Here is a 140,601-nt window from a genome sequence, read left to right as displayed (position 1 = left end):
AGTGGAGATAAGCAACCCTGGCTGCTACTCCACAGGTAGGATAGCACTGAGTGGGAGCAGAGCTAAGTGCTCTTCCATGAGCTCAGGAGAAGGATGGCTGCAGTGGCAGAAGAGTATCTGAGCAGTTCTGCAGTTGCTGACAGCTTCAGAAGTTGAGCAATGATGATCTGGACAGGATATATGCAATTGGCATCTCCTGGGGATAGAAGGTCCTGTATGCAATAGAAAAAAATGCAGGTAGGCATTTAAATACAGATTATTTCCTAGTTTGTGGCCTCTCATAGCAGCATTCAGAAGATCACTTCTGGTGGTCGCTAGGATGAATCTTTCTGTGATGCAAAACAAGCTGACTGATAGTTCTTCTGAGCACCTCTGCTGCAGTTTCCAGAAAAAGCTGGTGGCCCCTGGAGGGGAAGTAGATCCAAGTTTTGTTGGAAGGTGCTATGCTGTTTAGCTGTGCAGTGAATGGGGCCATCCATACATAGCATCACAGCCAGAGAGGGGAGAGGTCTGGCCATGTGCCAAAAGTGTCCTTTAAAGCCTGTAATACAAGGTGTGTGGCAGTCTGGAGAGCAGCACGGTTTCCCATGCTGCTGCAGTACCATATAGACTTTCACCATTTCCTGATATGAATATCTTGATGTTGCACTCGGTAGATGCAGCAAGACCTGTAAAGAGCTCTTACAACTTGTGGAAAGTCCTGGCAAGTGGGTGCATTCATCATACCTGGAGAGGGGATTGTGTCCTTGCTGGTTCTCTGCCCTGCTTGCCCGTTGACAGGTTGTGTTTGTTCACAGTGTGTCTGGAGCCGGATATTCAGAGCTTGGCTGTAAACACAGTGTTACAGTCCCATCACATCAATGACATGGAAGAAGGTTCCAGCGTGAGTATCAGTTTTGATGTGATCCAGCAGGTGTCTCTAGAATACTATGATGTGTAGGCTCCTAAGACAGGCATCTTGACACAAGAGGCAGTTGAAGCGTGGGTATGATTCCTCTGCAGCCCTTAGTTCTGCTAATGACTGCTCTGCAGCCTTCTGTACTGAGTCCATTTGCTGAAGCATGGTTGGATGTGAGAAGTGAACTGCTCTCTTGCTAACATCGCCTGCTCCTCATTGCCTCCCATGGAGAAGGTTATTAGCTAGGGAAGATGCCAACATTGTGTGTGACTGCAGTCTCTTGCCTCCAGCATCCACTCAAAGGAGATCTTTCACTCTCTGACTATTTCCTTCTGCCGCTGCTGGGAATTCCTGCTCTGGATGGATCCAGCAAATTACGAAGGTATCAAGGGAAGAGTGCGTTCTAGCGTCCACTCTGGGGAGGTAAGAGATGGGAAGTGCTCAGTCCTGCAGAGACAGGGGTGCAGTGGGTTGAGTTGAGCAGGGAGCTATTGGTTTGGATATAGGGAACTGCTACGACATCACCAACCGAAAGCCTGGGCATGGCTTGTGCTCCATTCCAGCAGGACTCTAGCAAGAGTCAAGTATTGGATGAGGACAGTGAGGAAGAGGAGGACAAGGAAGAAGAGGAGGAGGATGGAGAAGCAAATGTGGAGGACTTGCTAGAGAATAGTTGGAACATCGTGCAGTTTCTCCGCCAGGCTGCCTCCTGTCAGAACTGCTTCCTCAGGATTGTGTTGGGTGAGTGCAGTCTGCTGCTCGCCTGGTCCTACTTTGAATGTTACCTCTGGTGATTAGAGCTATCCGCACCCTACTGCTGCCCAAGCCATATCCACAGCATTCCCCACAGCTTCTTGAAGCTCTCTGTGCTACTGAGAAGGTTCTGATGGTGATCCAAAGAACCCCTTACAGTCAAAGATTGCACTGTGCTGGATGTGATACAGAAGGAACCACCTCCATGTCTGTAAATATCATTGTTTGGGTGGTTTCAGCGCCAGTGTGAACTCTCTCAGAGAGGGGAAGAAGGTCACTAGTTCCTGATTAGTCATTGGTGCCCCAGGAGAGTCGACAAGCACAGTCGCGCTTGTGCCACTCTCCCATCGTGGACTGCATCTGGAGCTTTTCTTACGTGTCTCTGCAGCCTACATTGTGGCTGTGTACCACAGCATGAAGGAGGAGCGAGGAGCTGCAGCACAATGCCCCTGGGAGCGCTCCCATCAAGAGGAGGGCCACGAGCCAGGTGTCCCAGGAGGCATTGGGAGAGACGGGAGCCATGCCTGGTGAGTACGGTTAGCCACAGTTAGCCATGGGAGAGCTGTGTGCAGCACTGCTGGGCCAGTCCTGCAGCAGGAAGAGAGCTGCCCACCTTGCTGTCCCCATATGCTTCCATATGGCTCAAGAGCTCTCTCTGCTCCTCCTCTCCAGGCATGATCACTTTCTCACAGGATTATGTGACCAACGAGCTCACGCAGAGCTTCTTCACCATCACTCAGAAGATCCAGAAGAAGATGGCTGGTTCCCATAATGCCACTGAGCCCTCAGACATGTTCTCAGTGCTACCTGGCTCCTACTTGCCACTCAACAACCCAGCTCTAGAGTTCATCAAATACGTCTACAAGGTTAGTGGGGTGGGCTGTGCTTTCTTTTTTTTTTTTCTTTTTTTTTTTCTTCTTTTTTTTTTTTTTAAGAATCTGTTGCAATTCTACAATCAGTTTGTTTTGCCCAGCTAGCACTCGCATCAGAGTGAGTCCCCGTGAGGACCGTCTTCTCTGCTGGTGGCCTTACCTAACACTGTCTCCTGTAGGTGTTGTCCCTGGATGCCAGTATAACTAACCAAGTAAACAAACTGCGCCGGGACCTGCTGCGCCTCATTGAGGTGGGTGAGTTCTCAGAAGAAGCCCAGTTTCGGGACCCTTGCTGCTCCTACATGCTCCCTGAAGTCATCTGCAGGAAGTGCAATTTTTGCAGGGACTTGGACCTGTGCAAGGACCCTGCCCTCTTGCAGGTACAGCCTTCCTTTCCCAGGAAATCCCCTTTGCCCTGGCTGCATGCATGAAGTCCCTCTTGGGGACACCAGAGGCCCTAGCATGGTTGTGCTCTCGGCCTGTCATTCACTCACATGTTGTCTGTCTTTCTCTCTCTCTCAGTCCTTTTGCTTTGAAGGTCTGCTTGGTTCCATGACAGCGATAAACCTCCCTTCAAGGTTATTTTCTGCTCATCCCCTTTCCTAGCTGCCTGTGACAGTTTGAGGTGTGCTGGTGCTTTGGCTGATGCTTTATCCCCTCCCGAAATTGGTTATGGCTTCCTGGCACTCGGGGCTCTCTGAATGCTCTTGTTAGGCTGCGAGGGCTGAGGCTGCACCGTGCTTTCTCTTGGGAAGAGTCACACTTGTGTTCATCTCCCTTCTCTCTGCCCCTCAGATGGGTCAGTGCTGCCCAGTTGGGTATGCTCCAACTGCCAGGCCCAGTATGACTCGGATTCCATTGAAATGGCACTGGTGGAAGCGCTGCAGAAGAAGCTAATGGCCTACCTGCTGCAGGACTTGATGAGTGCTGGGCGGCCGTGCTGCGGGAGCCTGCCCTTGATGTGGCAGGCTGCAGCAGGAGGGCTGAAGCTGCTCTCTGCTCCTTGAAACCGAGCAGCCCAACCTTACTTCTCTGACTGATGTGATGCAGTGGAGATATGATGAGGAGAGTTTGGCTCGAGCGCTCTCCACTTCTTCTCAGCACATAGCTGCAGCCTTTTGCTGGCTGGCTGAGGCTTGACCCATTGACCTGATGTCAGTGGTGTCTCCCCAGAGAGCCCTGTCAAAGGACTGAGCTGCTCAGCCTTGTCTGCTATCCCAGCTAAAACTCCTTTGCCTCTAGGTGTGCAAGAAGTGTCATGGTGTGAAGGAGACACCTATGCCTGTGTACTGCAGTTGTGCTGGAGATTTTGCCCTCACCATTTCTTCCCAGGTATGTGTGCATCCTGCCACCAGATGCAGCCTCCTGCCAGCAGCTCCTCTGTAACAGCCAGTGAAAAACCCAGTGATAACTTGTCCCTTTCAGCCCATCTGGCACAAGTTCATCTCTCTGTGCTTTCTGGCTGTTTATTCGTTGCTTTGTGCTCAACCCAGGCAGTCCTGCCTGACCAGCTTGCAGAACTTCTCCTGGCCTGGTCTTCTCCCCCCTGTCCCCTCCAGCTTCCATCTTCCCTGGCTCATGCATGAGGTGTGCTGGGCAGCCCTCCCTCACTGGTATCTTCCCCCTCAGATCTTCATGGAGCACATCAACATCTTCCAGAGCATTGCTTGGCACTAGAGCGTGGCCTATCTGCTGGAAACTATTGAGTGGCTGCTCCGTACAAACCACCAGCTCCAGCAGTGATGTGATGAACTTGTCCTGCTGTCTTTTTTTGTTGCTGTGTCAGCTCTGGGTACTTGCTCTCACCTCTGCTGAAGAGCATTTGTGCTCTGTGATAGATCTCGGAGAAGCCACATATCCATCTTGCACTGTGTGGGGGCGCTAAGCGGTGTTGGGGCAGTCCTGGTCACAGCCTGGTGCTGTGCTGGGGGAATTAAGAAGGTGCCTAGGGCTGGAACTGCTCTCTATGGGGGAGGGGGGACTGCATTTGCCAGAGCCCTGCAGAAGCCCAGTTTGGGATGGGAGTTTGTGTTGTAGGCAGCACCCTGTGTGCATGAATCTCTGTGGTTTTAATGTGGAGTTTTAGACAATTAAATGTGTCACAGACAATGCATCTGGTTCTTTGGGTAGAGGAGCACGTGCTATGGCCCACAGCAGGGAGCTGTAGGCACCCTGGAAACGAGCATTCTCTGAGCCATGGGGCAGGATTCCTAGAGGGAGGAGAAAGCCAGACTCTTCTTGTTGGGCTGGAAGGGGAGCAAGGGAGCTGTCCCACTTGGGTGCTAAAGCTTCAAGTTGACAGCAGTGAGTCATAGGTTGGGGGCCTGCTCACTGAAATCCCAGCACAGGTGTGATGAAACCCAGGAGGCCAGTGCTTAGCTGAAGCCTGGCCTCCTGGTCCTTTCCATCTACTCCTGCTTGCAGAAGCCTGAAAAAGCATGAGGGGAGCCAAGATTACTAGATTCCAGTTAATTTTCTGGGCATTTTGAAACACTGTGTGTTCAGCTACTTCTGACACTTCCTTTTATATATGTGTGTGTGTGTGTGTGTGTATATATATATGTATATATACACATACATATAAATTTTTATTCAATGCCCTCCACACATACCTGTATTGAAAATATTTTTCTGAGCTTTGTTTTTTCACTTCTATAGTATACCTGTTTCTATTAGCATTGGGTTATGGGGCAAGTGGTCCTGTCCTTCGCTATGCCCTCCCTCCATCTAGTACTGCTGAAAGGGGGGTTGAGGGGGCTGTACCTATGTGTTTGTTTTCTTGATATTAAAGTTGGAGGAAATGAGCTGGCCTGGACGGGCAGAGAAACCTGGCCCTAATGCAATCACTGCGTTGTGCAATTGAGTTAAGGTTTGGTCCAGCGGAGCCTCCAGTGGCTTCATCCTGCGCCAGGCAGCTCCTCTCAGCCCTGCATCATTGCTCCTGCTCTCCTCAGGGCAATGAGCTGCTGGAGGTGGGGGCAGGCACTTGCCTTCATCCTGCTGCTCTACAGTGAGAGGCTGGCTCCTTCCCCCAAGCCCTTCCCATAGATTTGCCTGCTCAGAGTTGCTCTTTGGTCCTAGAGAAGCCAGGTCCTCTTCTTGGAATGAGGACAAGGTAGACTCTTCTTGCAATGGTATTACCTTGTTCCTGTGAGCAATTGCACCCCAAGTCAAAGGGGGAAGATGCTCCCCAGCCCAGAAGGGGAGCAAGAGGAGGTTTTGGTGCACCAGAAGTCCCCTGCCTGTCCCCCTGGCATGTCCTCCATCTGCATCCCCACCCTCCAGCCTGTGGGAGAGCCTTCAAGACATGGCTTGGGGTCTTCCCTTGCCCGGTGTGACAAGACCCCTTTCCCCCAAACTTCTGCCTGGGCTGAGCTATGCTGGGGGAGGATGTGCTGAGCTGAGCTGCTGTAACCTGAGAGCCAGAAAATAATCAGGTTATGCCTGGGTGAGTTACTGCCAGGTACCTGCTGTGAATTGCTTTTGGGCATAGGCTCAGAGAGCTGCAGCCTCAGGGCAGGGTTGGTGTTGGCAGAGGTCCATGCACCAGGCTGGCAAGGGTTGGGGGGGACTTGTCCTCCTCCCCTACTGCTGCAGTGCAGGGCAAGCAGGTGCTTGTGCTCATGTTCCCTACCACCCGGGCTCCGGGGCAAGAGCATCCGTGCCCTGGCACTGCAGCAGGGTGCAGCTTTTAGGGTGGAGGGTAGAACGATGCACATGTCCATCTCTCACCCCGCTAGCCATGACGCTGCACTGTCACCCTCCCCCTCCCCCCAGCACATGCTGCAGCAATCAGGCCCCAGGCAGCAAGGCTGGGTGGTTGCAGTTTATTGGGTACTGGCTGCTTGGCTAGTGCAGGACTTGCTCTAGTCCTCAGTACGGCTCCAGGGCCACCACCACTGCTGCAGCTCCATCTGTGGCAGCTTTGCAGGGGCACAGGGGATGAGCAGGGCAGGCCTACTCGAGATGTGCCCACCCCTGCCCCCAGGGCCCTGGGTGCCCGCAGCCAGGAGCTGCTCCAGGATGGGGCTGCCAGCGCTCCAAGCCAGCCAGAAAATGGTAATGCCCATTCCCGGTGTGCTGAAGCAGAGCCAGTAGTCAGGCACTGCCTTCTGCTCCAGAGCAAAAGCTCCTGAAAGCCCCCACAGGAGCCAGCCAGGGCACCACGGGTCTGCCCTGCCACTGGGGCTTTTCTTGACCCCCAGCCTCTCACAGCAGCTGGCAGCCATGGGGCAGGACCTGCCTGGAGCTGCTTGAAGCATGGCTGAGGGAAGGGAGGGGGCCGTGGCTCTTGGTGGCCAGCAGCAGCAGCCGGCAAGGTGCCCGGTGCATCCTGGCCAGGCACAGGGATCATCGCGTGGGAAAAGCAGGTAGCTCAGAGTCGAGCAGGGCCCGGACGGAGGAAGTGTTATTGCTGCCTGGCACAGTGGCTCCTTCCAGCTGTGGTTGTACGTGGTGGGGGAGGGACAAGCGGTCGGTCCCTGCGGGACAGACTCTCTGGAGGCTGGAGAGCCCTGAGGTGCTGTATGTCGTGGAGCAGCCTCTGAGGCACCTTCAGCCTGCCGCGGGGGTGAGAGATGGCTGGAGGGGCCAGATGCCCTGGCAGCCCCAGCCACATGCTGCTGCCCAGCCTGCAGCCGTGCCCAGGCACCCTGCCCTGCCTTGCTGGCAGCGTGGCCACTGCTCTGTCCCAGAGGACCAAACCTCCATCCAGGGCCAGGATCTAGGGTGGTGCCTGCTCAAATTTCCTGCTGCTGTACACCTGGTCCTTGTTCATGCAGCTCAGCAGGATCCAGTCCCAGAGGAAGGAGCCCTGGAAGGTGAGAGAGGGAGGTCAGTGCTGGGAGTGCGCAGCTGGGCCGAGCCCCCGGCACCAATACTCACCATTCCCAGCGAGGTCAGAGCCATGGCCAGGTTGATGACAGTGGGGATCAGGCTAAACTTCCCTGCCTGGCAGAAAGGATGGGATCAGTAATCGCTGCCCAGCCCAGGTTGCCTCCTGCCTGGGCCTGCATTCACTCTGGGTTGGGCACAAGGAATGAGACTGAGCAGAGACCTCCCTCTGCCCAAGCCACAGTGTGGACAACCTACCCAAGCAGCAGCACACACTTTGAGGTCTTGCATTTCCTTCCAGCACACTTTGCACACTTTGCCAAAGGTTCTAATTTGAGGCACCTGGGATTCCCCCATTCCTCTGCAAGGCTGAGCAGAAGAGGCCTGGCTGTGTTCATCCCAGCTCTGAGGCAGCAGTGGAGAAGAGCTGCTTTTCCAGGACGGTCCTAGCACCACGGCAGCATATTATGCACATATGCACCCCAGTAGCACATGGACCATGCAAAATCCTACCTGGCCCTGCACGATGACATCAATATGGATCCCACAGGCCTTGATCAACACTCGTGTGTGGGTCCCGTTCCATTTGTAATACTTCGCAGACCTCCTGGGGAGACAGGTAGAAGGGCCCAGTGATGGGGACCAGCCACAGCAGGACCAGGGAGGGCAGGAGGAGGATGCAGGACTGCAAGTGCCACTGCCTGGGACAGTGGTCTTGGGATCGGGGCGGTGGAAGGAGTAGTGGGGGTTGTAGTCGGTTTCAGGCAGGCCCAGGTTACAGTTCCAGCTGATGACCACCCCACCCTGCAGCAGAAACCAGCAGGCCTAGCACAGCACCAGCACACCATGGACACAGTGACCCCAGGGCACAGCACTACTGTGCACACAGCTTGGCCATGGGCATGATAAGCCAGCAAGCAAGCAGGGCATTTCCCCCCACTCAGGCATTAGCACAGCTGTCATCCTCATCACCAGCTGGGAAAGGCCGGGAATGCCACCATACTGGGGCACACGGCCCTGCCAGGGAAGCCAGCAGCACTGCTTGCAAGGCTGCTTACCCAGCGGAGCTCTGCCCCAGCAGTGGGCTTTCCAGCTGAGTTGGGAGCATGGCTGGGCATCAGGGAACATTCCGAGATGTAGAGTGGGGGGCCTCTAGGGTCTGGAGGGTTCTGGGGCTGAGCAGGGGATGCAGAACCTGGAGGGAGGATGGAACAGTGCTGAGTTCCTTCCCTGGATGGGAATTATCTACTCCCAAGAGGGCAGCAGAGGCAGCAGGGCTGGATGGGGCTGGAGACCAAATGCTGGGTGCACTGCCCTCCCCTGGCAATGTCATGGTATTTGCCAAGGTGTGTGGATGAGTCCCCACCACTGGGCGAGCAAACCTGCCAGTCCTGGCAGTGATACAGGCACACCTGCAATCTATGCTTTGCTGCCAGCTGGCCTCCTGCTCTCCAGCCTCTGCACAGGGGCCTTGTAAGAGAGACCCTGGGCCTGGGAGCCTTGCAGGACTCTGCATGCGCAAGGTGGGCAGAAAGGACTGCTCAGGGGCTGCAGTGGATGTGCTGTGCTCCGAGCTGTTGAGGCTGGCTAAGCTGCCACTGCCCTCAGCCCATCCCAGCTAGCCCCTGCAGCATACTGGCAGGGCAGCAGGGCCAGGGACCTGCCTCCAGCTGCCTCTGAGTCTCAACAGTGTCAGTGTGTGAGTGATGATCCCGTGGAGCCAAGCACTAGAGCAGGTGCTGAAGGAACGCCCTGTGCCCAGCCAGCAAGACCTTGGGCCCTCTGGGAGGACCATCCTCCCAGGACATGACACCTTCTCTGCCAGCTCCCTTAAGTTCTCTCCCGCCTGCTCCATGAAGATGGGGCAGCAAAGGGCAGAGGTGGTGTTGAAGGTGCAGCTTTTCAAGTAACTGCTCTCAGCAGCTTGAATGTTGCCCCTGGGGAGACAAAGCCAGAGCCATGGCATAGAGCAGCACACCAATACTCCTCAATTTTCTTCCTAATATCGTGAAGCACCCAAACGAAACATTAAACCCCAGCTCTGCTCATTGGTATCCATGCCATCACTGACGGTCCCAGCTGATGAACGGTGAAGGGATTTCCTAGGAGAACTACATACCAGACGTGGATGTATGCAGGCACTCAGAAATGCACATGACTGACTAGGGGATGGCCTGCACAGCAGGAGGGTGGAGAGCAGGAAGAGGAGGAACCCTGGGGTAGTTACCTGGCGAGATGCTGGCATTATCAAAGGGATTCTTGTTCCCAAAGACTTTAACCGCTCCCTTTGCAAGGCCACATGCCCCATATCTACCCACCAGTGTGAGCATTCCTCCTCCTTCTTGCTCAATAATTACCATCCTCATCATCACCACCTTCCTCAGTGGAGGCAGGGGCAAGCAAGAGTGAAGGATAGATGGATGGAGTAAGGGTTGGGAACTCCGTATCACAGAGACAGCAGCTGAGCACCAAAAAAACATCCTGTCCCAGCAGGTTGAGGGAGGTGATTACTGCCCTCTCCTCAGCACTGGTGAGGCCACAGCTGGAGTGCTGTGTGTGGGTGTGGTCTCACCAGTACAAGAAAGACATGGACCTACTGGAGCAAGTCCAGCAATAATGATGAAGGAACTAGAAGCATCTCTCATGTAAGGAGAGGCTGAGAGAAATGGGACTGTTAAGTCTGGAGAAGAGAAGGCTCAGGGGCATCTTATCAATGTGTACAAATACCTGATGGGTAAGAGTAAAGAAGATGGAGCCAGGCTCTTCTCAGTGGTGCCCCGTGATCATATGAGAGGCAATGGGCATAAACTGAAATACAGTAATTGTGTCTGAACTTAAGAACAAACATTTTTTTTACAGTGAGGGTGATCAAACACTGCACCAGGTTGCCCAGAGAGGTTAGAGAGTCTCTATCCTCGGAGATACCAAAAACCCGAGTTGGCTTGGCCTAGAGCAACCTGTTGTAGGTGACCCCGCTTTAAGCAGCTGTTGAACTAGGCAATCTCCAGAGGTGCTTCCAACCTCCGTCATTCTGGGAGCAACTTAGGAACAGGGATCCCCTGTGAAAAGCCGGCATCTCCTCCAGCTGCCAAATGGCACTGCTCCTGCACAGCTCCACTCCTGCCTCTCCATCCTTCAGGCTTGTCCACGTATTTCAACCACATCTCCCTGCTGTCAGTGAACACTCATTCCTCTGGTACCTAATTGTTACGGGAAATGGCTGTGCTATCCACCATTGCACTTTCAGGAAGGCATCTGGCTGCACTCCACACACACACTCAGACAACACACATGCAAGTGCAGGGCCAGGGTGGCCCCCTTCTCCCCACTATGCCAAAGACCTGACTACAAAGCACTGCTGCTGCAGCAAGGCTGTCCTGGTCCCAGCAGCAGGGCCTGACCTGCACTCAGCTGCTTAGCATCACCTATATTGCTCTCCACTTTGTTCTATACCCTGTACACACATGGCAGCCTGGGTACCCACTGGTCTACTTGCTCCATCCCTAGGCCCCACATTGATCTCTTCCACATGGACATCCTTGGAGAAGCCGAAGCAGGGGAAGTGGATGTTCCTCTTGATAAGGATGGGGAACTGTGGTGCCATCTTCGCCAGGGACTCACTGTGGAGAGACCTAAGTACTATGGCTTCGGGAGCAAAATGGTCCCTGTTGGCATGGCCTGTGCAAGGCCATCCCTGTGCCATGGCACCGCCTCCCTAGGCCATGGCCTGTTGCTGAAGGGGCCAAACCTCTCAAGAGCACCCTCAGAGGTGTCCCGCCCAGAGCATCCCCTGGTGTCCAACGGGACCTCGAAGATGGGCCAGCCTTTTGGTGCCTGTTCCATCCTAGCAGAGGACTCTCCTCCCCAGTGCCACGACCCATCTTTGGGGCCCATACCCGACACTCGCTTCCTCTGCTGGACACCAAGCCAGCATTTCAGAGCTCTTCTCGGTGCCGCCAGCATTGGGCACGCAGCGCCCTGTCTTCTGCCCTGTGAGGACAAACACACAACGCTGAACTTCCTGGCAAATGGGATCCTGCCCAGTGTGCAGTGCTGCACAGATCACTTGTCCCTGCACATGCCCAGCTCTCTGTGGCCCAACATGTCCATGTCGCCAGGGGTGCAGTCATGGTCGCAGCTGCATACAGCACTGCAAACTGTTAGCCCCTGCAGGGTCATGGGAGACATGGTGAGAACAGGACATGCACCTGGTAGTCCTACGCTGTGGCTGCAGAGGGGACGGGGCACCCCATGTGCTTCCCCATCTCTGCATAGGTGCCAGCCCTTGCAAGCTGCCTGGGGTAAGCAGCCGTTAAGCGTGCCTGCGGTGGCCCTACTCTAGCATGGCTTTCCTTGGTGTGTCCTCCGGAGTAGACAGTCAACCCTCTTCTCCATTTCCTGGCATGGGAACTGAGCCAGGGGCAGCTGTGCTCACTAGGATTCCCCACGTCTCTGCATCCGCCAGCAAGCTCCGCTCAGTCTCCACACATCTCCCCTCCCGTGATCCCTCACTCAGCAGCCCGCAAACAGTGCCCAAGCCAAGGCAGGCAGGGGGATCCCTGCCACAAACTGGTAGCAGCAGGGGAGAGCTACAGGCACCAACATCACGTGAATGTCAGAGCCTCCCCTGACCTGATCTGAGAGTGCCCTCTCCCGCCCTGAACATCCAAAACCACAGAGGCCTGACGCTGCTTGTCAAGGCAGGCAGAGCATGGCGCACCTGCCTGGCTAAGACCACAGGGCCCTGCCCGGTGCTACGTGCCAAGCTCCCCAAGCTCCGCTGAGCCTGCCGCACAGCACTGCAAAGGTGACCTAACATGCAGTCCCAATGTGTCTGGGACGCAGCTATGGTGGCCTCATCGGGAGCCAAGGACAGTGCTGGGCCTGGAGGAGGGAACACGGGAGTCCCCATGCAGGCAGCGGGGACCACCACACACGACAGCTTCCTTTGCTGGGTCCATCTGGATGAAGGAGCAGTTGGGAAGCCCTTGCAGAAAGTCTGCTGCTCATCTACTGCTCCAAGAGGCCACCCAAAGCAAGCAAGACAAGAGAAGAGAAGGGAGAAAGGCGGGTCAGAGCCTCACCTCGGCTGTGTGGGTTGGGGGGGTGTAGAGCGGAGGCGGGGGTGGTGGTGGTTGTGGGCTATGTACACTGCAACATCGCACACCTTGCTTGGTGACTGTGTCACGCCCTTGACTTTGGTGAGGACAGAGCTCTGCGGGCTTGTCTCCCATTCCTGGTAGCCCTTCTGAAGGATGACAGGAAAAGGCGCTATCAGTGATCTCCTCGCCTCTGGGACCCAGAGTGCTGCATCCGTACTACGGGATACGTGGTGGGAACGGTCTGTGTTGCAACTTTTGTATCCATACTACATGATACTTGGTGGGAACGGTCCCTGCTGTAACTTTTGGGTGTCTAGAACACTACCGCTGTGTTAAACAGAATACGAATAAGTAACTGGAAATCTGTGAGAAAGAGCAGCGGTTGGTTACATAGATTTGGTGGCTTCCAGCCACAGAATAACCGTGAGAAACAGTCAACAAGAAGGTCTGAAGTTGAAGAGTAATGAAATAGCGAACCCCAAAGTCAATGTGGCCCCCAAAATAAATCTGCACATGCGCGCAGTGTCATAGCCCAGTTATGCAACCGGGGCGGAGTTGGGCTAAACTCCCTGCGGTGCAGAGCAACCCTGCAAGCCCCACAACAGACCCTGCAGGCAGCAGGGTACCTGCGCTTCCTGACAGCACAGCTGCACGACAAAGCTCTCAGGCCACAGCCACAACTCGCACGACACACACAGCAGAGCCAGCAGAGGTTACAAGCATTGCACTTTTATTACATGCAGAGAGAGCTGACAAGCGGCAGCTGCTTCCTGATGCAGCATCAAGCCCGGAGCCTTTGCAAACGCACATTGTTTTGCACAAGGCAGAACAGCCCAAGCATATGGAATGCATGGAAGTGCCTGAGCTTGCCCCAGGGCAGAGAGCGAGAGAGCTGCAGGGCACAGCTGGTGTCTTGGTGCTGCAAGAGCAGGCAATCAGTGGCCTGAAAGGGCTCCGAGGAGCCCTGGGAGTGGGCCGTGCTCAGTGCTGCAGAGGAAGGCGAAAAACCCCCAGGCACTGCTGCCAATCTGTGCTGGGGGAAAATTCCTTCCTGACCCCAAAGCTGGCGATCGGCTGTTCCCTGCGCATGTGAGCAAGGCCTGCCTCCCGGCCAGCCCTGGGACGCTTCTCACGCCCACCGGGGCACACCAGCGCTGCCCAGCTCCTTTCCTCTCTCTCTCAAACTGAAGCCACTTTAGGGGCTCCAGAGCATGGCAAAATTTAAGGAAAAAAAAGAGAGAGAGAGAGAGAAAAAAAGAAGGAAAAAGATGGAAAGTAAAAAGCAAAAACCAGACCTGATAGAGCCTGGGGGGGGGGGACTCTTTCCTGGGCACTGCAGGAGACCAGCTGGCCGGGTGCTCCAGAGTGTTGCCTGAGACCTATGACACTGATGATGAGCACTTGGGGCATCTTCGCGTCGCATGGCCTGCATTTCCTGGGTGCTGCATGTGGCGCCAAAGCAGATAGGCATGGGGATCTTTGGAAGGGTCTCTGGCTCTGAGAATGGATGCCCTTGCTCTTTGCGGGCCATCGAGTTAACTTTCTCCACTGATCTCCAGCTGAAAAGGCCTGGAGCCTTTGCGGAGCTTGAGGTGCGTGTGAGGGGTCTTCTCCCACTCCCAAGGGCTTGCTCCGGTCTCTGAAAGACCAAAGTTACATCCGGCTTTGAATCCGAGCCTGCTCGGAGCACAGATTGGATCGGAGGACCTCCAGCGAGCTCTTCCAACAGAAAACCTTCCACGATCGGATGGTGCACAAGGGCTGAATCAGCTGTGAGCTTCAGCGCGCTGCCTGCCCGTGAGCAAATGCCTGGGCACAGTGTGCGCTCCCAGAAGAATGGCTGCTGACAGTGGTGGCAGGGGTCACTTCCATTTCCCACAGGAGGCATGCACAGGCCAGCTGTGCCCAGCAGCGCCACACGAGTACAGCAATAAAAGCAGAAAGCCTGCTTGCCTTGGCCCCTTTGCGTCAGCTCAGCTGAGGCAGCTTAGAAGAGACCTGGAGCTGGCAGATGCTGACCTCCCTCTGCTCTCCTGAGGGTGAAAACACTGTGAAAACCTTGCTGTCACTTGGTATTGCTCTGTGCGTCTTTGGAGGAGTGCCAGGCGGAAGAGGAAGAGGATCCACAGTCTTTCTGAGGCTGAGGCAAGCCAAAGAGCCAGTCTTAGAGCCGGTGCTGGAAGGGGTCAAGGGCTGCAGGAGGAAGGGGTTGGTCGTGCCTATTTGTGTTGGGGAAGAGGCAGCCGGCACAGGAGGCAGCGTTAGGCAGTGTTAGGGAGTGAAGCAGCAGACACAGGCACTTTCCAAGCCTGCGAGGCACGGGGCACGGCCACGGCAGGGAGTGCTCTGAGCACCAAAGCAGGGCAGAGAAGGTGCAAAGCAAGAGCTGGCAGTGAGGTCAGAGGAAGGCCACAAAGAGGTCTCCATACCAAAGGGAGGAGCAGCTGCTGAGCACGTCCATCGTTTGGCGGCCTGAGGTGCAGGCAGCCGTGCCCCCGCACGTCCTGCAACAACGTCGCGCTGGGTGGCCGTCGAGAGCCCTGCTGCCCTCGTGGCGGTGGGTGCGCCTGCGCCCAAGGACAGCCTGCAGAGAGCCTCGGCCCTGGGCGGCAGCCAGTTGCGAGCCGGCTGCGGAGCCTGGCAGAGCGGCAGGGGCGCGGGCGCCTTCTAGCCCTGCTCGTGCCGCGAGCACTGTGACTGCGCTGCCGGGTCACAGTGCTGCGACATGGGGGCCCCGGGGCCGCGCTGCAGCCTCCCTGCCAGCCGTCTGCCGGCCCGGCGTCGGCGTGGCACAAGGCCCCGGGGCTGCCAGCCCTGCTGCAGCTCCTGTGCCCAGCACCCCAGGGCAGCTGCGCCTCCTGCTGCGGGGCCGTGTGCGGGCCATGGCCCAGGACGCCTGCGGGCCCCTTGCTCTGTGTTAATGTGCCCCACGCTGCCCCAGGCTTGTCCCAGGTCACTGCAGAAAGGGCAAGAGTCCGCTCCCATGCTGCCATTGGGAAGTGGCATCAAGGGCCATGGCACCGCCTCCCTAGGCCATGGCCTGTTGCTGAAGGGGCCAAACCTCTCAAGAGCACCCTCAGTGGTGTCCCGCCCAGAGCATCCCCTGGTGTCCAACGGGACCTCGAAGATGGGCCAGCCTTTTGGTGCCTGTTCCATCCTAGCAGAGGACTCTCCTCCCCAGTGCCACGACCCATCTTTGGGGCCCGTAGCCTGTTGGAGGCGGGCTTGTGGAATCATAAGACGACCCAATATGAGCTAGCAATATGATCCGTTTATTTCAGCAACTTAGCCTGCTTATATACTGTCATAGCTGTCCGCGTGCTCAAGCACCCTGCTGGCTGTATCTAATTAGCTTACTACTATAGTTCACGCGCCGCAAAGCCCTCTGCTATTGGCTGTCCACATATTCGCTGTCCCGTCTCGCTAATCTCTTCATCCTGTTTTTACATAGCATTCATACTTACTCCCTCATTACTTGTCCTTCAAGGTGTCTCCAAGGTTACTCCACATAACAAGTCAGGGTTGCACATTTGCATGTTCTGATGTCCATGCTCGTCCAGCCAATTCTCTAGAATTCCCTTGTTTTTCTTTTGAGCAACCCAAACTTGTTTAAGAGGCCTGGAGAACATCCGCTTAACACAACTAAAAGCAATACAGAGGAATACACCCAGTAAGCACAGCACAACTGCTATCCGCAATAGTTCTTGGATCAAACCTAACAGCCATCGAGGCAAAGGGCCAAACAAACCCTGCAGCCATCCGTCCAAAAGTCTATGCTCTTGTATTTTCTTCGTATGTACTTGTACTTGTAGCCACCGAATCTTCTTGCGGATAGATTCACTGTGATCTGACAGGTTCAAGCAACACATTCCCTCAAAGTCCTCACATCCATGTCTTTGTGCCAATAATGAAAAATCAATTGCTGCACGATTCTGTAATATTGCATGGCGTAAGCTTTGCTGATCTTCCAACAGTTGTTGGAGTACATCTGTAGTAACATTTGCCTGTTTCTCTGCCCAGCAAGCGAGCTTACCAATTTGGTTTAAAGCTAAAGCAGCAGCGCCTCCTGGCACAAATAAGGATAGGAAAACCCGCTCTGTTGGTGACGTTAGAGTCAAATTATCGTTACAGTCTGGTGAATCCCCGGTTACACTTCGTTTCTTGCGTGTCGTGTGCGTAACATTTTTCCACCACCGCGTGTCTGGAGCTAACAAGGTTAGCTGACCCAGGTAGCATGGCCCACCCATGATGTTTGCAGGAACGCCTTGCCAAGCGCGATTCCCACAGATTAAGAACGTGTCTGGTGGCAAAGCCTTGGCCGTCCCATTGTTCCAAAGAGGAACGGGGTGTTTGAATTCAGCGCCGTAGGCACCTAGGCCCAGGGGGCTGCCAGTATCGTTAGTACCACAGAAGTCATCCGCATTGTGGTAATCATACCCTCTATCTGAGGGAGTGACATTTGTCCAACCAGTCCAATTTGAAGGTCAATATTGCACGAGACCCTGCGTGCCGGGGCCTCCAAAAAATATGCATGTCTGTGTCCAATTTAGCGACGTGTTACCAATGCGCATGGCACCCAAAAGGTCAAGCTCTTGAGGGTCCCATGGCAATGTCACGTTCAACCCTTTTATCAATTGTGCTGCACAATGGCTGACGTTAGGGGATTGACTACAATTGTGAATGCTAAATGTCCCAAAATACTCGATCCTAAAAGTGGGAACTCCTACCAGACACGTTCTAAAGGGGTCTGTAGCAGACGCCATGGAAAGGCAAAAGGCAGACTGTCAGGTACGATTAGCCCAAGTAACCCATAGATTCTGTCTCACATCAATGCTTGTTAGTGCCTCAACACGCAGCGTCTGGGCCTCCAAGCAGATGAGCCAGAGTATCAACGAATTGACCCAGCCCATCTTGGTTGGAGATGTCCACTTGATTTCCTTCAGTGGTGGATGCCTTAGTCCATTTGCTGGGCACCCAGAGTGGACCTGAGGGGGTAGAAACACACGCGTAACCTCTTCCAACATACACAACCTCTGCAGGTCCTTCCCAAACTCCAGTTCATGGATTTCGATACAACACCTTGGGCACCCGTGGTGTCACCGCTTGTTGTACATGTTGATTGTGAACCACCACAGGAGGGACCTCAGAATCCCCAAAAACGCACAAGTGATTCAACACAAACAAGGTCTTATCCAACCTCTCTTTAGCATCTGTTATGTCAGAATACTTTTGCAGATAGGTTTTCAAGGTTCTATTAGCCCGTTCAATGATGGCTTGGCCTGTTGGTGAATTTGGTAGCCCTGTCGTATGCCTAATTCCCCAGTGCATCATAAATTGACGCATGCTATTACTAGTGTAGGCAGGGCCATTATCAGTCTTTATATGTTGTGGAACCCCCATGGTCGCCATGCACTGTGTCAGGTGTTTACGGACATGTAAGGTTTTTTCTCCGGGCTGTGCTGTGGCCCAAATGAATCTTGAGAACGTGTCTACTGTAACATGCACATATTTTAACCTCCCAAAGCTAACAATATGGGTAATATCCATTTGCCAAAGCTCCAGTGCTTTCAAACCTCTCGGATTGACTCCTACCCCTAACCCCGGTCCATGATGGCTACATTGTGGGCAGGTACGCACAATGCCTTGTGCCTCCGTAATCGTGAGAGAGAATTGCCTACTAAGGCCTTTGGCATTCTGATGAGACTGATTGTGTGAGGCCCGCGCCGCCTCAAACTGATTTAGGGGTTGAGCAGCCACGCTAACCAATCGATCTGCCAGGTGATTACCTAACTCTAATCCTTCCTTCGTCTGATGACTCCGTACATGAATATTACAATATGGTTGCGATCTTTGCCGTAAGGCTTGTTGCAACTGCATAAATAGGGCAAGCAACCTAGTGTTATGTACCTGCTTGAGCACAGCATCTTCAATCTGCTGAACAACACCAGCTACGTACAATGAATCCGTAACCACATTCAGTGGTACATGCATCCAGTGAGTCACTGTCCAACAAACTGCTGCTAACTCCAATGTCTGCAAACTGTCTCCCGCCACTGCCGGGAGGACCTGATGCTGCCAACGCCCCTTGTCCTGCCACACAACGGCAGCTTTTTTGCTAGCTTTTCCTGCATCTGTGAAGGCAGTAACGGCATTTTGAAGCGGCCGCTCCAAATAGAGCAGCTTGCCCGCCCATGTTTGTGACTGCAAAAATCCGCTGTCCTTCCCATTAGGCACATGGGTAGACAGTAATCCTGGCCAGCCTAGGAGTGACAGTTGCAGCGCCGTGGAGTGGCACAGCGCCCATTCCAAATCTGCTTGTGCCATTGGTATGTGAATTGCATCGGGCTCCTGGCCAGTGATGGCCACCAGCCTATCCCATCCTTTTCTAATCACTTCCCCTACTTGCTCCAGGCGCGTAACAATACTACGCTTTGGTTGGAGAGGGAGAAATATCCATTCCAAAACCGCTATCACATCTCCCCTTTTTTCTTTTGCCACTGCATGATGACTGCACACACTGAGGTCGCAGATAACAATACAACAAGCCTATACGGCTCATCTTCAAACCAACGAGATGCCCATCGTGATGTAACTAAATCCGTTAAGCGCTGTAAACAAGCCTGTTGTGCCGTAGACAAACGGACAGGAGTAGCTGGATCCAAACCCTTTAATAGGGGGCGAAGAGGCTCCAGCTCCTCGTTTCGAACGCCTGCTATGGCCCTGACCCATTGTAAATCTCCCATAAGTTTCTGTGCATCCCGTAGGGTGTGGACGGCGGTCATCAATGTAACCTTTTGTGGTCTGACCATAGTGTCACTGATGTGCCATCCCAAATATTTCCATGGGCTGGTAACCTGTATCTTTTCTGGAGCAACCTGTAATCCTCTGGCCAGTAACGTATCATGCAAATATTTGCTTTGATCGTGTGAAAAGGGAGCAGCCTGGGCTACTAAAATGTCATCCACATAATGATAAATGATTGCTTGCGGCCATGCTTGACGGATGGGCTGCAAGGCGGCCGCTACGAATAACTGACACATGGTGGGGCTGATACGCATCCCTTGAGGGAGCACGACCCATTCAAATCTCTGACTCGGGGCGGCCTTATTGAGCGCTGGAAGCGAAAAGGCAAATCGAGGTGTATCATCCGGGTGAAGTGGAATTGTGAAAAAAAAATCCTTAAGGTCTACAATCAGAATGTGCCATTCACGTGGAATCATCGTAGGTGTTGGCAGCCCTGGCTGCAGCGCCCCCATTGGTAACATTTGCTCGTTTACCTTTCTTAGGTCATGTAACAAGCACCACTTCCCTGATTTTTTCGGAATAACAAATATCGGTGTGTTCCAAGGACTTGTTGAAGGTTGAATATGCCCGACGCGTAACTGTTCAGCAACTAATTCATGGCCCGTTGCAACCGTTCCTGTGTCAGCGGCCACTACTCCACCCACACTGGTTCATTAGTGAGCCAAGTGAGCTTCAGGGGTGTCGACAGCTTCACAGCGGCCGCTGAGAAAAAAACGAGTCAGGGGTTGCTAAAACAACTCCCCATTGTGTGAGGCACTCCCGTCCCACCAACCCATTGACCCCTTCAGGTAGTGGCAGGATAGTAAGGAGTACCCAGGCCCTGCGTTGCTCAAGGACTAGCTCCGCAGGCTGCAAAGTCACCATGGCTTGAGCTGATCCCCCCACACCTGCAATTGCATCCGGAGACGGATGAACCGGCCAGAGTCTGGGCCAAACCGTGGCCGACATGATCATAACATCAGCTCCTGTGTACAACAGCAGGCGAAAGTGCCGTTGCTCACCGGCATAATTCACCTGCACCGAGACCATCGGTCTACGGTTCATATTAAGAGTTAGACAAGCCAGCGGGTTGGTGCTTCCAAACCCAGCATTCCCCCGCTGGGGCAACTCTCAAAGTTGAGCAGGATTGGTCAATTCTGCTAATAACTGTGGAAATGGGACTATCTGGGCAATTTTACTTCCCTTTGGTATAAAAATGGGAGGAGTTAGAGTATATGCTACTATCCAAACTTGACCCGTATAATCAGCATCAAGAACCCCAGGGCATACAATGATGCCCTTCAAACCTGCTGAGGAGCGGCCTAACAAAAGGCCCCCCACTCGATCAGGCGGTTGGTGCCACCCTGTTGGAATTTTCTGTGGCATGGTATCAATCAGAGTGATTTCTACTGCTGTTGCCAGGTCGCACCCCAAGCTCCCGGCAGTGGCTGGAGTCCCCCAACCACCGGAGCCGGAGGAGGGGTTATTGTTGTCTGCGCGCGACCCCCCTTCGCGCTCCGCAAGCCGTTTCCCGGCCGCCGACATGCAGCAGAGGCGTGAGTGTCGCTTTGACAGTTCTCACACCACACTTGTGCCTCCCTGCACTGTTTCCGGGTGTGGCCCGGTTTCCCACAGCGGAAGCAAGCCCCAAAGCTACGAGGCCTCTGCTGCTGGGTCGGGCCCTGTAAGGCGGCGGCAAGCGCCCGTGTCTGCTGGGCCACTGCTCCCGCAAGCGATTTGCTTTGCTGTTTAACAGCAGCGGCGACCGCCTCAGACACAGACGCAGCTTGCTGCTGGAGGCCAGAATTAGCTACTCTCTCCAGCATCTCAGAGAGCGTGGCACTCCTAGGCAAGGGGCTTAGCAACATTTTCGTTTTCGTATTCGCATTCTCAAACGCAAAAGCACGCAACAGCTGATCCTTGACCCCCTCTCCGATCTCGTGAGGTGCCTCAATAGACGCCACGAGCTTATTGACAAAGGAGTCAAAGGGCTCCTGGACTCCTTGACGCAATGTAGCCCAACTAGGTGGCCTCTTTTCCATCGGCACCCTCCACAGCGCGTTTTCAGCTGCTTCGGCAGAGGCGTTGTGGAAATCCGCCGGAAACTGCAGTTGTTGAGCAGCGGCAGCGTAAATTCCTTTGCCCATCAGCATGTCCAAGGTGACATCTCGCAGGGGATCAGTTTGTGGCCTCGGCGTGTTGACCACCTTGCGACAGCCCTCCTCCCAATATCGTTCCCACAGGAGAAACTGCGCCGGGGTCAACACCAGTTTTGCCACCGAAACACAGTCATCCGGTGTCATGACATTTGATGCAAACAAATACGTAATCATTTGTCATGACGTCTCTCCATGTAATCCATAGGTAGCAACTGTATTGAGAATTTGTTGCATCAACTTCCACTCGAAAGGGTGGTACCTAGCAGTGGCCTGACCACCTGCATTCGTAATAGTCACAGGGAAGGCGGAGGGAGGACAGGCAGCGGCGGCCTGCCACTCACCCTCCAAAAGGGCATCGCGGATCACCCCGACCACCGATGTTGTGTATTCAAGGGCTTTAATTGCACTCCGCCAGAGGAGATAACAAGCACATCATCCACTTCTCCGGCTTGCAAATTGCTCATGCGCCGAGTAACTTCCTCCAACAGATGGTCTGAAGGTCGAGGCCCCGAGAGGCGCGACCGCGGCAGAGGAGGAGGATCAAAGAAGCGGTCCTTCTGCTCAGTTTCCGCATGCGCACTCCGTGACCCAGCTGTTTCCCCTTCATTATCACTATTCTCGTTCTCTGGCAGAGGTGGTGCAGAGGGACGGCAACAGGGGCCCCCTTGGCCTTCGTCCAAACGGGAAGTCCACCCTTCCTGCTCTGCCTGTCTCTGAGCCGACTTTGTCCTAATCTCCACTGCGCTCACAGCCACAGGAACCTCCATTCCTCCTGCGGAGGACGGACTCGCAAAAAGCCGTGAGGGAGTAACTGCGGAGGAGGTTTCCGAGGGGCGATCCCCCAGCATTGCCGATGCGGCACATGCGACCCTTTCTTTCTGCCTGATATTTCTGCAGGGCATTAATCGCTTCCCACCAGGTTGCACCCAATTCCTTCGCAATTTTGCTACCATCCAGAGTCTTGTCCCATAGGGTGCTGCCAACCTCCCGCCATTCGTCAACACTAAATACCAAGGTGGGGTCGCTTAAATGTCCATGCTCCCTAGTCCACTGACAGAGGGCAAGTAACTTCTTAGTAGAGACAGGAGCCTCTCGCTTAGCGAGGAATTCCGTCAATAATTGTATCGCCGCTTCTCGTTCCATCTCTATGGCAAGGATCAGCGGTCTTACGGACACTCGGAGGGCAGCTGCACGGACTCCTCTTTAGTGCGCACACGGCCTTTCGTCCAGCTCTCCTGGAAAGCAGGTTCACGTATGTCTTCGGGGACCCTGTTCGGGCGCCACTTGTTGGAGGCGGGCTTGTGGAATCATAAGACGACCCAATATGAGCTAGCAATATGATCCGTTATTTCAGCAACTGCTTATATACTGTCATAGCTGTCCGCGCGCTCAAGCACCCTGCTGGCTGTATCTAATTAGCTTACTACTATAGTTCACGTGCCGCAAAGCCCTCTGCTATTGGCTGTCCACATATTCGCTGTTCCGTCTCGCTAATCTCTTCATCCTGATTTTACATAGCATTCATACTTACTTCCTCATTACTTGTCCTTCAAGGTGTCTCCAAGGTTACTCCACATAACAAGGCAGGGTTGCACATTTGCATGGTTTGATGTCCATGCTCGTCCAGCAAATTCTCTACAGTACCTGAAACTCACTTCTTCTGCTGCACACCAAGCCAGCATTTCACAGCTCTTCTCGGTGCCGCCAGCATTGGGCACGCAGCGCCCTGTCTTCTGCCCTGTGAGGACAAACACACAACGCTGAACTTCCTGGTAAATGGGGTCCTGCCCAGTGTGCAGTGCTGCACAGATCACTTGTCCCTGCACATGCCCAGCTCTCTGTGGCCCAACATGTCCATGTCGCCAGGGGTGCAGTCATGGTCGCAGCTGCATACAGCACTGCAAACTGTTAGCCCCTGCAGGGTCATGGGGGACATGCTGAGAACAGGACATGCACCTGGTAGTCCTACGCTGTGGCTGCAGAGGGGACGGGGCACCCCATGTGCTTCCCCATCTCTGCATAGGTGCCAGCCCTTGCAAGCTGCCTGGGGTAAGCAGCCGTTAAGCGTGCCTGCGGTGGCCCTACTCTAGCATGGCTTTCCTTGGTGTGTCCTCCGGAGTAGACAGTCAACCCTCTTCTCCATTTCCTGGCATGGGAACTGAGCCAGGGGCAGCTGTGCTCACTAGGATTCCCCACGTCTCTGCATCCGCCAGCAAGCTCCGCTCAGTCTCCACACATCTCCCCTCCCGTGATCCCTCACTCAGCAGCCCGCAAACAGTGCCCAAGCCAAGGCAGGCAGGGGGATCCCTGCCACAAACTGGTAGCAGCAGAGGAGAGCTACAGGCACCAACATCACGTCCACGTGCAGCTCCGCACTGACTGTCCTGGGGTCTCTGCTGGCAGCTCCACACATCTCTGTAACCCGCCATCCTCTCCATTCCTCTTCCCAAGGCCCACCTCACCTCAGGGCAGGGCTCTATCGTCTGGGCAGGGCTGACCTCCACCCACGCAAGGATGCGGAAGCTGCTCCCGCCCTACGAATCAACCAGCAGAGATGATGCTATTTGTAGGAAGGCAGAGCTATGCTTTGACACAGGGACACGCAAGCGTACGCACATGGAGATGAGACCACATGCATTCTCATGGAGAGTCACGTGCAGCTGTGCACACATGCATTTGCACATGCACGCACACAGGGGGCGCACACACACACACACACACACATACACACACGCACTGGGACAGTGCACACAGGTTCACACCTGTGCTCGTACCACCACGTACACATGCCTATTCACACAGGGACATGCAAGCCATGACTTTGCACTGCTGTGGAAAGCACCCCCTGGCAGCACTTTGCTGAACCTGGAGCTGGTTCTGCAGGCAGCACACAGGGCAGAGCTGCTGTCCCACGTACCCAACAGGCTTGAGCCAACCTTTGCTCTTTGGAAACGACCAAATCCTGTCGAGAATGGCAGTGGCAGGGAAAAACTCCAGCGCTGAGTCCTCACACCAGGGTCACCACTATCCCCAAATCACCTGCCTCCTGAAAGCTCCAATCTGCTTCAGTGCAACAGCAAGAAGCATTCTGCCTTCAAAGTCATTTCTCCACGGGTTCTTGCTGCTTTTAATCACAGACTGCTGAAAGCCTGAGGTGGGCAGGAGGTTTGCAGGCCTCTAGTCCACCCCTCTGCTCTAGGCAGGGCTAACTCCACGTAAAGCAGGCTGCTCAGGACCTTGTCCAGCTATGTTTTGAACCTCTCCAAGGACACAGGGCTCCCGCCTCTCTGCTGCCTCTCCCAGGGCTGCACCACTCTCAGGCACAAGAATAGTTTCCTTTCTACCAGTCCTAATTGCCCCAGGGGCACCTCAGGCCAGCTGCCTCTCGTGCCTTCACTGAGCACCTCTAAGAAGAGTCTGCCTCCATATTCTCCTCCGGGTGCTGGATCACTGTCTTAGATCCCCCTTCATTATCCTTTCCCGAGACAGAACAAAAGCAGCTCCTTCAGCCTTTCCTCCTAGGTTGTGTTCTCCAGCCCTGACCATCTTCACGGGCTCTGCTGCACTTGCTCCAGCTTACTGGCAGCTCTCATGGTCCCTGCACAGGGCACTGCATTCCAGATGTGGCCTCACTGTTGCCACCTAGGGGGGATTCATTTGGCTCAACATCTCTGTGAGAAGACTTCTGGGGATAGTGGAAGGCTCCGAGACTCTCTGTGCGAGAGAGGCCATCAAGCAGGTCTGACACACTGGCCAGGTGATGCTGGGTGGTGGCTGCAAGCCATGTCCACACTGGCAATGCTCGAGGCCAGCCCAAGCTCTTCCACAGACCAGCTTGGTAATTTCAAAAGCACTTGGCCAAAACCACTGCAAACTCATCCTCTCTCTCATGGCACCCCTTGAAAAAGCTAAGATCCTGCCCCAGTGCACCAGGCCATCTCCACTCTGGCCACGCAACAGGCCTGGGGCAGCTGCCACATCTGAAAGTGCCCCACCAAAGTCATGCGGTTGCCTCGAAAGACGAAAAGCTGAGAGAGTGCCTCTCCTCCGCCACGGAGCCCAGCATCAAAGGCACGTTCTTCTTCCCGCTTCTCACTTGCAGAGTCTGGCAAGGTTCAATCTGTTTCCCCTAAGCTTCGGGGCAATACAAAGCTGATCTGCCCTCTGCTACAAAAAGCTGCAGCTGGCAATAATAGCCCTGGCAAAAAAGGGGGTGCATGTCAGAGCTTCCCCTGACCTGATCTGAGAGTGCCCTCTCCCGCCCTGAACATCCAAAACCACAGAGGCCTGACGCTGCTCGTCAGGGCAGGCAGAGCATGGCGCACCTGCCTGGCTAAGGCCACAGGGCCCTGCCCGGTGCTACGTGCCAAGCTCCCCAAGCTCCGCTGAGCCTGCCGCACAGCACTGCAAAGGTGACCTAACATGCAGTCCCAATGTGTCTGGGACGCAGCTATGGTGGCCTCATCGGGAGCCAAGGACAGTGCTGGGCCTGGAGTAGGGAACACGGGAGTCCCCATGCAGGCAGCGGGGACCACCACACAGGACAGCTTCCTTTGCTGGGTCCATCTGGATGAAGGAGCAGTTGGGAAGCCCTTGCAGAAAGTCTGCTGCTCATCTACTGCTCCAAGAGGCCACCCAAAGCAAGCAAGACAAGAGCAGAGAAGGGAGAAAGGCGGGTCGGAGCCTCATCTCGGCTGTGTGTGTGTGGGGGGAGAGCGGAGGCAGTGGGGTGGTTGTGGGCTATGTACACCCCGACATCACACACCTTGCTTGGTGACTGTGTCACGCCCTTGACTTTAGTGAGGACAGAGCTCTGCGGGCTTGTCTCCCATTCCTGGTAGCCCTTCTGAAGGATGAAAGGAAAAGGCGCTATCAGTGATCTCCTCGCCTCTGGGACCCAGAGTGCTGCATCCGTACTACGGGATACGTGGTGGGAACGGTCTGTGTTGCAACCTTTGTATCCATACTACATGATACTTGGTGGGAACGGTCCCTGCTGTAACTTTTGGGTGTCTAGAACACTACCGCTGTGTTAAGCAGAATATGAATAAGTAACTAACAAGGTCTTGGAAATCCGTGAGAAAGAACAGCGAACAGATCCGGTGGCTTCCAGCCACAGAATAACCGTGAGAAACAGTCAACAAGAAGGTCTGAAGTTGAAGAGTAATGAAATAGCGAACCCCAAAGTCAATGTGGCCCCCAAAATAAATCTGCACACGCGCGCAGTGTCATAGCCCGGTTATGCAACCGGGGCGGAGTTGGGCTAAACTCCCTGCAGTGCAGAGCAACCCTGCAAGCCCCACAACAGACCCTGCAGGCAGCAGGGTACCTGCGCTTCCTGACAGCACAGCTGCACGACAAAGCTCTCAGGCCACAGCCACGACTCGCACGACACACACAGCAGAGCCAGCAGAGGTTACAAGCATTGCACTTTTATTACATGCAGAGAGAGCTGACAAGCGGCAGCTGCTTCCTGATGCAGCATCAAGCCCGGAGCCTTTGCAAACGCACATTGTTTTGCACAAGGCAGAACAGCCCAAGCATATGGAATGCATGGAAGTGCCTGAGCTTGCCCCAGGGCAGAGAGCGAGAGAGCTGCAGGGCACAGCTGGTGTCTTGGTGCTGCAAGAGCAGGCAAGCAGTGGCCTGAAAGGGCTCCGAGGAGCCCTGGGAGTGGGCTGTGCTCAGTGCTGCAGAGGAAGGCGAAAAACCCCCAGGCACTGCTGCCAATCTGTGCTGGGGGAAAATTCCTTCCTGACCCCAAAGCTGGCGATCGGCTGTTCCCTGCGCATGTGAGCAAGGCCTGCCTCCCGGCCAGCCCTGGGACGCTTCTCATGCCCACCGAGGCACACCAGCGCTGCCCAGCTCCTTTCCTCTCTCTCTCAAACTGAAGCCACTTTATGGGCTCCAGAGCATGGCAAAATTTAAGAAAAAAAAAAAAAAAAGAAAGAAAAAAAAAGAAAGGAAGAAAAAAAAGCAAAAACCAGACCTGATAGAGCCTGGGGGAAAAAACTCTTTCCTGGGTGCTGCAGGAGACCAGCTGGCTGGGTGCTCCAGAGCGTTTCCTGAGACCTATGACACTGATGATGAGCACTTGGAGCATCTTCGCATCGCATGGCCTGCATTTCCTGGGTGCTGCATGTGGCGCCAAAGCAGACAGGCATGGGGATCTTTGGAAGGGTCTCCGGCTCCGAGAATGGATGCCCTTGCTCTTTGCGGGCCATCGAGTTAACTTTCTCCACTGATCTCCAGCTGAAAAGGCCTGGAGCCCTTGCGGAGCTTGAGGTGCGTGTGAGGGGTCTTCTCCCGCTCCCAAGGGCTTGCTCCGGTCTCTGAAAGACCAAAGTTACATCCGGCTTTGAATCCGAGCCTGCTCGGAGCACAGATTGGATCGGAGGACCTCCAGCGAGCTCTTCCAACAGAAAACCTTCCACGATCGGATGGTGCACAAGGGCTGAATCAGCTGTGAGCTTCAGCGCGCTGCCTGCCCGTGAGCAAATGCCTGGGCACAGTGTGCGCTCGCACAAGAATGGCTGCTGACAGTGGTGGCAGGGGTCACTTCCATTTCCCACAGGAGGCATGCACAGGCCAGCTGTGCCCAGCAGCGCCACACGAGTACAGCAATAAAAGCAGAAAGCCTGCTTGCCTTGGCCCCTTTGCGTCAGCTCAGCTGAGGCAGCTTAGAAGAGACCTGGAGCTGGCAGATGCTGACCTCCCTCTGCTCTCCTGAGGGTGAAAACACTGTGAAAACCTTGCTGTCACTTGGTATTGCTCTGTGCGTCTTTGGAGGAGTGCCAGGCGGAAGAGGAAGAGGATCCACAGTCTTTCTGAGGCTGAGGCAAGCCAAAGAGCCAGTCTTAGAGCCGGTGCTGGAAGGGGTCAAGGGCTGCAGGAGGAAGGGGTTGGTCGTGCCTATTTGTGTTGGGGAAGAGGCAGCCGGCACAGGAGGCAGCGTTAGGCAGTGTTAGGGAGTGAAGCAGCAGACATAGGCACTTTCCAAGCCTGCAAGGCACGGGGCACGGCCACGGCAGGGAGTGCTCTGAGCACCAAAGCAGGGCAGAGAAGGTGCAAAGCAAGAGCTGGCAGTGAGGTCAGAGGAAGGCCACAAAGAGGTCTCCATACCAAAGGGAGGTGCAGCTGCTGAGCACGTCCATCGTTTGGCGGCCTGAGGTGCAGGCAGCCGTGCCCCCGCATGTCCTGCAACAACGTCGCGCTGGGTGGCTGTCGAGAGCCCTGCTGCCCTCGTGGCGTTGGGTGCGCCTGCGCCCAAGGACAGCCTGCAGAGAGCCTCGGCCCTGGGCGGCAGCCAGTTGCGAGCCGGCTGCGGAGCCTGGCAGAGCGGCAGGGGCGTGGGCGCCTTCTAGCCCTGCTCGTGCCGCGAGCATTGTGACTGCGCTGCCGGGTCACAGTGCTGCGACATGGGGGCCCCGGGGCCGCGCTGCAGCCTCCCTGCCAGCCGTCTGCCGGCCCGGCGTCGGCGTGGCACAAGGCCCCGGGGCTGCCGGCCCTGCTGCAGCCCCTGTGCCCAGCACCCCAGGGCAGCTGCACCTCCTGCTGCGGGGCCGTGCGCGGGCCATGGCCCAGGACGCCTGCGGGCCCCTTGCTCTGTGTCAACGTGCCCCACGCTGCCCCAGGCTTGTCCCAGGTCACTGCAGAAAGGGCAAGAGTCTGCTCCCATGCTGCCATTGGGAAGTGGCATCCCTGTGCCATGACACCCCCTCCCTAGGCCATGGCCTGTTGCTGAAGGGGCCAAACCTCTCAAGAGCACCCTCAGAGGTGTCCTACCCAGAGCATCCCCTGGTGTCCAACAGGACCTCGAAGATGGGCCAGCCTTTTGGTGCCTGTTCCATCCTAGCAGAGGACTCTCCTCCCCAGTGCCACGACCCATCTTTGGGGCCCGTACCCGACACTCGCTTCCTCTGCTGGACACCAAGCCAGCATTTCAGAGCTCTTCTTGGTGCCGTCAGCACTGGGCACGCAGCGCCCTGTCTTCTGCCCTGTGAGGACGAACACACAACGCTGAACTTCCTGGCAAATGGGATCCTGCCCAGTGCGCAGTGCTGCACAGATCACTTGTCCCTGCACATGCCCAGCTCTCTGTGGCCCAACACGTCCATGTCGCCAGGGGTGCAGTCATGGTCGCAGCTGCATACAGCACTGCAAACTGTTAGCCCCTGCAGGGTCATGGGAGACATGGTGAGAACAGGACATGCACCTGGTAGTCCTACGCTGTGGCTGCAGAGGGGACAGGGCACCCCATGTGCTTCCCCATCTCTGCATGGGTGCCAGCCCTTGCAAGCTGCCTGGGGTAAGCAGCCGTTAAGCGTGCCTGCAGTGGCCCTACTCTAGCATGGCTTTCCTTGGTGTGTCCTCCGGAGTAGACAGTCAACCCTCTTCTCCATTTCCTGGCATGGGAACTGAGCCAGGGGCAGCTGTGCTCACTAGGATTCCCCACGTCTCTGCATCCGCCAGCAAGCTCCGCTCAGTCTCCACACATCTCCCCTCCCGTGATCCCTCACTCAGCAGCCCTCAAAAGTGCCCAAGCCAAGGGATGCAGGCAGATCCCTGCCACAAACTGGTAGCAGCAGAGGAGAGTGACAGGCACCAACATCACGTCCATGTACGTGCAGCTCCGTGCTGACTCTGTCCTGGGGTCTCTGCTGGCAGCTCCACACATCTCTGTAACCCGCCATCCTCTCCATTCCTCTTCCCAAGGCCCACCTCACCTCAGGGCAGGCCTCTGAGGTCCCAGGAGCCCTGAGACGCTTCTCATGCCCTCCGGGGCACACCAGCGCTGCCCAGTTCATTTCCTCTGGAAAAGGTGCTGGAAGCCATCAAGGACTTGTACCTACTGAAACCTATGAAGAAAAGGAAAGTTAATAACCAAAAAATAAACATAAAATATACACCCAAATGGATCAGGCCTGATGACATTTTGATCAAATTACCCAAAGCCATTTCAATAGCAACACACATTTTTCTTGCTATCAGCAAAACGTACTCTGTGGCATTTTGAAAGGGAGTGGGTTTTCAAAGAGCTAAGAGCTAAGTTTTCTGTGGGTCCAGAAATAAGTTTTCAAAATCTTGAGTTTTACGTGTTGGGAAAAAACTGAGCAATGAGGTTCACAGGGATTGTCACTGTAGAGATAGAAAAAGTCCAACTGTGAAGCCTCAAAAAAAAAAAAAAAAAAAAAAAAAAAGATTCCCAGACCACTCTTAGACAAACTTAGAAGCTATCATATCAAGAGTATTACAAAGTTGAAAGAGCTGTTATTTGTAAACCTACAGGTCTTTGAACTAAAGGCATAGCCTATTAGTATGTATTATTAACATAACTGAAAAAAGAAAAACAAAATCACAACAATGATTTTGGACAGTTTCAGAGGCCATTTTTAAACCAGAGTTAATGATTTCTGCTCTCCTGTTACATAGGGCTCAATAAAACTATAAAGATTTGACAGGTTAAGAGAATAAACATTGCAATGAAGTGAGCTATCCCCAGCTTAGCTATAAACATTCAATATTTCCTCTGAGAAAGGATAAAGTAAACTAAAAATAATACAAAACAAACAGGAATGGAGAATTTTTAAGATTTTTGCTAATTTTGATCTTTTAACTTATGTTTTCCAGAGATACTATGTAACTCAATGTACTCATTCTCCAAGTCCTCAAGAATTTGAATTTGTCATAATCACTAATAGAAAACTGAGCTGTTTTCACAAACCAAGGTATACACTGACTCTTCCACGCTATTCATCTTTCTACTCCTGTGGTCAAGTACCTTGCAGTTATTATCGCTTATTTGTTCAAGCGGTGAGGAAATATTAACTATCACAAGTTCTCAGCAGAGACTGGACAATAATTATCAACAGATGGCTGGCAGTACAGTTTGGAGAGAGAGAGAGAAAGTGCCCTTCCTTCCAAAACATCCCCCACTGAGAAGTCCTCAGCAACTCAATGGTCACAGTTTTGGTTAAAATCAGATTTATGTTAACCACCTGTTTTCTCCCCACATTTTTCTTTAATATTTGCTTATTTAATTATGATGAGGAAGCACAAACCCTGTACATCCCATCTATCTTATAATGATGACATTCATATCTGGAAAAAAACAACAACTTTGGTAATTTACACTCTTATTAAAATAATACTAGTATTGGGTCATTAGAAAGGATCCAGTTCAAGAAGTTCAACTGAATACAAACAAGGAAATTCAAAAAAACAGTGTGCTCCTCCTAGTTTATTTACAAAAGCCTTAGCAACGGCCAACACAGAAGAGGCTTGCTTTAGTAGCAGGGGCTGTGCCCAAGGGGCCGCTGACAGAGCACAGCCTGGGCAAAAGGCAGCGGTGCTTCCTACGTGCTCCCAACACCGCCCGAGCACCACGGAAGGACAACGCAATCCGGGCTGCTCAAGCTGGCAGTGCTGGCTCGCAGCTGGCTGGGGCCCAGAAAGAAACTTCCCAGGAGCCTCCCGATTTCCACACTGCATATGCTTAAAACCCCAAACACACGGTTCGTACAGCCGTGCAGAAAGCGCTTCCTGTGCACGACCTACACAGTGCAGTTTTCCGACGTCTGAGAGATTTTTTTTAGGGTCCCTGCAGAGCACCTGCCCCTCTTTTCTTCTCCCAGGCAGTGACTCCACAGACTGACCGCAGTGCTGCTTGCTGTTTCACTGCAAACCAGCCAGCTTCAGCGGCCAGCTCCCTCCCGCGCCCTGAACGGCCGGGCGGCACCTCAGCGAGACGGGGCGGGCCAGGCTCGCCGAGCCCATGCCAGGCCTGCTCCGCGCAGCCCGCCAGGGCTTCAGCCCGCCCCGCCAAAGCGCAGCAAGGACGGAGCTCGCACGCTGCGCCTCGGCCCCCGACGGCTCCCCGCAGCCCGTCCGGCCTCCAGGCAGGAAGACTCGAACGGCCCAAGGAGCCCGGCACGCGCCTCAAGGCCGGCCAGGGCTCCTCGGGGGCGCAGCCGGCTCCCAGCTCCCTCGCAGCCGGAGGGCTACCTGGAGAGGCGGCCAAGACGGCGGCGCCGGTCCGCAACTGCCCCCGTGACGGCGCCGCTTCGGGAGCAGCAGCCGCTTCCCGCGCAGCGCCGCCGCCCCACGACAGGCCAGGCCGCGCCGGGCCGGGTCGGGTCGGGCCGCGCCGGGCGCCGCCGCGCAGGCGCGTGCGCGGCAGCGGCAGCCGGGGCGGGGGCGGGGCCTGCCCGGGAAGGTGCCGCGAGGGGCGTGGCCAGCGCAGCCGCCGTGCTGCGGGGCAGAGGTCGAGGAAGAGAGCGACCATTGGCTGCGGTGCCGCTCTCTGATTGGTGCTCTCCCTGGGGAGGCGGGGCTGGCAGGCTTCCCGCTCGCGGGAGGTGGGGGCAGCGCGCGGGGCTGCTCCGGCCGCGGCGGGATGGTGCTGCGGGGCGGCGCGGAGCCGGGCGGCGGCGGCGGCTGGGGGGGGCAGTGAGCACTGGGGCCAGGCGGCAGCGGGAGGTGTGGAGGGGGGGGGGTGGGTCGCGGCGGGGACTGGGCGGCGGCTGGCGGCGCGGCGTCCTGCAGGGACGATGGCTCCTCGCTGTCCTCCCTCAAGCGCCTGGAGCGCTCGCAGCGCACGGAGCGGCTGGACACACTGTTCGGCTTCGAGCGGCCCACGGAGCGTGGCGAGCGCACGGGCTGGCTCATCCACATGCACCCGGTAGGACTGGGCCGGGGGGGGATGTCACCGGCGGGGGGTGTCACCCACAGGCACCTGGTAGGACTAGGGGGGACAACGATGGGGGGGGTCACCGACATGCACCTTATAGGACAGAGGGTGAATGTCACCGACGAGAGGGGGAGATGTCTCCGACAGGCACCTGATAGGACCTGGGCGGGACGGGGGGGAGATGTCTCCGACAGGCACCCGGTAGGACCTGGGTGTGAGGGGAGGTGTCACCAATAGACACCCAGTAGGACTGGGGCAGGGGAGGTGTCACTGACAGGCACCCGGTAGGACTGGGGTGGGAGGGGGCGGGGGGGGTCGTGTGTCGTAACAGGCCATGTGCATGTGCAGATGGAGGTGCTGGGCGAGGACCGGCGGCTGGTGAGCGCTGTGGACTACTTCATCCCGGAGGATGGGACCTGCTTCGAGGTGCATCCCGTTCCTCCAGCGCAGTGCTGGTGCCCGGGCTGGGCGTCCTGCCTGCCCCCACCGGTTTGGCTGTTCTGGGCCCCAGACATCACCCACAAGGCAGCAGCGCTGTCTGCCCTACGCTGGGTCCACCTGGGACCCTTGGGGGCCAAGGTGGGTGCTGCAGAGATGCAGGGATGTGTATGTGGCGCACAAATGCCAGCAACGCGCAGCAAGGGCAGCGCGGTGCCCGTTGCGTCCGTTGGGAACCGTTGGGTTGGTTTCTCACCTTGGCTGCGGGGTCGCGCAATGTTCACCGGTTTTGATTTCTCCTGGGTGGCCCTGCCCTATAAGCCGTATTTCTACATCGCTACCCAGAAGGCGAGTATGGACTTGGAAGCTGCGCACTGGCAAGCGGGGTCTTGAGTAAACTAGTGGCCGAGGTCCCAGAGACAAGGGCAGGTTTGACTTGAAGGGTCCCCCAGTCAGCTGAGAGGCCTTGTGACCGACCATCTTCTTGGGTTGGTAGGAGAAAAATACAGCTCCAGTGCTTCTGTTGGTGGTTTTGTCAGAGCTGTTAGAGAAGACCTGAGATGGGAAGCAGCTGTATCAGTATGGTGGCTGCACTAAGGTTTCTTAGAGGGAGGTTGGTTTGTTATGTGATGAATTATCCCTTCAAGGAGCTGTCATATTTTTCCTGTTCTTTTTTTGTCCTAAAATTGATCTCTGGAGCCTATTTCACTTCTTCTAAGCCCAAACAGGGGTAAATTTCCCCTCTCATCTCGTCTTGATCCTGCTCGTGCTGCAAAACTGGGTTTGTTCTGACGGTGCTGTGAATTGACGATCAAAGAGAGCCCCAGTGTGAAGGAACAGATTTCCAGACGGCCAGGATTTCAGGACAGCCTCGTGTCCTCCCCTCACAATTGAGGACACTAGTGCCAGAACCTCTTGTGAGCTTGTCTTCTCCTCTGGAGAAGTGTCTGGCTTTGTTGCTCATTCTCCAGTTTCTTTGCAGGGCTGTGAACGAGAAGTGTCATCCTTCCTCTCCAGGAAGTTTCAAGGGAACATTTCAAAGCTGGGAACTGTCCCCAAAGAAGATTTGGATCTGGTCAGTATTCCTCTGCCTGCTGTACTATTGAATAACTAATCTTTCTTTCTTTCTTTCTTTCGAGCTCAAGTGGAGTAGAAAGGGGCTAAGCAGTAAAGGGAAGCAGTATGCTTACCTTTAATCTTCAAGCACTGTTTGCATTGCATGTTATGAATAGGCTAATTATTGCTTATTGATAGTAATTGCTTATTATAGTAATAGTAAATAAAATATATGTTCTGCTCCAGCACATAGTCTTTTTCACAGGATGCTCAAGAAACTTCCTGAGCTAGAAATGGCTGGCGATTAAGAGTGTTGTGGCAGAGGGGGATACTATACATTTACTCTTTCTTGGGTGTGTACTGGTGATTGCGCTTGGAAACAGACAACAAGACAAGATGGCCCTTGGTGTGAACTGGCATAGCTCACATGTACTTCGCTGTCTTACGTGCTTGCTAGCATCTCTTCTCACTCCGAGTCTTTCCATCCAATTACTACCTCTTCTTTGGCCAGTTCTTCCACGTGTGCCAGTATAATTTGCCTTCCCAACGCTTTCTTACTGTTAGCAGTCTTCCCCTTTCCCTCATTACTCTTTTCCACCCTTAGCTGGCACTGTCTTGTTGCTTTGTAGCCAAATCACTTGGTGGGTCTTAAGCAGAACTACATTAAGTTATCCTTCCACGTGGTGGATGACTTGGTGAAGGTGCAGAAAGAGATCTCTCCTGCTGTGAGGAAAAACAGAGAGCGAGACCAGGCGAGCGATGTCTATACGTCTATGCTGTCAAGGAAAGAGGTCTCCTTAGGATGGTTGGCCCATGGGCTTCTTAGGATTCCCCTAGTCACACAGACTAAAAAGTACAAATGAGAATTCCAATTTTCTCTTTGGTTTCCTACACCTGATGTCTGATTTCAGTTGAACCATTTCAAAGGAAGAGGAATCTAGTGAAGTGAGCACTTCCTGCCCAACTGAGAGGTGTACATTATTTGTTCCAGGTGATTCCTGGGGTGCCCAACGATTCTTAAACTCATTGTTATGCTTTATAAATCCAATGCCATAAGAAACCTCTCTTATAAAGGCATAGAGGTAATAAGTGCTTTTTGCCTGCGCAATGTTTCCTCACGTGCTGTCAATCCTGATGACTCTCTTTCTCGAAGGGGGTTGTTGCATTAAAGAGAAGCTTTTGTTATTCCGTTCTCTCCTGTTGATGAATTTTGCTGTTTGGTTATCAGTGGGTACCACTGTTGCTACCTCGTCTCCTACAGTCAAGCCTGCTGGGTCTGAGATGTGCATAAACCTACTTAGGTAAATTAGTTGTTAATCTAATGAGAACTGCTCGTTAAATCATACTCTAAAGCTGATTTGAGTTTAATGTATTTGGTCATATTCAGGATCCGGTTGTTTTCGCCTTTGACATTGAAACTACCAAACTCCCTTTGAAGTTTCCTGATGCAGAGACAGACCGGATCATGATGATCTCCTACATGGTTGATGGGCAGGTAATGGAACAACAGTTCTTTTCTTCATGCTTTGGAGCAAAATGCTAGACAGCAAACGAGCATGTCACCTTTGGCGGTCTGGTCCCTGGCTTGCTTTGTTGCTAGTTGCTTGGTCTATATGTAATGGCTGTGGAAATAAAATTGAAGTCTAGTCTGAATGATGCATAAGGATTTCCTCGTTTTGTATGTTGGAGAACCCAGCTAAGGCTACTGGTGCCCCTTTGAGGGGCAGTAGTAATTTGGAGAGTATAGTCCTTAAGTTGTCTCCCTTTTGGCACCCTTAGTTGATTGTAAGCAATTGTTCAGAAGGTGACCTCCAAAGAGCCGTTCCCACTTGACAAAAGCTCTAGCTATCAAGCTGTGCAAGGATTATCGCATCGATGGAAGACTATTTCATCCTTTAGGCAGTGTGTTCCGGTTGTTCAGGAACCTGTCCCTGGTGTAGCAGGGATCTGAGTCCTCAGTAACTCTTCCTTTGTCAACTCTCTAGGGCTATCTGATCACAAACAAGGAGATTGTCTGTGAGGATATTGAGGACTTTGAATTTACTTCAAAGCCGGAGTATGAGGGTCCATCCTGTGTCTAATGAACCAGATGAGGTAAGTAGGTTCTACTTGGGAAATCAGGCTGCTTTTTATCTGCCTTGGTCTCTTGTAGGCCAAAGAGAGCTTATCACCCAATAGAGTGTATCTTTGGGGAGCACAGTGGACAGTCACGGTGCTGGTGATGCTTTCATTTCATGGTGTGATGATGAGGCAGATCGGGTTCTAGCTAGGTCAAGAGCAGAGGGGAAGGACTGCATCAATAGTATTATATCCAGTGCCTGCCTGCAGGAGGTGAATTTACTGAGTGTTTGTGTTTGTGGGGGAGATGTTTTTTGTTTTGGGTTTGTTTTTTTTTAATCCTCTGTTGCATACTAGGCTCATTTAATGCAGAGGCGGTTTGAACATGTCCAGGAGACCAAACCTACTATCATTGTCACATACGATGGAGACTTCTTTGACTGGTAAGATCAGGAATGAAAACTAACCTGGTTTCTAAAAGGAAATGTTGTCTAGGCCATGAGGTGAGATTGGGTACCAGCCTGTATGTCCTTTGTCTGGAGGTCACATAGCGGCCACATGCGTTCTTATCTACGCAGACTATCCAGCCAGTTTGGGAACCTGTTTACATCCTGATTATGTGCTCTTTATCTGGAGTGCTGGGCTGAGTCTTGGATTGCCAGCCTGCAGAGGACTGTCGAAGAGGGGGAGGAGGAATTCAGAACTTTTTTTTTTTTTCCCTGAGCAGAGCTATGTTTACTGGCTTTGAAATACGAACTTCTATAGAGTCCCATCAATTGGTCCAGGGATTGCTGAGCTACTTCTAGATTGTTGTTGATTTGGCAATGTTTGTACACTGATGACCTCAGTAACTGGAGAACAGGCAAAGTGTCAAAAGAGAACTGCAGAACAATAGGGAGACCAGAGCAGCCAAGCCTTTGGGGAGCGAGGGAAACTCGATCATAATGTTCTGCCTCCTGGTATAGGATGTAAGCAAGCAGCTTCCTTCTTGCAGTAGCTCTGCCCTACAGGGAGTTTTCCCAGTGGCCAGCTGTCACGGGTAAGGTCTGGAGCAAAGGAGAATTCACAAGAAAAATTCCTCATTAAGTAGCTTACAAGAAAGCAATTCTGAAACCCTTGGGGTGGGGATGGGGTGGAGGAAAGGGATTGCTTTGTTTCTTCTCTTCTGCATTGTCTCTCTCCTCAGGCCTTTTGTGGAAGCAAGAGCAGCAGCTCATGGAATTAATATGTATCAGGAGATTGGATTTCAGAAGGGCAGCCAGGGAGAGTACAAAGCCCTGCAGTGCATCCACATGGATTGTCTGAGGTACCGAATGCTGCGTCTGTACCGTATAACTGCATCTTTATCTGTTAAATTTGTATAAAATGCCTACAGTTGATGTATTTGAATACTGTCCCTTTTCCATCTCTGTGCACTGCTATCATGAGTTACATCTTACTAGGAAAGGACTAGCACCCCCATCTTTGGTTGTGCTGCTTCTACTCGGTACTCCGTTGTGTGCCATTATGTACAGAAGTTACGTCTTGCCCACACTAGCCTGAACGACTAACTCTGTTTATACAGTCTGCTGGTGGCTGTCATTGGGAGTTTGAGAACTGTCCTGGATAGCAGGTAAAAGGACAGGATAAAACCAAACCGTTGTAGTGGGCACAGGGCCATATTCTAACCCAACAGCCTGCCTAGCACAGAGAGGAAAAGGAAGGGGGTGTATGTGTGTGTGTGTGTGTGTGTGTGTGTGTGTACAGGAGAGGGCTGTCTGTCTTGGCAGTTGTGACTTGAATGTTTTTTCACATTGGACCAGTGTCCAGACTCTGGAAAACAACTGCCTCTCTTTGCAGTCCTGCTGATACCTCCTCCTGTGTTTAAACGTTTATCTTTGAAGTCTCTGAAGTATGAGGGTTGAGAAAAATCTGAGCAATAGAAATGATTTGAATAGCACTATTTGTACGAGTCAGGATTTAAGAGCATGGGTAGATATGCAGACTGTCTAAAGCTGTGCAGCTTCTTATTCCACTGCACTTGGATGTTCTGCTCTCACCTTTCCCTGTTAGAGTAATGCAGATCTTTTTGTACGTAGCAGCCCTTTCTGAAGTGCAGGGCTGTCTCTTCGTCGACTGGCATTTTCATTATTCTGTCTAGGTGGGTGAAGAGAGAGAGTTACCTGCCAGTGGGAAGTCACAACCTGAAAGCAGCAGCGAAAGCAAAACTGGGTTGATTCGTTAAGCAGCTCAAAACTTGGTGGCTTGAGGATTATCTGAGTGTCCCTGTCACTACAGGTGCCGTTACTATTCTGAGCCCTGATCCAGCTGGGTTGCGTGTGCATGGTCAGCAGGCAGCTTGTCAGACACCTCACAGGGCGAGAGGCTGACACTTTTGACACTGAACACCTGGAAATGTGCTCTCTGGCTCAGTTTACTTAGCTGGAGCCAGGTAAGGCACCCTAGGAGAAGGCTTGTCTGTGTACCCAGGACCAAATAGCTTGAAGATACTATTGATGCTGCATGTTTGCTCTGTGTCTCTAGGAAGTATTCGCCACATCTACCTCTACCAGAGCTCCCAGGGCAACAAAGCTCTCTTTGGTCTTTTCATCCCCTCTCAGCGCAAAGCTGCAGTGTTCGTGCTGGACACGGTAAGAGTAGGGCTTAAAGGCTTGGGAGGGAACGCAAGGGGATCAGGCAGCGGTTTGGAGCTGAGCGGTTTCTTTGCACAGACACAGATCTCTACTGCTGTGCAGCAGGGATTCTCGTATTTTGAAGTGTACCAAGCAGATCTGTTCCTCAACTGTCACGTGAAGCATTGTGATGTGTAGAGGAAAGAGCTTCCTTGAAATTTGCAGCCTGGAGCCTGTCTCTTTTGAACCCTGTTCCCTCTGATCACGTTTGCATTTGGTACAGGTACGCAGCAACCAGATGCCAAACCTCACCAACATGTACTCATCGGAGCGCAGTCTGTGCTGGAAAAAGTGGGCGAAGAACTACTGCTTCCAGACAAGCACACCTTTGAAGTGCGTGCTGAGACCGACCTCAAGACAGTCTACAGAGCCATTCAGCGGCTCCTGCAGGGTTGCAAGGTATGAGCTGAGGGCATGAGGAAGGTCCCCACTGAGACCTTGTCAGCGCAGGTACCTGGGAGGAGGAAAACATTGCATGGAAGGCATTGGTCCAGCAGTTCAAGCAGCCTCTAAGCATAGCTCTCTGCACACAGCTAGTGCTCCAAAGTTGAAGGGTAAAAATGGATGTTGCCTGCGGGCTCTGGCTTGCCTGGGGTGAGCTTACATAGCGCAATGCAAGCAGTGAGGCTAGATCATACCCCCAAACCCCAGCTCTCAATTGTGGAGCTGGTTATTCAGTGGGAGGTGCTTCAAGAGACTCTGAGTACACTGTCTCTACTGTGTGGAGGACCAGGGACCACTACAGGAATGGGGCATGTGAGCACTCATTCACACAGCTGGTTTCCTGCTGAGCAGAGGTGCCGGCTGAAGGGATGTACCAGGGCATGTCCTCTCCTCCTTTGTGTAGGATGAGCGCCGGGGCCCCACACTTCTTGCTGTGCAGTCTAACTGGGACCTGAAACGACTGGCAAGTGGGACTCCCATCATCGAGGAGTTTCCTTTGGTCCCTGTCCAAGTAACAGATGCCGTCAGCTATTCAGTCCTAGAAGAAAATGCAGGTAGGCATTTAAATACAGATTATTTCCTAGTTTGTGGCCTCTCATAGCAGCATTCAGAAGATCACTTCTGGTGTTCGCTAGGATGAATCTTTCTGTGATGCAAAACAAGCTGACTGATAGTTCTTCTGAGCACCTCTGCTGCAGTTTCCAGAAAAAGCTGGTGGCCCCTGGAGGGGAAGTAGATCCAAGTTTTGTTGGAAGGTGCTATGCTGTTTAGCTGTGCAGTGAATGGGGCCATCCATACATAGCATCACAGCCAGAGAGGGGAGAGGTCTGGCCATGTGCCAAAAGTGTCCTTTAAAGCCTGTAATACAAGGTGTGTGGCAGTCTGGAGAGCAGCACAGTTTCCCGTGCTGCTGCAGTACCATATAGGCTTTCACCATTTCCTGATATGAATATCTTGATGTTGCACTCGGTAGATGCAGCAAGACCTGTAAAGAGCTCTTACAACTTGTGGAAAGTCCTGGCAAGTGGGTGCATTCATCATACCTGGAGAGGGGATTGTGTCCTTGCTGGTTCTCTGCCCTGCTTGCCCGTTGACAGGTTGTGTTTGTTCACAGTGTGTCTGGAGCCGGATATTCAGAGCTTGGCTGTAAACACAGTGTTACAGTCCCATCACATCAATGACATGGAAGAAGGTTCCAGCGTGAGTATCAGTTTTGATGTGATCCAGCAGGCGTCTCTAGAATACTATGATGTGTAGGCTCCTAAGACAGGCATCTTGACACAAGAGGCAGTTGAAGCGTGGGTATGATTCCTCTGCAGCCCTTAGTTCTGCTAATGACTGCTCTGCAGCCTTCTGTACTGAGTCCATTTGCTGAAGCATGGTTGGATGTGAGAAGTGAACTGCTCTCTTGCTAACATCGCCTGCTCCTCATTGCCTCCCATGGAGAAGGTTATTAGCTAGGGAAGATGCCAACATTGTGTGTGACTGCAGTCTCTTGCCTCCAGCATCCACTCAAAGGAGATCTTTCACTCTGACTATTTCCTTCTGCCGCTGCTGGGAATTCCTGCTCTGGATGGATCCAGCAAATTACGAAGGTATCAAGGGAAGAGTGCGTTCTAGCGTCCACTCTGGGGAGGTAAGAGATGGGAAGTGCTCAGTCCTGCAGAGACAGGGGTGCAGTGGGTTGAGTTGAGCAGGGAGCTATTGGTTTGGATATAGGGAACTGATACGACATCACCAACCAAAAGCCTGGGCATGGCTTGTGCTCCATTCCAGCAGGACACTAGCAAGAGTCAAGTATTGGATGAGGACAGTGAGGAAGAGGAGGACAAGGAAGAAGAGGAGGAGGATGGAGAAGCAAATGTGGAGGACTTGCTAGAGAATAGTTGGAACATCGTGCAGTTTCTCCCCCAGGCTGCCTCCTGTCAGAACTGCTTCCTCAGGATTGTGTTGGGTGAGTGCAGTCTGCTGCTCGCCTGGTCCTACTTTGAATGTTACCTCTGGTGATTAGAGCTATCCGCACCCTACTGCTGCCCAAGCCATATCCACAGCATTCCCCACAGCTTCTTGAAGCTCTCTGTGCTACTGAGAAGGTTCTGATGTTGATCCAAAGAACCCCTTACAGTCAAAGATTGCACTGTGCTGGATGTGATACAGAAGGAACCACCTCCATGTCTGTAAATATCATTGTTTGGGTGGTTTCAGCGCCAGTGTGAACCCTCTCAGAGAGGGGAAGAAGGTCACTAGTTCCTGATTAGTCATTGGTGCCCCAGGAGAGTCGACAAGCACAGTCGCGCTTGTGCCACTCTCCCATCGTGGACTGCATCTGGAGCTTTTCTTACGTGTCTCTGCAGCCTACATTGTGGCTGTGTACCACAGCATGAAGGAGGAGCGAGGAGCTGCAGCACAATGCCCCTCAGAGCGCTCCCATCAAGAGGAGGGCCACGAGCCAGGTGTCCCAGGAGGCATTGGGAGAGACGGGAGCCATGCCTGGTGAGTACGGTTAGCCACAGTTAGCCATGGGAGAGCTGTGTGCAGCACTGCTGGGCCAGTCCTGCAGCAGGAAGAGAGCTGCTCACCTTGCTGTCCCCATATGCTTCCATATGGCTCAAGAGCTCTCTCTGCTCCTCCTCTCCAGGCGTGATCACTTTCTCACAGGATTACGTGACCAACGAGCTCACGCAGAGCTTCTTCACCGTCACTCAGAAGATCCAGAAGAAGATGGCTGGTTCCCATAATGCCACTGAGCCCTCAGACATGTTCTCGGTGCTACCTGGCTCCTACTTGCCACTCAACAACCCAGCTCTAGAGTTCATCAAATACATCTACAAGGTTAGTGGGGTGGGCTGTGCTTTCTTCTTTTTTTTTTTTTTTTTTTTTTTTTTTTTTTTAAGAATCTGTTGCAATTCTACAATCAGTTTGTTTTGCCCAGCTAGCACTCGCATCAGAGTGAGTCCCCGTGAGGACCGTCTTCTCTGCTGGTGGCCTTACCTAACACTGTCTCCTGTAGGTGTTGTCCCTGGATGCCAGTATAACTAACCAAGTAAACAAACTGCGCCGGGACCTGCTGCGCCTCATTGAGGTGGGTGAGTTCTCAGAAGAAGCCCAGTTTCGGGACCCTTGCTGCTCCTACATGCTCCCTGAAGTCATCTGCAGGAAGTGCAGTTTTTGCAGGGACTTGGACCTGCGCAAGGACCCTGCCCTCTTGCAGGTACAGCCTTCCTTTCCCAGGAAATCCCCTTTGCCCTGGCTGCATGCATGAAGTCCCTCTTGGGGACACCAGAGGCCCTAGCATGGTTGTGCTCTCGGCCTGTCATTCACTCACATGTTGTCCATCTTTCTCTCTCTCTCAGTCCTTTTGCTTTGAAGGTCTGCTTGGTTCCATGACAGCGATAAACCTCCCTTCAAGGTTATTTTCTGCTCATCCCCTTTCCTAGCTGCCTGTGACAGTTTGAGGTGTGCTGGTGCTTTGGCTGATGCTTTATCCCCTCCCGAAATTGGTTATGGCTTCCTGGCACTCGGGGCTCTCTGAATGCTCTTGTTAGGCTGCGAGGGCTGAGGCTGCACCGTGCTTTCTCTTGGGAAGAGTCACACTTGTGTTCATCTCCCTTCTCTCTGCCCCTCGGATGGGTCAGTGCTGCCCAGTTGGGTATGCTCCAACTGCCAGGCCCAGTATGACTCGGATTCCATTGAAATGGCACTGGTGGAAGCGCTGCAGAAGAAGCTAATGGCCTACCTGCTGCAGGACTTGATGAGTGCTGGGCGGCCGTGCTGCGGGAGCCTGCCCTTGATGTAGCAGGCTGCAGCAGGAGGGCTGAAGCTGCTCTCTGCTCCTTGAAACCGAGCAGCCCAACCTTACTTCTCTGACTGATGTGATGCAGTGGAGATATGATGAGGAGAGTTTGGCTCGAGCGCTCTCCACTTCTTCTCAGCACATAGCTGCAGCCTTTTGCTGGCTGGCTGAGGCTTGACCCATTGACCTGATATCAGTGGTGTCTCCCCAGAGAGCCCTGTCAAAGGACTGAGCTGCTCAGCCTTGTCTGCTATCCCAGCTAAAACTCCTTTGCCTCTAGGTGTGCAAGAAGTGTCATGGTGTGAAGGAGACACCTATGCCTGTGTACTGCGGTTGTGCTGGAGATTTTGCCCTCACCATTTCTTCCCAGGTATGTGTGCATCCTGCCACCAGGTCCAGCCTCCTGCCAGCAGCTCCTCTGTAATAGCCAGTGAAAAACCCAGTGATAACTTGTCCCTTTCAGCCCATCTGGCACAAGTTCATCTCTCTGTGCTTTTTGGCTGTTTATTCGTTGCTTTGTGCTCAACCCAGGCAGTCCTGCCTGACCAGCTTGCAGAACTTCTCCTGGCCTGGCCTTCTCCCCCCTGTCCCCTCCAGCTTCCATCTTCCCTGGCTCATGCATGAGGTGTGCTGGGCAGCCCTCCCTCACTGGTATCTTCCCCCTCAGATCTTCATGGAGCACATCAACATCTTCCAGAGCATTGCTTGGCACTACAGTGTGGCCTATCTGCTGGAAACTATTGAGTGGCTGCTCCGTACAAACCACCAGCTCCAGCAGTGATGTGATGAACTTGTCCTGCTGTCTTTTTTTGTTGCTGTGTCAGCTCTGGGTACTTGCTCTCACCTCTGCTGAAGAGCATTTGTGCTCTGTGATAGATCTCGGAGAAGCCACATATCCATCTTGCACTGTGTGGGGGCGCTAAGCGGTGTTGGGGCAGTCCTGGTCACAGCCTGGTGCTGTGCTGGGGGAATTAAGAAGGTGCCTAGGGCTGGAACTGCTCTCTATGGGGGAGGGGGGACTGCATTTGCCAGAGCCCTGCAGAAGCCCAGTTTGGGATGGGAGTTTGTGCTGTAGGCAGCACCCTGTGTGCATGAATCTCTGTGGTTTTAATGTGGAGTTTTAGACAATTAAATGTGTCACAGACAATGCATCTGGTTCTTTGGGTAGAGGAGCACGTGCTATGGCCCACACACAGCAGGGAGCTGTAGGCACCCTGGAAACGAGCATTCTCTGAGCCATGGGGCAGGATTCCTAGAGGGAGGAGAAAGCCAGACTCTTCTTGTTGGGCTGGATGGGGAGCAAGGGAGCTGTCCCACTTGGGTGCTAAAGCTTCAAGTTGACAGCAGTGAGTCATAGGTTGGGGGGGCTGCTCACTGAAATCCCAGCACAGGTGTGATGAAACCCAGGAGGCCAGTGCTTAGCTGAAGCCTGGCCTCCTGGTCCTTTCCATCTACTCCTGCTTGCAGAAGCCTGAAAAAGCATGAGGGGAGCCAAGATTACTAGATTCCAGTTAATTTTCTGGGCATTTTGAAGCACTGTGTGTTCAGCTACTTCTGACACTTCCTTTTATATATATATGTGTGTGTGTGTATGTGTGTGTATGTATATATATATATATATATATATATATATACATATAAATTTTTATTCAATGCCCTCCACACATACCTGTATTGAAAATATTTTTCTGAGCTTTGTTTTTTCACTTCTATAGTATACCTGTTTCTATTAGCATTGGGTTATGGGGCAAGTGGTCCTGTCCTTCGCTATGCCCTCCCTCCATCTAGTACTGCTGAAAGGGGGATTGAGGGGGCTGTACGTATGTGTTTGTTTTCTTGTTATTAGAGTTGGAGGAAATGAGCTGGCCTGGACGGGCAGAGAAACCTGGCCCTAATGCAATCACTGCGTTGTGCAATTGAGTTAAGGTTTGGTCCAGCGGAGCCTCCAGTGGCTTCAACCTGCGCCAGGCAGCTCCTCTCAGCCCTGCATCATTGCTCCTGCTCTCCTCAGGGCAATGAGCTGCTGGAGGTGGGGGCAGGCACTTGCCTTCATCCTGCTGCTCTACAGTGAGAGGCTGGCTCCTTCCCCCAAGCCCTTCCCATAGGTTTGCCTGCTCAGAGTTGCTCTTTGGTCCTAGAGAAGCCAGGTCCTCTTCTTGGAATGAGGACAAGGTAGACTCCTCTTGCAATGGTGTTACCTTGTTCCTGTGAGCAATTGCACCCCAAGTCAAAGGGGGAAGATGCTCCCCAGCCCAGCAGGGGAGCAAGAGGAGGTTTTGGTGCACCAGAAGTCCCCTGCCTGTACCCCTGGCATGTCCTCCATCTGCATCCCCACCCTCCAGCCTATGGGAGAGCCTTCAAGACATGGCTTGGGGTCTTCCCTTGCCCGGTGTGACAAGACCCCTTTCCCCCAAACTTCTGCCTGGGCTGAGCTATGCTGGGGGAGGATGTGCTGAGCTGAGCTGCTGTAACCTGAGAGCCAGAAAATAATCAGGTTATGCCTGGGTGAGTTACTGCCAGGTACCTGCTGTGAATTGCTTTTGGGCATAGGCTCAGAGAGCTGCAGCCTCAGGGCAGGGTTGGTGTTGGCAGAGGTCCATGCGCCAGGCTGGCAGGGGTTGGGGGGGGACTTGTCCTCCTCCCCTACTGCTGCAGTGCAGGGCAAGCAGGTGCTTGTACTCATGTTCCCTACCACCCGGGCTCTGGGGCAAGAGCATCCGTGCCCTGGCACTGCAGCAGGGTGCAGCTTTTAGGGTGGAGGGTGGAGCGATGCACATGTCCATCTCTCACCCCGCTAGCCATGACGCTGCACTGTCACCCTCCCCCTCCCCCCAGCACATGCTGCAGCAATCAGGCTCCAGGCAGCAAGGCTGGGTGGTTGCAGTTTATTGGGTACTGGCTGCTTGGCTAGTGCAGGACTTGCTCTAGTCCTCAGTACGGCTCCAGGGCCACCACCACTGCTGCAGCTCCATCTGTGGCAGCTTTGCAGGGGCACAGGGGATGAGCAGGGCAGGCCTACTCGAGATGTGCCCACCCCTGCCCCCAGGACCCTGGGTGCCCGCAGCCAGGAGCTGCTCCGGGATGGGGCTGCCAGCGCTCCAAGCCAGCCAGAAAATGGTAATGCCCATTCCCGGTGTGCTGAAGCAGAGCCAGTAGTCAGGCACTGCCTTCTGCTCCAGAGCAAAAGCTCCGGAAAGCCCCCACAGGAGCCAGCCAGGGCACCACGGGTCTGCCCTGCCACTGGGGCTTTTCTTGACCCCCAGCCTCTCACAGCAGCTGGCAGCCATGGGGCAGGACCTGCCTGGAGCTGCTTGAAGCATGGCTGAGGGAAGGGAGGGGGCCGTGGCTCTTGGTGGCCAGCAGCAGCAGCCGGCAAGGTGCCCGGTGCATCCTGGCCAGGCACAGGGATCATCGTGTGGGAAAAGCAGGTAGCTCAGAGTCGAGCAGGGCCCGGACGGAGGAAGTGTTATTGCTGCCTGGCACAGTGGCTCCTTCCTGCTGTGGTTGTACATGGTGGGGGAGGGACAAGCGGTTGGTCCCTGCGGGACAGACTCTCTGGAGGCTGGAGAGCCCTGAGGTGCTGTATGTCGTGGAGCAGCCTCTGAGGCACCTTCAGCCTGCCGCGGGGGTGAGAGATGGCTGGAGGGGCCAGATGCCCTGGCAGCCCCAGCCACATGCTGCTGCCCAGCCTGCAGCCGTGCCCAGGCACCCTGCCCTGCCTTGCTGGCAGCGTGGCCACTGCTCTGTCCCAGAGGACCAAACCTCCAGGGCCAGGATCTAGGGTGGTGCCTGCTCAAATTTCCTGCTGCTGTACACCTGGTCCTTGTTCATGCAGCTCAGCAGGATCCAGTCCCAGAGGAAGGAGCCCTGGAAGGTGAGAGAGGGAGGTCAGTGCTGGGAGTGCGCAGCTGGGCCGAGCCCCCGGCACCAATACTCACCATTCCCAGCGAGGTCAGAGCCATGGCCAGGTTGATGACAGTGGGGATCAGGCTAAACTTCCCTGCCTGGCAGAAAGGATGGGATCAGCAATCGCTGCCCAGCCCAGGTTGCCTCCTGCCTGGGCCTGCATTCACTCTGGGTTGGGCACAAGGAATGAGACTGAGCAGAGACCTCCCTCTGCCCAAGCCACAGTGTGGACAACCTACCCAAGCAGCAGTGCACACTATGAGGTCTTGCATTTCCTTCCAGCACACTTTGCACACTTTGCCAAAGGTTCTAATTTGAGGCACCTGGGATTCCCCCATTCCTCTGCAAGGCTGAGCAGAAGAGGCCTGGCTGTGTTCATCCCAGCTCTGAGGCAGCAGTGGAGAAGAGCTGCTTTTCCAGGACGGTCCTAGCACCACGGCAGCATATTATGCACATATGCACCCCAGTAGCACATGGACCATGCAAAATCCTACCTGGCCCTGCACGATGACATCAATATGGATCCCACAGGCCTTGATCAACACTCGTGTGTGGGTCCTGTTCCATTTATAATACTTCGCAGACCTCCTGGGGAGACAGGTAGAAGGGCCCAGTGATGGGGACCAGCCACAGCAGGACCAGGGAGGGCAGGAGGAGGATGCAGGACTGCAAGTGCCACTGCCTGGGACAGTGGTCTTGGGATCGGGGCGGTGGAAGGAGTAGTGGGGGTTGCAGTCGGTTTCAGGCAGGCCCAGGTTACAGTTCCAGTTGATGACCACCCCACCCTGCAGCAGAAACCAGCAGGCCTAGCACAGCACCAGCACACCATGGACACAGTGACCCCAGGGCACAGCACTACTGTGCACACAGCTTGGCCATGGGCATGATAAGCCAGCAAGCAAGCAGGGCATTTCCCCCCACTCAGGCGTTAGCACAGCTGTCATCCTCATCACCAGCTGGGAAGAGCCAGGAATGCCACCATACTGGGGCACATGGCCCTGCCAGGGAAGCCAGCAGCACTGCTTGCAAGGCTGCTTACCCAGCGGAGCTCTGCCCCAGCAGTGGGCTTTCCAGCTGAGTTGGGAGCATGGCTAGGCATCAGGGAACATTCCCAGATGCAGAGTGGGGGGCCTCTAGGGTCTGGAGGGTGCTGGGGCTGAACAGGGGATGCAGAACCTGGAGGGAGGATGGAACAGTGCTGAGTTCCTTCCCTGGATGGGAATTGTCTACTCCCAAAAGGGCAGCAGAGGCAGCAGGGCCGGATGGGGCTGGAGACCAAATGCTGGGTGCACTGCCCTCCCCTGGCAATGTCATGGTATTTGCCAAGGTGTGTGGATGAGTCCCCACCACTGGGCGAGCAAACCTGCCAGTCCTGGCAGTGATACAGGCACACCTGCAGTCTATGCTTTGCTGCCAGCTGGCCTCCTGCTCTCCAGCCTCTGCACAGGGGCCTCGTAAGAGAGACCCTGGGCCTGGGAGCCTTGCAGGACTCTGCATGCGCAAGGTGGGCAGAAAGGACTGCTCAGGGGCTGCAGTGGATGTGCTGTGCTCCGAGCTGTTGAGGCTGGCTAAGCTGCCACTGCCCTCAGCCCATCCCAGCTAGCCCCTGCAGCATACTGGCAGGGCAGCAGGGCCAGGGACCTGCCTCCAGCTGCCTCTGAGTCTCAACAGTGCCAGTGTATGAGTGATGATCCCGTGGAGCCAAGCACTAGAGCAGGTGCTGAAGGAACGCCCTGTGCCCAGCCAGCAAGACCATCCTCCCAGGACATGACACCTTCTCTGCCAGCTCCCTTAAGTTCTCTCCCGCCTGCTCCATGAAGATGGGGCAGCAAAGGGCAGAGGTGGTGTTGAAGGTGCAGCTTTTCAAGTAACTGCTCTCAGCAGCTTGAATGTTGCCCCTGGGGAGACAAAGCCAGAGCCATGGCATAGAGCAGCACACCAATACGCCTCAATTTTCTTCCTAATATCGTGAAGCACCCAAACGAAACATTAAACCCCAGCTCTGCTCATTGGTATCCATGTCATCACTGATGGTCCCAGCTGATGAACGGTGAAGGGATTTTCTAGGAGAACTACATACCAGACGTGGATGTATGCAGGCACTCAGAAATGCACATGACTGACTAGGGGATGGCCTGCACAGCAGGAGGGTGGAGAGCAGGAAGAGGAGGAACCCTGGGGTAGTTACCTGGCAAGATGCTGGCATTTTCAAAGGGATTCTTGTTCCCAAAGACTTCAACCGCTCCCTTTGCAAGGCCACATGCCCCATATCTACCCACCAGTGTGAGCATTCCTGCTCCTTCTTGCTCAATAATTACCATCCTCATCATCACCACCTTCCTCAGTGGAGGCAGGGGCAAGCAAGAGTGAAGGATAGATGGATGGAGTAAGGGTTGGGAACTCCGTATCACAGAGACAGCAGCTGAGCCCCAAAAAAACATCCTGTCCCAGCAGGTTGAGGGAGGTGATTACTGGCCTCTCGTCAGCACTGGTGAGGCCACAGCTGGAGTGCTGTGTGTGGGTGTGGTCTCACCAGTACAAGAAAGACATGGACCTACTGGAGCAAGTCCAGCAATAATGATGAAGGAACTAGAAGCATCTCTCATGTAAGGAGAGGCTGAGAGAAATGGGACTGTTAAGTCTGGAGAAGAGAAGGCTCAGGGGCATCTTATCAATGTGTACAAATACCTGATGGGTAAGAGTAAAGAAGATGGAGCCAGGCTCTTCTCAGTGGTGCCCCGTGATCATATGAGAGGCAATGGGCATAAACTGAAATACAGTAATTGTGTCTGAACTTAAGAACAAACATTTTTTTTACAGTGAGGGTGATCAAACACTGCACCAGGTTGCCCAGAGAGGTTAGAGAGTCTCTATCCTCAGAGATACCAAAAACCCGAGTTGGCTTGGCCTAGAGCAACCTGTTGTAGGTGACCCCGCTTTAAGCAGCTGTTGAACTAGGCAATCTCCAGAGGTACTTCCAACCTCCGTCATTCTGGGAGCAACTTAGGAACAGGGATCCCCTGTGAAAAGCTGGCATCTCCTCCAGCTGCCAAATGGCACTGCTCCTGCACAGCTCCACTCCTGCCTCTCCATCCTTCAGGCTTGTCCACGTATTTCAACCACATCTCCCTGCTGTCAGTGAACACTCATTCCTCTGGTACCTAATTGTTACGGGAAATGGCTGTGCTATCCACCATTGCACTTTCAGGAAGGCATCTGGCTGCGCTCCACACACACACTCAGACAACACACATGCAAGTGCAGGGCCAGGGTGGCCCCCTTCTCCCCACTATGCCAAAGACCTGACTACAAAGCACTGCTGCTGCAGCAAGGCTGTCCTGGTCCCAGCAGCAGGGCCTGACCTGCACTCAGCTGCTTAGCATCACCTATATTGCTCTCCACTTTGTTCTATACCCTGTACACACATGGCAGCCTGGGTACCCACTGGTCTACTTGCTCCATCCCTAGGCCCCACATTGATCTCTTCCACATGGACATCCTTGGAGAAGCCGAAGCAGGGGAAGTGGATGTTCCTCTTGATAAGGATGGGGAACTGTGGTGCCATCTTCGCCAGGGACTCACTGTGGAAAGACCTAAGTACTATGGCTTCGGGAGCAAAATGGTCCCTGTTGGCATGGCCTGTGCAAGGCCATCCCTGTGCCATGGCACCGCCTCCCTAGGCCATGGCCTGTTGCTGAAGGGGCCAAACCTCTCAAGAGCACCCTCAGAGGTGTCCCGCCCAGAGCATCCCCTGGTGTCCAACGGGACCTCGAAGATGGGCCAGCCTTTTGGTGCCTGTTCCATCCTAGCAGAGGACTCTCCTCCCCAGTGCCACGACCCATCTTTGGGGCCCGTACCCGACACTCGCTTCCTCTGCTGGACACCAAGCCAGCATTTCAGAGCTCTTCTCGGTGCCGCCAGCACTGGGCACGCAGCGCCCTGTCTTCTGCCCTGTGAGGACAAACACACAACGCTGAACTTCCTGGCAAATGGGATCCTGCCCAGTGCGCAGTGCTGCACACATCACTTGTCCCTGCACATGCCCAGCTCTCTGTGGCCCAACATGTCCATGTCGCCAGGGGTGCAGTCATGGTTGCAGCTGCATACAGCACTGCAAACTGCAGCCCCTGCAGGGTCATGGGGGACATGATGAGAACAGGACATGCACCTGGTAGTCCTACGCTGTGGCTGCAGAGGGGACGGGGCACCCCATGTGCTTCCCCATCTCTGCATAGGTGCCAGCCCTTGCAAGCTGCCTGGGGTAAGCAGCCGTTAAGCGTGCCTGCGGTGGCCCTACTCTAGCATGGCTTTCCTTGGTGTGTCCTCCGGAGTAGACAGTCAACCCTCTTCTCCATTTCCTGGCATGGGAACTGAGCCAGGGGCAGCTGTGCTCACTAGCATTCCCCACGTCTCTGCATCCGCCAGCAAGCTCCGCTCAGTCTCCACACATCTCCCCTCCCGTGATCCCTCACTCAGCAGCCCGCAAACAGTGCCCAAGCCAAGGCAGGCAGGGGGATCCCTGCCACAAACTGGTAGCGGCAGAGGAGAGCTACAGGCACCAACATCACGTCCACGTGCAGCTCCGCACTGTCTGTCCTGGGGTCTCTGCTGGCAGCTCCACACATCTCTGTAACCCGCCATCCTCTCCATTCCTCTTCCCAAGGCCCACCTCACCTCAGGGCAGGCCTCTGAGGTCCCAGGAGCCCTGAGACGCTTCTCATGCCCACCGGGGCACATCAGCGCTGCCCAGTTCATTTCCTCTGGAAAAGGTGCTGCAAGCCGTCAAGGACTTGTACCTACTGAAACCTATGAAGAAAAGGAAAGTTAATAACCAAAAAATAAGCATAAAGTATACACTCAAATGGATCAGGCCTGATGACATTTTGATCAAATTACCCAAAGCCATTTCAATAGCAACACACATTTTTCTTGCTATCAGCAAAACGTACTCTGTGGCATTTTGAAAGGGAGTGAGTTTTCAAAGAGCTAAGATCTGAAGTTTTCTGTGGGTCCAGAAATAAGTTTTTAAAATCTTGAGTTTTACGTGTTAGGAAAAAACACAGAGATTGTCACTGTAGAGATAGAAAAAGTCCAACTGTGAAGCCTCAAAAAAAAAAAAAAAAAGAAAAAAAAAAAAAAAGATTCCCAGACCACTCTTAGACAAACTTAGAAGCTATCATATCAAGAGTATTACAAAGTTGAAAGAGCTGTTATTTGTAAACCTACAGGTCTTTGAACTAAAGGCATAGCCTATTAGTATGTATTATTAACATAACTGAAAAAAGAAAAACAAAATCACAACAATGATTTTGGACAGTTTCAGAGGCCATTTTTAAACCAGAGTGAATGATTTCTACTCTCCTGTTACATAGGGCTCAATAAAACTATAAAGATTTGACAGGTTAAGAGAATAAACATTGCCATGAAGTGAGCTATCCCCAGCTTAGCTATAAACATTCAATATTTCCTCTGAGAAAGGATAATGTAAATTAAAAATAATACAAAACAAACAGGAATGGAGAATTTTTAAGATTTTTGATAATTTTGATCTTTTAACTTACTTTTTCCAGAGATACTATGTAACTCAATGTACTCATTCTCCAAGTCCTCAAGAATTTGAATTTGTCATAATCACTTATAGAAAACTGAGCTGTTTTCACAAACCAAGGTATACACTGACTCTTCCACGCTATTCATCTTTCTACTCCTGTGGTCAAGTACCTTGCAGTGATTATCGCTTATTTGTTCAAGCGGTGAGGAAATATTAACTATCACAAGTTCTCAGCAAAGACTGGACAATAATTATCAACAGATGGCTGGCAGTACAGTTTGGGGAGAGAGAAAGAAAGTGCCCTTCCTTCCAAAACATCCCCCACTGAGAAGTGCTCAGCAACTCAATGGTCACAGTTTTGGTTAAAATCAGATTTATGTTAACCACCTGTTTTCTCCCCACATTTTTCTTTAATATTTGCTTATTTAATTATGATGAGGAAGCACAAACCCTGTACATCCCATCTATCTTATAATGATGACATTCATATCTGGAAAAAAACAACAACTTTGGTAATTTACACTCTTATTAAAATAATACTAGTATTGGGTCATTAGAAAGGATCCAGTTCAAGAAGTTCAACTGAATACAAACAAGGAAATTCAAAAAAACAGTGTGCTCCTCCTAGTTTATTTACAAAAGCCTTAGCAACGGCCAACACAGAAGAGGCTTGCTTTAGTAGCGGGGGCTGTGCCCAAGGGGCCGCTGACAGAGCACAGCCTGGGCAAAAGGCAGCGGTGCTTCCTACGTGCTCCCAACACCGCCCGAGCACCACGGAAGGACAACGCAATCCGGGCTGCTCAAGCTGGCAGTGCCGGCTCGCAGCTGGCTGGGGCCCAGAAAGAAACTTCCCAGGAGCCTCCCGATTTCCACACTGTATATGCTTAAAACCCCAAACACACGGTTCGTACAGCCGTGCAGAAAGCGCTTCCTGTGCACGACCTCCACAGTGCAGTTTTCCGACGTCTGAGAGATTTTTTTTAGGGTCCCTGCAGAGCACCTGCCCCTCTTTTCTTCTCCCAGGCAGTGACTCCACAGACTGACCGCAGTGCTGCTTGCTGTTTCACTGCAAACCAGCCAGCTTCAGCGGCCAGCTCCCTCCCGCGCCCTGAACGGCCGGGCGGCACCTCAGCGAGACGGGGCGGGCCAGGCTCGCCGAGCCCATGCCAGGCCTGCTCCGCGCAGCCCGCCAGGGCTTCAGCCCGCCCCGCCAAAGCGCAGCAAGGACGGAGCTCGCACGCTGCGCCTCGGCCCCCGACGGCTCCCCGCAGCCCGTCCGGCCTCCAGGCAGGAAGACTCGCACGGCCCAAGGAGCCCGGCACGCGCCTCAAGGCCGGCCAGGGCTCCTCGGGGGCGCAGCCGGCTCCCAGCTCCCTCGCAGCCGGAGGGCTACCTGGAGAGGCGGCCAAGACGGCGGCGCCGGTCCGCAACTGCCCCCGTGACGGCGCCGCTTCGGGAGCAGCAGCCGCTTCCCGCGCAGCGCCGCCGCCCCACGACAGGCCAGGCCGCGCCGGGCCGGGCCGGGTCGGGCCGCGCCGGGCGCCGCCGCGCAGGCGCGTGCGCGGCAGCGGCAGCCGGGGCGGGGGCGGGGCCTGCCCGGGAAGGTGCCGCGAGGGGCGTGGCCAGCGCAGCCGCCGTGCTGCGGGGCAGAGGTCGAGGAAGAGAGCGACCATTGGCTGCGGTGCCGCTCTCTGATTGGTGCTCTCCCTGGGGAGGCGGGGCTGGCAGGCTTCCCGCTCGCGGGAGGTGGGGGCAGCGCGCGGGGCTGCTTCGGCCGCGGCGGGATGGTGCTGCGGGGCGGCGCGGAGCCGGGCGGCGGCGGCGGCGGCTGGGGGGGGCAGTGAGCACTGGGGCCAGGCGGCAGCGGGAGGTGTGGAGGGGGGGGGGGTGGGTCGCGGCGGGGACTGGGCGGCGGCTGGCGGCGCGGCGTCCTGCAGGGACGATGGCTCCTCGCTGTCCTCCCTCAAGCGCCTGGAGCGCTCGCAGCGCACGGAGCGGCTGGACACACTGTTCGGCTTCGAGCGGCCCACGGAGCGTGGCGAGCGCACGGGCTGGCTCATCAACATGCACCCGGTAGGACTGGGCCGGGGGGGGATGTCACCGGCGGGGGGTGTCACCCACAGGCACCTGGTAGGACTAGGGGGGACAACGATGGGGGGGGTCACCGACAGGCACCTTGTAGGACGGGGGGCGAATGTCACCGACGGGAGGGCGAGGTGTCACCGACAGGCACCCGGTAGGACCTGGGTGTGAGTGGAGGTGTCACCCATAGACACCCAGTAGGACTGGGGCAGGGGAGGTGTCACTGACAGGCACCCGGTAGGACTGGGGTGGGAGGGGGCGGGGGGGGTCGTGTGTCGTAACAGGCCATGTGCATGTGCAGACGGAGGTGCTGGGCGAGGACCGGCGGCTGGTGAGCGCTGTGGACTACTTCATCCCGGAGGATGGGAGCCGCTTCGAGGTGCATCCCGTTCCTCCAGCGCAGCGCTGGTGCCCGGGCTGGGCGTCCTGCCTGCCCCCACCGGTTTGGCTGTTCTGGGCCCCAGGCATCACCCAAAAGGCAGCAGCGCTGTCTGCTCTCCGCTGGGTCCACTTGGGACCCTTGGGGGCCAATGTGGGTGCTGCAGAGATGCAGGGATGTGTGTGTGGCGCACAAATGCCAGCAATGCGCAGCAAGGCTAGCGCGGTGCCCGTTGCTTCCGTTGGGAACCGTTGGGTTGGTTTCTCACCTTGGCTGCGGGGTCGCGCAATGTTCACCGGTTTTGATTTCTCCTGGGTGGCCCTGCCCTATAAGCCGTATTTCTACATCGCTACCCAGAAGGCGAGTATGGACTTGGAAGCTGCGCACTGGCAAGTGGGGTCTTGAGTAAACTAGTGGCCGAGGTCCCAGAGACAAGGGCAGGTTTGACTTGAAGGGTCCCCCAGTCAGCTGAGAGGCCTTGTGACCGACCATCTTCTTGGGTTGGTAGGAGAAAAATACAGCTCCAGTGCTTCTGTTGGTGGTTTTGTCAGAGCTGTTAGAGAAGACCTGAGATGGGAAGCAGCTGTATCAGTATGGTGGCTGCACTAAGGTTTCTTAGAGGGAGGTTGGTTTGTTATGTGATGAATTATCCCTTCAAGGGGCTGTCATATTTTTCCCGTTCTTTTTTTGTCCTAAAATTGATCTCTGGAGCCTATTTCACTTCTTCTAAGCCCAAACAGGGGTAAATTTCCCCTCTCATCTCGTCTTGATCCTGCTCGTGCTGCAAAACTGGGTTTGTTCTGATGGTGCTGTGAATTGACGATCAAAGAGAGCCCCAGTGTGAAGGAACAGATTTCCAGACGGCCAGGATTTCAGGACAGCCTCGTGTCCTCCCCTCACAATTGAGGACACTAGTGCCAGAACCTCTTGTGAGCTTGTCTTCTCCTCTGGAGAAGTGTCTGGCTTTGTTGCTCATTCTCCAGTTTCTTTGCAGGGCTGTGAACGAGAAGTGTCATCCTTCCTCTCCAGGAAGTTTCAAGGGAACATTTCAAAGCTGGGAACTGTCCCCAAAGAAGATTTGGATCTGGTCAGTATTCCTCTGCCTGCTGTACTATTGAATAACTAATCTTTCTTTCTTTCTTTCTTTCGAGCTCAAGTGGAGTAGAAAGGGGCTAAGCAGTAGAAGGAAGCAGTATGCTTACCTTTAATCTTCAAGCACTGTTTGCATTGCATATCATGAATAGGCTAATTATTGCTTATTGATAGTAATTGCTTGTTATAGTTATAGTAAATAAAATATATGTTCTGCTCCAGCACATAGTCTTTTTCACAGGATGCTCAAGAAACTTCCTGAGCTAGAAATGGTTGGAGATTAAGAGTGTTGTGGCAGAGGGGGATACTATACATTTACTCTTTCTTGGGTGTGTACTGGTGATTGCGCTTGGAAACAGACAACAAGACAAGATGGCCCTTGGTGTGAACTGGCATAGCTCACATGTTCTTCGCTGTCTTACGTGCTTGCTAGCATCTCTTCTCACTCCGAGTCTTTCCATTCAATTACTACCTCTTCTTTCAACGCTTTCTTACTGTTAGCAGTCTTCCCCTTTCCCTCATTACTCTTTTCCACCCTTAGCTGGCACTGTCTTGTTGCTTTGTAGCCAAATCACTTGGTGGGTCTTAAGCAGAACTACATTAAGTTATCCTTCCACGTGGTGGATGACTTGGTGAAGGTGCGGAAAGAGATCTCTCCTGCTGTGAGGAAAAACAGAGAGCGAGACCAGGCGAGCGATGTCTATACGTCTATGCTGTCAAGGAAAGAGGTCTCCTTAGGATGGTTGGCCCATGGGCTTCTTAGGATTCCCCTAGTCACACAGACTAAAAAGTACAAATGAGAATTCCAATTTTCTCTTTGGTTTCCTACACCTGATGTCTGATTTCAGTTGAACCATTTCAAAGGAAGAGGAATCTAGTGAAGTGAACACTTCCTGCCCAACTGAGAGGTGTACATTATTTGTTCCAGGTGATTCCTGGGGTGCCCAACTATTCTTAAACTCGTTGTTATGCTTTATAAATCCAATGCCATAAGAAACCTTTACTATAAAGGCATAGAGGTAATAAGTGTTTTTTGCCTGCGCAATGTTTCCTCACATGCTGTCAATCCTGATGACTCTCTTTCTCGAAGGGGGTTGTTGCATTAAAGAGAAGCTTTTGTTATTCCGTTCTCTCCTGTTAATGAATTTTGCTGTTTGGTTATCAGTGGGTACCACTGTTGCTACCTTGTCTCCTACAGTCAAGCCTGCTGGGTCTGAGATGTGCATAAACCTACTTAGGTAAATTAGTTGTTAATCTAATGAGAACTGCTCGTTAAATCATACTCTAAAGCTGATTTGAGTTTAATGTATTTGGTCATATTCAGGATCCGGTTGTTCTCGCCTTTGACATTGAAACTACCAAACTCCCTTTGAAGTTTCCTGATGCAGAGACAGACCGGATCATGATGATCTCCTACGTGGTTGATGGGCAGGTAATGGAACAACAGTTCTTTTCTTCATGCTTTGGAGCAAAATGCTAGACAGCAAACGAGCATGTCACCTTTGGTGGTCTGGTCCCTGGCTTGCTTTGTTGCTAGTTGCTTGGTCTATATGTAATGGCTGTGGAAATAAAATTGAAGTCTAGTCTGAATGATGCATAAGGATTTCCTCGTTTTGTATGTTGGAGAACCCAGCTAAGGCTACTGGTGCCCCTTTGAGGGGCAGTAGTAATTTGGAGAGTATAGTCCTTAAGTTGTCTCCCTTTTGGCACCCTTAGTTGATTGTAAGCAATTGTTCAGAAGGTGACCTCCAAAGAGCCGTTCCCACTTGACAAAAGCTCTAGCTATCAAGCTGTGCAAGGATTATCGCATCGATGGAAGACTATTTCATCCTTTAGGCAGTGTGTTCCGGTTGTTCAGGAACCTGTCCCTGGTGTAGCAGGGATCTGAGTCCTCAGTAACTCTTCCTTTGTCAACTCTCTAGGGCTATCTGATCACAAACAAGGAGATTGTCTGTGAGGATATTGAGGACTTTGAATTTACTCCGAAGCCGGAGTGTGAGGGTCCATCCTGTGTCTAATGAACCAGATGAGGTAAGTAGGTTCTACTTGGGAAATCAGGCTGCTTTTTATCTGCCTTGGTCTCTTGTAGGCCAAAGAGAGCTTATCACCCAATAGAGTGTATCTTTGGGGAGCACAGCGGACAGTCACGGTGCTGGTGATGCTTTCATTTCATGGTGTGACGATGAGGCAGATCGGGTTCTAGCTAGGTCAAGAGCAGAGGGGAAGGACTGCATCAATTGTATTATATCCAGTGCCTGCCTGCAGGAGGTGAATTTGCTGAGTGTTTGTGTTTGTGGGGGAGATGTTTTTTGTTTTGAGTTTTTTTTAATCCTCTGTTGCATACTAGGCTCATTTAATGCAGAGGCGGTTTGAACATGTCCAGGAGACCAAAGCTACTATCATTGTCACATACGATGGAGACTTCTTTGACTGGTAAGATCAGGAATGAAAACTAACCTGGTTTCTAAAAGGAAATGTTGTCTAGGCCATGAGGTGAGATTGGGTACCAGCCTGTATGTCCTTTGTCTGGAGGTCACATAGCGGCCACATGCGTTCTTATCTACGCAGACTATCCAGCCAGTTTGGGAACCTGTTTACATCCTGATTATGTGCTCTTTATCTGGAGTGCTGGGCTGAGTCTTGGATCGCCAGCCTGCAGAGGACTGTCGAAGAGGGGGAGGTGGAATTCAGAACTTTTTTTTTTTTTTTTTTTTTTATCCTGAGCAGAGCTATGTTTATTGGCTTTGAAATACGAACTTCTATAGAGTCCCATCAATTGGTCCAGGGATTGCTGAGCTACTTCTAGATTGTTGTTGATTTGGCAATGTTTGTACACTGATGACCTCAGTAACTGGAGAACAGGCAAAGTGTCAAAAGAGAACTGCAAAATAATAGGGAGACCAGAGCAGCCAAGCCTTCGGGGAGCGAGGGAAACTCGATCATAATGTTCTGCCTCCTGGTATAGGATGTGAGCAAGCAGCTTCCTTCTTGCAGTAGCTCTGCCCTACAGGGAGTTTTCCCAGTGGCCAGCTCTCACGGGTAAGGTCTGGAGCAAAGGAGAATTCACAAGAAAAATTCCTCATTAAGTAGCTTACAAGAAAGCAATCCTGAAACCCTTGGGGTGGGGATGGGGTGGAGGAAAGGGACTGCTTTGTTTCTTCTCTTCTGCATTGTCTCTCTCCTCAGGCCTTTTGTGGAAGCAAGAGCAGCAGCTCATGGAATTAATATGTATCAGGAGATTGGATTTCAGAAGGGCAGCCAGGGAGAGTACAAAGCCCTGCAGTGCATCCACATGGATTGTCTGAGGTACCGAATGCTGCGTCTGTACCGTATAACTGCATCTTTATCTGTTAAATTTGTATAAAATGCCTACAGTTGATGTATTTGAATACTGTCCCTTTTCCATCTCTGTGCACTGCTATCATGAGTTACATCTTACTAGGAAAGGACTAGCACCCCCATCTTTGGTTGTGCTGCTTCTACTCGGTACTCCGTTGTGTGCCATTATGTACAGAAGTTACGTCTTGCCCACACTAGCCTGAACGACTAACTCTGTTTATAGAGTCTGCTGGTGGCTGTCATTGGGAGTTTGAGAACTGTCCTGGATAGCAGGTAAAAGGACAGGATAAGACCAAACCGTTGTAGTGGGCACAGGGCCATATTCTAACCCAACAGCCTGCCTAGCACAGAGAGGAAAAGAAAGGGTGCGTGCGTGCGTGCGTGTGTGTGTGTGTGTGTGTGTACAGGAGAGGGCTGTCTGTCTTGGCAGTTGTGACTTGAATGTTTTTTCACATTGGACCAGTGTCCAGACTCTGGAAAACAACTGCCTCTCTTTGCAGTCCTGCTGATACCTCCTCCTGTGTTTAAACGTTTATCTTTGAAGTCTCTGAAGTATGAGGGTTGAGAAAAATCTGAGCAATAGAAATGATTTGAATAGCAGAATTTGTATGAGTCAGGATTTAAGAGCATGGGTAGATATGCAGACTGTCTAAAGCTGTGCAGCTTCTTATTCCACTGCACTTGGATGTTCTGCTCTCACCTTTCCCTGTTAGAGTAATCCAGATCTTTTTGTACGTAGCAGTCCTTTCTGAAGTGCAGGGCTGTCTCTTCGTCGACTGGCATTTTCATTATTCTGTCTAGGTGGGTGAAGAGAGAGAGTTACCTGCCAGTGGGAAGTCACAACCTGAAAGCAGCAGCGAAAGCAAAACTGGGTTATGATGCAGTGGAGCTGGACCCTGAAGAGATGTGCCGGATGGCTACGGAGGAGCCTCAGGTGTTCCCACCCGGTGCTGTATCTCTGGGCATCTGCAGTATTAGTGAACCTTTGAGTTAGAGCTTTGTGAAATCCTTTAAGTTAATGCAATGTCTTTGAGAAGTTGTCAGTGTATCTTGCTGAATTTCAGAGACCTGAAAGAACTTAAGCTTAGGGAAGAATAGAATTTCCTTGATGTGTTTCTGGCATTGGCGTTGCACTGTATATTTGTGTTATTTACACTTCTGCAAAACGGTAGTACTCGGGGCATTGCAACGGAGCAGTACTTTGCTAGTGTCCAGGAGACACCTTAATGAGGTTTCTGCCAAAGCCCTGGAGATCTCTGTAGGCCAAGAGTGGCCTCCTGACCACTCCGGAGTGGCATCTGTGCGGATATGTGGCAGTGAGCTCATCTTCCCCATTTCTGCTAATTCGGAGCTGGCTTATGTAATTCGGGTTAAAGCAGAATGTTGTCTTAAGCCGACTGATAACTCTTTACATGCTGGGATGTTTGTATGCAGAAATATACCTTTTGCATCTTCCTGCTGATTTCAACCTTTCCTTGTTTCCCGTTGTACGTGTTAACTGCTGTATTAAATGTGACTGGGATTGATTTGTCTTTCTCCTCAACAGACTCTGGCCACCTGTTCGGTGTCTGATGCAGTTGCTACCTATTACATGTATATGAAGTATGTGCACCCTTTCATTTTCGCGTTGTGCACCATCCTTCCCATGGAGCCTGATGAGGTGAGTGCATGCCTGAAACAATTTCTTTTCTGGGCAGAGAGCTGCATGCTTCATGCAACAGTGACACATTGGCAATAGAACTAATTTCTACTGTTTGGATAGTTTTTCCCAAGGAAAGGAGGGAAAGTAGTCTCCAAATGCGCTTCCTTTCTGCAGTACAGCAGTCATAGCTGTTTTTCCATAGACCAGTTATGGGTAGCCTAAGTGAAGGAGTTGGTTTTGTTTCCTTACTGTGCTCCTTCTTGCCTTGGGCTTCAATACTGCCTGAATAAACACATCATGTTGGGCACCAAATCAGACATTTAAGTTCAATGATGTGGTGATAAGGCCAGCCTAATTCCAGCAGCACCCTTTACAGCGCTTCTTTCTAAGTCCAGTTTTTGATGTCTGTCTTTTACAGGTGTTAAGAAAAGGTTCTGGGACAGTGTGTGAGGCATTGCTGATGGTTCAGGCCTGTCACATCATGCCAACATCATCTTCCGCAACAAGCAGGAGCAGGAGTTCAGCAAACTTACAGATGATGGCCACGTGCTGGACTCGGAGACGCATGTAGGAGGCCAGGTGGAAGCTCTGGAACCTGGGGTTTTTCGCAGTGACATCCCTTGCCGCTTTAAAAAGGTAAGGACACAATCAAGGTGTTGCGACAGAGGCTTTAAAATGGTAATGCAATGATGCTCTTTCTCTTCTTTCTGGAGAACATGGCAGTAGGGAATAACCCTCCAACTGGAATTACCATCCTCTGTTCTTTTGGGGGATACCCAATAGCAATACCTGTTATAAAACTGATACCTGATTTATGGCTTGAGTGCATGAACCTGCTTAGAGTTTAGGTGGGAAGGGTTGGAGAAGTTGCTCTTCATGACCTCAGACTGGCTATTGGGTAAAGACAGTGTTACAGCAAGGAGAGTGGTTCATTGCTGTTGAGTGGGTTTGTTTACTTTGTTTATTGGTTGGTTGTAGGGTTTTTCTTTTTTTGGGGGGGTTTTAATTTTCTTTCAGCCAGTGGTTGTTGACAGAGATGACTGTTTTTGTCTCATCAGGATTATATCTTTGTCCTTCTCCCACTCAAGCCAAGCTTCTTTTGGCCTCTTTTACCTGTTTCTGGTTGGTGCTACTGTCTAGATTGTAAGTTTTAGAGGCAACTTCCATCTTTGCTGTGTGATACACCATACCTCAGTGCTGCTTATTTTAGTGGCCTTAATCTCGTGAATGATCTTAAGGGAACGTGCACTGTGAATTTAGAAGGACCTTAAATCTAAATCCTTGGCCCCTTAGAGCCTTAGATGTGTGAGCAGCTGACTGCTAGGTCAGCCCCATAAGTGTTGCACTCTGGAACATGCATGCAATCTTCTCTTCTTGTTAGCTGCCCTATATAGCCTCCTTTGCAGGAGAACTCCAAGGGCTGGGTAGCAGCCACCATCTCTTCTCTGCTTTGTGTTTTGCCCTAGTGCGAGTGGTGTAGGCTTTTGTGAGTTGTAGGGTTCTTAGCAGAAAGCCACTGTCCTTCAGTTCTAGAGAGCTCAAGCTGCCTGTGGAGGTCAGGCCAGCTAATTGGCCAACATTATCTGCCTGCTGACATTGGAGCTGATCAGTGAACGAAGGGGCATTTCAAGATGCCATTCAGCTGACCTGTTTCAGCCATCTGCCCTTCAGATGAGATGAACTGCTCTCTACCCATACTGAGACATGCTCTGCTAAGTAGTGAACCTGTTTTCAAAGATCGCCGAAGCTACGCTGGAGCATGGATAATCTTGCAGAAGCTGTCACCCCCTGCCCCCCTTCCCTAGGCAGTGTGCGAGGATGGGTGTCAGGGCTAGAAGAGGTCTCGGTATCATTCCTGTATCCTTGCAGAATCCTTCTGCCTTTAACTTCCTGGTGCAGCATGTGGAGAAGACGCTCCGGCATGCTGTCGAAGAGGAAGAAGGTTTGCCATTGGATCAAGTCACCAGCTTCCAGGAGGTCTGTTGTCCTGCCTCAGCCTGCAGGGCCAGAGGCATGACTGGGCTTTCCAAGGAGAGCAGAACTGTGAGGGTGGAGTTGCAGCACATTTCTTTAGGCAAGCCTCGGTCCTTTAGGTCCAAGCCTGGTGTTGTATAACAACTTTCTTCAGCTTTGAGTTCTGCCCCATGTCCATCTGTGCCTTATTTCCCATATTAATAAAGAACTGGCATAGGCTGGAGGCAAGGCTGATTTTTCTCATCCTGAATATGTCTGGTGAGACACCACATGTTAAAGATGCCTGTTTAGACTCATTTTATACTCCATGGAGAGAGACAGGAGAAACTTATCTGTAGACATTTGCAGTGTAGATGAAACCTACCTTGGAGGTCCAAAAGAAAACCTTAAAGATTGGTGGCTAAAGAAGACTCGCCACTGCCACTCTTCTTAATCCTGTTCCTTTAGTTTTTCATACTCTTCCTCTGTTCCCCAGAATCAGTGGGAGGTGTCTCTGTGCATGTCGGAAGTAAAGGACCAAATATAGTGCGTATGTGACTGCATCATTAGTTCCTTCTTGTTTGAATTTTACTTTTTTACATCTCCCCGCAGGCTTGTGATGAAATCAAAGTCAAGCTGAATTCCTTGAAGGATGTTCCTAACGGAATTGAATGCCCCCTTATCTACCATTTAGATATAGGGGCCATGTACCCCAACATCATTCTGACCAACAGGTTGCATGTGGGTAACCTCAGTCCAGTCAGGAAGGTGTTTTCTGTTTTGTCTTGCAGATGGTCTAGGAGGTCCCTCCGATTTGATCCCCTTAGCGGCAAACAATAAACTTTCTGCCCTGGACAGGGGGATAAAATAAGGCTCGGTTTGAAATCCAGTCAGGCTGTTACAGTTGGCAGGTGTACAGAGCTGAAAGGTCTGTCCAAGGTAGAGCAATAGCTTTAGCTGGCTTCTTCCAAAGAATAGTCATTGTTTTTGCTATAACTTGTGTTCTGAAAAGCTTCTAGAAAGGAAAACTTACTGAACATCACCTCTGTGATGTTCACATTTGTGTTCTTCTAATACCCAACATCGATTCCTTCTGGCATATGTCACTGGAGACGGTTCTGTTTTCTCTAACATGGGTGTGTCTGACCTGTGTCCAGCCCTCAGCAATGGTGGATGAGGCCATGGGTGCTGCCTGTGACTTGAACAAGCCAGGTGCTAATCGTCAGCGCCGGATGACTTGGCAGTGGAGAGGAGAATTCAGTAAGTGTAATTCTGCTGTCTGCTTTGTCAAGTTCCCTGTTGCATTGCAGCATGGATAGAGCTTGCAGCGTGAGCTGAAGACACAGAGACCACTTCCTGTTCCTCCCCTGGAAAGCTCCTAGTTGCTTTTCCTTTGCAGTGCCTGCAAGCCGCAGCAAGTATCACCGCATCCAGCAACGACTGGAGCCTGAGAAGTTTCCTCCTCTGTATCCAGATGGAGCACCCTGGCCGTTCCACGAGCTTTCCCATGAAGAGCAGGCCAAGTATGAGAAGAAGCAACTGGCAGGTGAAAATAAATGGCATTATCTGGAGCAGGTTTTTGCTGCCTAGACTACAAACACATCATTAATTACTTCTCTCTCAGGTCTGGGACTACTTAGTTCGTGCTGACTCAGACTGAATTTGATCTCGGTTTCATGCTGCAACAGTTTTCCCCTAGGATCCCAACCAATTCCTGTACGTTTTTTGAGGAGGAGGCAAGTGCTGTTTTTTGTCTCAGTGTTTCTCTTTTCTCACTGAGAGTCATGTATCTGAGCTGAGACACATGGAAGGTGATATTTTGTTTGGGTTTTTTTGTTGTTGTTCTTTAATGAGCGCTCATTAAGCATGCCAGTGAAACACGTTTCGATATCCTTTCACTTTTTGCTCCTAAAGTGATACTACTCAGCAGAAGCATCTAGCTAGTGGGAGCTCTGAGCAGAGCCTGAATTTGTGGATGAGCCCTCATGGGCAATTTATTTCCCACACACACCTCTGCATCTCTCTAGAGAGGTGCTGTTTCTCCCCACATTAGTATCTTCCTCCCCTAGCCTGTATAGCAGGTCTGCTTCCTTGCTTTCCTAGGTATGATGTTTATTTGCATTGATGGAATTTTTCTCAGACTGGTGCCTTGAAAGCTTCAGATCTGTGGATCTGTGTGGTTTGCCCGATGCCATTGTGTTCATCCTTCCCATCCATAGTGGGGCACTGATCTCCGAGAAAGCTTTCTCTGTTTATTCCCTTTACTAGATTATTGCCGCAAGGCTTATGAGCAGATCCACGTCACCAAGGTGGAGGAGCGTGTCACCACCATCTGCCAGCGAGAGAACTCTTTCTATGTAGACACTGTACGAGCTTTCAGAGACCGTCGCTGTGAGTTCAAGGGGCTGCATGAGGTGCTGGGCTTGAATTTCTGTTTTATTTGTGCTGCCAAAGCTAGAAGGTCCTCACCTCTCACTGAAAACTTGAACCCTAAAGGATCTTTTGCTCAATCTGTATGGTCAATAAGAAATATTAGCTTTCCTGACAGCTCTGGTGCAAGTGCAGGTTTTTCCCCTGCTGAATCCTAAACAGCTGCTGCCACAGTGGTTCCTAGCTCTCTGATGCAATCACTTTCAGTGCTAGGAAAGAAAACAGCTGGGTTTTTCTTGGCTTTTACTGGATCTAGAAAATCCTCAGATCAACTATTTTGTAATCTGGTTTGTGTAGGGTACTTTTCAAAGAGAAAGATGAGACAAGCAGAGAAACAGTTGATCTTAGGCTAAGAAGTGATTGAGAAAGGAGAAAGAAGCAGCATGTCCTAGTTCTCAAATGTTTGGAGTCTTGTGGCAGAGGGAGGAGCCTGAAATGTAGTTGCTAATATATTGAAAGAAATATATGACGTGGTGTGACAGAATTGATGTAGGATGGCAGTTCTGCTGGGATTAGGTAATTCTAACTATGGGTGTGAGTTACAGTTGATGCTGCAAGACTCTTCCATAATATAGCATAATGCCTGTGCCGAACGCTTCCCCCTCAAATGCAAAAGAAAGAGCAGAAAGAAAGAGGAATTATCTTAATAACTGATACTGTTCTAGGATCACAGTGTCATATTAGGATTGAGGTGGGGGGAATATCTGGCTATTGGTACTGCCTGTAGTGGAATGTAGGGTTGTCCTGACTCTGCCTCTTGCCATCAGGTGTGGAAGAAAAAGCTGTCTGCGGCTGTGGAGACAGGCGATGCCTCTGAAGTGAAGCACTGCAAGAATATGGAAATCCTCTATGACTCCCTGCAGCTGGCACACAAGTGTGTCCTCAATTCTTTCTATGGCTATGTCATGCGTAAAGGGTGAGTCTCACCTGTGGTCATTGCTGGAGTCCTCCAGCAAGGAGCATTGTAAACCAGAGCTGTTCTAGTGAGGCTCTCACCTTCTTAACGTGCTTCCAAAGCACAAGGGGTATGCTAGGTGATCCCTGTAACACTTTTTTTTTGTTCCTACTAATGACTTCTTATTTATTAGTCCCCTTAGCAGGGACTTTTGCTAAACAAGGCCCTGTAGCATTGGCAATGGATGGCAGGGTTTGTCTATAGGTGATTCTTCAGGGTGTGCGGTTTCCTGAAGTATCACAGGGAAGGAAAAGGAAAATGATCTCCTGAGGGCTGCTGTGATTGTCTTTTTTGCCCTGAGACTTTATTTTCTGTACGACCTGATGCGCTTCCCCGCAGCTGTGCTTTAGAGGTAGCACTGCAGCCTTTTGACTGTCCCTCCTCCATTCACAGAGCTTGCTGGTATTCCATGGAAATGGCTGGGATTGTGTGCTTCACTGGAGCAAATATGATCACACAGGCTAGGGAGCTGATTGAGCAGTTTGGGTGAGTATGTGCTGAGCTGAGGAAGAAAGGTTCTCCTGTATGTAGTGTGAGCAGATGGGTAAGGGCAGAATTTGACTGGCAGAGAAGAGGAGCAGTGGGATAGATGTGGGATTAATCAGTGGAAGCTCTGGTGTTCTGGAGATTCAGGTTTCTGACATTGCCATGGCTTATTAATGCAACTGGTGTTGTATGACTAGGACTTCCTTTGCAGAAAGGACACTGCCTCTGCCTGACTTGTGGACAGAGAACAGTTCTTTGGCATATTTTCCAATCTCTTCCTGATGGTGATTTTTTTTCTTCCGTTCTTAGGAGACCTCTAGAACTGGATAGAGATGGGATTTGGTGTGTGCTTCCCAACAGCTTCCCGGAAAACTTTGTCATCGAGTCAACCAACGCAAAGAAGCCGAAGGTGACAATCTGCTACCCAGGTGCCATGCTGAACATCCCCGTGAAGGTGAGTCTGGCATCTGTACCAGCCAGCTGTACAGTCTGGTAAAAACAGTGAAAGGGAAGAAAATGTTTTAGCCTTCTGTAGGCCTGCAAGCCAATCAGGCAGTTCTTGTGAAGGGAGTAGCTCTACTGGCAGTGGAGTATGCATCTTTGTTCTCGGAGTTGGCTTCAGCCCAGAGGACAGCCTGTCTTTTGTCTCTGGTCCCCTGTGTAATGAGCAGGACGTTGGGGCTGACAGCTTTGCTTGCTACAGAGCTATACTCTGCCCTGCACAGCCCATAGCTCAAACTTGGCCCTATTTGGCCCTACTTGGCCATGATCCTCTCAGCATCCAAGGAGGAGGGCAAGAAGCTGAAGAAAAGGTAAGAGTTCAAAGCTTGAAAAATCACCACTTCCCCAAGGGAAGGGATTGAGGGTCCTTTTCCTTGACTACATTTGAGGCGTGTTAGTCCTTGCCCCGTGTTGCCAGTCCTCTGGAGCTGGCAGCATGTTTGGTTTGCTTGTTGCTGCATACCACCGAGATCATGCTGTCTTTAAATGGCAAGTTCCTTGCATGAGATCAGTCTTTGAATCCAGCTATGCCCTGGCCTTAATTGACACATCTGACAGTAAATTTCTGAAGATAACAGTAAAACAGCACTTCTCAAACTTTCTGATTAGTCATGGTCTCCCTGTTTGGTTCTGAGATGCGCAGGCAAACTTTGATTTTTCTTTCTATCTTTTCTCTTTAAATTCACTAATCTCTGTCTGTCCCTCTCTCAAGTTTACAGACCTCTAGTAATACTTTTCCCAGAGGTTTCCACTTTAATCCCCATCTAGGGGAAGGAGTGGATCTTGCCAGTGCCATCATGGTATAGAAAAGCAATTGCACTTGACTTCACTGACTTTCTCATGCAGCCTGCTTAAATACGAGCACGAGCAATCACAAGAGGACTGCCCACAGACCTGGGTCTGGGTTCAGAAAATACTGTCACTGTCCTCCAGCACTCTCTGTTCGTACAAGACTATGTTTGTTTCTGCTTGAATGTCTCTGTTGGATGAACTCCAGCATCCACTGTGAGTGCCTTTGCATGCCAAGGGAGTCTGTCACAGAAGTCAAGAGGATGTCAAGCACTGAATGAACTCTGCTCATAGGAGTCTTATCTCAGGGGCCCTTGATTTTTTCCTGTGATTCTTGAGATGTCAGCAAGCGCACTTATTTCTTGCTCACTCTGCAAGTGGAAAGAGCAGTAGTGTGGAGCTGGCTGGCAGGTACCGCTGCCAGCTGAGGAAGAAAAGACTGCCTGGAGGAGGGGTGACAAAGCAATGTACGCTTGAGTCTCACCTCTGTTCCACTGAAGCTTCCTGTGATGGTTGTATTGAGCCATACAAATAATTGGCAGGCATGTGAAATCCAAGAAACACGACAGAAAAAAAGAGGGCAGTGTGTTGTCATAGTTGTTTCGATAGCGATGTCCAGTTTCCTCTGAGTCCATTTTGCCAGCGTCCCCTCCTGTTTTCCAAACAAAGCTTCATTCTCCTGTATAAGGCTTTTCCTAGTATTTCACTCCACTTCTCTACTCCTCTAACCCTGAGTCTCACTTCTTGCCCTTTATTTGCATGCATTTAAGAACATTTTGCCAGTTAGAATTGGCAAGTTGGGGACAGAGGCTGATGTGCTTTTGCAGCTGGAGGTGAAGTAGTTCATGATGTTGTTGTCTCTAGCTGTGTAAATATGCCTAGATCATGGTAGTCCAGAGCCCCACAGCTTGGATTAATTTACCTGGTGGCTGCCTGGTTTGGCAATACTAGAAGTACTTTGGCAGGAGGGTAGTAAGCAGCATCCTGGGAGATGTGTTCCTTGGCACAGAGCTTGTGCAAAAGCTGGTCTATATCCTAGGTATGCAGTCTTCAATGAAGATGGATCCTTGGCTGAACTGAAAGGGTTTGAGGTGAAGCAATGGGGAGAGCTGCAGTTGGTGAAGATATTCCAGTCTTCTGTATTTGAGGCCTTTCTGAAAGGCACCACACTGGAGGAGGTCTCTGCCTCTGTAGCCAAGGTGGCTGATTACTGGTTGGATGTACTGTAGAGCAAGGTGAGTGTAGGGTTTGCAGGATATGCATCCGCTGCATGTTTGTCTTGCCAGGTTGGGGCCAGAGAAGGTCAAAGCTACCCTAACACTGTAGGGAGGATGGACTTTGTCGAGAATGGTTGGTCCGTTGTGCCTCTGATGGCTGTTTGTATGTAATTTCTGCCTCTTTGATTCTCTAGGGCTGCTCTTTAGGGTCTTTTAGCACCAGACCTGTTGTTACAGCACTTTTGTCAGCTGTTACCGCTTAATTGTGGGTAAGCGTTGTCCTCCAGTCACCTCTTTCACAGAGGTAGCGTGGTGGCCCTCTTGCACCAAGGACTTTCTCTAGAGCCACTCACTGAGACAGAGGATGGCAGAACCATTTGCCTGCAGAATCTTTTCTGAGGAGGCCAGAAGAGATTAGCTTTAAAATAACCAGCAAGAGCAGAGACAATGCCAGAAAACAGAGCCTCAAACCGGGGAGCAGGAGAGATGAAAAGCCGGAGCGACTGCTCTGCTTGGGAGTTTATTGGGAGCACTTCCCCTTTGTATTTTGCATCTGGCACTACAGAGCTGGGCCCACTAAGAGTTTGCCGTACAACATCATTTCAAAGTATTGCATTCACAGCAGGAGTTTTGATGCAGACCTCATGTCCGTGATCTCTATGTTCCATAGGTCATGTTGGCAACTGGAGCAGAGATTGCTCACAAACTCCTCATAAAGACAGCCATATCAATCGGTTTAAATGTTCCATGTATATAATAGCAATGAGGTTTGATCATTAGGTTCCTGATAGTGATTTTTTTCCCCTTGTTCCTTTTTTCAGGCTGCCAACATGCCTGACTGAGAGCTGTTTGAGCTGATCTCAGAGATCTGTTCCATGTCTCGCAAGCTAGAAGACTCCGGGGAGTGCACAGACAAAAGAAAATGAATGAGCTCTTCACTTCTGAAGGCAAGAGACAGGTAATAAGAGTGAGAGAAAGTAGCTGGCTGTGCTGATGGGCCTCTCTTGCTGATACTGTGTCCTCAGCACCCAAAACTTCCTGCTGTCGTTTCTCTCAGGTCCTTGCTAACCAGCACCAGGGGGGAACACCGAGCTCCCAGATTGGAGACGTAGAGGATTTGGGGGCTGCTAAGCCCCTTCAGCCGTTGGTTCCAGTTGCAAATAAACGGAAGCGGGTCCGTACAGCAGAGGAAAGCCAGCAGATGTCCCAGTATCTGGAACTGTTGCAGTCCTGGCGAGAGATCCTGGACCCACCTGCTGCCATGGGCACTACTAAGGTAAGTGAAGTAGACTGGGCAGGAGGAATCCAGGAAACATCCTAGGAGTATGATCATCTGCCTAGCTAGCTAGGGAACAGGGCGTAGCAAGCTGTATGTTTATTGAAACCGTCTGCGCTTCTATGACTGAAAACTACAAAGGGAAATGTTACCGGGAGAGTCCCACTAGCAGAGAAAGTCAGGCCAATGGCAACTTCACAGCTATGCCAGTAACATGATCAGGGTCTGAAGGTGGAAGGGCTCGGCTTTATGGTGCTTGATCCTCATGTGTAGGAGATGCGTGCTAATTTCTGTGGTTCCTGTTCATGTACTCTCTCTCTGATTAGGAAGAACAACTGGTCTGGCTGTGCTAGCACAAGAAGAAATGGGAGCTGCAGGCTCGGCAGCACCAGGAGCATCGGAAGAAGCGGCGCCTGGAGGATGGTGGAGTGATGACAGGCGGAGGCATAATCCGTGATACCCTCTCCAAAGGACTGAGCAGCTACGTGTACAGGACGGCACGCGGCATCCTGGACTTGCCCTGGCAGATTGTGCAGGTACCAGGCAGCAAGGCAGGCCCACTCTTAACCCCTCACAGAGGCCTGTTCAGTGCCCTGTGCCTCATGTTTGCAATACCTGTAGTCAAACCTTGAACTTCAGGGACAGCTAACCTCAATCCTACTTTAGTTTTACCTCCTTGAAGGTCATGTGGGACTGCATAGCCTCAGGCTCAGAGAAGCTTTATAAGGAAGCGAGGTCCTCAAGTGATTGTGCTTGATTGCAAATCTGGGACTTCTATGTAGACCCTGTGTGGGGCAAGCTCAGCTGAGGAGCTGGGCAAGTGTGCCTTGAATCCTAGATTTAGTCAATGCGAGCATGAAGAAGTTGATGGTACAATCCAAGCATTTTCTTAATTTCTTGTTATGCTTGGTTGCCTCTGCTATCTGAGACCCAGCCTCTTGTTGTGACACTTCTCATCTTCCAGAAAAGTCTTGTTTGGTTTAAGGTCACGTGCAGCCTTTGACTCTGTGTGTAACCATGAGCTGGAGATGGGACACCTAATCCAGCATGTCCAAATGCTTTGGCTAAAGTCAGACAATGGCATGAATTTGTTAGCTAATGCTAGCCCAAAGCTAAGAGATGTGTTTGAGCCTTTACCAGGTGTCCTCTTCCCTTCAGAAGCACAATGACTGATCCTGCAGATCAGTCAGAGCTGTCTTCATTCATGCTCTGACGTTTCCTCTGGCAGAACAATTTTTTTCACTGTACCGGTAGGACAATAGCAGGACGTGGAGATGCCAGAGCTGAGAGCAATGAATCTTTGGGTCCACTGCTGTCTTTGTGGTCACCAATTGCTCCTTATTTGGAGAACAAAGTCAGAGGTAGTAGAGCCTTTGAAGATTCCAGAAGTGCTCCATGGCGTGTATGTAAGAGCTAAGAATGGGTTGCATCTCTCCAGCAAAGCTAACTTAAATCACCCTGTCCTGCAGATTGCTGAGAGCAGCCAGGCAGGCTTGTTGAGGCTGTGGGCAGTGATCGGAAGCGACCTGCACTGTATCAGACTGAGCATCCCAAGAGTGTTCTATGTCAATCAGCGCGTTGCAAAACCAGAGGAGGGAGCTGTCTACAGGAAGGTGGGGGTCATGTTTTTGACCCTGCTGCTTCTACAAGGGAAAACAGCTGGTTGAATTCATGTAAGTTGCTCCAGCCACTGCGGGCAGATACTACGGGCAGTTTGCCTCACAAGACCTCCCTGTCCAGCCCTGCTAATGCGCCTTAATGCAGTCCCTTTTGCCTGCTGTTAATCTCAGCCTGACCAGAAAGCAGGTTGACAGTTACTGCAATGTGGACAAAGCATAAATCCCGCTAACTGCCTTAGGAATGACCAGCACTGGCAGCTAGATTGCTTCCTGAGTCAGCATGTTTCTGGAAACATAAGGCTGGCTCAAACTACAACTCCTTGCTGCCCTTTAAGATTACCCTGTTGTTGGGAGGAGCATGGCCTGAAGCAAGGTGCCCTGCTGAGTGTGTCTGTTTTCCTGGCAGGTGAACTGGATCTTGCCCCGCTCAAACTTGGTTTACAATCTCTACGACTACTCAGTCCCTGAAGACATGTACCAAGAGCACATCAATGAAATCAATGCAGACCTGTCTGCTCCAGACACTGAGGGAGTGTATGAGACTCAGGTAACCCTTCCAGGTGCTCGTTTTCCTTCTTCATCCTTTAAGGAGTGCTGAGTGGTAGCTGACTGGTCTGTGTACCAATGGCACAGGTAGAGGCATGGGAGCTCAAAATGAAACAAGTTAGTAAGACGCTAAAACGAAAGACCCTCTCGAGTAGCTTTTTCAGAAATGTGCCCAGTTTTATATGAGCAAAGATACTTGTTTGGTTTCCAACCCCTTAGGGGAAAGAGGTTTAGATTTATTTGAAATTAGGAGACTCTGGGAAAAGATGGCACTTGAACGGAAAGAGTGAGTTTCCTCTAAACCAATCCAGAACCGTCTTGCTAGCAGTTGAACTGCAAAGGTATGGGAGTTCTTTCGAGTAAAGATGAGGAAAACCCCAGCATGTGGCATGTACATAGGCCAGGGTGCAGTGATAAAACCTCTGTATTCCAGAAGGAAGGATAGGATGCCACTTTTTAAAGTTCAGAAAGAGCAAAGAAGAACCTAAACTGTGTTCAGTAGTAGACATATGAAAGCAGTGAGACCAAGATTAAATGTACTAGCGCTTCTAATGCTGTAAGTCTGAAATGAAGATGGGCAGCTGGGATGCCTGCTTTTAATAAAGATATTGATTCGTTAAGCAGCTCAAAACTTGGTGGCTTGAGGATTATCTGAGTGTCCCTGTCACTACAGGTGCTGTTACTATTCCGAGCCCTGATCCAGCTGGGTTGCGTGTGCATGGTCAGCAGGCAGCTTGTCAGACACCTCACAGGGCGAGAGGCTGACACTTTTGACATTGAACACCTGGAAATGCGCTCTCTGGCTCAGTTTACTTAGGGTGCCTTACCTGGCTCCAGCTAGGAGAAGGCTTGTCAGTGTACCCAGGACCAAATAGCTTGAAGATACTATTGATGCTGCATGTTTGCTCTGTGTCTCTAGGAAGTATTCGCCACATCTACCTCTACCAGAGCTCCCAGGGCAACAAAGCGCTCTTTGGCCTTTTCATCCCCTCTCAGCGCAAAGCTGCAGTGTTTGTGCTGGACACGGTAAGAGTAGGGCTTAAAGGCTTGGGAGGGAACGCAAGGGGATCAGGCAGCGGTTTGGAGCTGAGCGGTTTCTTTGCACAGACACAGATCTCTACTGCTGTGCAGCAGGGATTCTCGTATTTTGAAGTGTACCAAGCAGGTCTGTTCCTCAACTGTCACGTGAAGCATTGTGATGTGTAGAGGAAAGAGCTTCCTTGAAATTTGCAGCCTGGAGCCTGTCTCTTTTGAACCCTGTTCCCTCTGATCACGTTTGCATTTGGTACAGGTACGCAGCAACCAGATGCCAAACCTCACCAACATGTACTCATCGGAGCGCAGTGCTGTGCTGGAAAAAGTGGGCGAAGAACTACTGCTTCCAGACAAGCACACCTTTGAAGTGCGTGCTGAGACCGACCTCAAGACAGTCTACAGAGCCATTCAGCGGCTCCTGCAGGGCTGCAAGGTATGAGCTGAGGGCATGAGGAAGGTCCCCACTGAGACCTTGTCAGCGCAGGTACCTGGGAGGAGGAAAACATTGCATGGAAGGCATTGGTCCAGCAGTTCAAGCAGCCTCTAAGCATAGCTCTCTGCACACAGCTAGTGCTCCAAAGTTGAAGGGTAAAAATGGATGTTGCCTGCGGGCTCTGGCTTGCCTGGGGTGAGCTTACATAGCGCAATGCAAGCAGTGAGGCTAGATCATACCCCCAAACCCCAGCTCTCAGTTGTGGAGCTGGTTATTCAGTGGGAGGTGCTTCAAGAGACTCTGAGTACACTGTCTCTACTGTGTGGAGGACCAGGGACCACTACGGGAATGGGGCATGTGAGCACTCATTTACATGACATGCTGACCCCAGGGAACAGCACTACTGTGCACACAGCTTGGCCATGGGCATGATAAGCCAGCAAGCATGGCACGGCATTTCCCCCCACTCAGGCGTTAGCACAGCTTTCATCCTCATCACCCGCTGGGAAAGGCTGGGAATGCCACCATACTGGGGCACACGGCCCTGCCAGGGAAGCCAGCAGCACTGCTTGCAAGGCTGCTTACCCAGGGGAGCTCTGCCACAGCAGTGGGCTTTCCAGCTGAGTTGGGAGCATGGCTAGGTATCAGGGAGCATTCCCAGATGCAGAGTGGGGGGCCTCTAGGGTCTGGAGGGTGCTGGGGCTGAGCAGGGGATGCAGAACCTGGAGGGAGGATGGAACAGTGCTGAGTTCCTTCCCTGGATGGGAATTATCTACTCCCAAAAGGGCAGCAGAGGCAGCAGGGCCGGATGGGGCTGGAGACCAAATGCTGGGTGCACTGCCCTCCCCTGGCAATGTCATGGTATTTCCCAAAGTGTGTGAATGTGTCCCAACCACTGGGCGAGCAAACCTGCCAGTCCTGGCAGTGATACAGGCACACCTGCAGTCTATGCTTTGCTGCCAGCTGGCCTCCTGCTCTCCAGCCTCTGCACAGGGGCCTCGTAAGAGAGACCCTGGGCCTGGGAGCCTTGCAGGGCTCTGCATGCGCAAGGTGGGCAGAAAGGACTGCTCAGGGGCTGCAGTGGATGTGCTGTGCTCCGAGCTGTTGAGGCTGGCTAAGCTGCCACTGCCCTCAGCCCATCCCAGCTAGCCCCCGCAGCATACTGGCAGGGCAGCAGGGCCAGGGACCTGCCTCCAGCTGCCTCTGAGTCTCAACAGTGCCAGTGAGTGATGATCCCGTGGAGCCAAGCACTAGAGCAGGTGCTGAGGGAACGCCCTGTGCCCAGCCAGCAAGACCTTGGGCCCTCTGGGAGGACCATCCTCCCAGGACATGACACCTTCTCTGCCAGCTCCCTTAAGTTCTCTCCCGCCTGCTCCATGAAGATGGGGCAGCAAAGGGCAGAGGTGGTGTTGAAGGTGCAGCTTTTCAAGTAACTGCTCTCAGCAGCTTGAATGTTGCCCCTGGGGAGACAAAGCCAGAGCCATGGCATAGAGCAGCACACCAATACGCCTCAATTTTCTTCCTAATATCGTGAAGCACCCAAACGAAACATTAAACCCCAGCTCTGCTCATTGGTATCCATGCCATCACTGACGGTCCCAGCTGATGAATGGTGAAGGGATTTCCTAGGAGAACTACATACCAGACGTGGATGTATGCAGGCACTCAGAAATGCACATGACTGACTAGGGGATGGCCTGCACAGCAGGAGGGTGGAGAGCAGGAAGAGGAGGAACCCTGGGGTAGTTACCTGGCGAGATGCTGGCATTTTCAAAGGGATTCTTGTTCCCAAAGACTTTAACCGCTCCCTTTGCAAGGCCACATGCCCCATATCTACCCACCAGTGTGAGCATTCCTGCTCCTTCTTGCTCAATAATTACCATCCTCATCATCACCACCTTCCTCAGTGGAGGCAGGGGCAAGCAAGAGTGAAGGATAGATGGATGGAGTAAGGGTTGAGAACGCCGTATCACAGAGACAGCAGCTGAGCACCAAAAAAACGTCCTGTCCCAGCAGGTTGAGGGAGGTGATTACTGCCCTCTCGTCAGCACTGGAGTGCTGTGTGTGGGTGTGGTCTCACCAGTACAAGAAAGACATGGACCTACTGGAGCAAGTCCAGCAATAATGATGAAGGGACTAGAAGCATCTCTCATGCAAGGAGAGGCTGAGAGAAATGGGACTGTTAAGTCTGGAGAAGAGAAGGCTCATGGGCATCTTATCAATGTGTACAAATACCTGATGGGTAAGAGTAAAGAAGATGGAGCCAGGCTCTTCTCAGTGGTGCCCCGTGATCATATGAGAGGCAATGGGCATAAACTGAAATACAGTAATTGTGTCTGAACTTAAGAACAAACATTTTTTTTACAGTGAGGGTGATCAAACACTGCACCAGGTTGCCCAGAGAGGTTAGAGAGTCTCTATCCTCGGAGATACCAAAAACCCGAGTTGGCTTGGCCTAGAGCAACCTGTTGTAGGTGACCCCACTTTAAGCAGCTGTTGAACAAGGCAATCTCCAGAGGTGCTTCCAACCTCCATCATTCTGGGAGCAACTTAGGAACAGGGATCCCCTGTGAAAAGCCGGCATCTCCTCCAGCTGCCAAATGGCACTGCTCCTGCACAGCTCCACTCCTGCCTCTCCATCCTTCAGGCTTGTCCACGTATTTCAACCACATCTTCCTGCTGTCAGTGAATACTCATTCCTCTGGTACCTAATTGTTACGGGAAATGGCTGTGCTATCCACCATTGCACTTTCAGGAAGGCACCTGACCCATCTTTGGTGCCCGTGCCCGACACTCGCTTCCTCTGCTGGACACCAAGCCAGCATTTCAGAGCTCTTCTCGGTGCCGTCAGCACTGGGCACGCAGCGCCCTGTCTTCTGCCCTGTGAGGACAAACACACAACGCTGAACTTCCTGGCAAATGGGATCCTGCCCAGTGCGCAGTGCTGCACAGATCACTTGTCCCTGCACATGCCCAGCTCTCTGTGGCCCAACATGTCCATGTCGCCAGGGGTGCAGTCATGGTTGCAGCTGCATACAGCACTGCAAACTGCTAGCCCCTGCAGGGTCATGGGGGACATGATGAGAACAGGACATGCACCTGGTAGTCCTACGCTGTGGCTGCAGAGGGGACGGGGCACCCCATGTGCTTCCCCATCTCTGCATAGGTGCCAGCCCTTGCAAGCTGCCTGGGGTAAGCAGCCGTTAAGCGTGCCTGCGGTGGCCCTACTCTAGCATGGCTTTCCTTGGTGTGTCCTCCGGAGTAGACAGTCAACCCTCTTCTCCATTTCCTGGCATGGGAACTGAGCCAGGGGCAGCTGTGCTCACTAGCATTCCCCACGTCTCTGCATCCGCCAGCAAGCTCCGCTCAGTCTCCACACATCTCCCCTCCCGTGATCCCTCACTCAGCAGCCCGCAAACAGTGCCCAAGCCAAGGCAGGCAGGGGGATCCCTGCCACAAACTGGTAGCGGCAGAGGAGAGCTACAGGCACCAACATCACGTCCACGTGCAGCTCCGCACTGTCTGTCCTGGGGTCTCTGCTGGCAGCTCCACACATCTCTGTAACCCGCCATCCTCTCCATTCCTCTTCCCAAGGCCCACCTCACCTCAGGGCAGGGCTCTATCGTCTGGGCTGGGTTGACCTCCACCCACGCAAGGATGCGGAAGCTGCTCCCGCCCTACGAAGGAACCAGCAGAGATGACGCTATTTGTAGGAAGGCAGAGCTATGCTTTGACACAGGGACACGCAAGCGTACGCACATGGAGATGAGACCACATGCATTCTCATGGAGAGTCACGTGCAGGTGTGCACACATGCATTTGCACACGCACGCACACAGGGGGCACACACACACTGGGACAGTGCACACAGGTTCACACCTGTGCTCGTACCACCACGTACACATGCCTATTCACACAGGGACATGCAAGCCGTGACTTTGCACTGCTGTGGAAAGCACCCCCTGGCAGCACTTTGCTGAATCTGGAGCTGGTTCTGCAGGCAGCACACAGGGCAGAGCTGCTGTCCCACGTACCCAACAGGCTTGAGCCAACCTTTGCTCTTTGGAAACGACCAAATCCTGTCGAGAATGGCAGTGGCAGCCACTCCAGCGCTGAGTCCTCACACCAGGGTCACCACTATCCCCAAATCACCTGCCTCCTGAAAGCTCCGATCTGCTTCAGTGCAACAGCAAGAAGCATTCTGCCTTCAAAGTCATTTCTCCACGGGTTCTTGCTGCTTTTAATCACAGACTGCTGAAAGCCTGAGGTGGGCAGAAGGTTTGCAGGCCTCTAGTCTACCCCTCTGCTCTAGGCAGGGCTAACTCCACATAAAGCAGGCTGCTCAGGACCTTGTCCAGCTATGATTTGAACCTCTCCAAGGACACAGGGCTCCCGCCTCTCTGCTGCCTCTCCCAGGGCTGCACCACTCCAGGCACAAGAATAGTTTCCTTTCTACCAGTCCTAATTGCCCCAGGGGCACCTCAGGCCAGCTGCCTCTCGTGCCTTCACTGAGCACCTCTAAGAAGAGTCTGCCTCCATAGCCTCCTCCGGGTGCTGGATCACTGTCTTAGATCCCCCTTCATTATCCTTTCCCGAGACAGAACAAACGCAGCTCCTTCAGCCTTTCCTCCTAGGTTGTGTTCTCCAGCCCTGACCATCTTCACGGGCTCTGCTGCACTTGCTCCAGCTTACTGGCAGCTCTCATGGTCCCTGCACAGGGCACTGCATTCCAGATGTGGCCTCACTGTTGCCACCGAGAGGGGATTCATCTGGCTCAACATCTCTGTGAGAAGATTTCTGGGGATAGTGGAAGGCTGCGAGACTCTCTGTGCGAGAGAGGCCATCAAGCAGGTCTGACACACTGGCCAGGTGATGCTGGGTGGTGGCTGCAAGCCATGTCCACACTGGCAATGCTCGAGGCCAGCCCAAGCTCTTCCACAGACCAGCTTGGTAATTTCAAAAGCACTTGGCCAAAACCACTGCAAACTCATCCTCTCTCTCATGGCACCCCTTGAAAAAGCTAAGATCCTGCCCCAGTGCACCAGGCCATCTCCACTCTGGCCACGCAACAGGCCTGGGGCAGCTGCCACATCTGAAAGTGCCCCACCAAAGTCATGCGGTTGCCTCGAAAGACGAAAAGCTGAGAGAGTGCCTCTCCTCCGCCATGGAGCCCAGCATCAAAGGCACGTTCTTCTTCCCGCTTCTTACTTGCAGAGTCTGGCAAGGTTCAATCTGTTTCCCCTAAGCTTTGGGGCAATACAAAGCTGATCTGCCCTCTGCTACAAAAAGCTGCAGCTGGCAATAATAGCCCTGGCAAACAAGGAGGTGAATGTCAGAGCCTCCCCTGACCTGATCTGAGAGTGCCCTCTCCCGCCCTGAACATCCAAAACCACAGAGGCCTGACGCTGCTTGTCAAGGCAGGCAGAGCATGGCGCACCTGCCTGGCTAAGGCCACAGGGCCCTGCCCGGTGCTACGTGCCAAGCTCTGCTGAGCCTGCCGCACAGCACTGCAAAGGTGACCTAACATGCAGTCCCAATGTGTCTGGGACGCAGCTATGGTTGCCTCATCGGGAGCCAAGGACAGTGCTGGGCCTGGAGGAGGGAACACGGGAGTCCCCATGCAGGCAGCGGGGACCACCACACAGGACAGCTTCCTTTGCTGGGTCCATCTGGATGAAGGAGCAGTTGGGAAGCCCTTGCAGAAAGTCTGCTGCTCATCTACTGCTCCAAGAGGCCACCCAAAGCAAGCAAGACAAGAGCAGAGAAGGGAGAAAGGCGGGTCGGAGCCTCATCTCGGCTGTGTGGGTTTGGGGAGAGCGGAGGCAGTGGGGTGGTTGTGGGCTATGTACACCCCGACATCGCACACCTTGCTTGGTGACTGTGTCACGCCCTTGACTTTAGTGAGGACAGAGCTCTGTGGGCTTGTCTCCCATTCCTGGTAGCCCTTCTGAAGGATGACAGGAAAAGGCGCTATCAGTGATCTCCTCGCCTCTGGGACCCAGAGTGCTGCATCTGTACTACGGGATACTTCGTGGGAACGGTCCCTGCTGTAACTTTTGGGTGTCTAGAACACTACCGCTGTGTTAAGCAGAATATGAATAAGTAACTAACAAGGTCTTGGAAATCCGTGAGAAAGAACAGCGAACAGATCCGGTGGCTTCCAGCCACAGAATAACCGTGAGAAACAGTCAACAAGAAGGTCTGAAGTTGAAGAGTAATGAAATAGCGAACCCCAAAGTCAATGTGGCCCCCAAAATAAATCTGCACACGCGCGCAGTGTCATAGCCCAGTTATGCAACTGGGGCGGAGTTGGGCTAAACTCCCTGCGGTGCAGAGCAACCCTGCAAGCCCCACAACAGACCCTGCAGGCAGCAGGGTACCTGCGCTTCCTGGCAGCACAGCTGCACGACAAAGCTCTTAGGCCACAGCCACGACTCGCACGACACACACAGCAGAGCCAGCAGAGGTTACAAGCATTGCACTTTTATTACATGCAGAGAGAGCTGACAAGCGGCAGCTGCTTCCTGATGCAGCATCAAGCCCGGAGCCTTTGCAAACGCACATTGTTTTGCACAAGGCAGAACAGCCCAAGCATATGGAATGCATGGAAGTGCCTGAGCTTGCCCCAGGGCAGAGAGCGAGAGAGCTGCAGGGCACAGCTGGTGTCTTGGTGCTGCAAGAGCAGGCAATCAGTGGCCTGAAAGGGCTCCGAGGAGCCCTGGGAGTGGGCCGTGCTCAGTGCTGCAGAGGAAGGCGAAAAACCCCCAGGCACTGCTGCCAATCTGTGCTGGGGGAAAATTCCTTCCTGACCCCAATGCTGGCGATCGGCTGTTCCCTGCGCATGTGAGCAAGGCCTGCCTCCCGGCCAGCCCTGGGACGTTTCTCACGCCCACCGGGGCACACCAGCGCTGCCCAGCTCCTTTCCTCTCTCTCTCAAACTGAAGCCACTTTAGGGGCTCCAGAGCATGGCAAAATTTAAGAAAAAAAAAAAAAAGAAAAAAAAAGAAAGGAAGAAAAAAAAGCAAAAACCAGACCTGATAAAGCCTGGGGGAAAAAACTCTTTCCTGGGTGCTGCAGGAGACCAGCTGGCTGGGTGCTCCAGAGTGTTTCCTGAGACCTATGACACTGATGATGAGCACTTGGAGCATCTTCGCGTCGCATGGCCTGCATTTCCTGGGTGCTGCATGTGGTGCCAAAGCAGACAGGCATGGGGATCTTTGGAAGGGTCTCTGGCTCCGAGAATGGATGCCCTTGCTCTTTGCGGGCCATCGAGTTAACTTTCTCCACTGATCTCCAGCTGAAAAGGCCTGGAGCCCTTGCGGAGCTTGAGGGGTGTGTGAGGGGTCTTCTCCCGCTCCCAAGGGCTTGCTCCGGTCTCTGAAAGACCAAAGTTACATCCGGCTTTGAATCCGAGCCTGCTCAGAGCACAGATTGGATCGGAGGGCCTCCAGCGAGCTCTTCCAACAGAAAACCTTCCACGATCGGATGGTGCACAAGGGCTGAATCAGCTGTGAGCTTCAGCGCGCTGCCTGCCCGTGAGCAAATGCCTGGGCACAGTCTGCGCTCGCACAAGAATGGCTGCTGACAGTGGTGGCAGGGGTCACTTCCATTTCCCACAGGAGGCATGCACAGGCCAGCTGTGCCCAGCAGCGCCACACGAGTACAGCAACAAAAGCAGAAAGCCTGCTTGCCTTGGCCCCTTTGCGTCAGCTCAGCTGAGGCAGCTTAGAAGAGACCTGGAGCTGGCAGATGCTGACCTCCCTCTGCTCTCCTGAGGGTGAAAACACTGTGAAAACCTTGCTGTCACTTGGTATTGCGCTGTGCGTCTTTGGAGGAGTGCCAGGCGGAAGAGGAAGAGGATCCACAGTCTTTCTGAGGCTGAGGCAAGCCAAAGAGCCAGTCTTAGAGCCGGTGCTGGAAGGGGTCAAGGGCTGCAGGAGGAAGGGGTTGGTCGTGCCTATTTGTGTTGGGGAAGAGGCAGCCGACACAGGAGGCAGCGTTAGGCAGTGTTAGGGAGTGAAGCAGCAGACATAGGCACTTTCCAAGCCTGCGAGGCACGGGGCACGGCCACAGCAGGGAGTGCTCTGAGCACCAAAGCAGGGCAGAGAAGGTGCAAAGCAAGAGCTGGCAGCGAGGTCAGAGGAAGGCCACAAAGAGGTCTCCATACGAAAGGGAGGTGCAGCTGCTGAGCACGTCCATCGTTTGGCGGCCTGAGGTGCAGGCAGCCGTGCCCCCGCATGTCCTGCGACAACGTTGCGCTGGGTGGCTGTCGAGAGCCCTGCTGCCCTCGTGGCGGTGGGTGCGCCTGCGCCCAAGGACAGCCTGCAGAGAGCCTCGGCCCTGGGCGGCAGCCAGCTGCGAGCCGGCTGCGGAGCCTGGCAGAGCGGCAGGGGCGCGGGCGCCTTCTAGCCCTGCTCGTGCCGCGAGCATTGTGACTGCGCTGCCGGGTCACAGTGCTGCGACATGGGGGCCCCGGGGCCGCGCTGCAGCCTCCCTGCCAGCCGTCTGCCGGCCCAGCGTCGGCGTGGCACAAGGCCCCGGGGCTGCCGACCCTGCTGCTGCCCCTGTGCCCAGCACCCCAGGGCAGCTGCGCCTCCTGCTGCGGGGCCGTGTGCGGGCCATGGCCCAGGACGCCTGCGGGCCCCTTGCTCTGTGTCAACGTGCCCCACGCTGCCCCAGGCTTGTCCCAGGTCACTGCAGAAAGGGCAAGAGTCCGCTCCCATGCTGCCATTGGGAAGTGGCATCCCTGTGCCATGACACCCCCTCCCTAGGCCATGGCCTGTTGCTGAAGGGGCCAAACCTCTCAAGAGCACCCTCAGAGGTGTCCTACCCAGAGCATCCCCTGGTGTCCAACAGGACCTCGAAGATGGGCCAGCCTTTTGGTGCCTGTTCCATCCTAGCAGAGGACTCTCCTCCCCAGTGCCACGACCCATCTTTGGGGCCCGTACCCGACACTCACTTCCTCTGCTGGACACCAAGCCAGCATTTCAGAGCTCTTCTTGGTGCCGTCAGCACTGGGCACGCAGCGCCCTGTCTTCTGCCCTGTGAGGACGAACACACAACGCTGAACTTCCTGGCAAATGGGATCCTGCCCAGTGCGCAGTGCTGCACAGATCACTTGTCCCTGCACATGCCCAGCTCTCTGTGGCCCAACATGTCCATGTCGCCAGGGGTGCAGTCATGGTTGCAGCTGCATACAGCACTGCAAACTGTTAGCCCCTGCAGGGTCAAGGGGGACATGATGAGAACAGGACATGCACCTGGTAGTCCTACGCTGTGGCTGCAGAGGGGACAGGGCACCCCATGTGCTTCCCCATCTCTGCATGGGTGCCAGCCCTTGCAAGCTGCCTGGGGTAAGCAGCCGTTAAGCGTGCCTGCAGTGGCCCTACTCTAGCATGGCTTTCCTTGGTGTGTCCTCCGGAGTAGACAGTCAACCCTCTTCTCCATTTCCTGGCATGGGAACTGAGCCAGGGGCAGCTGTGCTCACTAGGATTCCCCACATCTCTGCATCCGCCAGCAAGCTCCGCTCAGTCTCCACACATCTCCCCTCCCGTGATCCCTCACTCAGCAGCCATCAAAAGTGCCCAAGCCAAGGGATGCAGGCAGATCCCTGCCACAAACTGGTAGCAGCAGAGGAGAATGACAGGCACCAACATCACGTCCATGTACGTGCAGCTCCGCGCTGACTCTGTCCTGGGGTCTCTGCTGGCAGCTCCACACATCTCTGTAACCCGCCATCCTCTCCATTCCTCTTCCCAAGGCCCACCTCACCTCAGGGCAGGCCTCTGAGGTCCCAGGAGCCCTGAGACGCTTCTCATGCCCACCGGGGCACACCAGCGCTGCCCAGTTCATTTCCTTTGGAAAAGGTGCTGGAAGCCATCAAGGACTTGTACCTACTGAAACCTATGAAGAAAAGGAAAGTTAATAACCAAAAAATAAACATAAAATATACACCCAAATGGATCAGGCCTGATGACATTTTGATCAAATTACCCAAAGCCATTTCAATAGCAACACACATTTTTCTTGCTATCAGCAAAACGTACTCTGTGGCATTTTGAAAGGGAGTGGGTTTTCAAAGAGCTAAGATCTAAGTTTTCTGTGGGTCCAGAAATAAGTTTTCAAAATCTTGAGTTTTACGTGTTGGGAAAAAACTGAGCAATGAGGTTCACAGGGATTGTCACTGTAGAGATAGAAAAAGTCCAACTGTGAAGCCTCAAAAAAAAAAAAAAAAAAAAAAAAAAAAAAAAGAAAAAAAGAAAAGATTCCCAGACCACTCTTAGAACTTAGAAGCTATCATATCAAGAGTATTACAAAGTTGAAAGAGCTGTTATTTGTAAACCTACAGGTCTTTGAACTAAAGGCATAGCCTATTAGTATGTATTATTAACATAACTGAAAAAAGAAAAACAAAATCACAACAATGATTTTGGACAGTTTCAGAGGCCATTTTTAAACCAGAGTGAATGATTTCTACTCTCCTGTTACATAGGGCTCAATAAAACTATAAAGATTTGACAGGTTAAGAGAATAAACATTGCCATGAAGTGAGCTATCCCCAGCTTAGCTATAAACATTCAATATTTCCTCTGAGAAAGGATAAAGTAAACTAAAAATAATACGAAACAAACAGGAATGGAGAATTTTTAAGATTTTTGCTAATTTTGATCTTTTAACTTATGTTTTCCAGAGATACTATGTAACTCAATGTACTCATTCTCCAAGTCCTCAAGAATTTGAATTTGTCATAATCACTAATAGAAAACTGAGCTGTTTTCACAAACCAAGGTATACACTGACTCTTCCACGCTATTCATCTTTCTACTCCTGTGGTCAAGTACCTTGCAGTGATTATCGCTTATTTGTTCAAGCGGTGAGGAAATATTAACTATCACAAGTTCTCAGCAGAGACTGGACAATAATTATCAACAGATGGCTGGCAGTACAGTTTGGGGAGAGAGAAAGAAAGTGCCCTTCCTTCCAAAACATCCCCCACTGAGAAGTCCTCAGCAACTCAATGGTCACAGTTTTGGTTAAAATCAGATTTATGTTAACTACCTGTTTTCTCCCCACATTTTTCTTTAATATTTGCTTATTTAACTATAATGAGGAAGCACAAACCCTGCACATCCCATCTATCTTATAATGATGACATTCATATCTGGAAAAAAACAACAACTTTGGTAATTTACACTCTTATTAAAATAATACTAGTATTGGGTCATTAGAAAGGATCCAGTTCAAGAAGTTCAACTGAATACAAACAAGGAAATTCAAAAAAACAGTGTGCTCCTCCTAGTTTATTTACAAAAGCCTTAGCAACGGCCAACACAGAAGAGGCTTGCTTTAGTAGCAGGGGCTGTGCCCAAGGGGCCGCTGACAGAGCACAGCCTGGGCAAAAGGCAGCGGTGCTTCCTACGTGCTCCCAACACCGCCCGAGCACCACGGAAGGACAACGCAATCCGGGCTGCTCAAGCTGGCAGTGCCGGCTCGCAGCTGGCTGGGGCCCAGAAAGAAACTTCCCAGGAGCCTCCCGATTTCCACACTGCATATGCTTAAAACCCCAAACACACGGTTCGTACAGCCGTGCAGAAAGCGCTTCCTGTGCACGACCTCCACAGTGCAGTTTTCCGACGTCTGAGAGATTTTTTTTAGGGTCCCTGCAGAGCACCTGCCCCTCTTTTCTTCTCCCAGGCAGTGACTCCACAGACTGACCGCAGTGCTGCTTGCTGTTTCACTGCAAACCAGCCAGCTTCAGCGGCCAGCTCCCTCCCGCGCCCTGAACGGCCGGACGGCACCTCAGCGAGACGGGGCGGGCCAGGCTCGCCGAGCCCATGCCAGGCCTGCTCCGCGCAGCTCGCCAGGGCTTCAGCCCGCCCCGCCAAAGCGCAGCAAGGACGGAGCTCGCACGCTGCGCCTCGGCCCCCGACGGCTCCCCGCAGCCCGTCCGGCCTCCAGGCAGGAAGACTCGCACGGCCCAAGGAGCCCGGCACGCGCCTCAAGGCCGGCCAGGGCTCCTCGGGGGCGCAGCCGGCTCCCAGCTCCCTCGCAGCCGGAGGGCTACCTGGAGAGGCGGCCAAGACGGCGGCGCCGGTCCGCAACTGCCCCCGTGACGGCGCCGCTTCGGGAGCAGCAGCCGCTTCCCGCGCAGCGCGGCCGCCCCACGACAGGCCGCACCGCACCGCGCCGGGTCGGGTCGGGCCGCGCCGGGCGCCGCCGCGCAGGCGCGTGCGCGGCAGCGGCAGCCGGGGCGGGGGCGGGGCCTGCCCGGGAAGGTGCCGCGAGGGGCGTGGCCAGCGCAGCCGCCGTGCTGCGGGGCAGAGGTCGAGGAAGAGAGCGACCATTGGCTGCGGTGCCGCTCTCTGATTGGTGCTCTCCCTGGGGAGGCGGGGCTGGCAGGCTTCCCGCTCGCGGGAGGTGGGGGCAGCGCGCGGGGCTGCTCCGGCCGCGGCGGGATGGTGCTGCGGGGCGGCGCGGAGCCGGGCGGCGGCGGCGGCTGGGGGGGGCAGTGAGCACTGGGGCCAGGCGGCAGCGGGAGGTGTGGAGGGGGGGGGGTGGGTCGCGGCGGGGACTGGGCGGCGGCTGGCGGCGCGGCGTCCTGCAGGGACGATGGCTCCTCGCTGTCCTCCCTCAAGCGCCTGGAGCGCTCGCAGCGCACGGAGCGGCTGGACACACTGTTCGGCTTCGAGCGGCCCACGGAGCGTGGCGAGCGCACGGGCTGGCTCATCAACATGCTCCCGGTAGGACTGGGCCGGGGGGGGATGTCACCGGCGGGGGGTGTCACCCACAGGCACCTGGTAGGACTAGGGGGGACAACGATGGGGGGGGTCACCGACATGCACCTTGTAGGACAGAGGGTGAATGTCACCGACGGGAGGGGGAGATGTCTCCGACAGGCACCTGGTAGGACCTGGGCGGGACGGGGGGGAGATGTCTCCGACAGGCACCCGGTAGGACCTGGGTGTGAGGGGAGGTGTCACCAATAGACACCCAGTAGGACTGGGGCAGGGGAGGTGTCACTGACAGGCACCCGGTAGGACTGGGGTGGGAGGGGGCGGGGGGGGTCGTGTGTCGTAACAGGCCATGTGCATGTGCAGACGGAGGTGCTGGGCGAGGACCGGCGGCTGGTGAGCGCTGTGGACTACTTCATCCCGGAGGATGGGACCTGCTTCGAGGTGCATCCCGTTCCTCCAGCGCAGCGCTGGTGCCCGGGCTGGGCGTCCTGCCTGCCCCCACCGGTTTGGCTGTTCTGGGCCCCAGACATCACCCACAAGGCAGCAGCGCTGTCTGCCCTACGCTGGGTCCACCTGGGACCCTTGGGGGCCAAGGTGGGTGCTGCAGAGATGCAGGGATGTGTATGTGGCGCACAAATGCCAGCAACGCGCAGCAAGGGCAGCGCGGTGCCCGTTGCTTCCGTTGGGAACCGTTGGGTTGGTTTCTCACCTTGGCTGCGGGGTCGCGCAATGTTCACCGGTTTTGATTTCTCCTGGGTGGCCCTGCCCTATAAGCCGTATTTCTACATCGCTACCCAGAAGGCGAGTATGGACTTGGAAGCTGCGCACTGGCAAGCGGGGTCTTGAGTAAACTAGTGGCCGAGGTCCCAGAGACAAGGGCAGGTTTGACTTGAAGGTTCCCCGAGTCAGCTGAGAGGCCTTGTGACCGACCATCTTCTTGGGTTGGTAGGAGAAAAATACAGCTCCAGTGCTTCTGTTGGTGGTTTTGTCAGAGCTGTTAGAGAAGACCTGAGATGGGAAGCAGCTGTATCAGTATGGTGGCTGCACTAAGGTTTCTTAGAGGGAGGTTGGTTTGTTATGTGATGAATTATCCCTTCAAGGAGCTGTCATATTTTTCCTGTTCTTTTTTTGTCCTAAAATTGATCTCTGGAGCCTATTTCACTTCTTCTAAGCCCAAACAGGGGTAAATTTCCCCTCTCATCTCGTCTTGATCCTGCTCGTGCTGCAAAACTGGGTTTGTTCTGACGGTGCTGTGAATTGACGATCAAAGAGAGCCCCAGTGTGAAGGAACAGATTTCCAGACGGCCAGGATTTCAGGACAGCCTCGTGTCCTCCCCTCACAATTGAGGACACTAGTGCCAGAACCTCTTGTGAGCTTGTCTTCTCCTCTGGAGAAGTGTCTGGCTTTGTTGCTCATTCTCCAGTTTCTTTGCAGGGCTGTGAACGAGAAGTGTCATCCTTCCTCTCCAGGAAGTTTCAAGGGAACATTTCAAAGCTGGGAACTGTCCCCAAAGAAGATTTGGATCTGGTCAGTATTCCTCTGCCTGCTGTACTATTGAATAACTAATCTTTCTTTCTTTCTTTCTTTCGAGCTCAAGTGGAGTAGAAAGGGGCTAAGCAGTAGAAGGAAGCAGTATGCTTACCTTTAATCTTCAAGCACTGTTTGCATTGCATATCATGAATAGGCTAATTATTGCTTATTGATAGTAATTGCTTGTTATAGTTATAGTAAATAAAATATATGTTCTGCTCCAGCACATAGTCTTTTTCACAGGATGCTCAAGAAACTTCCTGAGCTAGAAATGGTTGGAGATTAAGAGTGTTGTGGCAGAGGGGGATACTATACATTTACTCTTTCTTGGGTGTGTACTGGTGATTGCGCTTGGAAACAGACAACAAGACAAGATGGCCCTTGGTGTGAACTGGCATAGCTCACATGTTCTTCGCTGTCTTACGTGCTTGCTAGCATCTCTTCTCACTCCGAGTCTTTCCATTCAATTACTACCTCTTCTTTCAACGCTTTCTTACTGTTAGCAGTCTTCCCCTTTCCCTCATTACTCTTTTCCACCCTTAGCTGGCACTGTCTTGTTGCTTTGTAGCCAAATCACTTGGTGGGTCTTAAGCAGAACTACATTAAGTTATCCTTCCACGTGGTGGATGACTTGGTGAAGGTGCAGAAAGAGATCTCTCCTGCTGTGAGGAAAAACAGAGAGCGAGACCAGGCGAGCGATGTCTATACGTCTATGCTGTCAAGGAAAGAGGTCTCCTTAGGATGGTTGGCCCATGGGCTTATTAGGATTCCCCTAGTCACACAGACTAAAAAGTACAAATGAGAATTCCAATTTTCTCTTTGGTTTCCTACACCTGATGTCTGATTTCAGTTGAACCATTTCAAAGGAAGAGGAATCTAGTGAAGTGAGCACTTCCTGCCCAACTGAGAGGTGTACATTATTTGTTCCAGGTGATTCCTGGGGTGCGCAACGATTCTTAAACTCGTTGTTATGCTTTATAAATCCAATGCCATAAGAAACCTCTCTTATAAAGGCATAGAGGTAATAAGTGCTTTTTGCCTGCGCAATGTTTCCTCACGTGCTGTCAATCCTGATGACTCTCTTTCTCGAAGGGGGTTGTTGCATTAAAGAGAAGCTTTTGTTATTCCGTTCTCTCCTGTTAATGAATTTTGCTGTTTGGTTATCAGTGGGTACCACTGTTGCTACCTTGTCTCCTACAGTCAAGCCTGCTGGGTCTGAGATGTGCATAAACCTACTTAGGTAAATTAGTTGTTAATCTAATGAGAACTGCTCGTTAAATCATACTCTAAAGCTGATTTGAGTTTAATGTATTTGGTCATATTCAGGATCCGGTTGTTTTCGCCTTTGACATTGAAACTACCAAACTCCCTTTGAAGTTTCCTGATGCAGAGACAGACCGGATCATGATGATCTCCTACGTGGTTGATGGGCAGGTAATGGAACAACAGTTCTTTTCTTCATGCTTTGGAGCAAAATGCTAGACAGCAAACGAGCATGTCACCTTTGGTGGTCTGGTCCCTGGCTTGCTTTGTTGCTAGTTGCTTGGTCTATATGTAATGGCTGTGGAAATAAAATTGAAGTCTAGTCTGAATGATGCATAAGGATTTCCTCGTTTTGTATGTTGGAGAACCCAGCTAAGGCTACTGGTGCCCCTTTGAGGGGCAGTAGTAATTTGGAGAGTATAGTCCTTAAGTTGTCTCCCTTTTGGCACCCTTAGTTGATTGTAAGCAATTGTTCAGAAGGTGACCTCCAAAGAGCCGTTCCCACTTGACAAAAGCTCTAGCTATCAAGCTGTGCAAGGATTATCGCATCGATGGAAGACTATTTCATCCTTTAGGCAGTGTGTTCCGGTTGTTCAGGAACCTGTCCCTGGTGTAGCAGGGATCTGAGTCCTCAGTAACTCTTCCTTTGTCAACTCTCTAGGGCTATCTGATCACAAACAAGGAGATTGTCTGTGAGGATATTGAGGACTTTGAATTTACTTCAAAGCCGGAGTGTGAGGGTCCATCCTGTGTCTAATGAACCAGATGAGGTAAGTAGGTTCTACTTGGGAAATCAGGCTGCTTTTTATCTGCCTTGGTCTCTTGTAGGCCAAAGAGAGCTTATCACCCAATAGAGTGTATCTTTGGGGAGCACAGCGGACAGTCACGGTGCTGGTGATGCTTTCATTTCATGGTGTGATGATGAGGCAGATCGGGTTCTAGCTAGGTCAAGAGCAGAGGGGAAGGACTGCATCAATAGTGTTATATCCAGTGCCTGCCTGCAGGAGGTGAATTTGCTGAGTGTTTGTGTTTGTGGGGGAGATGTTTTTTGTTTTGGGTTTGTTTTTTTTTAATCCTCTGTTGCATACTAGGCTCATTTAATGCAGAGGTGGTTTGAACATGTCCAGGAGACCAAAGCTACTATCATTGTCACATACGATGGAGACTTCTTTGACTGGTAAGATCAGGAATGAAAACTAACCTGGTTTCTAAAAGGAAATGTTGTCTAGGCCATGAGGTGAGATTGGGTACCAGCCTGTATGTCCTTTGTCTGGAGGTCACATAGCGGCCACATGCGTTCTTATCTACGCAGACTATCCAGCCAGTTTGGGAACCTGTTTACATCCTGATTATGTGCTCTTTATCTGGAGTGCTGGGCTGAGTCTTGGATTGCCAGCCTGCAGAGGACTGTCGAAGAGGGGGAGGAGGAATTCAGAACTTTTTTTTTTTTTCCCTGAGCAGAGCTATGTTTACTGGCTTTGAAATACGAACTTCTATAGAGTCCCATCAATTGGTCCAGGGATTGCTGAGCTACTTCTAGATCGTTGTTGATTTGGCAATGTTTGTACACTGATGACCTCAGTAACTGGAGAACAGGCAAAGTGTCAAAAGAGAACTGCAGAACAATAGGGAGACCAGAGCAGCCAAGCCTTTGGGGAGCGAGGGAAACTCGATCATAATGTTCTGCCTCCTGGTATAGGATGTAAGCAAGCAGCTTCCTTCTTGCAGTAGCTCTGCCCTACAGGGAGTTTTCCCTGTGGCCAGCTGTCACGGGTAAGGTCTGGAGCAAAGGAGAATTCACAAGAAAAATTCCTCATTAAGTAGCTTACAAGAAAGCAATTCTGAAACCCTTGGGGTGGGGATGGGGTGGAGGAAAGGGATTGCTTTGTTTCTTCTCTTCTGCATTGTCTCTCTCCTCAGGCCTTTTGTGGAAGCAAAAGCAGCAGCTCATGGAATTAATATGTATCAGGAGATTGGATTTCAGAAGGGCAGCCAGGGAGAGTACAAAGCCCTGCAGTGCATCCACATGGATTGTCTGAGGTACCGAATGCTGCGTCTGTACCGTATAACTGCATCTTTATCTGTTAAATTTGTATAAAATGCCTACAGTTGATGTATTTGAATACTGTCCCTTTTCCATCTCTGTGCACTGCTATCATGAGTTACATCTTACTAGGAAAGGACTAGCACCCCCATCTTTGGTTGTGCTGCTTCTACTCGGTACTCCGTTGTGTGCCATTATGTACAGAAGTTACGTCTTGCCCACACTAGCCTGAACGACTAACTCTGTTTATAGAGTCTGCTGGTGGCTGTCATTGGGAGTTTGAGAACTGTCCTGGATAGCAGGTAAAAGGACAGGATAAGACAAAACCGTTGTAGTGGGCACAGGGCCATATTCTAACCCAACAGCCTGCCTAGCACAGAGAGGAAAAGGAAGGGGGTGTATGTGTGTGTGTGTGTGTGTGTGTGTGTGTGTGTACAGGAGAGGGCTGTCTGTCTTGGCAGTTGTGACTTGAATGTTTTTTCACATTGGACCAGTGTCCAGACTCTGGAAAACAACTGCCTCTCTTTGCAGTCCTGCTGATACCTCCTCCTGTGTTTAAACGTTTATCTTTGAAGTCTCTGAAGTATGAGGGTTGAGAAAAATCTGAGCAATAGAAATGATTTGAATAGCACTATTTGTACGAGTCAGGATTTAAGAGCATGGGTAGATATGCAGACTGTCTAAAGCTGTGCAGCTTCTTATTCCACTGCACTTGGATGTTCTGCTCTCACCTTTCCCTGTTAGAGTAATCCAGATCTTTTTGTACGTAGCAGCCCTTTCTGAAGTGCAGGGCTGTCTCTTCGTCAACTGGCATTTTCATTATTCTGTCTAGGTGGGTGAAGAGAGAGAGTTACCTGCCAGTGGGAAGTCACAACCTGAAAGCAGCAGCGAAAGCAAAACTGGGTTATGATGCAGTGGAGCTGGACCCTGAAGAGATGTGCCGGACGGCTACAGAGGAGCCTCAGGTATTCCCACCCGGTGCTGTATCTCTGGGCATCTGCAGTATTAGTGAACCTTTGAGTTAGAGCTTTGTGAAATCCTTTAAGTTAATGCAGTGTCTTTGAGAAGTTGTCAGTGTATCTTGCTGAATTTCAGAGACCTGAAAGAACTTAAGCTTAGGGAAGAATAGAATTTCCTTGATGTGTTTCTGGCATTGGTGTTGCACTGTATATTTGTGTTATTTACACTTCTGCAAAACGGTAGTACTCGGGGCATTGCAACGGAGCAATAGAACTAATTTCTACAGTTTGGATAGTTTTTCCCAAGGAAAGGAGGGAAAGTAGTCTCCAAATGCGCTTCCTTTCTGCAGTACAGCAGTCATAGCTGTTTTTCCATAGACCAGTTATGGGTAGCCTAAGTGAAGGAGTTGGTTTTGTTTCCTTACTGTGCTCCTTCTTGCCTTGGGCTTCAATACTGCCTGAATAAACACATCATGTTGGGCACCAAATCAGACATTTAAGTTCAATGATGTGGTGATAAGGCCAGCCTAATTCCAGCAGCACCCTTAACAGCGCTTCTTTCTAAGTCCAGTTTTTGATGTCTGTCTTTTACAGGTGTTAAGAAAAGGTTCTGGGACACTGTGTGAGGCATTGCTGATGGTTCAGGCCTATCACGCCAACATCATCTTCCGCAACAAGCAGGAGCAGGAGTTCAGCAAACTTACAGATGATGGCCACGTGCTGGACTCGGAGACGTTTGTAGGAGGCCAGGTGGAAGCTCTGGAACCTGGGGTTTTTCGCAGTGACATCCCTTGCCGCTTTAAAAAGGTAAGGACACAATCAAGGTGTTGCGACAGAGGCTTTAAAATGGTAATGCAATGATGCTCTTTCTCTTCTTTCTGGAGAACATGGCAGTAGGGAATAACCCTCCAACTGGAATTACCATCCTCTGTTCTTTTGGGGGATACCCAATAGCAATACCTGTTATAAAACTGATACCTAATTTATGGCTTGAGTGTATGAACCTGCTTAGAGTTTAGGTGGGAAGGGTTGGAGAAGTTGCTCTTCATGACCTCAGACTGGCTATTGGGTAAAGACAGTGTTACAGCAAGGAGAGTGGTTCATTGCTTTTGTGTGGGTTTGTTTACTTTGTTTATTGGTTGGTTGAGGGTTTTTTTTTGGTTTTTGGTTTTCTTTGAGCGAGTGGTTGTTGGCAGAGATGACTCTGTTTTTGTCTCATCAGGATTATATCTTTGTCCTTCTCCCACTCAAGCCAAGCTTCTTTTGGCCTCTTTTACCTGTTTCTGGTTGGTGCTACTGTCTAGATTGTAAGTTTTAGAGGCAACTTCCATCTTTGCTGTGTGATACACCATACCTCAGTGCTGCTTATTTTAGTGGCCTTAATCTCGTGAATGATCTTAAGGGAACGTGCACTGTGAATTTAGAAGGACCTTAAATCTAAATCCTTGGCCCCTTAGAGCCTTAGATGTGTGAGCAGCTGACTGCTAGGTCAGCCCCATAAGTGTTGCACTCTGGAACTTGCATGCAATCTTCTCTTCTTGTTAGCTGCCCTATATAGCCTCCTTTGCAGGAGAACTCCAAGGGCCGGGGAGCAGCCACCATCTCTTCTCTGCTTTGTGTTTTGCCTTAGTGCCAGTGGTGTAGACTTTTGTGAGTTGTAGGGTTCTTAGCAGAAAGCCACCGTCCTTCAGTTCTAGAGAGCTCTCAAGTTGGCTGTGGAGGTCAGCCATTTTCTGCCTGCTGACATTGGAGCTGATCAGTGAACGAAGGGGCATTTCAAGATGCCATTCAGCTGACCTGTTTCAGCCATCTGCCCTTCAGATGAGATGAATTGCTCTCTACCCATACTGAGACATGCTCTGCTAAGTAGTGAGCCTGTTTTCAAAGATCGCCGAAGCTACGCTGGAGCATGGATAATCTTGCAGAAGCTGTCACCCCCTGCCCCCCTTCCCTGGGCAGTGTGCGAGGATGGGTGTCAGGGCTAGAAGAGGTCTCGGTATCATTCCTGTATCCTTGCAGAATCCTTCTGCCTTTAACTTCCTGGTGCAGCATGTGGAGAAGATGCTCCGGCATGCTGTCGAAGAGGAAGAAGGTTTGCCGTTGGATCAAGTCACCAACTTCCAGGAGGTCTGCTGTCCTGCCTCAGCCTGCAGGGCCAGAGGCATGACTGGGCTTTCCAAGGAGAGCAGAACTGTGAGGGTGGAGTTGCAGCACATTTCTTTAGGCAAGCCTCGGTCCTGTGTACACATATTGGTGCTGTATAACAACTTTCTTCAGCTTTGAGTTCTGCCCCATGTCCATCTGTGCCTTATTTCCCATATTAATAAAGAACTGGCATAGGCTGGAGGCAAGGCTGATTTTTCTCATCCTGAATATGTCTGGTGAGACACCACATGTTAAAGATGCCTGTTTAGACTCATTTTATACTCCATGGAGAGAGACAGGAGAAACTTATCTGTAGACATTTGCAGTGTAGATGAAACCTACCTTGGAGGTCCAAAAGAAAACCTTAAAGATTGATGGCTAAAGAAGACTCGCCGCTGCCACTCTTCTTAATCCTATTCCTTTAGTTTTTCATACTCTTCCTCTGTTCCCCAGAATCAGTGGCAGGTGTTTCTGTGCATGTCGGAAGTAAAGGATCAAATATAGTGCGTATGTGACTGCATCATTAGTTCCTTCTTGTTTGAATTTTACTTTTTTACATCTCCCCGCAGGCTTGTGATGAAATCAAAGTCAAGCTGAATTCCTTGAAGGATGTTCCTAACGGAATTGAATGCCCCCTTATCTACCACTTAGATATAGGGGCCATGTACCCCAACATCATTCTGACCAACAGGTTGCATGTGGGTAACCTCAGTCCAGTCAGGAAGGTGTTTTCTGTTTTGTCTTGCAGATGGTCTAGGAGGTCCCTCCGATTTGATCCCCTTAGCGGCAAACAATAAACTTTCTGCCCTGGACAGGGGGATAAAATAAGGCTCGGTTTGAAATCCAGTCAGGCTGTTACAGTTGCCAGGTGTACAGAGCCGAAAGGTCTGTCCAACGTAGAGCAATAGTTTAGCTGGCTTCATCCAAAGAATAGTCATTGTTTTTGCTGTAACTTGTGTTCTGAAAAGCTTCTAGAAAGGAAAACTTACTGAACGTCACCTCTGTGATGTTCATATTTGTGTTCTTCTAGTACCCAACATCGATTCCTTCTGGCATATGTCACTGGAGACAGTTCTGTTTTCTCTAACATGGGTGTGTCTGACCTGTGTCCAGCCCTCAGCAGTGGTGGATGAGGCCACATGTGCTGCCTGTGACTTGAACAAGCCAGGTGCTAATCGTCAGCGCCGGATGACTTGGCAGTGGAGAGGAGAATTCAGTAAGTGTAATTCTGCTGTCTGCTTTGTCAAGTACCCTGTTGCATTGCAGCATGGATAGAGCTTGCAGCGTGAGCTGAAGACACAGAGACCGCTTCCTGTTCCTCCCCTGGAAAGCTCCTAGTTGCTGTTCCTTTGCAGTGCCTGCAAGCCGCAGCGAGTATCACCGCATCCAGCAACGACTGGAGCCTGAGAAGTTTCCTCCTCTGTATCCAGATGGAGCACCCCGGGCGTTCCACGAGCTTTGCCGTGAAGAGCAGGCCAAGTATGAGAAGAAGCAACTGGCAGGTGAAAATAAATGGCGTTATCTGGAGCAGGTTTTTGCTGCCTAGACTACAAACACATCATTAATTACTTCTCTCTCAGGTCTGGGGCTACTTAGTTCTTGCTGGCTCAGACTGAATTTGATCTCGGTTTCATGCTGCAACAGTTTTCCCCTAGGATCCGAACCAATTCCTGTACGTTTTTTGAGGAGGAGGCAAGTGCTGTTTTTTGTCTCAGTGTTTCTCTTTTCTCACGGAGAGTCATGTATTTGAGCTGAGACACATGAAAGGTGATATTTTGTTTGGGGTTTTTTGTTGTTGTTCTTTAATGAGCACTCATTAAGCATGTCAGTGAAACACATGTGTCGATATCCTTTCACTTTTTGCTCCTAAAGTGGTACTGCTCAGCGGAAGCATCTAGCTAGTGGGGGCTCTGAGCAGAGCCTGAATTTGTGGATGAGCCCTCGTGGGCAATTTATTTCCCACACACACCTCTGCATCTCTATAGAGAGGTGCTGTTTCTCCCCATATTAGTATCTTCCTCCCCTTGCCTTTGTAGCAGGTCTGCTTCCTTGCTTTCCTAGGTATGATGTTTATTTGCATTGATGGAATTTTTCTCAGACTGGTGCCTTGAAAGCTTCAGATCTGTGGATCTGTGTGGTTTGCCCGATGCCATTGTGTTCATCCTTCCCATCCATAGTGGGGCACTGATCTCTGAGAAAGCTTTCTCTGTTTATTCCCTTTACTAGATTATTGCCGCAAGGCTTATGAGCAGATCCACGTCACCAAGGTGGAGGAGCGTGTCACCACCATCTGCCAGCGAGAGAACTCTTTCTATGTAGACACTGTACGAGCTTTCAGAGACCGTCGCTGTGAGTTCAAGGGGCTGCATGAGGTGCTGGGCTTGAATTTCTGTTTTATTTGTGCTGCCAAAGCTAGAAGGTCCTCACCTCTCACTGAAAACTTGAACCCTAAAGGATCATTTTGCTCAATCTTTATGGTCAGTAAGAAATATTAGCTTTCCTGACAGCTCTGGTGCAAGTGCAGGTTTTTCCCCTGCTGAATCCTAAACAGCTGCTGCCACAGTGGTTCCTAGCTCTCTGATGCAATCACTTTCAGTGCTAGGAAAGAAAACAGCTGGGTTTTTCTTGGCTTTTACTGGATCTAGAAAATCCTCAGCTCAACTACTTTGTGATCTGGTTTGTGTTCAGTGTAGGGTACTTTTCAAAGAGAAAGATGAGACAAGCAGAGAAACAGTTGATCTTAGGCTAAGAAGTGATTGATTCTAGGAGAAAGAAGCAGCATGTCCTAGTTCTCAAATGTTTGGAGTCTTGTGGCAGAGGGAGGAGCCTGAAATGTAATTGCTAATATGTTGAAAGAAATGACAAGACGCTGGGACTCTGTCTCTGGAAGAGTTTAATAAAGAGCCATTTGCTTTGCAGTTATTGCTAGTTCTGTCGTGAATCACGGAGGTGGCTGGGAGGCCTTTTCTGCTGAAATGGTTCTGCTGTTAGTCTCAATCTAATCTCTTGCTGCAAGCATTTAGTTCTTGCCAGCACAATACGTGGTGTGACAGAATTGATGTAGGATGGCAGTTCTGCTGGGATTAGGTAATTCTAACTATGGGTGTGAGTTACAGTTGATGCTGCAAGACTCTTCCATAATATAGCATAATGCCTGTGCCGAACGCTTCCCCCTCAAATGCAAAAGAAAGAGCAGAAAGAAAGAGGAATTATCTTAATAACTGATACTGTTCTAGGATCACAGTGTCATATTAGGATTGAGGTGGGGGGAATATCTGGCTATTGGTACTGCCTGTAGTGGAATGTAGGGTTGTCCTGACTCTGCCTCTTGCCATCAGGTGTGGAAGAAAAAGCTGTCTGCGGCTGTGGAGACAGGCGATGCCTCTGAAGTGAAGCACTGCAAGAATATGGAAATCCTCTATGACTCCCTGCAGCTGGCACACAAGTGTGTCCTCAATTCTTTCTATGGCTATGTCATGCGTAAAGGGTGAGTCTCACCTGTGGTCATTGCTGGAGTCCTCCAGCAAGGAGCATTGTAAACCAGAGCTGTTCTAGTGAGGCTCTCACCTTGTTAACGTGCTTCCAAAGCATAAGGGGGATGATAGGTGATCCCTGTAACACTTTTTTTTGTTCCTACTAATGACTTCTTATTTATTAGTCCCCTTAGCAGGGACTTTTGCTAAACAAGGCCCTGTAGCATTGACGATGAATGGCAGGGTTTGTCTATAGGTGATTCTTCAGGGTGTGTGAAGTATCACAGGGAAGGAAAAGGAAAATGATCTCCTGAGGGCTGCTGTGATTGTCTTTTTTGCCCTGAGACTTTATTTTCTGTACGACCTGATGCGCTTCCCCGCAGCTGTGCTTAAGAGGTAGCACTGCAGCCTTTTGACTGTCCCTCCTCCATTCACAGAGCTTGCTGGTACTCCGTGGAAATGGCTGGGATTGTGTGCTTCACTGGAGCAAATATGATCACACAGGCTAGGGAGCTGATTGAGCAGTTTGGGTGAGTATGTGCTGAGCTGAGGAAGAAAGGTTCTCCTGTATGTAGTGTGAGCAGATGGGTAAGGGCAGAATTTGACTGGCAGAGAAAAGGAGCAGTGGGATAGATGTGGGATTAATCAGTGGAAGCTCTGGTGTTCTGGAGATTCAGGTTTCTGACATTGCCATGGCTTATTAATGCAACTGGTGTTGTATGACTAGGACTTCTTTGCAGAAAGGACACTGCCTCTGCCTGACTTGTGGACAGAGAACAGTTCTTTGGCATATTTTCCAATCTCTTCCTGATGGTGATTTTTTTTCTTCCGTTCTTAGGAGACCTCTAGAACTGGATAGAGATGGGATTTGGTGTGTGCTTCCCAACAGCTTCCCGGAAAACTTTGTCATCGAGTCAACCAACGCAAAGAAGCCGAAGGTGACAATCTGCTACCCAGGTGCCATGCTGAACATCCCCGTGAAGGTGAGTCTGGCATCTGTACCAGCCAGCTGTACAGTCTGGTAAAAACAGTGAAAGGGAAGAAAATGTTTTAGCCTTCTGTAGGCCTGCAAGCCAATCAGGCAGTTCTTGTGAAGGGAGTAGCTCTACTGGCAGTGGAGTATGCATCTTTGTTCTCGGAGTTGGCTTCAGCCCAGAGGACAGCCTGTCTTTTGTCTCTGGTCCCCTGTGTAATGAGCAGGACGTTGGGGCTGACAGCTTTGCTTGCTACACAGCTACTCTCTGCCCTGCACAGCCCATAGCTCAAACTGGCGTTTGAGTGGAAGGAGAGACTCTGATATAGCAGAGAGGGTATAGTGTAAGAGACCAGGGTTGGTGTGTGCTTCTGTACATAGACTGCCAGAAGCAGTAGGAGCCAAATCAACAAGGTCCCATGCTCTGCTTGCTCAGATATTTATGGCTATGAGCCAAAAGAATTGACTTTAGAGTCTCCTGCACTTTTCTTCAGGTCCCATGTTTGAGTCCTACCTGCTAAATTGTTCTGTAGGTTTCCAAGGAGTTGCTTGGTCACAAGGAATCAGGACACTTTATTCTCTGCTAAGATAGGGTAAGTTATGCTCCCTCAGGGGAGCAGGGATTGATCCTTCCCATCATCGGGAAGGAACAAAGGCCATCAGTGATCCCTTCAGACAGGATGATGTATCTGGGGGCTATCTGCTCGTATAATGAGCCGAGCTGTTGAGTGAGGCTATTCTGTTGGGGCTGTGCCGGCAGGAAGGCTTCACAAATGATGAGTACCAGGAGCTGGCGGACCCAGCCTCTCTCACCTATGCCACACGCTCAGAGAACAGCATCTTCTTTGAAGTGGATGGGCCCTACTTGGCCATGATCCTCTCAGTGTCCAAGGAGGAGGGCAAGAAGCTGAAGAAAAGGTAAGAGTTCAAAGCTTGAAAAATCACCACTTCCCAAGGGAAGGGATTGAGGGTCCTTTTCCTTGACTACATTTGAGGCGTGTTAGTCCTTGCCCCATGTTGCCAGTCCTCTGGAGCTGGCAGCATGTTTGGTTTGCTTGTTGCTGCGTACCACCGAGATCATGCTGTCTTTAAACGGCAAGATCCCTGCATGAGATCAGTCTTTGAATCCAGCTATGCCCTGGCCTTAATTGACACATCTGACAGTAAATTTCTGAAGATAACAGTAAAACAGCACTTCTCAAACTTTCTGATTAGTCATGGTCTCCCTGTTTGGTTCTGAGATGCGCAGGCAAACTTTGATTTTTCTTTCTATCTTTTCTCTTTAAATTCACTAATCTCTGTCTGTCCCTCTCTCAAGTTTACAGACCTCTAGTAATACTTTTCCCAGAGGTTTCCACTTTAATCCCCATCTAGGGGAAGGAGTGGATCTTGCCAGTGCCATCATGGCATAGAAAAGCAATTGCACTTGACTTCACTGACTTTCTCATGCAGCCTGCTTAAATACGAGCACGAGCAATCACAAGAGGACTGCCCACAGACCTGGGTCTGGGTTCAGAAAATACTGTCACTGTCCTCCAGCACTCTCTGTTCGTACAAGACTATGTTTGTTTCTGCTTGAATGTCTCTGTTGGATGAACTCCAGCATCCACTGTGAGTGCCTTTGCATGCCAAGGGAGTCTGTCACAGAAGTCAAGAGGATGTCAAGCACTGAATGAACTCTGCTCATAGGAGTCTTTATCTCAGGGGCCCTTGATTTTTTCCTGTGATTCTTGGGATGTCAGCAAGTGCACTTATTTCTTGCTCACTCTGCAAGTGGAAAGAGCAGTAGTGTGGAGCTGGCTGGCAGGTACCGCTGCCAGCTGAGGAAGAAAAGACTGCCTGGAGGAGGGGTGACAAAGCAATGTACGCTTGAGTCTCACCTCTGTTCCACTGAAGCTTCCTGTGATGGTTGTATTGAGCCATACAAATAATTGGCAGGCATGTGAAATCCAAGAAACACGACAGAAAAAAAGAGGGCAGTGTGTTGTCATAGTTGTTTCGATAGCGATGTCCAGTTTCCTCTGAGTCCATTTTGCCAGCGTCCCCTCCTGTTTTCCAAACAAAGCTTCATTCTCCTGTATAAGGCTTTTCCTAGTATTTCACTCCACTTCTCTACTCCTCTCACCCTGACTCTCACTTCTTGCCCTTTATTTGCGTGCATTTAAGAACATTTTGCCAGTTAGAATTGGCAAGTTGGGGACAGAGGCTGATGTGCTTTTGCAGCTGGAGGTGAAGTAGTTCATGATGTTGTTGTCTCTAGCTGTGTAAATATGCCTAGATCATGGTAGTCCAGAGCCCCACAGCTTGGATTAATTTACCTGGTGGCTGCCTGGTTTGGCAATACTAGAAGTACTTTGGCAGGAGGGTAGTAAGCAGCATCCTGGGAGATGTGTTCCTTGGCACAGAGCTTGTGCAAAAGCTGGTCTATATCCTAGGTATGCAGTCTTCAATGAAGATGGATCCTTGGCTGAACTGAAAGGGTTTGAGGTGAAGCAATGGGGAGAGCTGCAGTTGGTGAAGATATTCCAGTCTTCTGTATTTGAGGCCTTTCTGAAAGGCACCACACTGGAGGAGGTCTCTGCCTCTGTAGCCAAGGTGGCTGATTACTGGTTGGATGTACTGTAGAGCAAGGTGAGTGTAGGGTTTGCAGGATATGCATCCGCTGCATGTTTGTCTTGCCAGGTTGGGGCCAGAGAAGGTCAAAGCTACCCTAACACTGTAGGGAGGATGGACTTTGTCGAGAATGGTTGGTCCGTTGTGCCTCTGATGGCTGTTTGTATGTAATTTCTGCCTCTTTGATTCTCTAGGGCTGCTCTTTAGGGTCTTTTAGCACCAGACCTGTTGTTACAGCACTTTTGTCAGCTGTTACCGCTTAATTGTGGGTAAGCGTTGTCCTCCAGTCACCTCTTTCACAGAGGTAGCGTGGTGGCCCTCTTGCACCAAGGACTTTCTCTAGAGCCACTCACTGAGACAGAGGATGGCAGAACCATTTGCCTGCAGAATCTTTTCTGAGGAGGCCAGAAGAGATTAGCTTTAAAATAACCAGCAAGAGCAGAGACAATGCCAGAAAACAGAGCCTCAAACCGGGGAGCAGGAGAGATGAAAAGCCGGAGCGACTGCTCTGCTTGGGAGTTTATTGGGAGCACTTCCCCTTTGTATTTTGCATCTGGCACTACAGAGCTGGGCCCACTAAGAGTTTGCCGTACAACATCATTTCAAAGTATTGCATTCACAGCAGGAGTTTTGATGCAGACCTCATGTCCGTGATCTCTATGTTCCATAGGTCATGTTGGCAACTGGAGCAGAGATTGCTCACAAACTCCTCATAAAGACAGCCATATCAATCAGTTTAAATGTTCCATGTATATAATAGCAATGAGGTTTGATCATTAGGTTCCTGATAGTGTTTTCTTTTCCTTGTTCCTTTTTTCAGGCTGCCAACATGCCTGATTGAGAGCTGTTTGACGTGATCTCAGAGAACTGTTCCAAGTCTCGCAAGCTAGAAGACTCCGGGGAGTGTACAGACAAAAGAAAATGAATGAGCTCTTCACTTCTGAAGGCAAGAAACAGGTAATAAGAGTGAGAGAAAGTAGCTGGCTGTGCTGATGGGCCTCTCTTGCTGATACTGTGTCCTCAGCACCCAAAACTTCCTGCTGTCATTTCTCTCAGGTCCTTGCTAACCAGCACCAGGGGGGAACACCGAGCTCCCAGATTGGAGACGTAGAGGATTTGGGGGCTGCTAAGCCCCTTCAGCCGTTGGTTCCAGTTGCAAATAAATGGAAGCGGGTCCGTACGGCAGAGGAAAGCCAGCAGATGTCCCAGTATCTGGAACTGTCGCAGTCCTGGCAAGAGATCCTGGACCCACCTGCTGCCATGGGCACTACTAAGGTGAGTGCCCTCTCTGTGCTTCTATGACTGAAAACTACAAAGGGAAGTGTTACCGGGAGAGTCCCACTAGCAGAGAAAGTCAGGCCAATGGCAACTTCACAGCTATGCCAGTAACATGATCAGGGTCTGAAGGTGGAAGGGCTCGGCTTTATGGTGCTTGATCCTCATGTGTAGGAGATGCGTGCTAATTTCTGTGGTTCCTGTTCATGTACTCTCTCTCTGATTAGGAAGAACAACTGGTCTGGCTGTGCTAGCACAAGAAGAAATGGGAGCTGCAGGCTCGGCAGCACCAGGAGCATCGGAAGAAGCGGCGCCTGGAGGATGGTGGAGTGATGACAGGCGGAGGCATAATCCGTGATACCCTCTCCAAAGGACTGAGCAGCTACGTGTACAGGACGGCACGCGGCATCCTGGACTTGCCCTGGCAGATTGTGCAGGTACCAGGCAGCAAGGCAGGCCCACTCTTAACCCCTCACAGAGGCCTGTTCAGTGCCCTGTGCCTCATGTTTGCAATACCTGTAGTCAAACCTTGAACTTCAGGGACAGCTAACCTCAATCCTACTTTAGTTTTACCTCCTTGAAGGTCATGTGGGACTGCATAGCCTCAGGCTCAGAGAAGCTTTATAAGGAAGCGAGGTCCTCAAGTGATTGTGCTTGATTGCAAATCTGGGACTTCTATGTAGACCCTGTGTGGGGCAAGCTCAGCTGAGGAGCTGGGCAAGTGTGCCTTGAATCCTAGATTTAGTCAATGCGAGCATGAAGAAGTTGATGGTACAATCCAAGCATTTTCTTAATTTCTTGTTATGCTTGGTTGCCTCTGCTATCTGAGACCCAGCCTCTTGTTGTGACACTTCTCATCTTCCAGAAAAGTCTTGTTTGGTTTAAGGTCACGTGCAGCCTTTGACTCTGTGTGTAACCATGAGCTGGAGATGGGACACCTAATCCAGCATGTCCAAATGCTTTGGCTAAAGTCAGACAATGGCATGAATTTGTTAGCTAATGCTAGCCCAAAGCTAAGAGATGTGTTTGAGCCTTTACCAGGTGTCCTCTTCCCTTCAGAAGCACAATGACTGATCCTGCAGATCAGTCAGAGCTGTCTTCATTCATGCTCTGACGTTTCCTCTGGCAGAACAATTTTTTTCACTGTACCGGTAGGACAATAGCAGGACGTGGAGATGCCAGAGCTGAGAGCAATGAATCTTTGGGTCCACTGCTGTCTTTGTGGTCACCAATTGCTCCTTATTTGGAGAACAAAGTCAGAGGTAGTAGAGCCTTTGAAGATTCCAGAAGTACTCCATGGCGTGTATGTAAGAGCTAAGAATGGGTTGCATCTCTCCAGCAAAGCTAACTTAAATCACCCTGTCCTGCAGATTGCTGAGAGCAGCCAGGCAGGCTTGTTGAGGCTGTGGGCAGTGATCGGAAGCGACCTGCACTGTATCAGACTGAGCATCCCAAGAGTGTTCTATGTCAATCAGCGCGTTGCAAAACCAGAGGAGGGAGCTGTCTACAGGAAGGTGGGGGTCATGTTTTTGACCTGCTGCTTCTACAAGGGAAAACAGCTGGTTGAATTCATGTAAGTTGCTCTAGCCACTGCGGGCAGATATTACGGGCAGTTTGCCTCACAAGACCTCCCTGTCCAGCCCTGCTAATGCGCCTTAATGCAGTCCCTTTTGCCTGCTGTTAATCTCAGCCTGACCAGAAAGCAGGTTGACAGTTACTGCAATGTGGACAAAGCATAAATCCCGCTAACTGCCTTAGGAATGACCAGCACTGGCAGCTAGATTGCTTCCTGAGTCAGCATGTTTCTGGAAACATAAGGCTGGCTCAAACTACAACTCCTTGCTGCCCTTTAAGGTTCCCCTGCTGTTGGGAGGAGCACAGCCTGAAGCAAGGTGCCCTGCTGAGTGTGTCTGTTTTCCTGGCAGGTGAACTGGATCTTGCCCCGCTCAAACTTGGTTTACAATCTCTACGACTACTCAGTCCCTGAAGACGTGTACCAAGAGCACATCAATGAAATCAATGCAGACCTGTCTGCTCCAGACACTGAGGGAGTGTATGAGACTCAGGTAACGCTTCCAGGTGCTCGTTTTCCTTCCTCATCCTTTAAGGAGTGCTGAGTGGTAGCTGACTGGTCTGTGTACCAATGGCACAGGTAGAGGCATGGGAGCTCAAAATGAAACAAGTTAGTAAGACGCTAAAACGAAAGACCCTCTCGAGTAGCTTTCTCAGAAATGTGCCCAGTTTTATATGAGCAAAGATACTTGTTTGGTTTCCAACCCCTTAGGGGAAAGAGGTTTAGATTTATTTGAAATTAGGAGACTCTGGGAAAAGATGGCACTTGAATGGGAAGAGTGAGTTTCCTCTAAACCAATCCAGAACCATCTTGCTAGCAGTTGAACTGCAAAGGTATGGGAGTTCTTTCGAGTAAAGATGAGGAAAACCCCAGCATGTGGCATGTACATAGGCCAGGGTGCAGTGATAAAACCTCTGTATTCCAGAAGGAAGGATAGGATACCACTTTTTAAAGTTCAGAAAGAGCAAAGAAGAACCTAAACTGTATTCAGTAGTAGACATATGAAAGCAGTGAGACCAAGATTAAATGTACTAGCGCTTCTAATGCTGTAAGTCTGAAATGAAGATGGGCAGCTGGGATGCCTGCTTTTAATGAAGATAATGATTCATTAAGCAGTTCAAAACTTGGTGGCTTGAGAATTATCTCAGTGTCCCTGTCACTACAGGTGCCGTTACTATTCCGAGCCCTGATCCAGCTGGGTTGCGTGTGCATGGTCAGCAGGCAGCTTGTCAGACACCTCACAGGGCGAGAGGCTGACACTTTTGACACTGAACACCTGGAAATGCGCTCTCTGGCTCAGTTTACTTAGCTGGAGCCAGGTAAGGCACCCTAGGAGAAGGCTTGTCAGTGTACCCAGGACCAAATAGCTTGAAGATACTATTGATGCTGCATGTTTGCTCTGTGTCTCTAGGAAGTATTCGCCACATCTACCTCTACCAGAGCTCCCAGGGCAACAAAGCGCTCTTTGGCCTTTTCATCCCCTCTCAGCGCAAAGCTGCAGTGTTTGTGCTGGACACGGTAAGAGTAGGGCTTAAAGGCTTGGGAGGGAACGCAAGGGGATCAGGCAGCGGTTTGGAGCTGAGCGGTTTCTTTGCACAGACTCAGATGTCTACTGCTGTGCAGCAGGGATTCTCGTATTTTGAAGTGTACCAAGCAGGTCTGTTCCTCAACTGTCACGTGAAGCATTGTGATGTGTAGAGGAAAGAGCTTCCTTGAAATTTGCAGCCTGGAGCCTGTCTCTTTTGAACCCTGTTCCCTCTGATCACGTTTGCATTTGGTACAGGTACGCAGCAACCAGATGCCAAACCTCACCAACATGTACTCATCGGAGCGCAGTCTGTGCTGGAAAAAGTGGGCGAAGAACTACTGCTTCCAGACAAGCACACCTTTGAAGTGCGTGCTGAGACCGACCTCAAGACAGTCTACAGAGCCATTCAGCGGCTCCTGCAGGGCTGCAAGGTATGAGCTGAGGGCATGAGGAAGGTCCCCACTGAGACCTTGTCAGCGCAGGTACCTGGGAGGAGGAAAACATTGCATGGAAGGCATTGGTCCAGCAGTTCAAGCAGCCTCTAAGCATAGCTCTCTGCACACAGCTAGTGCTCCAAAGTTGAAGGGTAAAAATGGATGTTGCCTGCGGGCTCTGGCTTGCCTGGGGTGAGCTTACATAGCGCAATGCAAGCAGTGAGGCTAGATCATACCCCCAAACCCCAGCTCTCAGTTGTGGAGCTGGTTATTCAGTGGGAGGTGCTTCAAGAGACTCTGAGTACACTGTCTCTACTGTGTGGAGGACCAGGGACCACTACAGGAATGGGGCATGTGAGCACTCATTCACACAGCTGGTTTCCTGCTGAGCAGAGGTGCCGGCTGAAGGGATGTACCAGGGCATGTCCTCTCCTCCTTTGTGTAGGATGAGCGCCGGGGCCCCACACTTCTTGCTGTGCAGTCTATCTGGGACCTGAAACGACTGGCAAGTGGGATTCCCATCATCGAGGAGTTTCCTTTGGTCCCTGTCCGAGTAACAGATGCCGTCAGCTATTCAGTCCTGGACTGGCAGCGCCGTGCAGCCTGCCGCGTGATCCGCCACTGCCTCAACTTGGACACGTGCCTATCCCAGGCTTTTGAGGAGGGCAGGTGCCTGAGGTGGCCACATTCCCCTAGAGAGGTTACTTTGTTCGTGCTTGGGAGGGAAAGGGAGACTGCGGGAGCCTGAGGCCAAGATGAGGCCAGATGCTTTCACCTTCTGTGCTTTTGCTCTTGTTGGGACAAGCAAATATGATGCTGGCACGGTTCTTCTGTTGATGTGTTTACGCCGATGACTGTACCTCTTTCCTTTCCTCAGATATTACCACATCCCCATTGGGAATCTCCCTGATGATATGTCTACCTTTTGGTTCTGACCTGTTTTTCTCCCGCCACCTCCGTCGCCACAACCATTTGCTGTGGCTCTCCCCGACGGCCCGCCCAGAGCTGGGGGGTAAAGAGGCTGATGATAACCATTTAGTTATGGAGTTTGACAAGAGAGCCTCAGTGGAGATAAGCAACCCTGGCTGCTACTCCACAGGTAGGATAGCACTGAGTGGGAGCAGAGCTAAGTGCTCTTCCATGAGCTCAGGAGAAGGATGGCTGCAGTGGCAGAAGAGTATCTGAGCAGTTCTGCAGTTGCTGACAGCTTCAGAAGTTGAGCAATGATGATCTGGACAGGATATATGCAATTGGCATCTCCTGGGGATAGAAGGTCCTGTATGCAATAGAAGAAAATGCAGGTAGGCATTTAAATACAGATTATTTCCTAGTTTGTGGCCTCTCATAGCAGCATTCAGAAGATCACTTCTGGTGGTCGCTAGGATGAATCTTTCTGTGATGCAAAACAAGCTGACTGATAGTTCTTCTGAGCACCTCTGCTGCAGTTTCCAGAAAAAGCTGGTGGCCCCTGGAGGGGAAGTAGATCCAAGTTTTGTTGGAAGGTGCTATGCTGTTTAGCTGTGCAGTGAATGGGGCCATCCATACATAGCATCACAGCCAGAGAGGGGAGAGGTCTGGCCATGTGCCAAAAGTGTCCTTTAAAGCCTGTAATACAAGGTGTGTGGCAGTCTGGAGAGCAGCACGGTTTACCATGCTGCTGCAGTACCATATAGGCTTTCACCATTTCCTGATATGAATATCTTGATGTTGCACTCGGTAGATGCAGCAAGACCTGTAAAGAGCTCTTACAACTTGTGGAAAGTCCTGGCAAGTGGGTGCATTCATCATACCTGGAGAGGGGATTGTGTCCTTGCTGGTTCTCTGCCCTGCTTGCCCGTTGACAGGTTGTGTTTGTTCACAGTGTGTCTGGAGCCGGATATTCAGAGCTTGGCTGTAAACACAGTGTTACAGTCCCATCACATCAATGACATGGAAGAAGGTTCCAGCGTGAGTATCAGTTTTGATGTGATCCAGCAGGCGTCTCTAGAATACTATGATGTGTAGGCTCCTAAGACAGGCATCTTGACACAAGAGGCAGTTGAAGCGTGGGTATGATTCCTCTGCAGCCCTTAGTTCTGCTAATGACTGCTCTGCAGCCTTCTGTACTGAGTCCATTTGCTGAAGCATGGTTGGATGTGAGAAGTGAACTGCTCTCTTGCTAACATCGCCTGCTCCTCATTGCCTCCCATGGAGAAGGTTATTAGCTAGGGAAGATGCCAACATTGTGTGTGACTGCAGTCTCTTGCCTCCAGCATCCACTCAAAGGAGATCTTTCACTCTCTGACTATTTCCTTCTGCCGCTGCTGGGAATTCCTGCTCTGGATGGATCCAGCAAATTACGAAGGTATCAAGGGAAGAGTGCGTTCTAGTGTCCACTCTGGGGAGGTAAGAGATGGGAAGTGCTCAGTCCTGCAGAGACAGGGGTGCAGTGGGTTGAGTTGAGCAGGGAGCTATTGGTTTGGATATAGGGAACTGCTACGACATCACCAACCGCAAGCCTGGGCATGGCTTGTGCTCCATTCCAGCAGGACACTAGCAAGAGTCAAGTATTGGATGAGGACAGTGAGGAAGAGGAGGACAAGGAAGAAGAGGAGGAGGATGGAGAAGCAAATGTGGAGGACTTGCTAGAGAATAGTTGGAACATCGTGCAGTTTCTCCGCCAGGCTGCCTCCTGTCAGAACTGCTTCCTCAGGATTGTGTTGGGTGAGTGCAGTCTGCTGCTCGCCTGGTCCTACTTTGAATGTTACCTCTGGTGATTAGAGCTATCCGCACCCTGCTGCTGCCCAAGCCATATCCACAGCATTCCCCACAGCTTCTTGAAGCTCTCTGTGCTACTGAGAAGGTTCTGATGTTGATCCAAAGAACCCCTTACAGTCAAAGATTGCACTGTGCTGGATGTGATACAGAAGGAACCACCTCCATGTCTGTAAATATCATTGTTTGGGTGGTTTCAGCGCCAGTGTGAACCCTCTCAGAGAGGGGAAGAAGGTCACTAGTTCCTGATTAGTCATTGGTGCCCCAGGAGAGTCGACAAGCACAGTCGCGCTTGTGCCACTCTCCCATCGTGGACTGCATCTGGAGCTTTTCTTACGTGTCTCTGCAGCCTACATTGTGGCTGTGTACCACAGCATGAAGGAGGAGCGAGGAGCTGCAGCACAATGCCCCTCAGAGCGCTCCCATCAAGAGGAGGGCCACGAGCCAGGTGTCCCAGGAGGCATTGGGAGAGACGGGAGCCATGCCTGGTGAGTACGGTTAGCCACAGTTAGCCATGGGAGAGCTGTGTGCAGCACTGCTGGGCCAGTCCTGCAGCAGGAAGAGAGCTGCTCACCTTGCTGTCCCCATATGCTTCCATATGGCTCAAGAGCTCTCTCTGCTCCTCCTCTCCAGGCGTGATCACTTTCTCACAGGATTACGTGACCAACGAGCTCACGCAGAGCTTCTTCACCGTCACTCAGAAGATCCAGAAGAAGATGGCTGGTTCCCATAATGCCACTGAGCCCTCAGACATGTTCTCGGTGCTACCTGGCTCCTACTTGCCACTCAACAACCCAGCTCTAGAGTTCATCAAATACATCTACAAGGTTAGTGGGGTGGGCTGTGCTTTCTTCTTTTTTTTTTTTTTTTTTTTTTTTTTTTTAAGAATCTGTTGCAATTCTACAATCAGTTTGTTTTGCCCAGCTAGCACTCGCATCAGAGTGAGTCCCCGTGAGGACCGTCTTCTCTGCTGGTGGCCTTACCTAACACTGTCTCCTGTAGGTGTTGTCCCTGGATGCCAGTATAACTAACCAAGTAAACAAACTGTGCCGGGACCTGCTGCGCCTCATTGAGGTGGGTGAGTTCTCAGAAGAAGCCCAGTTTCGGGACCCTTGCTGCTCCTACATGCTCCCTGAAGTCATCTGCAGGAAGTGCAATTTTTGCAGGGACTTGGACCTGTGCAAGGACCCTGCCCTCTCGCAGATACAGCCTTCCTTTCCCAGGAAATCCCCTTAGCCCTGGCTGCATGCATTAAGTCCCTCTTGGGGACACCAGAGGCCCTAGCATGGTTGTGCTCTCGGCCTGTCATTCACTCACATGTTGTCCATCTTTCTCTCAGTCCTTTTGCTTTGAAGGTCTGCTTGGTTCCATGACAGCGATAAACCTCCCTTCAAGGTTATTTTCTGCTCATCCCCTTTCCTAGCTGCCTGTGACAGTTTGAGGTGTGCTGGTGCTTTGGCTGATGCTTTATCCCCTCCCGAAATTGGTTATGGCTTCCTGGCACTCGGGGCTCTCTGAATGCTCTTGTTAGGCTGCGAGGGCTGAGGCTGCACCGTGCTTTCTCTTGGGAAGAGTCACACTGGTGTTCATCTCCCTTCTCTCTGCCCCTCGGATGGGTCAGTGCTGCCCAGTTGGGTATGCTCCAACTGCCAGGCCCAGTATGACTCGGATTCCATTGAAATGGCACTGGTGGAAGCGCTGCAGAAGAAGCTAATGGCCTACCTGCTGCAGGACTTGATGAGTGCTGGGCGGCCGTGCTGCGGGAGCCTGCCCTTGATGTGGCAGGCTGCAGCAGGAGGGCTGAAGCTGCTCTCTGCTCCTTGAAACCGAGCAGCCCAACCCTACTTCTCTGACTGATGTGATGCAGTGGAGATATGATGAGGAGAGTTTGGCTCGAGCGCTCTCCACTTCTTCTCAGCACATAGCTGCAGCCTTTTGCTGGCTGGCTGAGGCTTGACCCATTGACCTGATGTCAGTGGTGTCTCCCCAGAGAGCCCTGTCAAAGGACTGAGCTGCTCAGCCTTGTCTGCTATCCCAGCTAAAACTCCTTTGCCTCTAGGTGTGCAAGAAGTGTCATGGTGTGAAGGAGATACCTATGCCTGTGTACTGCAGTTGTGCTGGAGATTTTGCCCTCACCATTTCTTCCCAGGTATGTGTGCATCCTGCCACCAGGTCCAGCCTCCTGCCAGCAGCTCCTCTGTAATAGCCAGTGAAAAACCCAGTGATAACTTGTCCCTTTCAGCCCATCTGGCACAAGTTCATCTCTCTGTGCTTTCTGGCTGTTTATTCGTTGCTTTGTGCTCAACCCAGGCAGTCCTGCCTGACCAGCTTGCAGAACTTCTCCTGGCCTGGCCTTCTCCCCCCTGTCCCCTCCAGCTTCCATCTTCCCTGGCTCATGCATGAGGTGTGCTGGGCAGCCCTCCCTCACTGGTATCTTCCCCCTCAGATCTTCATGGAGCACATCAACATCTTCCAGAGCATTGCTTGGCACTACAGTGTGGCCTATCTGCTGGAAACTATTGAGTGGCTGCTCCGTACAAACCACCAGCTCCAGCAGTGATGTGATGAACTTGTCCTGCTGTCTTTTTTTGTTGCTGTGTCAGCTCTGGGTACTTGCTCTCACCTCTGCTGAAGAGCATTTGTGCTCTGTGATAGATCTCGGAGAAGCCACATATCCATCTTGTACTGTGTGGGGGCGCTAAGCGGTGTTGGGGCAGTCCTGGTCACAGCCTGGTGCTGTGCTGGGGGAATTAAGAAGGTGCCTAGGGCTGGAACTGCTCTCTATGGGGGAGGGGGGACTGCATTTGCCAGAGCCCTGCAGAAGCCCAGTTTGGGATGGGAGTTTGTGCTGTAGGCAGCACCCTGTGTGCATGAATCTCTGTGGTTTTAATGTGGAGTTTTAGACAATTAAATGTGTCACAGACAATGCATCTGGTTCTTTGGGTAGAGGAGCACGTGCTATGGCCCACACACAGCAGGGAGCTGTAGGCACCCTGGAAACGAGCATTCTCTGAGCCATGGGGCAGGATTCCTAGAGGGAGGAGAAAGCCAGACTCTTCTAGTTGGGCTGGAAGGGGAGCAAGGGAGCTGTCCCACTTGGGTGCTAAAGCTTCAAGTTGACAGCAGTGAGTCATAGGGTGGGGGGGCTGCTCACTGAAATCCCAGCACAGGTGTGATGAAACCCAGGAGGCCAGTGCTTAGCTGAAGCCTGGCCTCCTGGTCCTTTCCATCTACTCCTGCTTGCAGAAGCCTGAAAAAGCATGAGGGGAGCCAAGATTACTAGATTCCAGTTAATTTTCTGGGCATTTTGAAACACTCTGTGTTCAGCTACTTCTGACACTTCCTTTTATATATGTGTGTGTGTGTGTGTATATATATATATATATATATATATATATATATATATATAAATTTTTATTCAATGCCCTCCACACATACCTGTATTGAAAATATTTTTCTGAGCTTTGTTTTTTCACTTCTATAGTATACCTGTTTCTATTAGCATTGGGTTATGGGGCAAGTCGTCCTGTCCTTCGCTATGCCCTCCCTCCATCTAGTACTGCTGAAAGGGGGGTTGAGGGGCCTGTACCTATGTGTTTGTTTTCTTGTTATTAGAGTTGGAGGAAATGAGCTGGCCTGGACGGGCAGAGAAACCTGGCCCTAATGCAATCATTGCGTTGTGCAATTGAGTTAAGGTTTGGTCCAGCGGAGCCTCCAGTGGCTTCAACCTGCGCCAGGCAGCTCCTCTCAGCCCTGCATCATTGCTCCTGCTCTCCTCAGGGCAATGAGCTGCTGGAGGTGGGGGCAGGCACTTGCCTTCATCCTGCTGCTCTACAGTGAGAGGCTGGCTCCTTCCCCCAAGCCCTTCCCATAGGTTTGCCTGCTCAGAGTTGCTCTTTGGTCCTAGAGAAGCCACGTCCTCTTCTTGGAATGAGGACAAGGTAGACTCCTCTTGCAATGGTATTACCTTGTTCCTGTGAGCAATTGCACCCCAAGTCAAAGGGGGAAGATGCTCCCCAGCCCAGCAAGGGGAGCAAGAGGAGGTTTTGGTGCACCAGAAGTCCCCTGCCTGTACCCCTGGCATGTCCTCCATCTGCATCCCCACCCTCCAGCCTGTGGGAGAGCCTTCAAGACATGGCTTGGGGTCTTCCCTTGCCCGGTGTGACAAGACCCCTTTCCCCCAAACTTCTGCCTGGGCTGAGCTATGCTGGGGGAGGATGTGCTGAGCTGAGCTGCTGTAACCTGAGAGCCAGAAAATAATCAGGTTATGCCTGGGTGAGTTACTGCCAGGTACCTGCTGTGAATTGCTTTTGGGCATAGGCTCAGACAGCTGCAGCCTCAGGGCAGGGTTGGTGTTGGCAGAGGTCCATGCACCACGCTGGCAGGGGTTGGGGGGGGACTTGTCCTCCTCCCCTACTGCTGCAGTGCAGGGCAAGCAGGTGCTTGTACTCATGTTCCCTACCACCTGGGCTCTGGGGCAAGAGCATCCGTGCCCTGGCACTGCAGCAGGGTGCAGCTTTTAGGGTGGATGGTAGAACGATGCACATGTCCATCTCTCACCCCGCTAGCCATAACGCTGCACTGTCACCCTCCCCCTCCCCCCAGCACATGCTGCAGCAATCAGGCTCCAGGCAGCAAGGCTGGGTGGTTGCAGTTTATTGGGTACTGGCTGCTTGGCTAGTGCAGGACTTGCTCTAGTCCTCAGTACGGCTCCAGGGCCACTACCACTGCTGCAGCTCCATCTGTGGCAGCTTTGCAGGGGCACAGGGGATGAGCAGGGCAGGCCTACTCGAGATGTCCCCACCCCTGCCCCCAGGGCCCTGGGTGCCCGCAGCCAGGAGCTGCTCCAGGATGGGGCTGCCAGCGCTCCAAGCCAGCCAGAAAATGGTAATGCCCATTCCCGGTGTGCTGAAGCAGAGCCAGTAGTCAGGCACTGCCTTCTGCTCCAGAGCAAAAGCTCCTGAAAGCCCCCACAAGAGCCAGCCAGGGCACCACGGGTCTGCCCTGCCACTGGGGCTTTTCTTGACCCCCAGCCTCTCACAGCAGCTGGCAGCCATGGGGCAGGACCTGCGTGGAGCTGCTTGAAGCATGGCTGAGGGAAGGGAGGGGGCCGTGGCTCTTGGTGGCCAGCAGCAGCAGCCGGCAAGGTGCCCGGTGCATCCTGGCCAGGCACAGGGATCATCGCGTGGGAAAAGCAGGTAGCTCAGAGTCGAGCAGGGCCCGGACGGAGGAAGTGTTATTGCTGCCTGGCACAGTGGCTCCTTCCTGCTGTGGCTGTACGTGGTGGGGGAGGGACAAGCGGTTGGTCCCTGCGGGACAGACTCTCTGGAGGCTGGAGAGCCCTGAGGTGCTGTATGTCGTGGAGCAGCCTCTGAGGCACCTTCAGCCTGCCGCGGGGGTGAGAGATGGCTGGAGGGGCCAGATGCCCTGGCAGCCCCAGCCACATGCTGCTGCCCAGCCTGCAGCCGTGCCCAGGCACCCTGCCCTGCCTTGCTGGCAGCATGGCCACTGCTCTGTCCCAGAGGACCAAACCTCCAGGGCCAGGATCTAGGGTGGTGCCTGCTCAAATTTCCTGCTGCTGTACACCTGGTCCTTGTTCATGCAGCTCAGCAGGATCCAGTCCCAGAGGAAGGAGCCCTGGAAGGTGAGAGAGGGAGGTCAGTGCTGGGAGTGCGCAGCTGGGCCGAGCCCCCGGCACCAATACTCACCATTCCCAGCGAGGTCAGAGCCACGGCCAAGTTGATGACAGTGGGGATCAGGCTAAACTTCCCTGCCTGGCAGAAAGGATGGGATCAGCAATCGCTGCCCAGCCCAGGTTGCCTCCTGCCTGGGCCTGCATTCACTCTGGGTTGGGCACAAGGAATGAGACTGAGCAGAGACCTCCCTCTGCCCAAGCCACAGTGTGGACAACCTACCCAAGCAGCAGCGCACACTATGAGGTCTTGCATTTCCTTCCAGCACACTTTGCACACTTTGCCAAAGGTTCTAATTTGAGGCACCTGGGATTCCCCCATTCCTCTGCAAGGCTGAGCAGAAGAGGCCTGGCTGTGTTCATCCCAGCTCTGAGGCAGCAGTGGAGAAGAGCTGCTTTTCCAGGACGGTCCTAGCACCACGGCAGCATATTATGCACATATGCACCCCAGTAGCACATGGACCATGCAAAATCCTACCTGGCCCTGCACGATGACATCAATATGGATCCCACAGGCCTTGATCAACACTCGTGTGTGGGTCCCGTTCCATTTGTAATACTTCGCAGACCTCCTGGGGAGACAGGTAGAAGGGCCCAGTGATGGGGACCAGCCACAGCAGGACCAGGGAGGGCAGGAGGAGGATGCAGGACTGCAAGTGCCACTGCCTGGGACAGAGCCATCACCTGCAGCTGTAGCCAGGGGAAGCTGAAGTGGTCTTGGGATCGGGGCGGTGGAAGGAGTAGTGGGGGTTGCAGTCGGTTTCAGGCAGGCCCAGGTTACAGTTCCAGTTGATGACCACCCCACCCTGCAGCAGAAACCAGCAGGCCTAGTACAGCAGCAGCACACCATGGACACAGTGAGCCCAGGGCACAGCACTACTGTGCACACAGCTTGGCCATGGGCATGATAAGCCAGCAAGCAAGCAGGGCATTTCCCCCCACTCAGGCGTTAGCACAGCTGTCATCCTCATCACCCGCTGGGAAAGGCCGGGAATGCCACCATACTGGGGCACACGGCCCTGCCAGGGAAGCCAGCAGCACTGCTTGCAAGGCTGCTTACCCAGGGGAGCTCTGCCCCAGCAGTGGGCTTTCCAGCTGAGTTGGGAGCATGGCTAGGCATCAGGGAGCATTCCCAGATGCAGAGTGGGGGGCCTCTAGGGTCTGGAGGGTGCTGGGGCTGAGCAGGGGATGCAGAACCTGGAGGGAGGATGGAACAGTGCTGAGTTCCTTCCCTGGATGGGAATTATCTACTCCCAAGAGGGCAGCAGAGGCAGCAGGGCCGGATGGGGCTGGAGACCAAATGCTGGGTGCACTGCCCTCCCCTGGCAATGTCATGGTATTTCCCAAAGTGTGTGAATGAGTCCCCACCACTGGGCGAGCAAACCTGCCAGTCCTGGCAGTGATACAGGCACACCTGCAGTCTATGCTTTGCTGCCAGCTGGCCTCCTGCTCTCCAGCCTCTGCACAGGGGCCTCGTAAGAGAGACCCTGGGCCTGGGAGCCTTGCAGGGCTCTGCATGTGCAAGGTGGGCAGAAAGGACTGCTCAGGGGCTGCAGTGGATGTGCTGTGCTCCGAGCTGTTGAGGCTGGCTAAGCTGCCACTGCCCTCAGCCCATCCCAGCTAGGCCCTGCAGCATACTGGCAGGGCAGCAGGGCCAGGGACCTGCCTCCAGCTGCCTCTGAGTCTCAACAGTGTCAGTGAGTGATGATCCCGTGGAGCCAAGCACTAGAGCAGGTGCTGAAGGATCGCCCTGTGCCCAGCCAGCAAGACACCTTCTCTGCCAGCTCCCTTAAGTTCTCTCCCACCTGCTCCATGAAGATGGGGCAGCAAAGGGCAGAGGTGGTGTTGAAGGTGCAGCTTTTCAAGTAACTGCTCTCAGCAGCTTGAATGTTGCCCCTGGGGAGACAAAGCCAGAGCCATGGCATAGAGCAGCACACCAATACGCCTCAATTTTCTTCCTAATATCGTGAAGCACCCAAACGAAACATTAAACCCCAGCTCTGCTCATTGGTATCCATGCCATCACTGACAGTCCCAGCTGATGAACGGTGAAGGGATTTCCTAGGAGAACTACATACCAGACGTGGATGTATGCAGGCACTCAAAAATGCACATGACTGACTAAGGGATGGCCTGCACAGCAGGAGGGTGGAGAGCAGGAAGAGGAGGAACCCTGGGGTAGTTACCTGGCGAGATGCTGGCATTTTCAAAGGGATTCTTGTTCCCAAAGACTTCAACCGCTCCCTTTGCAAGGCCACATGCCCCATATCTACCCACCAGTGTGAGCATTGCTGCTCCTTCTTTCTCAATAATTACCATCCTCATCATCACCACCTTCCTCAGTGGAGGCAGGGGCAAGCAAGAGTGAAGGATAGATGGATGGAGTAAGGGTTGAGAACTCCGTATCACAGAGACAGCAGCTGAGCCCCAAAAAAACATCCTGTCCCAGCAGGTTGAGGGAGGTGATTACTGCCCTCTCCTCAGCACTGGTGAGGCCACAGCTGGAGTGCTGTGTGTGGGTGTGGTCTCACCAGTACAAGAAAGACATGGACCTACTGGAGCAAGTCCAGCAATGATGATGAAGGGACTAGAAGCATCTCTCATGTAAGGAGAGGCTGAGAGAAATGGGACTGTTAAGTCTGGAGAAGAGAAGGCTCAGGGGCATCTTATCAATGTGTACAAATACCTGATGGGTAAGAGTAAAGAAGATGGAGCCAGGCTCTTCTCAGTGGTGCCCCGTGATCATATGAGAGGCAATGGGCATAAACTGAAATACAGTAATTGTGTCTGAACTTAAGAACAAACATTTTTTTTACAGTGAGGGTGATCAAACACTGCACCAGGTTGCCCAGAGAGGTTAGAGAGTCTCTATCCTCAGAGATACCAAAAACCCGAGTTGGCTTGGCCTAGAGCAACCTGTTGTAGGTGACCCCGCTTTAAGCAGCTGTTGAACAAGGCAATCTCCAGAGGTGCTTCCAACCTCCGTCATTCTGGGAGCAACTTAGGAACAGGGATCCCCTGTGAAAAGCCGGCATCTCCTCCAGCTGCCAAATGGCACTGCTCCTGCACAGCTCCACTCCTGCCTCTCCATCCTTCAGGCTTGTCCACGTATTTCAACCACATCTCCCTGCTGTCAGTGAACACTCATTCCTCTGGTACCTAATTGTTACGGGAAATGGCTGTGCTATCCACCATTGCACTTTCAGGAAGGTATCTGGCTGCACTCCACACACACACACTCAGACAACACACATGCAAGTGCAGGGCCAGGGTGGCCCCCTTCTCCCCACTATGCCAAAGACCTGACTACAAAGCACTGCTGCTGCAGCAAGGCTGTCCTGGTCCCAGCAGCAGGGCCTGACCTGCACTCAGCTGCTTAGCATCACCTATATTGCTCTCCACTTTGTTCTATACCCTGTACACACATGGCAGCCTGGGTACCCACTGGTCTACTTGCTCCATCCCTAGGCCCCACATTGATCTCTTCCACATGGACATCCTTGGAGAAGCCGAAGCAGGGGAAGTGGATGTTCCTCTTGATAAGGATGGGGAACTGTGGTGCCATCTTCGCCAGGGACTCACTGTGGAGAGACCTAAGCACTACGGCTTCGGGAGCAAAATGGTCCCTGTTGGCATGGCCTGTGCAAGGCCATCCCTGTGCCATGGCACCGCCTCCCTAGGCCATGGCCTGTTGATGAAGAGGCCAAACCTCTCAAGAGCACCCTCAGAGGTGTCCCGCCCAGAGCATCCCCTGGTGTCCAACGGGACCTCGAAGATGGGCCAGCCTTTTGGTGCCTGTTCCATCCTAGCAGAGGACTCTCCTCCCCAGTGCCACGACCCATCTTTGGGGCCCATACCCGACACTCGCTTCCTCTGCTGGACACCAAGCCAGCATTTCAGAGCTCTTCTCGGTGCCGCCAGCACTGGGCACGCAGCGCCCTGTCTTCTGCCCTGTGAGGACGAACACACAACGCTGAACTTCCTGGCAAATGGGATCCTGCCCAGTGCGCAGTGCTGCACAGATCACTTGTCCCTGCACATGCCCAGCTCTCTGTGGCCCAACATGTCCATGTCGCCAGGGGTGCAGTCATGGTCGCAGCTGCATACAGCACTGCAAACTGTTAGCCCCTGCAGGGTCATGGGGGACATGGTGAGAACAGGACATGCACCTGGTAGTCCTACGCTGTGGCTGCAGAGGGGACGGGGCACCCCATGTGCTTCCCCATCTCTGCATAGGTGCCAGCCCTTGCAAGCTGCCTGGGGTAAGCAGCCGTTAAGCATGCCTGCGGTGGCCCTACTCTAGCATGGCTTTCCTTGGTGTGTCCTCCGGAGTAGACAGTCAATCCTCTTCTCCATTTCCTTGCATGGGAACTGAGCCAGGGGCAGCTGTGCTCACTAGGATTCCCCACGTCTCTGCATCCGCCAGCAAGCTCCACTCAGTCTCCACACATCTCCCCTCCCGTGATCCCTCATTCAGCAGCCCGCAAAGAGTGCCCAAGCCAAGGCAGGCAGGCAGATCCCTGCCACAAACTAGTAGCGGCAGAGGAGAGCTACAGGCACCAACATCACGTGAATGTCAGAGCCTCCCCTGACCTGATCTGAGAGTGCCCTCTCCCGCCCTGAACATCCAAAACCACAGAGGCCTGACGCTGCTTGTCAAGGCAGGCAGAGCATGGCGCACCTGCCTGGCTAAGGCCACAGGGCCCTGCCCGGTGCGACGTGCCAAGCTCCCCAAGCTCCGCTGAGCCTGCCGCACAGCACTGCAAAGGTGACCTAACATGCAGTCCCAATGTGTCTGGGACGCAGCTATGGTTGCCTCATCGGGAGCCAAGGACAGTGCTGGGCCTGGAGGAGGGAACACAGGAGTCCCCATGCAGGCAGCGGGGACCACCACACACGACAGCTTCCTTTGCTGGGTCCATCTGGATGAAGGAGCAGTTGGGAAGCCCTTGCAGAAAGTCTGCTGCTCATCTACTGCTCCAAGAGGCCACCCAAAGCAAGCAAGACAAGAGCAGAGAAGGGAGAAAGGCGGGTCGGAGCCTCACCTCGGCTGTGTGGGTTGGGGGGGTGTAGAGCGGAGGCGGGGGGGGTGGTGGTTGTGGGCTACGTACACCGCAACATCGCACACCTTGCTTGGTGACTGTGTCACGCCCTTGACTTTGGTGAGGACAGAGCTCTGCGGGCTTGTCTCCCATTCCTGGTAGCCCTTCTGAAGGATGACAGGAAAAGGCGCTATCAGTGATCTCCTCGCCACTGGGACCCAGAGTGCTGCATCTGTACTACGGGATACTTGGTGGGAACGGTCTGTGTTGCAACTTTTGGGTGTCTAGAACACTACCGCTGTGTTAAGCAGAATACGAATAAGTAACTAACAAGGTCCTGGAAATCTGCGAGAAAGAACAGCGGTTGGTTACATAGAGATTTGGTGGCTTCCAGCCACAGAATAACCATGAGAAACAGTCAACAAGAAGGTCTGAAGTTGAAGAGTAACCCCAAAGTCAATGTGGCCCCCGAAATAAATCTGCACACGTGCGCAGTGTCATAGCCCGGTTATGCAACCGGGGCGGAGTTGGGCTAAACTCCCTGCACTTGCTGGCCCCATGTGCCGGGACTCCCGCCTACCGCGAATAACCATAAATACCGGAATTTTTCCAAAGGAGAGGGAAGTTGCTACACAACAGAGGGCCAAGTTGCCTCCTCGGGAACGCCCAAAAGGATTGTACCTGCCAACTCTCTCTCTCTCATCATGTAGACGATTGGGACAAGCATTGGAGTGGTCCTTCTCGAGATTTCCATTGGGTCGGTCTCTTTGTAAGTATTTATGAATAAACTGCTTGCTGGTGAAGGGAGCTTGTGTGTGTGTGTGTGTGTGTGTGTGTGTGTGTGTGTGTGTGTGTGTGTGTTAGTGCTGGCTTGCCAAAGCGGACACTTGGCCCCCGGGAACCAGAGTGGAACAGGTGCTCCCTAGCACCATCTGTGGGCACCAGCACATGGGGCTAGGAGACACAGGGCTCTGCTGCCATTTGAGGTATTTGAGGGTAGCAGGCAGGATGGGAAGGGCTCTGCTCGGCTACTTTGTTCACCAGGCTCATGTCATCCATCTCCTGCAGCTCTGGAAGTCCCTGGGATCTGGCACTGCAATGCTCCAGCTGCGCCTTCTCTTTCCTATCCCTCTGCTCCACTTCCAGTCACGCTTCCAGGAGATCATGGTATGGGGCAATATGTGGGCAAGGAGGTAATCTCAGAGCCACCAAAGGCAGGCAGAGTGGACAGACAACTAAGAGAGAGCTGCCACACTCGCCTTGCCCTGTACAGCAACACATGCCCACGGTCTCTGCTGTATCTTGCCCGGCCTGCAGGCACGGCCCCTCCGTTACCTGGTCCCAAGCAGCTTCTGGAGAGCATAGGCTCCAGCACAGCTGCTTTGTGGCACAGGAGAGGGTGGAGGTGGTGGGCGGGGAGTCGTGCCAGGGCAAGCACCAACACCCTGCTCTCTCTGGCTGCCAGCAGAACCTGCTAATCTGGGCTTTGCACAGCTCAGGAAAGGTGAAAGTATCCCAAAGGCAGGGATGAGATGAGGACAGCGTCAGGTCCTCAGTGCCACAGAGGAGCCGCGGCAGCCACCTCAAACAGCCCTTGCCATGCTGCTCTGCACAGGCAAGCAGAGCGCCCCAGCAGGGCAGTCTCAGGAGAGCCAGCCTCCCTGGACTGAGGTTTGCACCTCACGGCTACCTTGCCCGTGCAGGGCAGGCCTTCGCGGTTGGCAGAAAGCACAGGCAGAGCTCTGCCACCCACTTCCTTCAGCAGCCAAGCATTACCCATCTCCTGCAGACGTAGAAATCCCTGGGATCCAGCATTGCCAAGCTGCAGTCGTGCTATCCACAGGTGTGCAGGCCACGTGGGAAAAATGGGACAAGGCTCAGGGACAGCACCCCTGCAGGGGTCCCAGTCAGGGGCGTACAAGAAAAGTGGCCCTTAGAGCAGGATGTGAAGGGACTGGAGCAATGGGACAGGGCACGGGGAGATCACCATCAGGGTAGGACAGAGACGCTGCGCCCCCCGCCTCTTGCAGCACTATGGCTTTAGCTGAAATCGCCTTCCCCCTCTCCCGGCAGAGGCAAGAGAAGCTGCCCTGGCAACTTGTGGGGCTGCGCAGGGGCTGTGTGCGGAGCAGGGATAAACCGTGCGGCAGCGATGCCCCACCGGGAGGCAGCAGCTCCCAGCCCCGCACTCGCCTGACCAAGTAAAGCAGGACGAGGAGCTGCAGCGCACGGCGCGTGGTGCTGAGGTGCCCGTTCCTCACCACCATCACCTGTGGGGTGGAGTAGCTGCACAGCGCCCACAGGCAATCCCGGGCACCCATTGCTGGCGTGATCAGCATGGCACAGCACGGCATGGCACGGCACGGCATGGCACAGCTCGGGGAACCACTGGAGCAGTAAGGACTGACCCCCCACCCCCACCCCACCACCGACACCCCACAGCTGCCACACAGCCCCAGCCCAGCATGGACGCAACCCCTGCTGTGCCATGGGGACCACGGTGAGGGACGGGCATGGTCAGCACGGACGCAAGTGGAGAAGTCTGGAGCTGGCACTCACAGCACAGCACCACGGGTGGGGCAGCAGGCAGAGGAAAGAGGCTGCAGGCGAGGGATGGGGGCTGCAGGCAGGGGACGGGGGCTGCAGATGAGGGACAGGGCTTGGAGGCGAGGGAAGGGACTGGCAGGCAAGGCACAGGGCTGCCAGCAGGGGACAGACAGAGGCTGCAGGAAGGGTTGGGGAGCAGAGGTAGGACATCTGGTTGCCAGGTTCGAGGAGAGGAGAAAGGGGCGATGCAGGCTACAGGACCAAGAAAGTAATGGGTGAGCTGTGTGTTGAGCTCCTGTTCACCAAATGTAGCAGGGGAACTGGAGTGAAACTGGTGGCAGAATGGGCTAAAGCAGGGAAAAGGTAGCTCTTCCTTGTCTGGTGGCCCTGAACTGGAGAGAGTTGCTCCACAGGAGGTGGCGGAGGTACCAGCAGGGTTCAGACAGAGTGGAGACATGCATGGCAGAGAGATGCCAGTGGGAACTCGTCAGAGCCATACCCTAGCAGCCCAACTGCAAGAGGCGGGGTGCCAGCCTGGGATTGGGTCCAGGTGTGCAGGTTTTGAGGGCTCTCTGCAGAGAGCAGCTTCTCCTCCTACCCTTGCCACTGATGAAGCCTTTGGGCTGGACAGCAGTATGAGCATGCCAAAGTGTGATGCTGCTGGAGCGGGGATTGTGGGGAAGGTGGTGGTTGTCATAAGTTACTCTCTTGAAGGTTAATTCATACAGAGAGTTTGTTAAATCATGTGAACAATTTATTTAATTAAGTAAGCAGCCACAAGCAAAACAGCGCTGGGCGGCCGGGGAGTCTCAGCTCCGCCAACGGCGCGCGCCTCCCTCACACACAGTCCCCCCTTACAGTCTGCGTTGTAATCTCCCGGTGCGTCCCGCGCATGTGTGAGTTGCTGGGGGGGTCGTCTGAAGCTCTCTGGTGGTCGTGGAGAGGAAGGCCGTGGTCGTCTTCTGTCTCTTTATTTTGGTTTGTCTCCTTGTGAGTGATCACAGGGGTTTGCTTATCTGTTGTGTTGACTCCCTTTTGGGATGCTGTTCTGTGAGAAAATTACAGGCGCCTGCTTATCTTTTCTTTATCCTTTTACCTTCAAAACCTCTGAGCAGCTTGTTGCTTACTTCAGCTCTTCATAGTCCTGCAAGATAGCTAGGGCCCCGACACTGGTTCCACAAGGGGTCATATAAGCTTTTGTGCTTACCATAATTTATTTGTCTGACACCATGTCTCAACCCTGATTGTTGTAAAACCTCCTCCTCCCCCTCCATCGGCTTATTCCTCCTTCTAAGCAATGAACAAATAGTTACAATTTATTATAATCCCTCCTTTTTCTCTTTGGTTACTTATTTTGTTCATTGAATTCCTGGAGCGCCCGGCGACTCAACGCTAATGCGTCTGCATCATCGTCTAATTCAAGTGATTCATACTTAGCATGTACCAGCATTAGGTGTACAGCTTCTAGGCGGCTTTTTACAATTGCCATTATTTTATTAAAAATACATGGTCCAAAAGTTAATGTTATTATTAACAGTAGTAAAGGCCCTGCTATGGTTGACAACAAGGTGGTGAGCCAAGGTGAATGATTAAACCAGGATTCATACCAGTTCTGTCGAGCCTCATTTTCTCTTTTTCGTTTTTCTAGACCCTCTCGGAGTTTCATCATGGTATCTCTTACCACTCCAGTGTGATCAGCATATACACAACATTCCTCTTGCAGGGTGGCACAAAGCCCTCCTTGTTGTAAAAAGACCAAATCTAATCCCCTACATTTTTGTAGTACTACCTCTGAGAGGGATCTAACTGATTTTTTTAATGCCGAAATGGATTGCTCGATCCTGGCCAAATCTTCGTCAACTGCGATACGCAGAGAGGTGAACTCTTGGCTTTGTTTTACTAGCGAGGCAACTCCAGTACCAGCTCCTGCAACCCCTAAAACCATTAATGTGGCCAGGGTTACAGTTGTGACTGGTTCCCTCTTTTCGAGATGGTAATCTGCTACAGTGTGGTGACTGTATATATATTCCTCAGAGTGGTATAGAATCCTTGGTATAATTATTACCTGTACACAAAAATCATGAGACGAATTGAAGAGTTTTAATGATAAGCATGGAGCGACTCCTAATGATGAGCATGCCCACCTCGTGTTGTTGGCCGGAATTAACCATTGGTGTGACTGGTCGCTATCCTCTATGATGTTACAAAGACTGCCCTTTCCTCTGGGGACGGTACACACGCACCTACCGCTTCCAGATACCTGGGTTAGTGTTACCCCGATTTCTTGTCCCCAGTGGCATTGTGAGGGGTTACTTTCGTTCGAGTAGACAGGATCGCCTAAATCTCCGATGGCCTCATAATATGGGGGTCTTATGTTAATACATAACCAGCAGCGTCTGGTTATATTTGGATTTGTTTGATTCAACACTCGATAACTAGCATCTATGACTTTCCATATGCTGTTCCCAGATGTGATTCTATGTTCCCCTGCAATGGTGGGGACTACATCTGTAGGGAATGATTCTATTGCACTATTGGGAGGTGTTGTAGATAGGTCTGGCCCAAGGGCTTTTGTAGGTCAGGCCTCTAGGATTCCCTTTGACAGTACGCTATTTGGTCCGACTGGTTGGGAAATCCTGGCCTCCTCTTTTTTTATCAGTATGAGGCCTCCCCTGTCAGGTCCGTGTGAATAGAATCTAACATTTTCCCTAGTAACCAGCTGATATCTTCCGGCTTGGTTACATTTAGATACAGAACCTTGCAAATCTCCTCGTTCCTATAATGTCCTGTGTATCCCAAATTTTGTCCTCGCCATCCTTGGCGGGGATCTGCTCGACGACTACATCCTAGCGGTCCATAGCCCACTTCTAAGAACTTGTCGCGACCTGCCCCAGGATTCCAGTCTGTAGCAATGGTTTCACAGCCCCAATATGCACAATAGTATTCATTTGGATAATTACAATACCCCCTTCCCGGGTTTGAGCTCGGACAGAAGTAAAGTCCTGATCGGTTGAAACACATTGTTCCTGTAGTTAGGTTACACGGTGTAGTGCGGAAACTAGGGGCACCTGCTGTCGTTACTTGCTGTATAATCTGTTGATCTTCATATCTAATTAAACTCCACCGAAAAGGTCGATGGGGGTGGTGTGGTTGTAGGATACCGCAGCTGACCATGATAATAACTCTAATTCCCGTGTACCGCAAGAGATAGTCGGGGCCCATTTCTCCTAATGTTATGTTTTACCTGGCCTCTTAACCTCCCCACCGTCTGCACTCCTCTGCCTCGCTTGTCAGTTCGGTTGCAGTGAACTACAAGGTATTGGTTCTTCTCGGCAGCAGTAGTGTTCTTCAGGGGAATCTGTTAGAGAGCCTTTGTCTAGGAGTGGGGCCCCTTCTCTCCTTACGGTACATGGACAGGGGAAATAACACTTATCGAGTCCGTTTAAGCATTAATTTTAAGTCGGCGGAGCCTGGAACCGCCCTCCACTCTTCTCCCAGGATCGGTCCTTTCACACGGCTGGCATGAGTCCACCCTTTTTCTGCAGTCCGAACAGCTGTTTCTGTAGTAAGCAAAACAACGCAGGGGCCTTCCCACCGAGGTGCTAATGAAGTCTCTTTCCATGTTTTGATTAGAACTTTATCTCCGGGCTGTACTCGGTGTATGGCTATATCTAATGGGGTCACTGCACCACTAGGCCTCTTTTCTGTAACTCTCTACGTCGGCTCATTAACTGTGTATCCAGTCTCTTAGTCCCCCCACTTAATCGATGGCCCAGATATCTTACCTCCTTCTCTACAAACTGCAACTTTGATTTTGAAACTTTCAACCCTTGCAGGCTAAGAAAATTTAACAACTGGACGCTAGCCTGCCTTACCACTTCTTCATCCTTTCCTGCTATCAACAGATTATCCACATACTGTACTAACGTCACTCCCGGCACTTTATTATAGTCCTGCAGAATCTGTTCCAGGGCCTGTCCGAATAAATTTGGGGATTCGGTAAATCCTTGAGGGAGGACAGTCCATCTTAGTTGCTGTTTTCTATGGGTATCCGGGTCCTCCCATTCAAAGGCAAAATAATCCCTGCTGCTCTCATCCAAAGGACATGCCCAAAACGCATCCTTTAAATCTATCACACTGTACCATTGATCATCCGGGTGTAACTGATTTAACAGAGTATGTGGATTTGCTACTACTGGGAACCTAGTCACAGTTCTCTTATTGATTTCCCTCAAATCATGCACCAATCTATATTTGCCATCCTTTTTCCTTACTGGTAATATTGGGGTATTAAAAGGGGACATACAAGGTTCCAATAGCCCCTGTTGTAGTAACCTCTGAATTTCAGGTTTTAATCCCCGCCTGCTCTCTTCGGACAGGGGATATTGCTTAATTCTCGTTGGTACACCCGGGTTAGTTATAGTTACCTTAAAAGGTTTAATATTCAATTTGCCCACACTATCTGGAGTGTACCAAACTTCCGGGTTTATGCTTTGTTCATCCTCTATTTGGAGAGGACACAATTTAATTTGTAGTCTATTATCTATCACTTCTAAACTTATGCCTAATTCTATTATCAAATCTCTACCTAACAGGTTATACTCAGCTTCGGGTACCAAAAGTAAAGGTCCCACACCTATCTTGGAACCTGATTCGATTAATACTTCTTTTATAACGGGAACCCGAAATGGTTCTCCTTTTGCCCCAATTACTTGTACCCTTTCTGCCAAGGCCTTACACCCTAAAGGTAAGGTTTGGACCGTAGATCTTTCAGCCCCTGTGTCTATGAGGAATTCCATTTCCTCACGCTGGCGACCCACTTTTAATTTTATCAAGGGCTCGTTTCTTTTTTTCTCGGGTCCCCAGCAAATAGAGCCCCTGACACCCCTACTCATCCTTGAACATCTGCTCATCCTCTTTTCTCTGTCGACATTCTCTCTTAATATGACCCTTTCTATTACAATAAAAACAGATCACATTTCTTTGTCCCTGACCATTTCTCGCTTCTTTTCTCTCAAGCTTCCCACGCACCATCCTAGGCCTTCCTCTTTGACCTTCCCGTACTGCTGCCACCATCATTCGTACTTGTTTCTTCTCTTTTTCGTCCTCTCTCCTAACATACACCTTCTGTGCCTCTCTCAGGAGTTCATCTAAACCCTTATCTTGCCAGTCCTCTATTTTCTCTAACTTTTTCCTAATGTCCGTCCAGGATTTGGCCACAAACTGAGTTTTAAGTAAGGCCCCTCCCACAGGAGTCCCTGGATCTAAGCCACTATACAACTGCAAGTTTTTTTGCAGCCTTTCTAACCATTCTGTCGGGGTCTCATCCCGCCTTTGCTGTTCATTAAAAGCCTTATTAATATTCTGTCCCCTTGGGACTGATTCCCTTATCCCCTGAATGATAATGGTTCTTAAGTCTTGCATATGACCGCGATGGATTGGGTCCTGGTTATTCCAATTAGGCGACTGCATCGGCCACTTAACATCTGCTGCCGGACCTTGCTGGTGTTGTTGGTCCCAGGTTCGCATGCCAGCTCACCTAATCATCCCTCTTACCTCAAATGTGAACAGGATTCCCAGGATGGACTGTAGCTCCTTCCAAGTGTAAATATTTGGTCCTGGAAACTGGTCCACCTGTTCTGCCACTCCCAGTGGGTCTTCTAGTAGGTTTCCCATTTCCTTCTTAAAATCTCTCACGTCCCCGGAATGGGGACGGCTACATATCCCGTCCCCGGTTGGGGTCCTCCCATAGCTATTTCCCGCAGTGGATATAATCCTCCTTCGAGACTTAACCTGTGCTCTAGTCTGACTCCTATTTACTGGTCTCTGGGGACTAGGGTTAGCCTCGCCATCCGACTCCCCCGAGGACGGAAGTTCGGTCGGCCTAGGAAGAGAAGGGGCCGTAGGTATAGGAGGGAGTATATAAGGGGGTGGCGATAATGGGATCTCTAATTCTCGCTTCTTTTTCCCCCGCCCTCCTTTTTCTTTTAATGGGTATAAAAGGGTTCTCGCCTCTGGATTTATCCAGAGGTGTGCATACTCGCTCTCTTCTAAGCTGAAGGGCTCCTTTGAATTTACGTAACTATTTAGGGCCTGGCATCCAGTCCTCAAATGTTAAAATGAAGCAAAAGGGGGCCAGAAAACACTTTCTCCTTTTATAGGTTTGTTGCCCCAGACTTCAATACAATAATATATCATCTTAACTTTACTTTTTCCCCGCCTAGAAGGGGAATCATCCCAATATTTAATCATCAATCCTAGTGGGCTATCTGGGGGAATGGGAGGTAAGCCTCCACTACAAACTCCCCCACCCATGGGACCAGAAGGCTTACTTTTCTTCTGTCCCATCTTCCGGAGTACCTTCACACACACACACACACCGCTTCCCCCTTTTCGTGGCCCAGTCCCTCGCGGGATGTGGGAACCGCACTACCGAGGGGTCCGCACTCCCTTCGTCCTTACTGGACGTATCTCACGTGTACTCCGGGATACCCAACCCCAACCGAATGGATCACCAGCCTATACTTACTCAATCCTGAGTCTTCACTCGGTCTGCGTGCACAAAGATTGCTTGGGGTTGCCGGCTCTTTTTTTTTGGCTTGTGGCTAATTTAGGGTTCGTCGGTGAAGGGCTTGAGTGAAAATCGCTCTCGGCAGAGGCCGCCGAACTCGGCGGGGCGCCTCCCCTTCCGAAGAGCTTTTCAGTCCATTGCCTTCATCCGAGTCACGACACCAAATTTGTCATAAGTTACTCTCTTGAAGGTTAATTCATACAGAGAGTTTGTTAAATCATGTGAACAATTTATTTAATTAAGTAAGCAGCCACAAGCAAAACAGCGCTGGGCGGCCGGGGAGTCTCAGCTCCGCCAACGGCGCGCGCCTCCCTCACACACAGTCCCCTTTTTATAGTCTGCGTTGTAATCTCCCGGTGCGTCCCGCGCATGTGTGAGTTGCTGGGGGGGGTCCTCTGAAGCTCTCCGGTGGTCGTGGAGAGGAAGGCCGTAGTCTTCTTCTGTCTCTTTATTTTGGTTCGTCTCCTTGTGAGTGATCACAGGGGTTTGCTTATCTGTTGTGTTGACTCCCTTTTTGGGATGCTGTTCTGTGAGAAAGTTACAGGCGCCTGCTTATCTTTTCTTTGTCCTTTTACCTTCAAAACCTCTGAGCAGCTTTTTGCTTACTTCAGCTCTTCATATTCCTGTAATATAGCTAGGGCCCCGACACTAGTTCCACAAGGGGTCATATAAGCTTTTGTGCTTACCATAATTTATTTGTCTGACACCATGTCTCAACCCTGATTGTTGTAAAACCTCCTTCTAAACAATGAACAAATAGTTACAATTTATTACAGTTGCAAAGACTGTTGGAGGAGACAGAAGGAATGTCACCCCCAAACATGTATGGTCCACATTTTCAAAGAGATTTCTTGTTCAGGGAAGTTGAGGCACAAACGAATGGCAAGAGGTGGCCTGATCAGTCCTTGTGAGAGCGCTCCTCTGCTTCCTGGAGATGGGAAGTGACCAGGTATAGGACTGTGAGTGGATGCTGAGAGGCAGTGCCTGTTGCAGAGCCTTGGAGGACTAGAAGGGAACTGAAGAGCTGGAGAGTTGGGCCTGCTGTGTTGTGGGGCACTTGGGGTGCCCTGCGTGTTGCTGATGCGGAGCTGCGTGTTTGCTGGCAACCCTGTGTGAGGCGAGCAGAGGTGGATGCAGGGTGTCACAGCGCAGGGGTGCCCTGTGGGGGGCTGTGTGGGCGGGCTGGTTTTGGTGCTCAGCATGGGAGGAGATAGCTGGAGAGAGTGGTGCTGTGCATGGGGAGTGCTACCAGACTGGGGAGCTGGGGAGTGCCTCAAGGTGAGGGTGTGAATATGCTCTCCGGGCCTAGGCCGCCCTGGTATCATGGGCCAGAGTTGCTGGCAGCCTGCTGCCTTTGATGCACTGAGGTTCAGGCCTTGGGGTTGCTAAGCGCTTTCCGGGATCTGCAGCATGGAGGCTGCCTAAAGGCCAGGGAGTGTTTCTCCTTGCTCTACAATGTGAAGCAAGCCTGCATTTTCCCTCCATTGTTCTCTTTTCCTTTGGTTCATGAGAGCCTTGGTCTGCAGCAGTGTTTACTGAGAGGAGAGGACGTTGTGGGAGATGCAACTTGCTGGCTGGGCATTGGCCTGCTGGAAGCTCTTTGAAGGAGTGAAGGCCTTGTGGTGTGGTGGTCTCTGGAGAAGGGCAGATATGTTCTTAGGAGCTGACTGTCAAGGGGCTGAATCCTTCCTGTAGGAGATCTGTTTGGAAGAGTGCCTTTGAATGGGAGCAGCAAGGAAAAGTGTCCTGCGAGGGATGCGCAGCCCAGGTTTCTCTTTCTTCCAGGTGCAGTGTCTGCAAGTTACCCCACCATCCTGCTGTAGTGTGACCTTTCTGTGCTGCAGCAAGGAAATAAGCAAGCAGCCACGTGTAGCCATCAGTGTGCTAGGTGTGGTGTGGTTAGGTGCTGACACTGCTGACCCTGGCAAGGTGGAAGGTGCTGGATTTTGTCTGCACTTTTGGTGGTTGTGAGGAGCCCCATGTAGCTCTAGCTGCATTGCTCGGAGTAGCTGGAGTCAAGGCAGTGGTGATGAGCACATACATCCTACCACTAACCTCCCAGCTGTTTGGCATGCATTATGTTCCCTCTGTTCTGCGATTTCATTTTCATGGAAGTTGAGGCACACGCGAGAGGCAAGCGCTGGCCTGATCAGCCCCTGTGAGAGTGCATGCTCGCTATTTCTAGGAGGTGGTAAGTGAGCAGGTCCTGGGCTGTGAGTGGATTTTGAGAGGCAGTGCCTGTTGCAAGGCCTTGGAGGACTAGAAGGGAACAGAAGGGCTTGGGACTGGGGCTTTCTGTGTTACGGGGCACCTGGGGATGCCCTGTCTGCTGCTGTCTATAGTAGGGAGGGCAGCGAGCAGAGCAGTGCTTGGGAGTGTGCAAGTGGCAAGTGTCCTGCATGCCTCTCTTCTGGCTGGCACTTGGTTGCATGTTACCGACCAGCCAGCAGAGTGGGGCAGAGACAGGGTGCTCGTAGACTGGCTGGCACAGCAGAGGTCTGGCGTGAGGTTGAGGGCTGTTGCAGTGCTGAGTTGCTCTGCCAGTGTCAGACACCCTTTCCAGTGAAGCTGCTCCCTGGGCTGATCGCTCTACCTAGGCACTAGAAATGGAAGTGACATGCTGTTGTCCTTGTGTAGGTGCTCCAGGGCAAAGGCTCACAGCTTGGATTTCAGGGTAATAATGAAAAGGCAAGACCAACTGTTCCCTTTTGTGTCTTGCCAGGAGATGAAAGCCATTTACAGAAGATTGTTATGTCCAGAAGGACAACAGCATAGTCAAGGGCCATGAGAGTGGCCCAGGTGAGTTTCTCCTCTGTGAATCTATTTGTGTGTGCACTGTTTCCAGGTCTAGGTGAGGCTGAGGTGAAATAGCTCTTGCCAATATCTCCACCACCCCTGCAGTCATTCAAAACACTACTGCAGATGCCTTAAAAAATCTACAAAGAGGAGAAGTGAGAGCGCTCTCTCAATTAGCCATCCAAAATCGATGGGCCCTAGATTAGCTATTGGCCACACAGGGCGGAGTGTGTGTACTGCTATACACTGCCTGTTGTTTGTATGCAAACAAATCAAAAGAATGGAATATGATGTAAATGTCATTCAATGGCATGTTTGTACCTTCCATCAAAGACCCAAAGAGCACTTGCTGGCTAATACCCCGTCAATAGATTGGTCACGGTTGCAGTCATGGCTCCCAGATCTGGGAGCATGGGCAGGCATATTTTAATCATTTTAATGTTATTTCTGGCAGGAGGAACTGTGCTTTTCTGTTGTGTCTCATGCATGGGTCCAGTGTGCTCAACTTGCCTCTCATGTGTAAGGGGATATAAGTATAGACCGGGTAACACTGAGAGCAGGTACACATGAAGTAAATGGAGGGAATGAAAAAATGAAAAATGAATGAAAAAAAAACGGATCCCCAGTGCTGAGCTTCATGAGCTGGGCTAGGTTTTTCGCACGCTCATTTACTTTGCTCGAGCCCCTGCCCTAGGGCTGCACTCAAGAGCCAGGCCGTAGCCCCTGGACTGCCTTTTCTCCTTGTGCCCTGGCACAGCCAGAATGAAATTAAGCGCTTGAGTTGGAAGGCTGGGGGAATGGAGTTAAAACCATTAATTCATTGCAATTAATAGGAAACCTATTTTCTTTTCTTTTAGAAAAAATCTTTTCTTGTTCTCCATTTCCTGCTTTTTCTCTTTTTTTCTCTTCCTACTCATGGGGCTCTGTTCCCACCAGAAATCCCTCCCTTATCAATGTGTACAAGTACCTGAAGGGAGGGTGTCAAGGGGATGGGGAGAAACTCTTTTCAGTTGCCCTGTGTGACAGGACAAAAGGCAATGGGCAGAAATTGAAGCACAGGAAGTTCCACCTGACCGTGAGGGGGAATTTCTTCACTGTGAGAGTGACGGAGCACTGGAACAGGTTGCCCAGAGAGATTGTGGGGTCTCCTTCTCTGGAGATATTCAAAGTCTGCCTGGACGCAACTCTGTCCAACATGCTCCAGGTGACCCTACTGAGCGGGGAGGTTGGACTAGATGATCTCCAGAGGTCCCTTCCAACCTTACTGATTCTATGATTCTATGAAATTCAGCAGCTGCCAGTATTTCAGGAGGTAAAACTCAAGGCAGCAAAAAGAAAAATAAAAAAATACCCACACCTGTGTCCTCCAGTTCAGCTTTTAGTCACAGACACGTTTCATGCTGATCCTTCACTCACACCTCACCAGCATTTGTTTCCCAGCAGACACAAAGCAGAACCCAGTCTCCTCCAGGGAACACCCAGGGATAACTACAGATAGGCTGAACAGGGGCTGGGGAAGCTCTGGGGGAAGGACCAGTCGCGGCAGGGCAGGCTCATCCCCCCATGGAGAGGGGCTGTGAGGGGAAGGGCTGCTCACAGCTCGCGCTCGACCCCAGGACACTTCCCAGGGGCTTCTCAGGAGGAAGCTCCAGGCAGGGATGACACCAAAGCCAAGGAGCTTCCCCACGTCTCTGCTTTCAGGTCCCTGCTGCTGGGGTGGGGGGAAGGGAGAGGAGCTGCCAAGCCTGGACAAGAACCCAAGACTCCAAAACGGGTGGAGAGACCAGCAGGTCTGCAAGGAAGCTCAGAAAGTGCCTTCCCCCACTCCCCACCCACGCACAGCACCAGCAGCACCTTTGCTGGCCCCAGCAGGATCTGTCCCCGCTGCCCCTGAGCACCTGCCAACACGCAGATGTCCCTCAACACTGCCCTGCTGCCGGGAGGCGTCTGTGGGGCAGAGCTGAGTGCACAGGGCTGTGATGGGGCTGTGGGTCAGTGCTCTCCTGAGGAGACGTCACCTTCAGACCCTCGACTGCTTCTGGGAGGTGTCCTGTGGGACTCAAGTGCCCTCCAGAAGGGCACAGATCTCCCGCTGCCGCTTTGCTGCAATACCTGAAAGCCTGGTTCTGGCCATGGCCTTCAAGAGCCTTCATGTTTCCTGCTCCTCACGGTGCCCACAGCCGGGCTGGGCGCAGAGAGGAGCTGGGGACCTGCCCCGGGGAAAGCAGGGCTGTCAGCAGGGGCATCGGGGTGCTGGCTGCCTCCTGCCTCCAGCCTGCTGCCCCCACCAGAACCGCTGCACCCGCGGCCTCTCCTCACAGCAGGGATGGCGCTGAGAAACGGCCACCGCTGCCGGCACCGAGCCGCCAGGAGAAGGGGCGCAATCATTCCCCTCCCTTTTCCCACCTGCTTCTATTCAAACAGCCACCCATTTCCTCAGCTCTAGGACACTCACAGCTACAGTACAAAAACACAACATACCTCCTTGCAGAACTACAACTACATCCTACCATGCCAGGCAGCCTTAGTTGCCTGCTGCCTAAGACAAGTGTAGCCTCATGTTCGGTGCATATGCGCTGCCTTCAGCAGGTTATTCAGTAGGCACCAAGTGGGCACAGGGCACATTCTCAGCATCTTTGGGACTGATCCTTATTCCTTCTTATCAGCAGGAAAACCTGTATTGGTACACCCCAGTGTCAGGGACATGATACATGAGGTATGCCTTAAACAAGCTGTTTCCAGAGCTAGGAAGCGGTGAGAGATGGCAGGCCTGGTGCAGGCAAGACGGTGCTGCCCCCTGCATTAACTCCCCCATCCTGACTAAAGATTAAGGGCATGTGCGCACAGAAAGGTCCTACCATGGTCATGGCAATAGAGAGGTCAAGTCAACCACCTGGAACCCCTACTCCCCCAGACCCATTTTGAGAACTTTCTGAACAACGCAGTATGCCTGCTCAAACTTTCGGACAAAATTCTGCCTCAGGGGAGGATCTCGGAAAAAAAGAAACTATACAAGGTGCAAGATAAGGCAGGTAACTGCCAGCCCACTTTCCAGGAACCTCCAGTGGGACCACTTAGTCCTTCCTCTTGTGTAGTCAATAAACAGGTTTAATTGGATTTATCAGTTGCTTGGTGTTGACTTCACCTTTATTTGTCCATGGGGTATCATGAAACCTAGCGCAATCTGTTTTGAGACCCAGGGTCGCAGATTTGTATTGTGACATTATTAACAGGTGTCACAAACAGGATACCATGTTTTAGAACAGAAGCAACTGCCAAAGGAAACTGGGATAGCATTGGAGTTTTCCCCTGGGGTGAAAGGGGTTGCTCCCGGGACGAAAGAACTTTTCACCCTCAGAGGGCAGAGAACTGAAATATAAATGACCTCCAAGGGAGTAACAGGGGTAGACGTATCCCCACATTTAGAGAAATTGGAGTATTATGCTCATCCCTCTCCACTGGGAATGACCTGGGCTCAACAACATTGGCACGACCCACAGGCTGTGACAGACGGAATAACCCTGTTGACTAAAGAGCGGAATTTGAAACGCGGCAAAGGGAAAGCCGTAGTCCGCGCAGTGTTAGGGGCAGCCCCCACAGCTGCCCAGCAGGAGAACCAAGCTAATCGGCGAGCGGAAAAGGGGGCGGTTCAATCCTTGCATGACCTGGTAAAAGCAATGCAGGAACAACTCAAGGCTGAGACTGAGAGCCTCAGGGAACAGCTAGCAAGAGAGCAGGAGAACAAAAAGCGTTTAGAGGCGTCCTTGGAGAGGGCATGGAGGAGAGAACAGGAGGCCCTTTCCAGGTCACAGATAATTTGGGGTAAGTGGTATAGTGGTATTTTGGAAGGGGAAAATAAAGTGTCGGAGTCATGTGACTCGTGCTATCCCATAGAAGAATTAGAGCACCTGGGGGAAAAATATCCTAAGGAGAAGGGGGAGGTAGTGTTGAGACCCCTAATAAAAGCAGATAGTAGAGATGACATAGAGCCAAAGTTACAGTCTGTACTGTTCCCCACTCCTCTACAGAGTTAGCCAAAATTTGGGAGAAATATTCTAGGGAACCAGGAGAAACAGAAACTGAGTATGTCTGGAGAGTCTCGCTTACCGGCGGAGATCGTATAATGTTGTCGGAGGAAGAAGCTCAGGGTTATTGGGGACCTGGGGTATTTGTCACTGCGAACGACCCTCGGGAGCCTTGGTCCCTAACCCAAAGGGCAGCATATCGGGCAGGAGGTTTAGACCCCTTAGAGAGGGGAGACCCAGTCAGCACTGACATGGCTAACATCAAGCGGCTGACTGAAAGTACTCAGAAAGTGGCTTGCCTCCCATTAATGAATCAGAGGCAAATAGTCCCTAGGAAACCCTCTCCAATGTTAATGAGAGCAGATCCTGCCTGAACGACCCCCATATAATGACCCCCTGCCAGACAGTTTAATAGCTTATGCGGTCCAACTTCAGGATCAGCTGAGAGCTATACGCTGCGGACAACGTTTTATAACTAGGACACGGTTTGTGTACTTTCCTTTTATCACACCCGACACTAAGCCTTCACTTATGGCAAGGAGTTTCCTATACTTTGAGTCTACGTATAGTCTACATATAGGTTTTAAAAATTCTTCAGAAACTACCTTTTACTGCTTCTGTAAGAATTTCTGTAAGTTCTGCTTCTGTAGAATTTTTTCAAGCACACAAATGTATTGCTGCCTCAGTTTACCTACAGATACACTCAACAGAACACATCTCTGATGTTAAAGCAAGGCAAGGAAACCCCATCAGGGCCTCTATTTATACATATTCTGTGATAAGGGTTATCTTACTGAAGAGCCTACTGCAAAGCACAGGGACAGTAGAATTCTGCGTTGAACTATTTAGCTTTTTTGCCTAATCGCTCCAAAAAAAGATACAATTCCTCTTAAAAGAATCCACCTGGTCCATGTGATGAATCACCTCAGGGTTAAGAGGGGCACTTTCTGCATTTTCTGGCTACAACCTCCATTGCACACATGGACAACGGAAAACATCACATCAGCTTCCAGCACTATTCTTTGGGAGCAGCAAGAGAAAAAAAGAGAAAAGGGAAAGAAGAGCTCATGTCCTATCCCACTTTCTTCCCTCAACGCATGGCAGGAGCCCTTCTCTTTTGCTGTGTTGCTTTCACTCGTTGGAAAAGGGGGAAGCCACCAGCACCTCCTCTGTAAAGTCCTTGGTGATCTACTGGGGAGGAAGACTGCAAGCTGCATGTTATCCTGCCAGGGAAAACACGAACATTTCCAACCATACTTGCCTCCAAGCACACTTAGCTCGCTCCAGGTAAAGACCAGCACACCAAGTTGCAACTGGACGTCTCCAAGATGCTCACTTGCAGTTTAGAGGCCAGTCAGCAGGGTGACTCTCTCCACCTGGAAAGGAGTATCATAAAAACCACACAGACTCTGAACACCAAGTAAATACACAGGCACTGAAGATGCCCCTGTAGATGCTCCTACTGCCCCCAAAAGGAGTACTTTCACTGTCACCAAAGATGGGACTCTTCACTCTGCCTCAGCCTTTGCGCCTAACACCTGCCTCATGCTGAGGCCTGAGGTAGGCTGGGGCAGCACCACTAGGCTACAGCGAGAGCAGACACAAACACCACATCCTCACGGGCAAAAACAAGGAGGTCTGCTGTCCTTGCAGGTTTCTCAGTAATTCTTTGTTTATACCTGCCAAGTCTGGAACTCTTTGGAATTAAGTCAATCCTTTCCCAGTAACCAAAAGGACCGGACCGGTGTGCAATTCAGAGCACACCTGCATCGTGAAGGAGGAGGAAGAATGAGAGCTCTCACTGTCAGTCAGGTAACCACTGATCGTAAGCATGCAACTTAATGAATTATCATGTTAATGCATCAGTGAACTAGCACATATAACTAGAAAATTAATATTTTAGTGAGTCTACAGAGAAAGGATTAATCCCTTCTTGGCTTTTTCTTTTTCTCCTTTTTTTTTAACCTGAGGAGTTCCTGGAAATAGCACAAGCTTTTCAGGGGAGAGGCCTGCAAGTGTAACTCGTAGTATCCCAAACACATTGTGCTTTTCAGGCATTCAATCCAGTGCTGGAAGAAGAGACTCTACACAACCAGATCATTTCTCTGAGACCACCGGGGCCCCCCACGATCACTACCCTTCATAGCTGCGCTGAGGGACGACAAAGTGTTAAGAGAAAAACCACAAGTCAACCTTCAAGGCCAATTACACGTACGAGACTGCCAGTTTACGGGTGACAATGCAGACAGCTTCCGAACACTCACTGGCTGAGCAGGAAGCCTGAACTCTGACAAACAGGCCTGTCAGATACCATGTCAAAACTGATGAGCACAGAAGCAAGGCAGCTGCTAGAGGTTAAATCTTGACACTCCACCTCGGACCAAATTAGTCCCCTACTTCCAGGACATGCTCAAAAGTAATTACAAAACACATCTGTTTCCTTAATAATCTCAGACAGGTCAAAAGATGTACCTGTGAGCTATTATTTAAGTAATAAACAGGATACAAGAAAAAACACCCTCTTTGGGACAGTAGTAAATGTGTACACATGGCATTCTTATGAACTGCAGGATGCAGAAGCAGCTTGTTTGTCACCAAACTAATTTAACCTGACCTCTCCTCAGGGCACAATTCAGGACACCTTCACACGTTACAGACCTCCAGTTTTACACAGAAGATTCCTCCCACACCTGCTACTTTCCAGAGAGAGCTCGTTTTATTCCCTAGCTTCCAACAAAAGCTATAGTAGCACAAAGGCTCTGCCTCATTTAGACTTTTTCAGCCAAGAGATTTTAACACTTTCAGGTGAAATGCTCTTGCTGCTGCCCACGCGCAGAGGCACACAACCTGCCATCCACGGCACTGCTGACTTGGGATCCCTCCTGCTGGCACTAGCCAACACTCTTAAGGATTCTCCACTCTTTCTTCCACAAAATCCCTTCTTTTCAACTCTTCTGCTCCCAAAACCACCTGGCACCATCACTACTGGATCATCTCCCTTTTGTGTCTGCTGCACAGAAACTTCCTACAACAGAACTGATATTTTCAACTGCACCTTCCACTGAACACAGGGAACAGTTGCACTCAACATGTTTCTAAGGTCAAGCAGAAAATAGTGTGGGGTAGATGGTAAACACAAACCTAGTCCTAGAAAGATACATTCTCATTCCGCATGGTCTGGTATGGACCTTTCGATGGAAGGTAAAGATCAAGAAGGCAAAATATTTCTGTGTCCCCCGGCTCAACTTTGAGCACAACATCAGTTTCAGTGGAGCTGTCTTCAGTCACAACTTGCCTGCACCAGCCTTCCCGCAGACACAAAGCACCAGTCAACCTTCTCAGTGTGACATGCAGACATAGCTACAGTTTAAAGGTGTGGCTACGGTAACAAGACCCACTCTTGAACGGAAGCACCCCTTTCTCCAGCTTTCGCAGAGCGCTCAGCATCTGTGAGACCCTGGCTCTGTCCTTTCTCAGACACTTGGGGGTTTAGAAGTGGTCTGATCACACACGTAGAGCATTTTGTCTTCACAATTCGGAAATGCATGGCGACATCTCAGATCTTCTAAAGTAGCCACAGCCAGGGAACACGGCTGGACACAACACAGAAGCAAGAGTGAGTCTACGCTTAGCTCCCTCCGTCTCTAGATGGAACGTACACCTCGATGAGAGGGCTACCATCAAATGGCTTTACCATTTAGGGTTTACCAAGGGCCTGGGAGAAAGGAATAAGCTTACTGGTGTGGAGAAGTATTGGAAATAAACTGAGAAAATGGGACCTACCTGTAAATCCTTTGAAAATGCTCTCCATGCAAGGCTGTGTTCATGACCTTCTCCTTGGTCTAGCA

At 51.9% G+C, this 140,601-nt stretch overlaps 3 protein-coding genes and 2 pseudogenes across 3 annotated transcripts; 2 read left to right on the top strand and 3 right to left on the bottom strand.

Annotated features, from left to right (window-relative positions):
* Positions 1-7,246: 7,246 nt before the first annotated feature.
* Positions 7,247-10,960, bottom strand: LOC134154735 (P2X purinoceptor 2-like). Its single transcript, XM_062601412.1, has 5 exons — positions 10,841-10,960; positions 8,015-8,160; positions 7,870-7,963; positions 7,408-7,473; positions 7,247-7,336 (listed from the first exon to the last, which is right to left on the bottom strand). Exons 1-5 carry the CDS (start codon positions 10,958-10,960, stop codon positions 7,247-7,249), a joined length of 516 nt encoding a protein of 171 aa, XP_062457396.1.
* A 36,212-nt stretch (positions 10,961-47,172) lies between these two features.
* LOC134154734 (P2X purinoceptor 2-like) lies at positions 47,173-51,021 on the bottom strand. The gene is made up of 5 exons (XM_062601410.1): positions 50,902-51,021; positions 48,096-48,241; positions 47,951-48,044; positions 47,489-47,554; positions 47,173-47,417 (listed from the first exon to the last, which is right to left on the bottom strand). Exons 1-5 carry the CDS (start codon positions 51,019-51,021, stop codon positions 47,328-47,330), a joined length of 516 nt encoding a protein of 171 aa, XP_062457394.1. The 3' UTR covers positions 47,173-47,327.
* Positions 51,022-52,878: 1,857 nt separating this feature from the next.
* Positions 52,879-70,798, top strand: LOC134154733 (DNA polymerase epsilon catalytic subunit A-like; annotated as a pseudogene).
* Positions 70,795-113,006, top strand: LOC134154732 (DNA polymerase epsilon catalytic subunit A-like; annotated as a pseudogene).
* A 2,472-nt stretch (positions 113,007-115,478) lies between these two features.
* On the bottom strand, positions 115,479-119,337 carry LOC134154731 (P2X purinoceptor 2-like). The gene is made up of 5 exons (XM_062601409.1): positions 119,218-119,337; positions 116,457-116,578; positions 116,251-116,341; positions 115,789-115,854; positions 115,479-115,717 (listed from the first exon to the last, which is right to left on the bottom strand). The coding sequence occupies exons 1-5, from the start codon at positions 119,335-119,337 to the stop codon at positions 115,628-115,630; spliced, it is 489 nt and encodes a 162-aa protein (XP_062457393.1). The 3' UTR covers positions 115,479-115,627.
* Between the last annotated feature and the right edge of the window lie 21,264 nt (positions 119,338-140,601).

This window comes from Rhea pennata, unplaced genomic scaffold (assembly GCF_028389875.1).
Source record: "Rhea pennata isolate bPtePen1 unplaced genomic scaffold, bPtePen1.pri scaffold_40, whole genome shotgun sequence".
In the NCBI taxonomy this organism is placed as follows: Eukaryota; Metazoa; Chordata; class Aves; order Rheiformes; family Rheidae; genus Rhea; species Rhea pennata.
The sequence above is the reverse complement of the archived record's forward strand: the minus strand, read 5'-3'. Positions and strand labels throughout refer to the sequence as shown.

Coding starts and splice junctions, on each gene's coding strand:
- LOC134154735 (XM_062601412.1), bottom strand. CDS start 10,960: ATGGCACCACAGTTCCCCATCCTTATCAAGAGGAACATCCACTTCCCC. Junction 8,161..10,840: donor GGGATGGAGCAAGTAGACCA/GTGGGTACCCAG, acceptor TTTCTGCTGCAG/GGTGGGGTGGTCATCAGCTG. Junction 7,337..7,407: donor CTCTGACCTCGCTGGGAATG/GTGAGTATTGGT, acceptor CTCACCTTCCAG/GGCTCCTTCCTCTGGGACTG.
- LOC134154731 (XM_062601409.1), bottom strand. CDS start 119,337: ATGGCACCACAGTTCCCCATCCTTATCAAGAGGAACATCCACTTCCCC. Junction 116,342..116,456: donor TCCCCTGGCTACAGCTGCAG/GTGATGGCTCTG, acceptor TCTCCCCAGGAG/GTCTGCGAAGTATTACAAAT. Junction 115,855..116,250: donor ATGTCATCGTGCAGGGCCAG/GTAGGATTTTGC, acceptor CCTTTCTGCCAG/GCAGGGAAGTTTAGCCTGAT.
- LOC134154734 (XM_062601410.1), bottom strand. CDS start 51,021: ATGGCACCACAGTTCCCCATCCTTATCAAGAGGAACATCCACTTCCCC. Junction 48,242..50,901: donor GGGATGGAGCAAGTAGACCA/GTGGGTACCCAG, acceptor TTTCTGCTGCAG/GGTGGGGTGGTCATCAACTG. Junction 48,045..48,095: donor TCCTCCTCCTGCCCTCCCTG/GTCCTGCTGTGG, acceptor CTGTCTCCCCAG/GAGGTCTGCGAAGTATTATA.